Source organism: Camelus bactrianus, chromosome 14 (assembly GCF_048773025.1).
Source record: "Camelus bactrianus isolate YW-2024 breed Bactrian camel chromosome 14, ASM4877302v1, whole genome shotgun sequence".
Lineage (NCBI taxonomy): Eukaryota > Metazoa > Chordata > Mammalia > Artiodactyla > Camelidae > Camelus > Camelus bactrianus.
The window spans coordinates 18,271,814-18,415,992 of NC_133552.1; the positions used below are offsets into that span (position 1 = coordinate 18,271,814).

Consider the following 144,179-nt stretch of genomic DNA (forward strand, 5'->3'; position numbering starts at 1 on the left):
GTCCTGTCTCTCTAGTAGTTCAGGTTCTAACTCTGACCCTATATAATACAAAATCAGGACTTAAGAAAATAAAAGAAGTTAATTTCCCCCTGGAATTATAAAAGAATACATACTTTCTGAAAGAATAGAAATAGAAAAAGACAAAAAACCAAAAGAATACAAAACCTCATAAACAACCAATCCAGGGAAAAACCCACCAGCTGTCATGTCACCCTGTGACATGTAAAACAATGGAGTCTTGGTGAGAAACTGAGTGCCAGCCCCTCTTGTGCCGCGGTGCTCTTAAAAGCATCTCCAATTTGTCTGTCTTGTGTTTCTAAACAGTTAATATTTGTAGTTACACTGGGATAATAAAAATCTGGCAAGTGATCTGGGGTGCAAGACTTGTTTTCCATGATAGCCCCCACCATGATCTGATTGGTTAGAACAAATCTTTACAGGCTATTCTCTTTACAAACATTGCCTGCTCCAGGTCAGTTAATAACATTACAACAAACAAAAGAAAGATAAAGACCACAACTTCCTCAGATAGAGATGCCATTTTATTTATACATAAAAAAAGTACACCTCAGGAATTCTTCTTTTCTAAAAACAGTCTTTTAATTGTACAGTTTGAAATGAAAAGACTGAAAGGGGCAGTGTATAGCTTTAAAATTTTGTACATACTATAGTCACAGTTAATTTTTTAAGCTGCAAAAAATATACCTCTCCTATAATAGGAAATGCATGACCTTTTGTTAACTGTAGGCTAAAATCACATGATGGCACGAAAAGCCAAAGTAGAAAAATTAATATTATGAAACAGGAGACTTGGTATTGATGTTACATGGGTTACATGCACCTACCTCTTAAGTATATAACCAACCGAGAATTTTATTTTTCCCAAACAATACCTATCATTGCCATGGAAAAAGTGAAGAGAAGTGATAAGGGCTCTTGTAAACAGTCTAAAAACCCTCTCCCATGATCATACATTTCTGAGTAATAATGTTAACATTATCCATCTTATATAAGGAACAAAAAGTGTCATGATGTTTTGGGAGCAAATGATTTTTATAATAACTGTTCATCTATTCTGAAGCATGTAGGCCTCAGTATGATGTAAATCTCAACATTACTTTCAAAAAAAATCATTAATTCCAAGAACCATTAAATATTCAACTGATAAATTGTCAAGTAGCTGCTACATCTGAACAAGATTAAAAAAAACTCTTAGTAAAACCGTAGCTTTTCTTTTCTTTTTTAGCACAGGGCTTAATTTATGATATTCTTCCCAATACAAAAAAATTTATCTGATGATACAGTCTTATTACAGGTGTAGCTACCTTCTCTCACCTTTTGTCTCCCCTCCCAATTCCCCCACTAGCTAAAGCCATTTATGTACCAGTAATGTGGTTAATATTCAAAGCATCAAAATCTACCTGAGACAATTTAGAGAGTTGAACAAAATCATATAATTTCAGGTACAATGAACTTAAATGTCACCTTCACCAAACAGCAAAGAATGTGAAAGTATCTGCTCAACTTTTTGAGGCAAATGTTGTTCTTTTTTCTTCTTCATTTTTAAGTTTCAAGAGGTTGCAGTTGTATAAAATTTGGCCAAGAAGTATAGGAAATTAAAAAGTTCCTAGTAAAAAATGTCAACAATCCCAATTTTCTGCCAGATGGAGGAGACTTGATTTAACCTGGACTTTCACAGCTTTGGACGAGGGGAGGGGACAAAATGAAGACCAACTTCCCATTCTGTGCAAAGAGCTACTCTGTTCTTCATTGTCAATGTTGTTATATTGGGTTTAGTCTCTCCATGGGGCAAAAAACCTCTGGCCTGGCCTTGCATTTTGTTAAAACTGCCCTGGGGTTGTAGGAAAGAGCACTAGACCTGAGGTACCAGTAAGGCGGCTCTCATGGAAAGTGTTAGGCAGAAGAGACTTTTCTTCCTTTGAGGTCACAGATATTCCAAAGGTGAGGGAAGAAATGGTAAATATCCTTTATAGACACATCCTTATTTTCCCCTTAAGATGAGAAAAGCAAAGCAAAAATAAGCATCCAAAGATGACATTTTTACTTTAGAAACTACCAAAACTTCCCCCTAAAAACATGTTAGGAATGTACATAAGGATGAGGGACTAGAAAACATTTCTTCCTTTCATCAGGGAAAAAAAATTATAACAAAATTAATGAAAGTAATAGATGCTCTGGTACAAAGTTTTGTGTTTGGACAATATCACTCACTAAAAATGACATCTTTAGTCAGAAGGCAGCTCTGTTCAATTCTGCTTGGACTAGAAGCTCTTTCAATTTGCTCAGGAGAAGAATTCATCTTTTAAATAGCAACACTCCTTGAGCAGATTACTGTTATGGAAATTATCATTGTCCTTCTATGATCAGAAGAAAAAGCTGTCCCATAACTTGACTGAACAGTTTACTCAATTTTCATAAAGTCTAAATGAACTAGAACTCAGAATCTTTTCCCATTAAAATTGTGTGCTTCATCAAAATTAGAACACAGAACTAGCAGATCAATCAGAATTAATTAGTAAGAAAATATAACTTACAGAATTTAAATTTAGGCTTTAACTAGTCAGAATTCAGAATTTTCTGTTTAACATCTTAAGAGGCAGTGCTTAAAGCATCAAAAACTTATAATAATCCATCAGTGTGGTTTTGATTATAGTTTCCATTTCCATTTTTGTATTCGGGGATTATGAGTTTGATTTTTCTAAAAAGCTATTCATGATAGATATAAAAGATCTGTTCCCAATCAATTAGCTAAAATCTGTTAAAGATAAATGGGCAAAGCCAGATCATCCCAGAGCAGTTTAATGACTTAGAAAGCTTTGGCTGAGATCAAGAGACTGAGTCTTAAGACTTCACACTGCTAATGGTTAAGGGCATATCTTGTCCCTCAGGTTGCCTCCATAGAAATACTTCATAAAGTTGGAAAAATGCAAATAGTTTTTCCTTAGCACATGGAATAATGCAGAGGTCCCTCTTTCTGACTTAAAAACAAACAAACCAAAAATCCCAGACCACAAATAAAAAGCCCTGATTGCCCAAACAAGCAAACTGATAACAAAATGGACAAAACCTCCATACTCTCTATTTTCAAGTAAACTTTGTATATTCATTGGCTGTGGGTTAGAGGGAAAACGCAAACGATTTCAAATTCATGGATTTTCTGCAAGGACCCCAACGCACTCACTCTGGGTAGGTTTGTAAAATCTGACAAGGGGATCTGAGCTGTAGGAGAGACTCAGCGGATGGTCCAGATCAGATCTCAGAGACACCACAAAAATTAGGGAGTTGGGGGGAGGGACGATGCTCAAAATAATTATTTGAAGAAAAGCCCACACTTTGTCAGAAGCCGAAGACACACAGATTCTATTCCACACAAGACACGCTGATTTTACATTTCCATGTGACTTTAAAGGATGCACAGAACAAAGGAAGTCTGTGTGGTTTTTAAGACTAAAGTAATCCACTAATCTTAAGAACTTTAAAACCAAGGAATAAAGGTGGACAGACAGAAAAAAAGAGTATTCTTCAACTCTTCTTCACTGCACAGGGAAATCCCCCTGAAGTAAGAATAAGAAAATTCAGTAAGTTGGAAAATATTTCTAACTCTGTATTTTCCCTTAAAGTCACATTTTAATATTGATGTAGGTTTCATACAATTAAAAATCACAAAGATTTTAGGAAGTAACTTTTTTTAGGAAGTAGCTTTTATGTAATCAACATCACAAACCCTTGTCAATTCGGGCTATAGACGAGTGATGTAATGGTTTTGAACCTTAACTTACAGAGAACCTTTCAAAAGCAATGAACATCTTCAAACTGTGATCTTGTTTAACATAAAAAGACTGCTAGCAAATCTCATTTTTAAATAAAGCATGCATATTTATCCAAGCTTCAAACCACACTTTCCTTTGCCGTTTCTCATAAATGAAAAAACTTTCATTTTAGCATTTTGAATAGTAATGTCCTGTTAAGTTATTATGAGGACAAGGCTACTTTTCCTGGTGTACATTTTTTATTCCACAGGTTTGAATTTTCAAAAAAATCATAGTTTACATAGGAAAAAAAAGATCTGCAGGTTTATAATCTACTTTATTATAAAAGGGAAATGAATTTTTATACACAATTATTTATAGACAGCAGAGTATTTAGTAAAGCTCAAATTCATCAATATGAAAATATACCTGTAATATACTTACTTATAAAAACATATTGCCTTTGCCATGTGAAAACCTGGTGTTTAGTTCTCTAGATTTCTTTATCAGGGCTTTTTTCTGAGCTTCATCAAACCGATGAACTTTGAGATCCTTATCACGGTCAAATGGTATTCTTTCTTGGGGCTTGTTTTTATCTTCAGCAGCCTTATTCTTTAATTTTTTATGATGAATGTCCATAAGAGATTCTGACCTTTTTGATTCCTGGGGAGAGCAAGAGAATAAAAATAAAAATCTTTAATGTGTATAGATAACTGGCAGAATGTAATCAGGAAACAAAATAATGAAGCAGCAGTGGCGAACATGAAGGAGGGCTATTTACAACCCCCCAGGTTTTTCTAAATCCAAGATAGCATCTCTGAAGAAAATATGTATCAGAGGCAAATTCAATTCAACCAAAATGTGGGTATCTACAAACTACATGCCACACAATAAAAAAAGGGCAAGACAGAGAGGAAACAAATGTTTAAATAACCATAAGGAAAAGCATGGTGTGATGAATCAAAATTAGAGTCTGAACCAAGGACACAGTGAGAAGGAAGAGCAATTATTTTTTCACTTGGGAGACCAGTTAAAGCTCCATGGATGCCCTGGTCTGTGAAGCCTGAACAGCTGGAACAGAAGAGACAGGCACTGCCAGGCTGAAGCGAAAGCAAAACAACGGGCCACCACTGACAAAGTCCGGGGCCTGTGCAGGATACACTGGCACACTCTGTGTGCCTAGAGAATTTGTGTTTCTTTCTGATTGCTTTCTCATTTCGTTTTCAGCTGGGGCAGGTGCTCGGTGGGGTAAGCGCTCACATTTTCTTCTTCCTTTTTTTAAACTGAAGTATGGTTGATTTCCACTATTATATTAGTTTCACATTTTCCAATATATCTAGTAGGATGAGGTCTGAACACAGACAATTGGTTTCATAAACTGGAAGTTCATTACAGACCACTCAGTACTGATTAAAGTAAAAGGCAGATGGCCCTGGACTGGGGAAGCCGGGGGTGCGGTGCAGGAGTAAGTGCAGCTAGTACAGACCAGCAGCCTTCAAAGTGGAGTCTATGTATTCCTGGGGGCCACATGGAGTGCATTCCATGGGGTGCGAAGGCACAGAGAAGTTTAATCCACCTACAATTCTCAACTTTTTCACGTAGTCTTACTTAAAACTGACTTGTCTGATACTGTATCTCATGAGGATGTTTCCCTTTCATGACAGCCCTTTCCCATTTAACAAAGGAGAGGCCCTTCAGAATCTTATTGTAGAATATTGTCTTGAAGAGCAAGTCTCCAGAGCATCAAGTAAAAAAATCTGAAATACTGGTACAAATGAAACTGCTAATCAAGGAACTGTAAACCCAGGAGGCTTTGTATCCTTCTGTGTCTTAAACTTATTTCTCTTTAGAGTGTGATGTCCTTTTGGAATGGGTATTTTGGCTTTTGTTGGAATGTTGTGAATTCAGATTCGCTGCTAGATGGGGCAAAGAAAGAAAGGGCAATTCCTGCTTAACAATCACCTCTCTTCCAGGCCCAGCCTCCTGGCAAAGACTATAGTAAAGAGCAAAGATGTGAAGGAGCTCAGTGAAAGCAATACAACTGGTAAGAAATGTTGAAGGTGAACTAAATGTCCATTGACAGATGACTGAATAAAGAAGTTGTGGTATATTTATACAATGGAATACTACCCAGCCATAAAAAACAATAAAATAACGACACTTGCAGCAACATGGATGGCCCTGGAGAATGTCATTCTAAGTGAAGACAGAAAAAGAAAAAATATCATATGATATCACTCACATGTGGAATCTGAAAAAAAAAAAAAAGGACAAACGAACTTATTTACAAAACAAACAGACTCACAGACATAGAAAACTAATTATGGTTACTGGGGAAAAGGATGGGAAGGGATAAATTGGGAGTTCGAGATTTGCAGATACTGACTGGTATATATAAGACAGATAAACAAGTTTATACTGTATAGCACAGGGAACTATATTCGATATCTTATAGTAGCTTACAGTGAAAAATACGAAAATGAATGTATGTATATTCATGTATGACTGAAGCATTGTGCTGTACACCAGAAATTGACACAATGTTGTAAACTGACTATATTTCAATTAAAAAAAAAAAAGAAATATTCAAGGTGGCAGTGTCTTCTTTCTAGACGACAACTCGGTACCTGCCCACCTACTTCACAATTCAGAAGTGTCATAGGAATGGTCATAATCACATCTGTTTGAAGGGAAAAATGAAGTCAGATTTTCTGACAGAAAGGAGGTCAGAAATATGCCCAATATGACAATCAGATCTGACTTTGTCAACTAGGTTATGTGGTAGTTATTTCCTATAAATTGAGCTCAATCTGGATGCTGTATTAGTAAATATTTATTTAAATTAGCACTCTTTCCATTTTCCTAATCCCTCTCATTTAATTTATAAATTGGTCATTTCATAAATTTTGATAAAGTCTTTAGGAAATGAATTGATTTGCACATCAAGTGCTTTCTAATTCTTTATTTTTAATGAAATTTGAGGTAAGAAATCAAACATTGAAAGAAAAAAAATAGGCTATCAATATATACAGCATGGAGAAACAGTTAAGAACTTAAGTTCTAATTCAGAAAAATCTGTGTAGCAATGGTGGTTCTGCTATTTTCAACACTGGTGATCTTATTAGGCAAGTAATTTAAGCCTCAATTTCTCAGATGTAAAATAATAAATCATAACAGTAATAATGTCCAAATATTTGGGTGAGATAGGAGTTAATGATCTAATATCTAATGAATACAAAGGATTTAGTACAGTGTTGGGATATATAATAATTATTCAATAAATGCTAAGTGTTCAATTTACCATGGAGGGTATAGCTCAGTGGTAGAGGGCACGCCTAGCATGCATGAGGTCCTGGGTTCAATCCCCAGTACCTCCATTAAAAATAAGTAAATATATAAACCTAATTACCACTGCCCTCACACACCACACACACAAAACCTCCTCAGCTCTCAATTTACTGAGCATTTACTATACTGTAATCCTCACAACACATCTGTAAATTAAATGTTATTATTCCTATTACACAGATTTGGAAAAGTACAAGTGAGTAAATAAGCCCTGTTCAGGGGCTGAAGAGTCAGGGCACTATGTCCCTTCTTCACCCTGTTCACCCCCGGCCCTCAGTACCCAGTGGGCTGGCGATGCTGCCAGCTTGAGCCCCAGTTGAGAGATCACTTATAATAATTTTTGTTAATAGAGCATTATGAGGTTTAAGAAAATAACTCAGAAATTGTCTAAAGAATTGAATGACAGCACTATAGCAAACTCTGTTCAATTCTCATCCACTTCTTTATGTGAACATGGTTTCTTAACTCTTAATTATAAAACTTTTTCTTAGATTTATCATTTTTTACTTGACTATTTGTGTATTTTTGTTTTTTGTTTTTTTTTTGTTTTTTATTGCTTTATAATCATTTTACAATGTTGTGTCAAATTCCAGTGTTCAGCACAATTTTTCAGTCATATATGGACATATACACACTCACTGTCACATTTTTTTCTCTGTGAGCTACCATAACATTTTGTGTATATTTCTGTGTATTTTTGTTTAAATTTTTTTTTAGGTTTTTTTTTTTTTTTTGGTTGGGGAGGTAATTAGGTTTATTTATTTTTAGAGGAGGTACTGGGGATTGAACCCAGGACCTACTGCATGCTAAGCGTGCGCTCTAACACTTTGAGCTATACCCTCCTCTCTTAATTATAAAACTCTTAACTATAGAGACAAACAAACAAAAGAACACATTTAATGTTGAAACCTCTCTTATTCTAGCATTAAGTAAGCAACATTCATTCAAAGACCAGGAACTAACTGGAAAAAAGTCTTTCATTAAGTTAAGTTCACATTTTACTTTCTATGTTTAATAACTGTTTATCAAAATTTGTAATACATTTAAATTATTTTGATCAAGTGAAATTACACCTTCATCCAAAAGTAAAGAAAAGTATAGACATTTAAAGAGTTAGGCACAGGAAATTGAAAAAAAAAACTTTTCATTTCAATTTATGTGCATATTTTTGTTGAAGTGAAATATGGCTTATCAATATAATCATATAAGACTTTCAAGCGTAAAAATGAAGCCCATTAAGATAAAATACTGTGGCAGAAGAGAAATGAAATTATGTATTCAAGGAGAAAAAGAATGAAATAAAATTTCCAGCTGTTAAGGAAGTACTTGTTCATATTTTTTTAATGGATAATAGTAGATATTAAATTGCTATGGCATTTTGATTCCATTTGAAACATTTAAGAGAGCAATTCAATATGCTATAAATTTCATCGCTGGTAACTACTGAAACTTATAATGAACATTTTTCAAGGTCAAGTAGAAGGTTTCTTTGAGGGAATACTGAGTAAAAGTACTGGTCTCTTGACCAGTTGACCAGTTGAAACAAAAAACAGATTCCTGAGCCCCATGATAGATTTTAGTGAATCAAAATTGCCAACCGTGGGTCTCAGAAACCTATGCTTTTAAAAACCACCCAGGTCCTCATACAGGTGACCTGTAAGATAGAGCATTCTTTCTGGTAGTTAGGTGACAACACAAAGAAGTGGAGTAGGGTTAATTTTAGGATGGAGAAGTATAAATACAAGTATTTGTGAATGAATAAATGTAAATCTATGCTATGAAAACTTGAACTTTTAACATCATTTCTCCACATTCTTCCTCTCTTTTTCCACAAATGAGATAATAACTCATGAGTGAGATGATAAGGATGAAGGCAGACAGACTATCAAGCATTGCAAGGGGAAGGACTGAGGATATAGGAAAGAGCTGGAGGAAACAGCAAAGTTTGGAGGGGCTGCGTGCAGACATGAGAAAGAGGGAAGCTGTAGAAGCCCTGCTTTATTTACCCAGAGCCGCTGCTGAGGAAAATGACCTGCACTGATGAGCAAAACTGTGCAGAAGGTAACAAAAAGCAAACACAAACGGAGAAATAAAGATGGCAGGTTTCAACGGACTGATCCTCTATGTTAGTAAATTAAACATCAATAAAAACAGAGGAATAAATTAAACCACTGGACTATTATAGGCAATTCAAATAATTCAAGTGCTCAAATTTATTATGATAAAAGAAATGAGCTGTTATACTAGCTTGTTTCAGGTTTTCTGTCTGTCTGGCTTAGCATAATTTGCACATTGTAACCCAGAAGACCGAACTAATGCTTGACTATAAATAAGTAATAAAACACCTAGAAGCAGTCAGTTCAGTAAAAATCGCACCAAACTCCAGTTCAGGTAGAGATCAATTTACCAAATGACCAATGTGCTGATTTACCAAATTGAATCATTTAACAAAAATGTGTGTGTTTTATACCAATTTGTAAAAGCCAGAGCAATTTATTTTGAATGGGATAGTTTTTCAAAAGCTTTTGAAAATTCATACTGATCCTAGTTGTTTGGTTTTTTAATATTTTTACATATTTTTATATTTTCTCCCATATTTAAATCTTTACATCAAACATTCCAAATCAGCTTACAATTTTAAAATGTATGTACTGAGGCTCTCTAAGAGTTAGTAGGGCTCTTACTTTCTGATCATATGCTACCCATCTCTAGGAATTAGATTTCTGATATATGACTGAAGTGAAAAACGAACTGAAAATATTACATGAGATACATTAAAAAGCCCTACACAAAAGGATTTTATACACACACACATAATACAGTTGAGAATTTTTCATAACAGATGTATAGAAAAAGACTGAGATGAAAAGGAAGACATTCAAAAAAAAAAAAAAGAAACAAGAAAAGAAGAAAAAATTAGAAGAGCATTAACAGATAGAAAAAAAAAAAGGAAGGTCATATATTTTATTCTCTGACTTACATTGTATGAGGACACCTGCTCGGCCAATCTCTTTTCCCTTCCTGACAATACATGTTCTTCATCCTTCTTAGTGAATGATTTTTTTGCTTCTTGTGTCTCCTGAGGAATGAACACAGATAACACATTACTGAACCATATAATTAAGAGCAAATAAAAAAGACATACAATTATTTTTATTCAGATTGAGTAATAACAGACTAAACTAAGCCAGGCCTGTTGAATCTCTTCTCACTAGAAATGTTAAGTTAATATACTTGATAAAGGATCTGTTAGTGTCCTACTCTAAGATTTTCCTGAAAACAAGAAAAAACCCACCCCTATCCAACAACCAATTGGAGTTTTATCAAATTCAGAGATGAGTCTGACAAACAAGATGAAACGTAGAAGAAAAATAAGGCTTAAGACGGGGAGGGTATAGCTCACTGGTAGAGCGCATGCTCTGCATGCATGAGGTCCTGGGTTCCATCCCCAGTACCTCCACTAAAATAAATAAGTGAATAAATAAACCTAATTACCTTCATCCCCAAAATAAAAAACAAAACAAAAACCAAAAAAAGAAAAAAAGAAAACAAGAAGAAAAATAAGGCTTAAGAAATTTTATGTTATCTGTTTTCAAAAACTAGGAGAAGCACTCTAAAAGGAAAAAAAAGAAAACAAAAAGAAATAAAGGGGGTACAGAAAAAATAAAAAATAAAAATAAAACTATCTTTATTCATAGATGACATGACTGTCTATGTAGAACACTCCAAAGAATCTATTAAAAACCCTTATGGACATTAGTAAGCAAGTATGGCACAGATGCAGGATACCAGGTTAACATACAAAATATACCAGCAATGAACAACTAGAATCTGAAATTTAAAAAGAAACACCATGTACCATAGCACACACACACAAATGAAATACTAAGGTAAATTTCCAATAAATTTTAATTAGGAAAAAAAAATTCTGGAGAATACAGTACCAACCAGGAATGAAGCAGGCCTGCATAAAAACAATTGAAAACCATTTTTCTCAAAGCATTTAATAGTATTTATACTTACTGTCCTCAAAACAGTATTATTACTGTTGCTATTTGCTCAAGAAAGCCAAGGAGGCCGCCATATAATTTTTATCTTAATAATGGGCTGAAACAACACTGTATTTAATAAAGTATGTTAAAAACATAGGAATAGCTAATTTCTTATTTTTCCCTAAATTTTTTCTCAGAAACAGATTCTTTTACTTGTAAATATTAAGAGATAAATGATGCTCTGCTAAGATGGAGGTGAAAACCTGACCAGTTAAGAATTAGTCCATCTACTCAAGACGGGGAGGTGAGAACATAACAGGTCTTATTCAGTTAATCTGTGCATAACACTTCCACTTCTTCCTAAAGAGCAATCTTACTTCACTTAGGCCATGTTGCAAAGGAAAGAAGTTGTCTTTTTGGAGACGATCTTAAAGGCTAAATGATAAAAACGCCAATATGTTACCTTTATAAAAGACCAGTTAAGAAAGAGTAGACAGGCATTTCAACGCTAGTCATTCAAGGTGTGTGGCTCACTTCTATACCACATCTTTTGTTACCTATTTGCCCTCAGGTGTGTTGGTTCACCTTACCTTTCTATTACAACTCTTGGATTTCCTTGAATCCTCAGGGCAAAAGAGAATTTATGATTTTGCCATCTATTCAAGGTACGGTGCTAAAATGTGGAGATTTACACATACCCTCCGTGTTTTAAGAACAACATTGTCTATTTCACAATCAATTCTTCACTAAAATGAAAGTATCCTTCAGGGCTTTTTCTATTACCTGTAACCAAATGGAATGCCTGGCAGAGGAGATATTCAATTTTGCGTCACAGAATGAAAATAGAACTCCTCATGATTCTAGGTACTGATGAACAAGATAAATAGAATTAGAGGAATGAATTAAGTGTGAAACTGTTTAAATCAGAACTGACAGAGCTATAATCATAAGGTGCCAATTAGTCAAGCATTTAAGATTTCAAAGGGACAGTTTAAGGAAATTGAAACCTTCGAATGGAGTAAATTTAAGGAGCGGTGCTGAGGACACTGGTTGGATTCGTAATTTACAATGGAATATTTTATAATAAATGGAAAGATGCAAAAAAAAAAAAGAAAATCTAACAATAATGTATTTTATGCATACTTTCGGGGGCATTTTTTGGGTAAATTATTCAATGTATTAATGAAAGTGCTTTTTGTCTGTCTTGGAGGGACCATGGAGTTTACTGCTCTCGAGCTACTGTCATTTTCAGAGAGAGTCCCTATGTATCACTTAACTTGCTACGTTAATCATGGCTTTGGCTTTTTTCAAAATATTTTAAAAAATTAACTTTCATGGAGATAGTACGCTGTATAAAGGAGGGGATTTGGAGTCAGAAAAGTCTATAATGGGATTACTGTTCACCACTTACCACATTTAATTCCAGAAAAGTTGACCTCATAGAGGACAGTTTCCTTGATAAAATGAGGTCAATAAACCTATGTCTCCAGGTTCTTCTCAGATTTAAATGGGATAATTTATTGGGAAATAGTAAGCAAATACTCTGGAAGTAACTGGTATCACTTCCTTTTCTTAGAACTTTCCTTCAGGGGAAATCTTTTCCCTTTGAAATTATAATTTAAAAAACAGTACACTTACCTAATTCTGCCTTATATTTTTTTCAAAATAGAGCCAACCTGGACAGAAATACAGGAACAAACAGACACTCTCACCTTAGCTTTTCTTTCCCTTTCGGCTGGAGTATCTGTCCAGACTGATCGATCTCCAGACTTGTCATCTGCTCTTCTCTTGAAAGTTCTGGGCCCAAGACCAAAGTCTTTCATTTCTGGAGGAAGCTCTGTCATCCAAGACTCTCTGGTAATTGGTTTAGATGAATCCTTTAAGAGAAATAAAAAATTAAATTAAAAAAAAGCAGCCTGGAAAGTGTTGTATGTGTGTAGAATACTGTATAAGTGACTGTTTCTCAATTGAGGCTTGAAAATTAACAGACTTTAAGAGAAAGAATTTAATAGATGATTGATGTTTGTGGTAATGTACGTTATAAATACTTCCATCTAATTTACTATTCCCTAGACTTCATGTTATCTTTTGCCATACAGAAATTTTTAAGTAGGCAAATTTGCCAGTTTTTTCCTTTTATAGCTTCTGAGTTACCTAGATCCTAAATTTTTATACACATACATATACCTACAAATGTACAAACACATTTTTTTTAAAGTCCATTTTTCGAATTTAGATTTTTAATCTATTTAGCTGATTTCTCAGAGTAAAGAGTATTGTGTATTTAAGACTTACATCATCTCCTTTAGCCAGTTTTTCTTTCATTCTCTGGGCTCTTTTTTCAAACTCTGTGGTTACACTATAGTTAACCGGTCCTTTGGCAGGCATCGGTCCAATGATGTCCTCCTCTTCACTGCTATCTGTTTCCTTCTGAAATAAGACGTTACTTTTAAACCAAGAGTGGAGCTACAGGTTATAGAAAATGATCCTAAAATTACAAAACAAAAAAGTGAACACTGTGTTGCTGGCTAATTACTGAGCAGTGAGCACCTTTTCTGGGCTTTCCTCAAGTGCAGGTACAGAGATGACAAATCCAGGGCATGTGGATTGTCCCACCTCCTCTCCTATGTCTATGGCAGACCTCGGTGACTTATTTCAGCTCTCTTCCTGATGGACACAGATGTGGCCTCACAATTCCTCTCAATGTTAATATTCCAGGGAATTAGTAACAAGTGATCAGAAATGACACAAGTTGAAACCATTTTCATTCCTGCTGTAAGATGCACACAAGTAAGACATTCTGGGAAGCTGTGTCAGCCTTCATGGTTTAGTATAGTCCACTGAAATGGAAATGCTGTGCAATACCTCACAAAATGCTGGGCCGAATGAGTTAATTTGGTTCCCAAAGTACCCCTCTTCTTCCCCCAAAGATATACTAGTATTCCAATAATTGAATTCAATTAGTTCATAGTAAATTATTTTAATAAAGGGTTTTCATGTAAGACTCTGTTAGATGCTATACACAGTAGGGATTAAAATAGTCCTTGTCCTCAAGCAGGAGAGAGAGAAAGATAAAGAACAATAAGACGTTTGTTCTCCAGCTCTGACAGGCAGCTTCCTCCTCTTATTTTTTCAAACTACCAGGATTAGGTGTTCATTTATGTTGTTTGTTTTCCCTGCTAACCACTCAGTGGTAACTTTCTACCCGTAGTTTCTTCTCCAAACCCTGACAGCAACTGCTTTTGGTGCAAATAACTAGATAATTACACAGTCTCGTGGCTTACCCTGACTCTCTCACACACCCCTTAGTAACTATGGATTTTGGTATACAGTGTTTCATTTGAACTTCATAACAAAACTGTGAAATGGCATTATTATTCCTGTTTTCTTTTTGGGGAAACCTAGGTTTAGAGAAGTATATTTTGAAAGGTTAAACAGATTGTTTGAGGTTATAAAACTAGTATCCGAGACTCATATTCTAAGATCAAGGCCAGTATTTTTTCTACTTGTACTACAGCAGTCCCTCTATTTTCTTTATTTCAACTGCTAATGATTTAACTTTAAATGTTTATAGCTTACCTTTGCAACAGTAAGCTCTCAGCAAAGACATTATCTCAAACATATTTACAGTCCCCTACAAATATAATACTTGGTGATATAAAACAAACAGCTACAAAAGATACACTAAAACAACAGGGTCCTGCTGTATAGCACAGAGAACTGTATTTGATACCTTGTGAGCAGGAGGGTATAGCTCAGTGGTAGAGTACGTGCCTAGCAAGCACAAGGTCCTGGGTTCAATTCCCACTACCTCCATAAATAAATAAATAAATAAATGAATAAGTAAATAAGTAAAACCTAACTACCCCCCACCCCCAATGAAAAAAAAGTGTACACAGTATTGTATGTCAATTATATCACAATAAAACTTGAAGGAAAAAAAAACAGTCTGTAATAGCCTATAAGGAAAAAGAATATGAAAAGGAATATGTATGTGTGTAAATGAATCACTATGCTGTACACCAGAAATATTAACACATTATAAATCGACTATACTTCAATTAAAAAAAAAAGATACACTGGGGGAGGGTATAGCTCAAGTGGTAGAGCACACGCTTAGCATGCACAAGGTTCTGGGTTCAATCCCTAGTACGTCCTCCAAAAATAAATAAACCAACCCAATTACCTCCCTCTCAAAAAAAATACACTAAACTTTTAATACTATAAGAGACATGACATCAATATAGTATTGAAGTTTAGGATGATGGGTAATAAGCTAATGATATTCACACTTCCATCTAATAAGAGATGGTTTTATAAAGGCAGATGCCCGAAATTTTTGAAATAAAAATCACTTAGAATGGTGGGAGACATAAATTCAATGGGTAGATGAAGGAACAGATAAAATCAAGCCCAACACAGTAAACTGAAAACGAGAACTTGGAATCATAAACCCAAATCTAATCTAGGTATCAAATCATTTTGGTGTCCTGGATGAGTATTTATTTTTTTTAAAAGGTGAGGATTTTGTTTCTTTTTTTTAAAAGTGAGTTATTTTATCCAGAAATAAAGAGAAATCATGTACCTTACTGGTTTACAGTTTGGACTGGAGAGTTAGACAGATGTACTTTCAAGGCTGCAATTTGCGGTTGTTATCAGCCCTGTGACCTCAACCACGTTATTCAACCTTTCTAGGCTTGGTTTTGTCTTTCAGTTGGGGATTATAATAGCTCCAACCAATAAGCACTCTACTAAGGTAACCCTGTGTTTTGCACATTCTTTTCAGAATCATGCTCTTCTGAGGAAACTGGGACCTTCTCTAATTCTGGGGGAAATGCTGATAATTCTAAGTCAATCACTTTGGTCTCATTCCTCCTGCCCAACTGACTGACTTGGTGTGGGCCTATGATTCAATTTTGGCCAAAGAAATATGAGGAGAGGTCTAGAGGAAACCTGGAAATGTTTTCCTCTCTCTAAAAAGGATGCACAGGACCATTCCCCTTCTACGCTTGGACACTGCCACCTGCATGTGAATCTCAATGCTGGTAGGCTTTTGTATAATGAAGGGGTCAGCCTAAGAGGAATAAACATATTGTGGATGTCAGAGAAGGTGTGAAAACCTGGGGCCTGGGTGCTCTCACTGGACTGCTGAATTGGCCAAGCCTGGAATGACCCTACCTCTAGACCTCTTCTTATGTATGAAACATATTTTCCTTATTTTGGAAATACAGATTATAGGCCACCCAGAAAGTTCTATAAACAACCCATTTGCTAACTAAGAAGGTTAAGACAAAGTTTCATTGTGAATTGGATTTTCTGTCATTAGCAGCTAAAAGCACTCTAGCTGGTGGGAAGCAAGCCACATAAATATCTAGGGGAGGGCCATTTTGGAGAGACTTGGAGCACAGATATGAAGGCTTGGGGTGGAAGCCTGCCAGGCATATTTAAGGAGGTGCAGCAAGGAGCCCAGTGTAGTTACATCAAAATAAGAGAGGAAATCAGGGAGTTAATGGAGGCCAGATTGTAGAAGGCCCTGTAAGGATGTTGGCTCTTACGCAGAGAGAGGAGGAACAAGACAGTTCTGAGTGTGAGTGACATGATCTGACTGTTTCATCTGGGCCACTCTAGCTGCTGTGTTGAGAAGAGGTAACAGAAAAACAAAGACAAATGCAAATCTCAGCTATTGTTAAGGACCAGGCCTCTAAAAAGACAGCAGACTTCCTTCTTGACTCCAAAATCATGCCATCTTTCTTTTCCAAAAATTATGTATCCAGCAGTGCCTTTCTTATACACAGGTACCAAAGCCGGGTAGGAGATAAAGATCATTATTAAAAAATTCCTCAGCTTTCTCTCTTCTGAGTCAAATCACAAAAATTCCTTAAACTTTTCATTATGCTCTATTTTCTAGCATTTTAAAGCTTCTCTTCAAGGATGAGAACCATGCATAGGTAATGCCCTGTCAACACTGAGTTGGTATTTTTCTAACAGAATCTCAGGTCTATGACACCTTTTGATTTCACCTACCTATGCTACAATCTGAAATTAATCTGAATATGACGTATCTCTCATTACATTTGAGTCAAATGATTATAGTCACTACTATGTAAAGTCTTGAGTTCGCTACAACTCATTCTTTAATAGAAAAATTTCCAAACCTCAGAGTTGAAATATGATGACACGTGTCCTGGATCACCTCTGCCTTTGTCACTTTTCTGTGTAGATTTAATAAAACCAGGCGGTAATGCAGGACCTATTATGGGCCTGAAAAATAAAATGAACCTTTATCACTCTCCCCGACTAAAAAGTCAGCTTTCAGAATAAAACCTCACACAAACAATAAAAATCCAGAAAATACAAATGTTGAAAATGAGAATTTTATTCAATAATATTATTATTACTCTATAACCTAATATTTTTTCACTTAGTATCATAAAAAATCTAATTTTTGCATTTTAGCTTTCTACTTGTTAGTCAATGATTGGATACTAAACCTATAATTCTCAATCTCTGTGGCAGTGGTGTGTTCCCACTTTTTAAAAGAATTATCTTAAATAAAAATCATTAAAAAGTCCTTATTATGGACTAAAGCTTGTGAAGGTCTTTTTTTATTTTGTGCCATGGCTTTCAGTGTTGCTACTTACTGTCCACTGACACTTAAGGGCATTATAATTACAGTCAGAACTGCTTAAGTATAAATTGAGCCCTACGGACATACATAGCACATGCATACAACAGATGTTTATGGTTACATGTGCCAAGGCAGTAAAAAAATCTAAACACTGTCCTCACAAAGAATCCAGCAATGAGGTGGAAATGTGTAAGAACGAAAATAGCTAATTTGAGATCCACAGATAAGGAAAAGGTAGTATGTGAAGGATATTTCAATCAGTGTACTTTTCTCTTTCCTTAAAAAAGCCTGGTTGGTAAGTCACTCCATTTTCTGTGGGAGCAAAATAATGCCCAAGCATAACACAAACCAGTAAGTGACAGAGCTGGAGTTTGAATCCTGGTCTATCTGATGCCAAAGTTCACTTTCTTTCAAGCTGCCCCACTGCCACATTCTGAGGGAACTGACATCTATTCAAAAGGGAAAACTGCCTAAATTCTGGGTCTGAAAAAGAGAAAGCTTTACTTTATGTATGGAAAAAATAAAAGAGGAATGATACTTTCTACTCTCTTTCATAAAGTTTCTCCTGTCTTCCTTGGTTTTTTTTCTCTAGAGATGTCCCTGGGCCAGTATTACCAACTAAGACGGCACTGAAGTCTTAAGCTGAATTTTCCAGATTGTGCTGTGTTCATTTAGAGTCTTACAGACATGCTTCCTGGTAGGGCGAAAACAGTACTAAGAGTCACAGGGTCTGATTCTGGCCAATTACTTCTTGCCTTTGCTCATAAAACTTCTTTGAACCAAAACAATTTTGCAAATGAAAAATGCAGAAATGTGGCATTGTTAGAAAGAGCAAATTAGTTATCATTTATTAAGTATAAGGAAGTGCTGTATGAGTTTTTCTGAGTACAGTTTCTAGCAGATCTACAAATGCAATTACAGCTCCATTTTCTGGCCTCAGGGAATCTGTGAGGATAAAATTAGTAATACATACAATCTGAAAATATAGTACAGGAACATAACCGTGGCATGCTATGGAGATATGTAAGATTTTCCCTCCAATATATTCTACCACCTGTTTATTTCAAACATATATTTTATTGCTGCCAAAATATAATTCTCAAGAAAGAAACTGCTATGCATTTAATAATGTATTTTCTTGGAAGGAATGTTATATCCCAGCAGTCAGCAAATTTCCTATAAGAAACCAGATAGGAAATTTTAGTCTCTGAGGGCCACATTTGGGTCTCTGTCGCAGAGCTGTCTTTGTATTTTAATGACCCCTTCAAGATCACTCTTAGCTAGTGGGCCACGCAAAACAGGTAGTGGATTGTCCATCCCTCTTATTTCTAAGAGAGCAAAGTTATATGAAATTAGAAGCTGACTAGCGTGACTATAACCTCTGAATATAAAATGTGCAACAGCCTTTTCCACTTGTTCTTGCATATTGGGATACAGTGTTATGACCTATAAAACAATCTGGTGTGCAATATCGTGTTCAGCATTTAAAAATTTTATAATTCCCAGAAGATAGGAATCAATATTTACTGTATGTTTACTCTGTGCCAGGCACCATATAAGAATCACACATGTATATACATGTGTATAAATATGAATTCTCAATTACCACAATTCTGTAAGGTACGTGTTGCTATCCTGGTTTAAGATGACAAACTGGAGGTTCAGTGAAGTTAACTATCTAATCTGGCACATAGCTATCTGTCTAATCTTTCAATAAATAATTAAGAAAACATCTGAATTAGAAGTCAGATACCAGAATTCTAGCACCAGGTCTGACACTTACTACGTGCACAACCTTATCTGTTTAAAAAAAGGGGTAAGAAGGATAATGTTTTGCCCAGCCTACCACAGAACACTCTTGTGAGTATCAAATAAGAGATAGGGAAGTTTTTTTTAATAAATTATAAAAGTGCCATAAACATGTAAATAATTATTTTCCTTATAGAAATTAAAAACTTATAAATATTTTTATATCAAATTTATTTCAAACATTCTATAAATATATAAGTTAAAAACAATTTCAGATAACTCTTTAATGAATTAACAGACACTAGTTGACATATTTAGAAAACAACTGGCCTGAAATATTACACATTATCACCTTGGAGGAGAATCATCCTGCTTTTTAAATCCAGGAGGCAGGGCTGGTCCAAAAAACCCTTCATCATCATCATCATCATCGTCATCTTGATTTCTTCTCTGTTTTCTGAAAACACAGTATAATTTTATGCATGTATGTCAGAATTGTTTTCATAGAGAAATTTTAATTTTTAAAGGAACAGTAACTCAACTAGTTGTATAAACAATGAAACAATAAATTAATCTTGCCAAGTAAGAAAAAAAATCTACCACAGGTCTTATACTAATCTTTTCCTGGAATTTATCTGTGGCCTAAAATAGAGGATGGTTACTTCTTTACAGAAGTAATATATCAGTTTTATACATTTTCTGTGGTGTTAAAGATTCTACTCAATGAAGTTTCAAATAGTCTATTTGCTATATACTTCCCAGCAAAACGTTTATGACTTTGGCTTTTAATTTCATTTAAAGAAGGGTTTTCAGTTGCTATTTCTGTATCATAATTATTAAAATACATTTAAAAAACCTTGCTACCCAATAATAAACAAAGATTCAACTTCTTATTTACATGGACCTGCGCTGAGTATGGCTAGGTCAGAGCGAAATCATTCATTTGCTTAAACAAAAACATACACTGCATGCATAATTTTTAAAAGAAATCATCTGGTTTATTTAGAATAATTTAATCACTTCACTAATACCTTAAGGAAAAATCCTTTATGTTAGAGTTTTATTGAAATTCTAGATATCTGGGGAGCTAGCTATACACTACTAGAACAAATTTCATTGTAATAGGTGTAGTTCATGAGGAAATGTCATATGAAGTGACTTCTTCCTGTGCTACACAAATGCAGATACGATATCCCCTTTGTAGCTGTCTGTTCCAGCCAATGTATACCTGGTTTGAGGCTTGATCTATCATTTGATGTAATAAGTGACTGACCTTGCAGTGGGACCACTGTCATCTTCTTCAGATTCTTGATTTCCTTCATCATACAAAGAACTGCTGTCCTCATCGCTGTCTGACGACTCTGAACTACTGCTTTTATAATTAGGAGGCAGAGCTGGTCCTGCAACTACAGAAGACGTCTTGTGTATGTCATAAGTAGTCACAACTGTTTCAGTGAACCTCAGCCGACACTTCACACTTTCTTTTCTGAAATTCACAGCACTGGCAGGCTATCATTTATTAGGACTTGAATCTCATTTGCTCCTGTTTTGTGTATAGTGGTTTTTGTCTTTCCAACTCCAAGAAGGCAGAAATCATGTCTTACACAATATTAATTTTGAGATTTACAAAAACTTTAACACTCAAACTTATAAATATAGCAATAGTGTGTAATTGTTTACATCTTCCAGTTTTTGCATTGGTTGTAATTTCGGTTGGTCCATCTGCCAAAATGTTTCATGATTTTTTTTTCTTACAGACAACATATGGTAGACAATATTTACATCACAGAGCTAACCAAACAACAAACTTGCCATTCCATACTCCAACATATTAAAAATCAAAATTACCCCATCTGGTTTCTAAGAATTTTCACTGAAGAAGATATCTTTACTGGCATTATTATACTTCTCGGTTAGTTTTCTGTTGCCAATGATTTTCCACACAGAAACAAAAGTAGAGGCACTTGAAGTTTTAGTGCTCACTAGTCGAGATTCAGAGAAAAGAATGAGGCTGTACTGAGTTGGGGATGCCTGGGAAATGGGTAAGGGTCTTCAGGGCCCACAAGAAGAGAACTGCTCTCTCTTTAAGGCTCAGAAAAGTTACAGATTATTGCATGATGTCATGATGTGACACAGACACAAGTGTCTATGTCGATCCTGAGCAGTGATACTAAACCTCTACTGCCAGAGTTCCCAAGCCTGGATGTTTATCAGAATCACCAAAATATATATAAAAAAAGAGAGGGTTTCCTGGGGACTTCCATAGAGTCTGACTTGGATGGCCTGGAAATATGATTTTCCAAAGAGCTTCCCAGGTAGACTATTAATTCAATATTAAAAACCACACATACAAATAGAGATTTACACACATTAACCTATTTTATTTTGACAGCAACCTTATTAGGGAGGTATTTATTTCTGTCTTATAGATGAGGAAACTGAGGCAGAAGTAACTTGCCCAATTTCACACAACTGAACAGCAGACCTGGGACGTGAACCCAGAAGTCTGATTTCAGTCTACACCTTTAACCACTGTACTAAACAACATCCAACAAAGAGTCAGCATCCATCATCCAACAAATATTACTTAAGTAACTACTTCTAGAGAAACAACTTTAAAAAGAAACAAATAAAAAAGGTGACTGTGAATATGTTGGAGCGTAATTTTAAAGCCAGAGGTCAGGGAAGGTCCCCTAGAAGTCCTCTGAATGGAGACTTAAATGATGAGATGACAGTGGCCACACAACAATATAAGGAAAGAACATTCTAGATGGAGGAGTTGCTGGTGCAAAAGTCCTAAGGAAAGAACAAGCTTGATGTGCTTGAGGGACAAAAAGGCCTGTGCAGCTAAAGCAAAGAAAGGAAAGTGACAAGACACTGTTGGATGGTTACAAAGGGGTCACACTGTATGCTTTGGGGCCAGACTCTCTGGCTTTGAATTCCAGCTCAGCCACTTACTAGCTGAGCAATTTGGATGTTATTTAACCTTCCTGTGTTACATGCTTAATCTGTAAGATGAGGTGAATAGTAGTTCCAATCTCAAAGGGCTGTTGTGACGATTACATAGTTAATACATTCAAAGCACCTAACACAGTATCTGGTATACAGTAAGCACTCCATAAATGTGAGCGCAAGATGTGGTAAGGAGTTTGGATTTTGATTATAACAGGCAGTCACTGCAACGTTTTAAGTCTGCAAAGACATAATCTGAGTTACCTTTTTTTTTTTTTTTTTAAATAATTGTCTGCTGTAGAGTTAACAGAGGGGTCAGGAGTAGGAAGATGAGTTAGAAAACTGGTAAGAAATGGTTTGATTTGCAATGCGCTTTGAAGGAAGGGCAAAGAGGACTTGCCAATGGTTTGCATGTAAGAAATGAGAACCAAAAAAAAAGGAACTGAGGATGAGCCGTAGGTTTCTGGCCTGACTGGTTAGCTGGGAGGACAGTAATGCTATTCTCTAACATGGGCAAGACTAGAAGGGAAGCAGGTTTGGGGGAAGAGCCAAGACCTTGTTTTTTGCATCTTACTTTAACACGTCTGTTAAAAATTTCATTGGTACCCAGGTTATACTAGCAGAAAGCTCAAGGAAGAAGTCAAGGTCAGTTTTAGAACCATTTATCTACTTCCGAAAAATTTTTCCTATCACCTCTTGGTGTATTACTATAGATCAAGTGCTCAATACACAATAAACTGACTTTAAAAAAATCTAAACTTTTATCTTAAAAAATTGGATGCATTTTTTCCTACATTCTTCTACACATCATTAAACAAAGGAAGGAATTTAGAAAATAAATGCTAAGCTTGTAATACAGCATGCATAGAAAGAACAATCAAGCAGCAAAAAAGGGAAAACATTAAGACTTAAGGGATGAAGGGAGGGTATAGCTCAAGTGGTAGAGTGTATGCTTAGCATGCACAAGGTCCCAGGTTCAATTCCCCAGTACTTTTCTAAATAAATAAGTAAATAATTAAACCTAATTATCACCCCCCAGAAAAAACAAAAACAGAAAAAAATTAAGGGATAGGATTCATACCTCCAACTGCTGTGTAAGACTGAAGAATAGTTAATGTCTTAGCATGTAAATGTTCCCCAGCTATCAATGCAGATTATATCTGCCCTCTGGCTGCATGCAATGAACAATGCCTTTACTGATTTCTGGTTTATCTTTGTATGCACTACTAACTCCCAAAGAAGGGGAAGACACTGCCTTCCATGAATACCCTTTTCTTCAAAATTCTAGGGGGTCACAGTTTAACATGAAACAGACTGGAGGATTACATTGCTCCTTTCTTTTCTTAGACGTGGGTGTTATCAATGCAATTTGTCGATATGACACTACTGGCTAATTTTGGGTTGGTTCAGATCATTAAGAGATTTTATTCTTTTAAATAGTTCAAATGATTAAAATGTTAAATGGGCTAAATGTGTGCTGTCCTTGGGATTATAACTAACAGATAAGTTTGCCTTGATTTTTTTTTTTTAATGGAGGTAATGAGAATTGAATCCAGGACTTTTTGCATGCTCAGCATGTGCTCTACCACTGAGCTATGCCCACTCCCCTGCCTTGCATTTTTAAAGAAGGGAATGAACAGATGAATATAATCTCATCTGAGAAGAATATATGGCCTTATTTTTTAAATGATCATAGGAAAAATAATGTATAAAGTAACATTCAAAATATAGAATTATTTATTTTCCATTTGGGTTGTGTCAAAAGAAATCATTTACATAATAACGTAATACCAAGAAATGATAATATTAAAAAAGAAGAATATTGAAAGCATAAGTTACTATAAGCCACACTACAGACTTACTAATAAAACTGAGGATGTGCCTGGCTTCACATTTTTATAGGTATCATTCTTCAGAACTATATACAATGTCTCAAAAATTATTTTAGGCACTTAAAATGATCTATTCCATCTCTCTCCTAAAGCGGTGATGTTCATTATTAAGGTAACTCTCCCTCTGCAATGGTAGTTTTACAAATAGATTATAACTGCCATGTGAATAGAGAGAACGTGCCTTATATATTCCATTATGTTTCCCTTGTAGCATCTATCACACAGAATTATGCATACAAAAAGATGTACTCAGTATAACACATCAAATCTCATTATAGATCAGCGATCAATTAATGGTAATAGGAAACGCTAACTCTGAACCTAAATTAAACAAAATGTTATTGCCCCCAAAGCAATTCCATTCTTCTCATTAGTAGACTTATACTACAAAAAACTGTACTCCATCAAGTTTTGAATTTCAACAATAAAAATTTGTTTTCTCTCTTGTTATATACATACTTTCATAATAATCCTGATTTTGCCTGTTGACTGGCAAAGCCTAAAATATTTACTATCTGGTCCAGGAAAAGCTTGCTGGTCACCCCCCAGACAGGGTTAAGTCATGGAAATATAAATAAAGAGCATCCAACTGTCTTTTGATGGGAATAGATAGTGATGTCAGAGAAAAGTTTCCTAGAAAAAGTGTTGGTTGGAGATCTAGTCAGAGAGAAAAAGGAGAAGCGACAGGGGGATGTGGAGTAGTCTTCAAGAAGATGGAAACAATTGGAATGTTCTGGTTCAATGCCAAGGGCAAAGAGCCCTGCAGACAAGGGAAGGGATTCCACGTAAAAGCAGAAGGATTAGCCTTGGGAGGAAGTAATATCCCTCTTCCATTATGATCAAAGGGAAGATGAAAGAACCTGGCAGAGTCAGGGAAGTTTTTAGGCAAAGTGCCAGAAAAGTGAGGAATTTTTCTTAAGGTGGCCCCTACTTTTTCTGTGAAGCAGAATGAGAGTGAGTCTAAGAAAGAGAAGGTTTTAAAAAGCCAAGGCTGATGATGGGGAGAAGCTGTGTGGGGACCCTCTGGGCAGCGCTGGGGACCCAGCCAGGGAGGAGACTACAGTTTTCGGCAGCATTAGCCTGAGGAAATGTGAGGATTCTTCGAACAACAGTTGGAAGCCTGGGTGTGGGCTCACAAAGGCTGCATGTTTGGACTGATCCACAGCTGGGTTTTTGCCAGATGGGTTTAACAGAATACTGAAGGGGAGAAGGCAGTTGAAAACACTGGCAAGAGAAAGAATGAATGGATAGACTACACGGAGGCTAAGTTGAACAGGGACAGAAATAATTAAAGGAGGCCAATAATGACAGGCAGAGATCACATGGCTCAATGAGGCTAAAAACAAAAATAAAAGATTAAAAAAAAAGTGTAATGAGAGAAACTGAGTAAGGACAATGGATGACTAAGGGGTTCTGGCTTAGAACAAGATCTGAATTTAGGTTTTCAGGATGGCACAGGGCCAGAGTGTGAGTGCAGATGTGGCTGAGATGAGTGGAGTGGAGATCACCACAGGTGAGGAGAATGGACTTAGAGCCACAAGAGCCAAGGCTGCACTCGGCTTTCACAGAGCAGCATCTGGAGTATGGCTGGTCTCAAGAAAACACTTGCACCCCAGTGGTTTTTTAACATGACCTTTAAATGGGGACATTTCCCAGCATTCAATTTTCCAGAGTATTCGAATAAAGTTAATTTGGTCCATCTCAGACCTGTGTGCTCCCCTCTCCTCTGAACCCTGGTCATGCGAGTCAGTGATCTCTCCCAGGGGTAGCTGAGCATGAGGAACACAGGATAGATATCAGATGGGGCTCAAGAATCGCCACCTGAGGAAATCCTGACACAGCCCACAACATGGATGAACCCTGGGGGCATCATACTGAGGGAAACACGCCAGTCACAAAAAAGACAAATACTGTATGATCCCACTTACAGAAAGGAGAATGGTGGTTGCTAGGGGCCAGGAAGGGGGAAAAGTGGGAATGGGGAGTTGTTGTTTAATGGGTAGAGAGTTTCAGTTTTGCAAGATGAAAAGAGTTCTGGAGAAGGATGGTGGTGATGACTGCACAATGTGAATATACTTGAGGCCACTGTATAGTACACTTAAAAATGGTTACAATGGAAATAGATAAAAAAACAAATTTCTTTTGTGTAGCACAGGGAACTACATTCAATACCTTGTAGTAACGTATAATGAAAAAGAATATAAAAATGAATATATGTATGTATATGTATGACTGAAACATGCTGTACACCAGAAATTGACACTCTGTAACTGACTATATTTCAATAAATTTAAAAAGAAAAGAAAGGAAAAAATGATTACAATGATATATTTTTATGTTATGTGCATTCTATCACATACACACGCACAAATTTGCACTCCTAGCCAGCCATAAAATTCCTTCCAGCTCCTACATAAAGACTTCTGGTTAACTACATTTATACTGGTCCTGGCTGGCCCTCTGCCCTGAATCCTGGGCTTCTCTTAAGGAATTTCTACTGTCTCCTCTACTTGCCCAAAAGGAAGCTACTGAGCAGTACTAGTGTCCAGAATTACACAAGGCCTAGGGCATGGTCCCTTTCCTTGGGGAACTCCCAGTTCAGCAGGGGAACCAGCAAATAAGACATTACAACCAATGTGAGAACTACAGAGCAAGCACAGGACGCACCCATCCCTCCCTACACAGTGTCCTGGCACCTGCAGGAGCAGCAGCAGCATCTGGGAACTTGTTAGAAATGCTGAACCTCTGGCCTTATCCAGATCTATGAATTCAACAAGATCTCCAGGTGATCTGAGTGCCTGTTCAAGTTTGAGGTGCATTATTACAGAAGACAGAAATGAGGGGGACTGACTGTGCTGGTTTGCCTGGAACTTGGGGGCTTCCTGGGAGGTGGGACTTTCAGTGCTCAAACTGGGACAGCCCCAGGCACTGAGAGGTTAATCCAGTCTTTTTCACCTGGTGGATGTCTGTGCAATAGATTCAAATCCTGAAAGGGGAGGGAAGAGGAGGATGGAGAGTGGGTGGGACATTGAAGGATCTCATCTTTTTATCACGCAAATCTGATGTCAGACCTTTGTTGTAAGCTCTTAAAATTGTTTCTTACAGAAAAAACTGCATACTGTATGATTTATTCAGAAAGTATAAAAACAGGCAAAACCAATCTATGCTGTTAGAAATCATGAAAGTAGTTACTCTTGGAGGGAGCAGTGATTAAAAGGGGGCATAAAGGGTCCTTCTGCACACTGGTCACACTGTTGTGTGTAGCTTTGAACATTCATCAAGCTGTGCACTTTAAGTATATTTTCTGTATATATTACACTTCAGTAAAAATATTAAAAAACCCACAACTCTCCAAAGACATCTGTTGCTCCTGGAATAGAGACCAAAATTCCCTAACTTGGTCTCTGAGGTTCTGCTTATTTGCTTTCCTGCTAGAATGTGAGCATCCAGGTGGGCAGGGGCAATCTCATCTCCTCACCTTCTCTGCTTCAGTCACCTGGTCCTCTCTGTTCACGGAGCCTACCTTGTTCCATCTTGCCTTAAAGTCTTCATACATGTCATTTCCTCAGTCCGAATGCTCCCTCACACCTCTTGGTCTCAATGATTCTACTAACCATTTACAGCTCAGCTCAAAACTCATTCTTTACACTGAAGTGTTATGGGCCTCCTGATGTGATAAAATACGAAGTTCATAGCTTTCTAAAAGACCATATTTTCTTCCAAAACAAAGTAGTCTTAAAATAATTTTTCTTTTTTGTTGATTTAGGGTCAGAGTATCACATAATGTGTATCTTTAGACAATTACAAATTTGACACATTGGGGATAGCACTGTTATTTAGATTTTTTTCCTTTGGAAAGGAGACTTCAAGTTTCTTAAAACTAGATGCACAGGCCAATGAGCACATGAAAAGTGGCTCAAAATCACTCATCGTTAGGGAAATACAAATGGGAACCTCAGTGAGCTACTACTTCACATCCATTAGAATGGCTATTATAAAAAAGAAGACAAAAAGCAACATGTGCTGGTAAGGATGGTGAGAAACTGGAACCTTTGTGCATTGCTGGTGGGGATGTAAAATGCAGCCAACGTGGAAAACACTATGGTGGTTCTTCAAAAAAATTAAACAGACTATTTACATGATCTAGCAAATCCACTTCTGGATGTATTTTCAAAAGAACTGACAGTAGGGACTTAAACAGATGTGTACACCCCTGTTCACACCAGCATTTTTCACAATTTCCAAAATGCGGAAGCAAACCAAGTGCTCACTAACAGATGAATGGATAAACAAAATGTGGTCTATGTGGTATGTACACATGTGGAATATTATTCAGCCTTACAAAGGAAATTCTGACACATGCTACAATGTGCATGAACCTTGAAGACATTATGTTAAGTGAAATAAATCAAACACACAAAAAATATTGTATGATTCCATTTACGTGGGTGTACCTAGAGTAGTCAAATTCATACAGTCAGAAAGTAGAAGAGTGGTTGCCAGGGCTAGGGGAATGGGGGTAATGAGGACTTAGTGTTCAATGGTTATAGAGTTAAGGTTATGCAAGAGGAAAAGAGTTCTATGGATAGTGGTGATGATTGCAAAACAATGTGAATGTACTTCAACAATAAATTGTACACTTAAAAATGGTTAAGATGATAAATGTTACATTATGCATATTTTACCAGAATGAAAAAGAAAAAAAAAACTAGATGCACATACACTATTCACCTGATTTTTAAGGAAGATGACATTGTAGTACAGTGGGGAAGGGAGGGTGGTGGGTTAACTGGACACCCACATGTGAAAAAAAAACTTCACCCTCACCTTACACCATACACAAAAATCAATTCCAGATGGACTGCAAATGTAAATATGAAAGCTGAAGCCATAATGCTTTTAAAGGAAAACACAGGAGAACAGTTCTGTAACCTTGGAGTACATAAAGATTACTTAATGAAAAGCTCTAACCATAAAAAAAGAAAAATTAGAAATTAGAATATATTAACATTTTAAACTTCTGTTCATCAAAATACACTCATAAGAGACTGAAAAGGCTACCCACAGAATCAGAGAAGATATCTGCAATACATATAACTGAAAAATGACTTCTGTCCTCAGTATATAAAGAATTCTACAAAGCAGTAAGAAAAGACAGGTAACTCAGTGGAAAATTAGCAAATGACTTGGATGTGACACACACCCAAATGGCCAAAAAATATATGAAAAGGCAGTCAACTTCATTTGTCACCAGGGAAATGCAAATTAAAACTACTAATCAGATACTGCTACAAATCACCAGATTAAAAAGACAGAAAAAACCAAGTATTAGTGAGAACATGGAACGACAAGAATTCTCATTCATGCTGGTGGGAATGTGAATTGGTATGACTTTGGGAACTGTTTCCCAGTATCTGCCGAATATATGCATATCCAATGACCCAACAATTTCATAAGACATGCAACATGTGCTCACCAAAAGACATGTACTGGAATGTACAACAGCACTTTTTTAACTGCCAAAAAAGAAGAAGCTATTCAAACGTTCCTTAATAGTAGAATAGAGAAAGAAACTGCAGGCATTCACACAATGGACTATTATAGCAATGACAGTAAACAATCTATAATAACATCAACAATAATTCATTAACATGGAGACTCTCTCAAAACACCGTGCCAAAATATGAAGCCGGTTACAAAAGTGTTCATACTGTATTTTCCCATTTACATAAAAAGCAAAAGCATGCAAAACTCAGCTCTGATGTTATAGGTCAGGAGAGTGGTGACCCTTTGGTTGAAAGAGGACTGGAGAGGCAGGCAGAATGGAAGATGGCACCAGGGGAACTTCTATGAAGTCATACAGTGAATTTCAAGGATATTGGTACTAATAAACTTCTATTATTCTGGAAGAATAATGAGATAAAAAGTGCTATCTCATAATGAAGAAGAATATGAAAACAAACATATGTATGTAAATGTATGGCTGAAATATTGTGCTGTACACCAGAAACTGACACACTGTAAATTGACTATACTTCAATTAAAAAAAAATCATATTTCAAGATTTTTTTGGCAACTGTTTTAGCATCGGCCATCTAGGAGGTTATGAAGGGAATGATATTATAGTAAGGGGAACTGCGTGTTAAAAAAGTGACATGCTATGTGCAAGATATTGTGCTTGATGGAGAAGTGAACTCATTCAGCAGATAACGACCAAGGACCTTTTATGTGCCAGGCAGACTGGGGTAAGATTCAGTCAAGGTAGAGGGCGATACACACACAGACACGATGTTAAACGCTGAGGGTAGGGGTGGGGAGAGAATGACTGTACAAAAGAAACAAGCAGAAAAGAGTAGACAGAAAGTGTCTGAAGTAAAAGCTGGCAGAATGATGGAAGCAAATCGTAGTACAAGTATCTATTGGATGGTGGTTGCTTACCAGCAAATCCTGCCTTGGTTTAAAATCAGGCAATATGGTGAACCAAAACCAACGTAAGCATAGGAACCCAACTAAAAATTTTGGTTAACCCTACTTTTCTTCAACTTCAGTTGAATGGAATCTTCCTTGCTAAAATAAAAGCTTAACTTTTTAAAGGCTATAGCAGAAATGAGACCTGGAAAGAAAGTTCAAGGTAGAAACATGGCCTTTAAGTAGTCAAAGAATGCAACTTAGATTCAGAAATGGGATGGTTACTTTTTCAGCTTCACCAACTGCAGTCAGTCCCCGGCTACAAATTAGAACAAACATTAAGGGAGCTAGACTCTCATCATGGAGGAATCTGAGAAGCATTTATTTGGCAAATCGAGGGTGCCTGCTATGTGTTAAGGCTAGAAGACCATAGTGCAATGGTGGAGACAGATATGCCAAAAAGTTATTCAAAAACAGTGTATCAAATATGTGATGTAACTAAGTAGGAAAAAACCCGAGGGTAAAGAGGAGGGTGTGACAATGCCTGGGAGAGTTTGGAAAGGCTTCACTGAAGTGACATTTAGTCTGTGTCTTGAAGGATAGGGTAGAGGATTGTCAGGGATGCCAAGAAGCGCAAGATGAGGCTTGAAGAAGCCTAGAGAACTGAAGAAGTGCGCGGAAACTTGGATTGGTTTGAGCAGGGCTGTGTCTGTCTGATGCAATGACAGGGTAAGAGGCTACAAAGGCAGGTCGGGGGCTAGAGGAGAAAGTATCTTCTGCAAGAGCCAACTGCATTCATTGTAAGTCAGAAAGCAAGATGGCACAAAGGTTAGGAGCACGGGCTTTGTTCTAATCCGCTTAGTAGCTGTGTGGTTCTGGGCAACAGCCTGGGCCTCAACTGTCTCTATGTGTAACACGACATAAAGTCTTTACCTTATACAGTTTCCAGGAAGATTAAATGACTGAATCTGTATCGGTCATTCAGCACCGCGTCCAGCGCATTAAGCATTACATGGGAATACCTCATCAGGATAATGATTACCAGCCAAAGCTCGTTTCTGCAGCCCCCATGGCTGTCTCCCCACGGCCACAGCCTGGGAAGGAAAGTTAGCTCCGGTCGGGCTGAGCACATTCGCCACTTCTCTGCCCTCCTAGGCCTCGGACCGGTACTCAGTAAGCTGGGCCGGGCCAGAGACGAGGGGGGCGGGTCTGGCGGGCAGGGGACACGCCGCTTACCCGGGCTGGGGTCCCGCTCCTCGTCCTCTGCTGACCCGCGGGCCTTGAAGCCGGGCGGTAGCGCCGGCCCGATCAGATCCCTCGCCATCCGCGGTGGCAGACACTGATCCCGCATACAAGTGTACCCAGGCCGAGTCAAATCTCTCCCCAAAGCAGCCCGCGATTCGCCGCAAATACGGGAAGCCTTTTCCGGCGCCGACTAATGACGCAGAGGCCCGTGATTGGCTGTTCCGTATCATCAACGCTAAAGGAAGTGACGCCTAACGCTTGCGCCACATTCGCACGCTGGGTTAGTTACCTGGCGGGTGGCATGGCTGAACCGGCAAGTGGTTTCGTGACTCCCACCGGGTGGTTTCCAGCTCCCGAGCTGACTCCCACGTCGGGGCCTCTGAGCGACAGTGCCTCTCTGCCGAACAACTGGATGCTCTGGGCCATGCTGCCGCCGCCACCGCCGCCTTCGTCGCCTCTCGCAGCAGGGTCCGAGCCTTCCGCAGAGGCGCAGCCCACTGTAGAGGCCCAGGCTCTCCCCAAGGCGCCTCCCAACTTGGACGCCCAGATTCTTCCCGGGGCGCAGCCCTCCTTCGTCGCTCAGTTGCCTCTTAATTCTCAGCCTCAACTCAATGGCCAGCCTTCCTGGAATTTCCAAGCTTCGACATCATGGTACTGGACTCAGTCTCCGGGTGTCTTTCCTCAGCATCAGAAGTCCCACAACACTCCAGGTAGGTCGTTACTCCTCTCTGTACCACTCCTTACCTTACTTCTTCCCTTTTTCCCGCTCCTATTTCATCCACCTTCCTTTCCTCCCTTTCTGATACTGGCCTGCACTCTTGGAGGCTGGGTATTAATGTATCCCAATTTGTCCCATACCTAGTTAAGTTTTCCCATCCTGTTCATTAAGTTTAGTAATTATTTATAGAATTCTACCTATGGACCAGGAACAGGGGATATAACAGGAAAGAAAACATACAAAAAACCTTATCTTTAAGGAGCTTAACATCCCCTGGTGGAGGAAGACAGGCAATAAAACAAAATAAAACATTGTGTGTTAGAAGGCAGCGAGTGCTCTGGAGAGGGAAAGCAGAGAAGAGTGACAGGCAGTGCAGTTTTAAATGTCAGTGTCAGCCATCAGTAAGGTGACATTTGAGCAAAAACTTCAGGGAGGTGAGGGATGGAGCAGTGCATACATCTGGAGGTTGGTGATACAGGCAGAAGGACCTGCAAGTGCAAAGGCCTGGAGGCAGGACCTATAGATCAGAATGGAAGCCGGTGTGTCTAGAGAGGACTGAGCCTGGGGCAGATTTGCAGGCGGTTGGGGAAGACGTCTTTGTAGATCATGGGACTTTGACTTTTACTGTTGTGATATGCTTAGTGCAGAGAGATGGTGTGGTTTGATTTGTGTTTTAAAAGGATTAATGTGGCTGTTGATGGGAATTGACTGAAAGGGAGACAGGAAGTTAATGGAGTTAACTAAGTGAGAGCTGTTAAAAGGGGACTTGGAGCAGGGTGGAGCTCCGCAGTTGATGAGAAGTAGTTGGATTCTAGATTTATTTTGCAGGTAGGGTAAGGCCAACCCAACTTGGTGAAGGACCGGATATGGGTGTGAGGTAAAGGGGAGACAAGAATAGCTTAACGTTTTTCTGCTAAATAAGTGGAAAGGTGTGGATGGAGCAACTTTGTAAAGAAGACCAGGAGGTGTCAAGTAGAGGTACTGAACTGACTTTCAGCTATTAGTTAGTATTTTCAGGGGAGAGTTGAGGCTAGAGCTGTAAATTTGGGTGTCATCAGCATGTAGATTATGTTTAAAGCTACGAGATTGTTCACTTTAAACCATTCTCCAACTTTCTACAAGATTCAAGTTGCATTAAATTGAATCCAGATCATTGCTTACTGTGTGCCAAATGCTGGGGATTGAATGTACCTAAGATGATACTAAGTTGGGTGAGATGGGTTCATAAATATAAATCTCAATACAGTGTGACTGGTATTAGAGGCATGTAGGAGAAGATTTCAGAGTGTGGGGGGGAGCTGGGAAAAGCTCTTGGAAGAAGCGTTTTGGGGGATGTTTAGGATTTAGGAAAAGATACTTTTTAGATACAGGTAAAGAGGTGTCAGTACAAGGTGAGTTCTGAAGGGTGCAGTGTTCTGGGATGACTGAAGCAGAGTATGTGGAGGTTATGGGGGAAGAGCAGGGTGAGAAGATAAAGTGGGATCTCATTGACGGACTCTGGAAAGCCATTTGCTTCCAGAGTTGTGAGCAGGGTTGTGGTGACTGGGGGATGATTTTTGTAGTGTCAGTATGCAGGGTCTGCTGGAAGAGAGGGTTTAGGAACTGGAGGACAGTCTGGGAGGCTGTCACAGTAATCTGGGTGAAAGATCAAAGTTTCAGAGTAGGGTCATGACAATAAGAAAGGAAAAGAATTTGAAAGAAAAAATATTTCACAAGTTCTCTTTTCCTTGTGTAAAATAGAATCTGAAAGAGCTGTATCAGGGATTTTAAAGGTTTGCATTTCTAGTGGTCAAACATTAGAAATAGCTACATCAGAAATAACTACAAGGAGTTTTACCAGGTTATATAGAAATTTTACCAGGTTAGCCTGTCCATTCCTTTACTTAAATGCCTGAAGCATCTATGGACATATAATCTTACCAATATGTATTGATTTGAAAAATATTTGGTAAACTATTTTTAATCTTTGTTAATTTGTTTGAGCTACTAGTCTTCCTAGGAGAGGTAGTTTACCACTGTTTTTACTCAAGTACTTGTGACATGCTATAATAAATAACATTTTCAATAATTTTATTGTTGCAAACATTTATGGGTCTTTGTTTTTCAGTTAAACATTCTTATTTTCCACGAAGACATGATGCAGATGCCAATAACTTCAACAACTTCTCTCCCAGGAGAAAACAGAAAAAAAAGGTATTTTTAAAGATGTTCTTGAATGTGACACTTTGGTTGCTATATCACTGTTTTATATCTTGAGTTTCTGTCATAACTGTCTTAGTGTTTTGCATCCATTATTGACACTGCAGAGCCTTGCTATAAAAGGATCTTTAAGGATCTTAGCTTAAGTAAACCAAAATAGTTTTGAGAAATAAATGGAGAAATTATTGAAAAAGAAAACATTAAATCCATTTTAATGTAGTATCAGGAGTAAATATAATTGGAAATTATGATTATAGATAAATGTAAATGTTATTTAACTTCAATTAAATAAAAAATATAAATTATACATAATGTATTATACTTATATTACTAGCAAATTGGGAGGGGAAGGATGGCATTAAAAGTTTTTTTTTTTCCATTGAGGATCAACTCTTGCTTATGTTCAGTAACCAAGTCTTAAAATAGGTTTCCTTTATTCTGATGTAGCATACAATTTGGTCTTTCAACTTATAAGATGTATAAATAATGTCATTAGTTTAGAATAAGTTGAGTAAGGTCTACAGCAATTACATGCAATTAGTGCCCTTTGTGTGGCATGAAAACTATGTAGCTAATATATAAAATATAGCGAAAGTGTGATACATTTATTATAATCTCAACATTAAACATTTGGAGACCATTTCCTATATATCTCTCATTGCAATAATCTTTTTTGTTTTTGTTTAAATGTAAAAACAGCAAATTGAGAATTAAAAAAATGAATATTTACCTAAATAATTCTTTTTTCCCCCTTCCATACTTTTAAAAATTTACTTTTATTTTATTTTATTTTTTTATTGAAGTACATTCATTTACAATGTGTCAATTTCTGGTGTACAGCACAATGTCCCAGTCATGCATATACATACATATATTCATTTTCCGATTCTTTTTCATTAAAGTTTATAACAAGATACTGAGTATAGTTCCCTGTGCTATACAGAAGAAACTTGTATTTTTTTCCTCTTCTGTACTTTAAAAAAATATATAGTGTACTTGTTTTTCCTAAAAGAAGAAATGCTGTTTTTACCCTGAATATTTATTCTTAGGTCATTTTGACGTTTGCTATACTAAGTCTTAATTGGATTACCAATTTGAAATCTACTCACAGTTTATATTAGCACTACTCAGATTTTAACATTTTTATCATGCTGACCCTTTTGTGATTGTTAAAATTTGAAAGAAGCAGAATCATCCCTTCATTAGAAATGTGTTCAGAAGTTTCTCCCACATGTAAGATTTATGTGAAAAATCAAAATATGTACTATTAGAGGAATAGTTATATTTTTACTGTTGATTAAAGATTTCTCACCAGAAGCCTAATGCCTCTTCATTTTTGTTTACAGAAAAGAAAGGAACCAGTTTTTCACTATTTTTGTGATACCTGTGATCGTGGTTTTAAAAATCAAGAGAAGTATGATAAACACATGTCTGAACATACAAAAGTAGGTTTTTTTGTTTGTCCTGAAACTTATTTAGCAAAATGGGTATATTCGGTAGAAATTCTGAGCTTTTTTTCCATGCAAGTTCATATTTTTCACAGACATGTTGTTTGATGACTTGGCAAATGGGGACATTGACCCTGGGATTTGCAGTTTGAGGGTGGGGAGCCCACTGCTTCAGAAAGAGGTAAAGTGGCAGCAAAGGAGAAGGTGGGGTCTGGCAGCTGTCTGTACGTGTGCACTCCCTCTGCTCGATAAGAGAGCTGGGCCTCTCCTCCAGTTGCTCCATGCACCTTTGTGAGTTCTTTGACCTTTAAGGCTGCCCTTGATCATTTAACCACACTGTATAATTTGCCATGGTCTGGCATCCTCTAAGGATGGTCTGGACCTTATTAAGTACTTTAAAAGGATTTTTAACCAGAATATTTGAGAAGTAAAAAAGGTTAAAAAGGAAGCTCTTAGTTTGGAAAAGTTGTCTTTCAGTTTATAGAAGTGCCCTCAACTTAATTAAATTAAAAACGTTAGGGCGGTGGGTGGGTATAACTCATTGGTAGAGCCTGCTTAGCATGCATGAGGTCCTGGGTTCAATTCCCAGTACCACCAGTTAAAAAGAAAAAAGAGTCAAAGAAAGAAAAAGAACGTTTTACAACATTGCTGATATCATGCATTCACTGAAGTGGAGAAGCAAATTATATGTATTACTGTATTGTATACTTTGAGAATGCAACTCTGTTTTGGAGTGATTTTTGTTTTGCTATTGACATAAGTATGCAGTGATAACATCACAGTTGTAATTTGACCAGAATATGTCTGTAGTAGGATAAATTTAATATGGAAAACATTGAATAGTCTTTTTTAAAATTCTTACAGTGTCCTGAAGTAGATTGCTCTTTTACTGCACATGAGAAGATTGTCCAATTCCATTGGAAAAATGTAAGTTTTTATGTCTCATTTTTTTAATGTGCTTTTTAAAATTTCATTGGTCTATAATCTTCACAGCTCTTCATTTACATAGTCTAATAAATAGTAAGTAACATTCATGGAGAACTTTGTACAGCGTTTTTACATCTGTTATTCTGTTTTTCAGAAACCACTGTGTAAAGTAGATAAACCTTGGCCCTATTTAAGAGATTTATAAAATGATTTGCCCTAATGCCTCTGAACTGATTCTTGAACTTGGGTCTCTTGACTCCAAATTCTATGCTTTTTTTTTTTTTTTTTTTTTTTGGTGTGGGAAGATATGTAGGTTTATTCATTGATTTATTCATAGAGGAGGTACTGGAGTTTGAATCCAGGACCTCATGCATGCTAAGCATGCGCTCTACCGCTTAAGCTATACCCTCCCCCTCTATGCTTGTTTTGATACACCGCATTGCCCCAGATCGTTTTGTGTTTTCATTATTTCTTTGGCTGTCTCCCTCAATTGTGGCTGGAAGGTCATTCATTTGGGTATTTAATGTCAGTTGAGAAACGGGTGACATATTTACTTTGTAAACCAAATTATGTTACTCCTTTTTTTATCAATAGGACTAATCTAAATACATGAGAAATTTCTTTTTCCTTTAAAGGAAAAGTCATAATAAGGATAGATAAAACCTGCTTACTTGATTTTAAAATTGTCTCTGCTAGTAAATTTAATGTTGGCTGCAGAGTGTCTATTGGCCCCCATAATATTTGGCATTTAGTCAAAAGCGTACAGTGTGCTTCCTGATATTCAGCAGGCATTTTCCCCTTAGATGCATGCTCCTGGTATGAAGAAAATCAAGTTAGACACTCCAGAGGAGATTGCAAGATGGAGGGAAGAAAGAAGAAAGTGAGTAAAGAGTTCAGAACTAGTGAAACAACTTTCTTTTACTGTGGCAAGGCTGAGTGCTTCGAAATAATGACTGACCTGGCCCTAATGAATAATTTGAAAAAGGAAATTTGGTCTTTTATAACGTTGCAAATACTCAACTGAAAATGACCAGTCCTAATTTTGTTATTCTGCAGAATTGGCATATAGTGATTTTGAGAATATTGTTACTTGATGTATGATAAACACACAGTTTTAATTTAATTTATATTTATATTTATTTTGATTCATCGCATTCCCTTATAATGTTGGTACTAGGGCATAGGACTGTAAACTGTATTGTATGAGGCTATTATTGAATGTAGTTTTTGGTAGACCTAATAGGAACTCTTCGTAAATAACTGATGTCATAATGGGACTTTACTCTTTGAGGGGAGCTACTACATACCTGCCACCTGTGTTAGATATTCAGTGCTGAGGCCGTGATGGGTGGATGCTATGTAAAAAAAAAGGATGATACTTTGCTATGTTTATTGTTTTGATCATTTTAAAATTATTGAATGATTGCAGTATGCGAGGCAGAAGGAGCACAGCAGTGACAAGCTACTCACATGCTTGTCCTTCACTATAAAAAACCGGAAATGTTTTCCTGTAATTAAAATTTGAGCCTCACCATGTGAGTCGTAGCTTTCTACTTACTAGGGAAGAAAGCTTAGTAGATGTCTAGCTAGAATCTAATGAAAAATCCCACAAGGATACTATTTTATTATTATCTTCTCAGAAAGGACCAGGATACCTCATCCCAAAGCAGAAGACTAAGTCAGAACTGTTAGGATGGTCAGCTGCACTTTCAAGTCAGTAGCTACTTTTCTGGAATTAAAAAAATGAGGAGAGCCTGAGATAGGAAGGGTTATCCTCAAAAGTCAAGAAAGATACTTAATACTTCTGGCCAGCAGGTTAAACTTGTACTTCATTGAGCTTAGTTAAAGTTTTCACTTTAAATCCACTGTATGTCTGTATGCATAGTGCTTTGCCAAACCTTACACTGTATGTGAAAAAGTGAGTCACTGCCTTTTAAAGCTTTAGAGGTAACTCTGAGAAAAACCAGCATAAACATAAAAGATTTAGGACCAACTGAGAACAAATAGAATTCAGTAAATGTGTATAGATACTAGTTATTAATACTGTGTGCAGAGTTGGATGAGGGTGAAGAGATGATCAGAGGAATTTAATTTTTAAGCAGGTAAGCCTGGGTCCAGCCTGTCAACATGGACTCAATGGATTTATCAAAATTTCAAGTGCATCTTTGTCTAACATCTGTAAGAATCTAGGCCAGCAGGAGTAGGGTATACTAGAATGCCTCTTCCTCTTTACCTCCTGGCAGAATCTTACTTATCTTGTACGATTTGTCTTAAATGTCACCTGATTTGTCGTTCTCTTCTTACCCTTCATTTCCTCTGTCTCAGTGCTGCCAGAGCTCCATCTGTAACCAGATAAGGAACTTGAGCCAGAATGTAAATCTATACCTTACTTCCTTCATTGAGAAAGTCTTGGTAAGAAGAAAGTATCAGCTGAACTGAATATTTTGCTGAGGGACGCAGTTGATTTACACCCAGGCATAAGTGTGTGGATTGGCTGCCAGTTTGTGGACCAACCTACCGCAATGCATCATTCACTGTGTCCTTTTGCCAGTACATAGCTTAATACAAACACAGTAGCATTTGTTGCATTATATTATAGGTGGCCTGGTCTTAGACAGCTTTGATTCTGCTGCACTTTGCATGGTGCCTGGGATTTAGTATGCGGAGAATAAGTATTTTCCGACTGAATTACTGTTCAGTGGTGTAGTGTGAGTAGACCTGGTCTTGGCACTTACTAGGGAGCCTTAGCCATTGCACTGTCAAACTTAGAAGTCAAAGAGTTGGGTCCGTTAGCTCTGCTTCCTGGTACTTGGTTTTTGAAGAGCTGATGATAATGGTATTGAAGATCATATCCTGCTAGATGAGATGGAAATGGCCTAACTGCTAAGGTTGTCTCTCTGCTACTTTGCCCTGACTTGGTCAGTTGGAAGTTGTTTCAGCTCAGTGGTGCCGGCCCCTGCTGTATGTGTTTAAATCTCTTGAGGAGAATGACAATGGTTATTAGTCAGCAATGATTATAAAGTAACTAAGACGTTAACTAAAGTGTTGAATTTCTCAAATTTTGAGTTCATTTAGGTCAATAGGGAGATCTGAAGAGAGTTCCTGATTTGCCGACTTTGGTTCTTTTATCTCTAGCACGTGTTTAAATTAAATCATTATATAAACCCTGGGAAGATTGGAGCCACTGTTAAATTAGTGGTAGCCAACTTCAATGGTTCTGTTCCGCTATGTCTGTAGCTGTTTTCCTTTGCCACATCCTCCACACTGCCCTCCTCAGCACATCAGTGAAAGGACCTCACCTAGTCTGGAGGAGTGGGGTGGGGGTGTTCCCTGACAAAGAAAGGTTGAGCTAACTTAGACCTAACTATGAAGAAATAAAGGGAGGCAGTGCTCAGACAGTTTGGCCTGAGTGTAGGAACTTGAGTTTAGGTTAGATAGGGTAGAAGCTTTTGGAAGATGGCAGTTGCGGGGACAGAGAGAAGTAGGTGGATATAAACCGTTTGGGAGATGAAAATGGGCAGTATTTGCTGATTGAACAACTGTGGGGTCAAGGAAAGAGGTTTTGAGGAGACGTCCAAGTTCCTGGTATGAGTACCTCTGGGAAAGGTGGCGCCTGTTACTGATCCAGGGGACCAGATTTGTAGGTGTTGATTTTGGGCATTGCTGAGTATGAGGCACTTCTGAGACATCGGGACTCAGAGCAGACTGGCTGGAGATAGGTGTTTTAAAATCATGAAACCGTGAATGCAGATTTTCCCGACAGAGAGAGGGTAAAGTGGGGACAGAAGATAGCCTGACAGGGAGTAAAGCCAACAAGACTGCTGAGCAAGAGCTGGGGAAGTGAAGACTAAGAATGTGACATGTCATGGAAGCCAGTAGAGGGGAGGATTTCAAGAAGGAAGGTATGGTTATCGGTGCATGTTGCTGTTGGGAAGGTCAGATAAACCAAGAACAAAAAGTGACTGATTTTGCTACCTGTAGGGCCTCCTTGATGCGGATTCTAGATATTGCTCCTTTGCCCTTCTCTTTGAGTTTCCTGCCGTCTGTCTGGACAGCTCTCTGTAGCTCTAACATCCTCCCCCAAGATTCTCAATGAGGCGGATTGCTGTAATAAAGAGCTCATCTTTTTTACCTTCCTATTTCCAGTGTCCTTTACCTCCGTGCAGTTTTAGTCTCTTACTTTCATGGCCACACCATGGATCTTATCTTCTGAACTTTCTGCCCCAGAAATCTTAAAGTTGGGCTTACTCCTCTTTGGGCATAACTTCCACGGCATCCAGCTCTCTCAGTCACCTCTGCCTGGTCCTGTACTGGTTGAGGCTGCCCACCCCTTACCCTCTTCACCTTCTCTGTCTCTCATCTCTCTGCTCTGTTTGCTTCCCTGCCAGGTTTAAATCACTTCCACCACTCTCAGCATCTCAGCTCCCTGATGCCAACGCCCTCCATTGCACCCACCTGGCAAAATCTCAGCCCTGGCTCAGTTGCTGAGTGTTGTTTAAGAGAACCACAGGTTGACGTGTGGTCTGCGAGTGAATATCAGCAGTGTTATCACACTTAAGGGATGGACTTGACCACTGGGGTTAGGCTATTCTCTTTGTGTTTGTTCTTTTACTGTGCAACATTCGATGTTAGTATGCAAATATTTCGTATATAAGTGGCTATGTAGAATAAGGTTTAAATATAAATTTGTTAAACTGATTTTATTTTAGCCAGCTAAAATGCCAGTGAAAACAGAGTGCCTTAGAACTGGCAGTCAAGGTACTGTAATGTAGGCTTAATACATCTTTTCAGATTATTCCCCAGATTACTTGGTTATAGGAGCTTTGTCCCAGCCCACACTTGTTTTTTAATCATATCCCAAACAGGTTTTTTGAGTCTTCAGGCTCAGTTTTGATCATGCTGCTGCTTCTCAAAAATCTTAACCTTCTCCATCCTTCAAGTTTTGCTCACTGCTTTTAGTCCAGCTGAAATCCTGCCAGATTAAATTTGGGGAATAGTTTTCCTCATCTGCCTAGAGGAGTATCTTGTCCTTTGAATGTGGTATCCCCTCTGCCTCTTTAGCGTAGATGCCTCTTATTATGGTCCTACTGATGAAGTTTTTTGAGCATGTGTTTTTTAAAAAGAATAAATTACAAGCTTTAGAAGTATAAGAACCATGTACCAAGTGACAGTTTGTATCCCAAACTGTTGGTAGATACGAGATGCTTACAAATTTTGATATATGTAAATGGGGTTTGAAAAAAATTTTTATGGGTGTATTTTGAGTGCATACAAGTAAGTGGTTGGAAAAATCTTGCTAAGATTCTTGTTTTTAAATTATGTTTTAAACTGTACCTTTGCCATTTTTAAAGAAGTTGGGCAGAAATGTGTTCATCCGATTAATAACTATGGCTGGAATTCAGTAATATAACAAATAGTACTTAAACCGCTGTAGTTTTGAATAATTAATTCTCACCACATAGGACAGATCATCACTGAGACAAACCAAATTGATCTGTATTTGGATGACTTCCTCTCTACAGTAGCTTTCCCCATATGAAGGTGAACTGTGCCACCTTGTGGTTTTGTGCAACAAGTGCTTTAAAGGAAAAAATTCCACTGGCTAGAGAAATGTAAGGAATATTAAACTTGAAGATGCAAACTAGCTTAGGTAGCATGTGTTTATATAAAGTCTTTGGTAGAAGACTGGTTAGGTTTTCTAATGTTACTGAGAAATCTCAGTCACCTTTGAATTTATGTTCATGTATATTATATCTTTGAAAATCTTGGCAAGATTTAGCTTGAAATTTGAGGTAAACATTCAGTATTTGAAAAGGCAAAGATTTTATTATATATGGCCAGGGTAACTGAGAGCAGATGTAGTGGGAGACGTAGGAAGAATACCGTGAGGTGGCCGCGAGACCACAGGCACTGAAGCATTAACCTTCGCCACGTGGGGATGACAGTGTCCTGTCAAGGGTTACTTGGAGTCTTTGGAAGGCAGGGTAGTCAGTTTGTTGTGTAAGAGGGGTAGTGTCAGATCTCCCCCCAACCCCCACCACTTATTTAAGGTAAATTATAATTACGGTGAAATTCATTCTTTTTTAGTGCATAGTTCTGACAAACACACATAGTTGTGAAATCACCACCACAGTCAAGATATAAAATCAAGATTCTGTCACCCCCCATATTGCCTCATGCCCTTTGCGATCAACCTCTTCTGCTACCTCCAGCCCCTGACAGCCACTGATCTGTTTTCTGTTCCCATATTTGTGTGTTTGCAGAACATTGTATAAATGGACTCATGCAGTGTGTGGCTTTTTGAGTCTCTTTGACCCCGTATAGTGCATTTGAGATTCATTTATGTTGCTTTCTGCAGCAGTAGCTTGTTCTTTCATTAAATGGATGTACCGCAGTTTGTTTATCCATTTCCCAGTTAAGGGACATTTGGAATATTTCCAGTATTTGGTGATAACAAATAAAGCTTTCATAAACATTTACATGCAGGTTTTGTTTGGAATGTGGAGTTTTATTTGACTTGGGTCAATAATTGGGAATGGGATTGGCTGGTCATATGATAAGCATATGTTTAACTTTATAGGAAGCTGCCACTCCTTTCAGGAGGTGAGTTTTTAAATCAAGATATGCCTAGTTAGGCATGGAAAGCATTCAGATTAGGGAGGATAGCGAGGGTGCGGTGATGCTTGCCTCTGTTAGGATCATGTTCCAGAAGTGGAACAGCAACCTGATTCCTGTGGCTTAGCACAAAAGGGTCTATTTTTCCCAAGAAGAAAAAGGTCCAGGCTGCAGTTGCTGCTTGACAGTACCATTGGGTGCAGGCACTCTCTTTTTGCACCCCAGTAGGTGATTTTCACCTTCATATCTGCCAGAAGGTTCCTGCAGTTTAAATGTTAAGTCCACAGACTAGGCAGGAAGAGGAAAAGACAAAAGGCACTTGTGGCTGAGTTTATCCCCTTTTCATTGGAAAAACAATTGCTTTGTTTTTAACCCCAACCAGGAGACTTCCACGTAGCTCTTACTGGCTACCAGTGGGTTGCTTGGCCACCTTTAGTGGCAGCAGAGCCAATGGGATGTCCCCAAACAAAATTATTAAGGAAGAGGGGAGAATGAACAGTTGGGTGTGTTTGCCTCAGTGCTTGATGAGCTTGAACTTTAAAGTTTGAATTTCAAAACTAAATAATACTTGGAAGCAGCTCTATCCTGAAGGAAGGAGAGACTTGAGCAAGCGTTGAATATGCTTATTGGTAATTCTTTTCACGTAGCATTGGTGGCAGCAGAGCGGATAGAACTGAATTCTAGTTTTCAGAATGTAGGCTAAAAGTATGTGACGGCGGAAAGAAATGACTTGGAAGAGGAATGGGTAAAATCTATGGAGTGAATAAGAGGTTAGAGATGCTTAAAAAGAATGAGGAGTTTGGGCGAGGATGACAGTTTTGGATGAAGTTTATTTGTATCTGTGATGTCACCTTGTTAATAAAGGGTTCCGAAATTATCTTTCGGCAGTTGATGATTTCATCTGAGGTTCTTCCGTTTCTTGATTCTCACATTCTTGCACTTTACATACACATGTGTTATTTCTATGTATGTGTATGAGTGTACTTTTAATAAAACTTTTAATAAAAAGTATGGGAAACATTTCTGTTGGCATATTTAAGTTTTTATCATTCTCAATTTTTAAAAGTTATTTGAACTCCTAAAAAGAGGAAGTTTGACATTGACACGTCAGAGTAGCCCTTATGTCTTGAATTTTACCTTTCTTATGAGAGCTACATTCTTTCTGAGGAAGTCACTATGTTCTTTGACAGGCTAGGAGGGTAATCTTTGTGTAATTGCTCTGTTCGAAAACCTTGTAAAAGCTTTTCACAGAGTAAGAATTTCTGAGCTGAAAGAAAACTATAAAGATTTGCTTGGTGTATTACTCTTTAAAGAAAATACTTCTTTGTATTCATTCATCTTTATTTTTTTCAGATTAGCCAAACTTGGAGGTACCCACTGTGTTTAATTAAAAACTTTAATGCTTTTCCACTAATAACCTGCAAAAAAAAAAAAAAAAAACCCCAGCGAAAAACCCCAAAGTGATTCTTTCTTAATTCCTGGAGTACAAATGCTGTATTTGATTTGGCATTAGGGGAAATGAGTGATAGAGGTTTGTTTCCACAACCTGGATTTTAGAGGCATTGAGACATGCTTCCAGCAGATTGGGAGTCCACTAGGTGGAGTAGTTTTGTGATGTTTAGTTCAGTCGTCACCGTGGCTCTAAGGAAATCCTGTATAATTATGTCCCCAGTTCTGCAGAATTCCAACAGAGGGGGTGTGCTCCTAGGAATGCTCCATCTTTGTGAAGTTCTAAAAGACTGAAATAAAAATGCAGTACTATAGCTTGTGTTGAAGCAGCTGTGGTTCAGTGAGAGTGAAGAGGGATTGTGTTTTTCTAGAGAACAGGCTTGGGGGAAAAGCCAATGAATGGGTAGTGATTTGGGGATCAGGAAAGGGTTAAAGAGTAAGATGTCACCAGGATGAGACATGCTAAAATAATAGCATTTATTGACTCTGGGGCTAAAGGATTGTCCCTGGAGGCATAAGGGTTAGGCAAAGGGAAGCCAAAGAGGGGATAAGGAACGAAAGAAGGAAAAGAGAGGAATAAGAGCATACGGTGTCAGGGCCAGTTCCTTTTGGGGTTTTGGGGAAAGATGGAACTAGGGAGAAAAGTGATCTTAGTAGATTAAAACAGTCAGTCTTTATCGCTTCATAACATCCATTCTCTGACAGAAGATATTGTATTAAGTTTTATCAGTATGCGATTGTGCAGTGTAAGACAATTTGATTTTTGTCAACAGTTTTCTTTAGGTTTGTATACTTTAAAAACCTGAGCTGAGTCCTTCATCAAAGATCTAGACTTTTCTTTATTCTTGAATCTCAGTAGTATGTTGCTGGAAGCGGTTCCTAATTATAATTGTATGTATAACTAGGTCTTGTGTTTCTGGTTTCCCTTTTTGGGGGATAATTTGCTTTCTAGTACCCTTGTTTTTCCTAGTTTTTAGTCTCTAGGTTCTGTGTAAATAAGAATGGTATAACCTTTGGAAGACGATTTTATTAACTTAAACACTGAAAAATAGAATCTTACAACTTTTCCCTTACCTTTAGGAAAGTGATACTTAATCGACCAGAAAGAAAAAGTGAGTAGTTTTAAAAGACTTCCAGCAAAGGAGTTTCCATAACATTCCTGATGTCTCGTTTAAGGAATTCTTTCTTACATCTCACCTAAAATCTGCTTGCTGTAACCCACCTTTACATTCTTTCCCATTGAGAAGCATTTTTAACATTGCATCTGATTGCTTATGCATGAAACACTGTAGGACCAAGTCTTTATTTTTAGCATATGGCCCAGTGTGTTAAGGGTTGGTCCGCAATGCTCAGAAGAAAATGTTAATGAAACACATGCAGTAAGAATAAGTAAATTCAGAGATGTGAAGAGTGTCGAGTAGCTGTGAGTCACATGTCTAGACACTGTGGGGCCTGTGAAAGTCATCACCTTTTCCCTCAGCAGTTCTGCCTCTGTATAGTCTGTCTTCAGATTGAGAACAGATGGCTGCCACCTTCTCCATAAGATCGATTATTGTCACTTCTCTTTCTCTTTTAAAGGCTGCAAATAGTTCCAGTTCCTTTCATCTTTCTTCAGAGGTTTTATTTTTCATCCTGTTAATCATCTGTGAGTCTCTTCTGAATCCCTCCCAAGTGTTATTTTTCCTCAGCATTCCTTTTCAGTTTAGAAATACAAAACTGGACGCAGTGCCCCGCGAGTTTCTGATCACTTTTGAGTATTGCAAGGGGATGATTTCACACGGGTACCTGTGCCAGAGTCCATTTTGTATAACCTTAGATTGTGTTTGCTTTCCAAAAGTGTAGTCATGTGGTGCTGACTGACTGTCAGATTTTTATCTCTTATGACCTTGATCTTTTCCTCTTATGTTTATTTATAGCTTGTACATTAATCATCTTTTATTTATGGAGTTTATTTTTCTTGGCTGGGTAGATTACTTTGCACTGTCCTCATTGAAATTCATTGCCTTTTTCCCCTGATTACTTCACCACGTACTCAATGTCATTTCCATTCTTATCTGCCAGTGTACCTGACCCATGGGCTTCAAACTGTCTGTGCTATCCAAATCAGTGAGGCAGATGTTAAAAAAAGAAGGGGATGGAAACTGTCCTAGAAATAATGGCAGAACACGATTTGTTGATGTTTCTCAACATTTACTCTGATGAGCAGCCAGGCTGAGTGGTAGAGGGCTGTCTGTATTCCCCTCCTTCGTGCTTCCCATGCTTCTAGGATCTATTGCTCTCACCACTAAAGTCTGATGCCTGTCTCCACACAGCCCTGCTGAGGAACAAAGAAAGCTTTGTCAGAGCAGTTCATCTTGCCGTCAGATTTAATCTTATTTCCTTGCTCATCTCTCTCCCTGTTCGTAACTTTCAGTGGCTCCCCATCGCCATGGAATTAAATATAAACTTTCTAGTCTGGCATTCAAGGCACATTTTGGCCCCACCCTCCCTGTCTGGTCTGATCGCCTATAACTATGTTTCTTCCAAAATGAACCACTTGTAAGACTGATTCGCAGTTTTTAGAGACAGAGCTTGCTAAGAATGCATATTTCTCTTTAAGAAATGTCTCAACAGTATTCGTTAATAAATGCTAATAGCTTTTCAAAAAACAAATAAAAAACCCCAAAAGAAAACAAAACCAAAATGAACCGCTTGCCATTCCCTGGATATCCCTTACACTTGCTGAGGCCTTGGTTTGTCTGCGTTGTTTGCTTTGCTTAGAACAATCTGAAGCTTTTCCATCTGATTTCTGTCTGTCAACATCATTTAAGACCAATGTCTTTCATGTTCCTTTCTTTGTGGATTTCTCCATCTAGATATGATCTTTCCCTCCTACTCTCCAATCTTTATACTCCTTGGGGTGCTTATTATATTTGCCCTTTGTTATATTCTTTAGAAATAAACTGTGATTTTCTTATCCTTCCTGATAGACTGTATCTTTTGAGAACTGTCTCTTCCTGATCTTGGTAACTTTGGATGTACCTACTAGTATGTATTTGTGTAAAGAAATGCATAAGAAATACATTTTTCCTTAGATTATTTATGGGTACATGCTAGATAAATGAATTACATCAGTTTCAGTGCATTATATGATATATCTGATTTAAATTCTGTTGTAAATTCCTTACCTGGTAACACATTGGTAGCAAAGTTTGTGGACTGGCAGCTGGCCTACACTTGGAGTAGTATTGTTATAGTCTACTTTTTCACCCTTAAAAAAATTCTGGAAGGAATGAAAAGTTTATATAGAGTTACTGTATTAGTTGTTAAACAAAAATTGTTAAATTCAGCAATTGCTTGATTGCATAATTAAAGTTGTGCTCTAAAAGCCCTTTTATAATTGACTTTTATTGTTTTCTAGAAACTATCCAACTCTGGCTAATATTGAAAGGAAGAAAAAGTTAAAACTTGAAAAGGAAAAGAGAGGAGCAGTGTTGACAACGATGCAGTATGGGTAAGTTCCTTGGAATGGCTGGTGCTGTCAGTGCTTTTAAATGAACGTATGTACTTACAAATAATAAAAAAGTGCATACACCCAAATCTGAAAACCTCCATACTTCCAACTCTGAAATCTTTGTTTTTGTAGCTTTTCTACTTAAAAAATTTTAAATTATATTTTAAAATAAATAATACCCTATATTCATGTAGTTTTCAAAAAGATTTACAGTAGCAAGTTTTTTTCTGTCTTTGTCTGCTAGCTAAACAGTTCTCCTTCCCAGAGGCAACCCATTTTATCCTTCTAGAGATATTTCATTTGTATACAGCGTGTAGATAATAGTCTTTTTTTCATGTGTGTGACACTGCTCTACACCTTGCTTTTTGAACCAAATAATGTACTTGGAGATCGTCCCATGTTAATATATAATAAGCCGCCTTACTCTCTGAGGGTGTGTAGGAAGTCTAGGGATAGCCCACAGGGTCTTTTTTATTTTTATTGTTTAAACCAGTTCTCTTATTGACAAGCATGTAAGTTCTCACCAATCTTTTACTAATAAAAAGTTGTACATACATTTTACACATATCCAGGTATTTCAGATGATGGCTTCCTAGAAGTGGATTTTGCTGGGTCAAAAGACATATGACCCAGCAGACTGTAATATTGATAGCTAACTGCCAAACATGTATCATAGAAGTTGTCCTAGTTTACTCTCCCACCAGCAATGTATGAGACATCCTATTATCCCCAATCCCTCACTTTCATAGAATTTTTTCCATTTTATATTTTATTGAGATATATTTTTAATGTAAGTAAAATATACACATTTTAAATGTACAACTCAATAAATTTATACACTTAAACACATACACATACCTACTTACCCACGCAACCTCCACGTAGATTAATAATATACAGAACATCTTCACTTTACAAAGTTCTCTCTCTTAAGCCCTCCCTAGTTCAGTGCCTCCCCACAAAGGTAACCTCTTTTCTGATTTCTGTCATCACAGATTTATTTTACCTGTTCCTGGAACCTTGTGTAAGTGGAAACATACAGTATGTCTCCTTTGGTGTGTAATTTCTATGGCTCAAAATTTTTTTGTGAGATTCATCCATATGTAGCTGTAAATTCATTCTTAATTGCCATATAGAACTCAATTGTGAGAATATATATTCATTCTACTTTTGGACATTTGAGTTGTTTCCAATTTGGGCTACTATGAGTAAATCTGCTAAGAAAATTCTTTTAAGTGTGTTCTGTGGACATTAGTACTTGTTTTCATTGGTCATGGATGTGTATATATCTATATATATCTATGCTGGGTCATCCCATATGTTTAGTTATAACAGATACAACCAAACATTTTTCCAAACTGGTTGTACTGATTTACACTCCTGCTGACTCTGCATCTAATTGCTTTGTGTTCTGGTCAGTGCATGATATTGTTACACCTTTTCCTCATGTCATACCATTTCCCTCATGACTAATGATGTTGGACATCTTCTTATATGCTTCTTGGCAATTTTGATATTCTCTTGTGAAGTACCAGTTCAAATCTTTGACCAGTTTTTAATTGGGTTGCTTTTCTTGATTTTAGGAGTTATTTACTTAGATATAAATTCTTTATTTTTATTTTTTTAATTTGAAATACAGTCAGTTACAGTGTTTCAATCTCTGGTGTACAGCACAATGTCCCAGTCATGCATATATATACATACATTCATTTTCTTTTTTTTTTCCGTTAAAGGTTATTACAAGATATTGAGCATAGTTCCCTGTGCTATACAAAAGACTTTTTTTTTCAAATTTTTTTTGCACAGAGTATATGTAGTACAGATGTAGTCTTGCAATTTGTGACTTGCCTTTTTACTCTTAATAGGGTTTTTTTTTTTTTTTTTCATATGATAGTGTTAATTGCTCAGATGTCTGAGGTCTACTGGGAGCTATCTGCTGATCTCGACAAAGCTCAGTGACAGCTGGGGGTTGGTTAGCTGATGGCTGGGATGCCTATATAGTTACCATTTCTGGTGCTCTCCATTCTTTAGTGTTGATCCACTAAAAGACTTCCTTTAACATTTCTTGTAGTGAGGGTCTCCTGGAGATGACTTCTTTCAGCTTTGTGTGTCTGAAAAGGTCTTTATTTTACTTTCCTTTTTGAAAGATATTTTTGCTAGATATGCAATTCTAGGTATACAGTTTTTAAAAAATTTAATTTGAAATACAGTCAGTTACAATGTACTTTAAAGATGTTGCCCCATTGTTTTCTCATTTGCATTGTTTCCAGTGAGAAATCTACTGTCATGATTACCTTGTTCCTCTGTCTCTAGCTACTTGTAAGATTTTCTCTTTTATCACTTTGAGCAATTTGATTATTATGTGCCTTAGTATTTCTTACCCTTGTATTATTGTCTATTGAGAATACATGTAATGAACCTTTTTCCCCCCTACATGTAGCTTACATTAGTATATGCTCACTTAAATATCTGTTTTCCTCCTAAGAGTGATAATTGCAGTGGTTGAGAGGGCACTTGACTGTGAAACTGTGCTTGGTCTATGATCTTTAAGTTTATCCTCCTATAATACGAAGAGAAGGGTACCAGTCTAATCAAGAAACAAAGTGACATATTTGCAAGTGCTTGATTAAATACAAAACAAGGTAGCATATCTGCAAATACTTCAGAAACTTTAAGGCTCTTTAAAATTAAGTAGACAAGAGTTAACACACTTTTAAAGTCTAAGAAACACTTTATCTTACGTATAACAGGAGTGAAAGAATACTGCCAATTAAATTCACCTGCTGTTGATTGTACCACATTGCCCAATTTCAAAGGATTAAAGAATGGGAGGAAGTGTGCATCTCAGAATTGATAAAGTATGATATATTGTGGTGTGTTATCTTTTAAAGTTCTGCTGTAGAGTTTTCTGTCTTTGGAAGCCATTAAATTTATTTTATTCTGGTCTCTTTAATGTACGAGTCTACAAGTGATTGATTTGACAGCAAAGTTTCTTTTGCATTCAGTGGTCTTTTTAAAATTTTTCCTGAAAGGTCAGTGCCTTTTATATTGAGAATTGCATTTTTCTTACTCCAGCAAGATGAAGGGGATGTCCAGACATTCACAGATGGCAAAAATCAGAAGTCCTGGCAAACATCACAAATGGAAAAATGGCCATGCTGGACAGAGAGCAGCCAACGGGTCAGGCAATCCCTTGTGTGATTCAAACCTTGAAGGTCCACCTGAAGCAAATTCAGACCCTCTGGGTGTTTTGGTAAACACTGATTCTGGTAAGCTAATCAGGAAAATAACGTGTTTATAAGACCATAGACAATGATGCAGAAGTTGATTCTTCACATCCTTGTTTGTGGAGAGTTTAATGGCAAATATGTAAAAAGGTAAAATGATCCTTTTTGTTTTTAATAGGAATATTTTGTCAAAAATCTCATCTTAAGAAACCTTTTCTGAATCTTGGAGTTGAATGCATGAGGCAGGCAGAATGTAGGGAGAAAGATTTTATTTATTGGATAATTTCCATAGTATCATATAAACTTGAGAATTTTCTTAAGATTGTTTTGAATGTATTGATGCTGTGGATTCAAATTTGCACAATTATGTGAATTTTCCCCACACCTAGAAAGCAGTAGTTCCAATAGAAGCCAGTGTTATTTATGCTACTCAGTATGAACATGGTCTCTTTGGGTAAATAATATTAATTCAATATATTTGAATAATATTATTCTTCCTCAGAGTATAGAATATATATGCTAGTAGATTATTCTTGAATTCCCTTTAGGACTTAAGAGATAAGTTTACTCCTTCCTGTAAGTTGAAAAATTAAAGGACCAAAATGTTGCTATCATAGAAAGATACCATTCAGCCTCTAAGGCTTCATTTCCTTCTGAAAAGTGAAAATGTTAATGCAAATATTTTACCACCTTCCCTTCCAGTAACAATGTGAGGCTTTATCCAATTGCTTTGTGCTTCCTCTTCTGCAAAGGGATATTAGCGAGTGGACTAATGTTACGTTGTAGGTTTGCTAACAGGCTCTGCTCAGCTTGGAAGATAGCGGCTTCTATGATAATCACATGGCAAGTTATTGAACTCGTGGGTGGGAAGAAACAGGGGGAATGACTGATTCATTGACAGAATCAGGATAGAAAAAGATCTTGGCATAAAGGAATGTTGGGCTAAGGATGGTAAGGTAAAATTTAGGAGGAAAAATAATAAAGTATTTTAACACCAACTGACACTTCTGAGTAAGGTACTTACTGTGCTCTAAATGCTTTGTACATATCAACTCTTTTCCTCATGACAACCTTTTACATATGTACGATTGCTACTCGTTTTAGAACTGAGGAACTTAGAGTAATTTACTGTAGTCATGCTGCTAGTTGGTGGCAGAGCCTGAATTTGAACTTAGGAGTCTTGCTTCTAGTATACTGCACATCCTCTAAATGTGAAATTTGAATCTGGCCAAAAAAGAGTATTGTATGAGTCTAGGATAGTCTTGAGATGTTTAGTTTAGAAAAGGCATCTTCTTATTCTTGCTGATAGGGAGGAAAATGCAGAAGATATTCTGGGCCAGGGCTGAGTTTATTCTTGGGCACTGATTTTTTTTCCCCTTCGAAAAAATGTTGGAGAGAGCCCACATACTTCTTTAGACTTGTTCTTCAATCTCAGCACCTCCATTAAAGTAAATAAATAAATAAATAAATAAATAAATAAGCCTAATTACCTCCCCCCCCAAAACAAACAAACCAAAAACAACCCCACCAAAATACCAGTGATCAAATTATGGTCGCTTAATTTTGTAGGAAAGATTCCATTTAAATTCATGTTACTGGTTACTTGGGATCTCTTCTGGACTTTTATATTTTCCAAATCAATATTTTAGAGTATTGGTTCTTCAGCATTCCACTCCCAGTATAGCTACAGAAAACTGTATGTACCATTTTTCACGTGCCCTAGATACTCTGAGCATCTCCACTCTCCAGTGTCTCAGTTGTACCTTGTTTGGAAGCAGCTTCCTTCACCATAGGCCACAGCCAGACAGCCTTCACTAAGATTTAGTTGTGCTTGTTATTCAAGTTGTTAGTGCAGTTTTAGACAAGCCAGTACTTCTTGAGGATTTCTATAAACCTCACATCATGCTTAGAAAATCATTGCCTGAGCCCACCTTTTTTTGGTGATAGTTGGTAGTATGTGAACTCTCATTAATTGTGCAGATACTTTAAACTGGGAATTGACATTGTTTCAAAAGGAAAGCCTGTCATTTGGAGTCTCCCAGCTTAAAGAGTGTTGCACATGGCCTGGTGTTACTAGATTTCTTTGGTGGTACTATGCTTTTTATTTCCTTGTATATTTTACTAACTAGTCTACTCTTCAGGGTTTTTTTTTTTTTTTATAATTTTTTTTGGAGATCTCATTAGTTACGACCATGTTTATTTTGATGCTGTTGTTTAACTATATGCACAATATGTTCTATGGCTTTCCTGGCCTATGGTTTTAACAAGTTTTGCCTGAGCTAGATAGACAGGGGGCTGGTCAGTAATGTGGCCTTGAGCACCACTGACAAGTGCCTTCGCATCCACAAAACAGAGAGGATCCAATTTGTTAATTATTCCTTACAACATAAATATAGCTACTGTCATAGCACACTGGGACATCAGTCTCATTGTGCGTCGACATGAGCTAGGTGGGCTTCTGTTGTTATAAAGATAGATATTAAAGAAAGAAAAGAAGCCGGCCCAGCACGTCAGATATTATGACTACTAACTTGTGTATAGAGTTGGGCAAGACATTCAAAGCACAGTTTGTTTTTTGGTTTTGGCTCTTTTTGTTGTTGTTTTTATTTTCAAGTCAAGTTCATAAAAGGCAAGGAAATACTGAGAAATTGTCATAGATTTGGACAAGACACAGATTAAGAAGTCATGGTGACTGAATGTGGTGTGTTATAGTGGATTGTGTCCTAGAAGAGAAAAAGGACATTAGTGGAAAAACTGGTGAAGTTACAATGCAGTCTGTAGTTTAGGTGGTAGTACCTTTCCAATGTCAATTTCTTAGCTATGGTAAATGTACTGTGGTTATGTAAGATGTTAATATTGGGGAAAGCTGGGTGAAGGGTATATGGAAGTTCTTGGTACTATCTTTGCAACACTTGTGTAAATATAAAATACAAAGTTTAGGGAGAAGGGAGGCAGGAACAGGGGTGATACGTAGGCCAATTAAAGCCTTGCACTCCACTACTTGAATTGAATTGTGAGGAAACGCTTCCTTCCAGGTTTTATTTTCCTGTGTTTGCTTTTTCTGTTATTTTCTGATTACAAAAGTAATGCAGAAAATATGAGGAAAAAACTGAAAAGCATAAAATAAAAGAAACAACATACTTTCTTAAGTTACAGAGACAGCCACTGCTCACATTTTGTTGTATATCCTTCGGTATTTTTCTTATGCATGTGCATGTGATTTTTAAAATAAAAATGGAATCATGTTATTAAAAAGAAAAGGAAAAGAATGAGCTTTGAGTCAGACAAAACTAGGTTTGTGTTGTGGTGCCGCCTCTGCACAGCTTTGTCATTCTGCACCAGTGAGCCTTTTTGAACTTGTCCTTAACTCATTCATGCAACAGTTTGTTCTTCAAATATTTGTTGAGCACTTATGTACTGTTCTAGGCTCTGAGGATACAGTACTGAACAAAGCCAAACCCCTTCTCTCTTGTACCTTGTGTTCTACTTGGAGCTACAATAAATAAAATGTGGATTGATTTCCATCATGAAGATGAGTAAAGCTAAGTAAAAGGATAGAGAATGGCCACTGGAGAAAGAGGTGTGCTATTTTATATGATCAGGGAAGGCATCTCTGATAAGGTGATGTGAAATCTGAATGAGGTTAGGACCTGATACCTGAGAGGAGAGTTCTCCAAGCAGAGAAAGCAACAAGTGCTAACACCTCAAGTGGAGGCCATGTTTCCTGTACTCAGGAAAGAGCAAGATTGGAGTGGGGTAAGCAGGGAGGAAAGTGATAAAGGACCAGATCACTAGGGCCTTGTAGGCAGGAAAGGACTTGAAACTTTACTCTGAGATTGAGCAGAGAGATGATGTGATGTGTTAAGGTACAGAATGGACTGCAGAGGTAGGCAGGCTCATGTCAGGGATATTTTTAGGAGGGGGTGGTGCTAGGTAGTATGGACTGGTGGAGGAGAGAGGAGAAAGGATTTAACTTCATCCACCAGAAGGTGGTGGTTTCATATTCACATAAAAGAAGACTCCCGTTTTCTACTGGCATGCTTTGGTTTCCCTTAGACTGACTTGGTGGACATTAAATCCTGTTTTGAATCATTTCATATTGGTTGTGGGTTGAGTTACTTCATTACACAGACAAGTTACTTATTGTCTTCATTCTTCAGTCAAGCATTACTTTTATTGGTTGTTTAGAATAGATGTAATACGTTTTTAGAGCTGCCAAAAATAAATGTAATATTTGGTGTCCTGGGGCTATAACTAGGTTTGCTGGGCTCTGATCAAACACTTTACCTTTTGGCAGGCTCTTAGTTCTTGCTAAATTCTCATGCTTGCCTTATTTACTTAAGTTCTTAGAAGTTCTAAATAATAAAAATTTGGGACAGATTCATTTCAGCATACTCTTTGTTCCTTGAGCTATATAGAATGGTTTAAAAGTTATTTGTACCTCTAAACCAGTCTTAAAAACTATAAAAATGGGGAATATTTTATTTATTCTACATCTAATTTTCAGTCCATGTCCTAACCCAGTGAAGTTAAATAAATTTCTGGCCTTCCTACTACCTTAATAAAATTAACTAATAGCATAAATAAAATAAAATAATTAGTAGTGAAGACTGAGTAATTAGAGAAGGCCCAGATGCTGTAACTCTTGGAGTACGGAAAGAAACTGAGTAGTGTATAGCTTCCGTTTGCCCCTCTGTCTTCCCTTTGGGGCAAATAGCTTCTCAGACCATAAAGATTTAAACGAAGGGGAAATTTCTCAAGTCTCCTGGATTTCTTTTTTTGGGAAGGTTGAAGAAATGATCAAAAATTACTTTTCACTAACACATGATGGAGTAGGGGGCGCCAGCTTTATTTTTTATGGTGGTAGGTGTTTTTAGTATACAGTTTTACTCTTAGCTCTTTCTATTTCAGAGTCTGATAAAGAGGAGAAACCACAAAGTACTGTCATACCCAAGGAAGTGACGCCAGCCCTGTGCTCCCTAATGAGCAGCTACGGCAGCCTCTCAGGGTCAGAGAGTGAGCCAGAAGGTAAGTCGTGGCCTCAGTCTTTACAGTGAGGTTTGTTTTGTTCCCTTGTTTTTTGCCTTTGATATGCACTGTGCATCAGTAGCATCCTTTCATGTGTATGTATCTGAGGACAGGATGTGTCATGCACATTCTTTATATGATCCTCAAATTCCTTTTTCATTTGATTCAGAAGTCAAGTTAACATGGAATGAAGGGAAGTGAGAGAAATGGGGAAATGTGATGCTACTCTAGGAGAAGAGGGCAAAAATAATATAATGAAAGAATAGGAAGGGGAAGAGATAATATCCACTAATGAAATGAGAGAAAATTCTAAAAGGTATAGAAAGAAGGGTTAATTACTTCTCTCTACTCTCAAGATCTCAAGAACCCTTGTCTTCACATGTTTTGCACCTTTGGTAGGTGAAGAGAGGTCCTTCATGACAAAGAGGATAATAAAATTCCTTACATGTATATGGGGCTTTGGTCTTTATAGAGTACATTTACATAAATTACCCCTCATTTGGTGAACACAGCAACCCTATACTGTGTGTGCACTAGCCTGTATGTTTTAAAGGTTGGAAGATGTGAATGAAATCCTATCAGGAGTCTTTCTGAGAAGTTAATAGTTAGGATATATGCCTCACCTTTAAAGGTAATGATAAACCAGCTCAATCTTTAGGTTGCCTTAAAAGAGATGCAAGTAGGTTGGGGGGGGGCAATTTTTAACCCAAGGTTGTTAGCGATAATCCAGCATCTGTTTAGTGAATCAGCCTGTGTCCTGTTGTGCCTATATATCCCGCTCTGCATAGTCGTTTTACTAGGCTTCACCAACCATGGAAGAATTCATGTGTGTGTATTTCAGATACGTAAACACAATAGGGGCTGTACTGAGGATAAGAATACAGGGTCTTAAACGTGAGTGTGTAGGATGAAGGCTAGAGATAATCTGTGTGTGTAGTTGGAAGATGTCGAAAAAGGAAGACTTGGACATTAATATGAAAGTTAAGGTTTAGATCTATCTGTAACATAGGAATTTTTTTTTTTTTAATGGGCTGTGGTTTAACTATGGTTTCTGGTTAAAAGCTACTAGAATTTTGAAATACGAACTACTTTGGCTTTATCAAAGTACTCCTTAACAGATGGTTGCCTCTTAATTTTGTTTTAATTTTAAGAGGAACAGTGTTTCTTTACTCTTGTTTCTAATAACACTGATATGAAGATGGAAGTTATTCTTTAAACGCATATTACGTTTCCTGCTTATCAGTTGTGTTTATGACAGGTGATAGCAAAGAAAGCTATTCCCAGATTACTGACTCCCATAAAAAACAAGCTGTACTAATACTTTCTTCTCTCTCTTCTAAGGTAAAACATTTAATACTTTTATACTCATGCTTTCATGTTGAGGCTGCCACTATTTTTAAATTAGAAGGAAGAAAAGAAACTAGAAGGGATCTTTGGGGTCCCAACCCTCCAACTTATAGAGCTAAAGTTTGCAAAGCTAGTTAAGTATATGATTAGAGCTGATGTAAAGCTTACGTTTAGGGACTTAAAAGTCTAAAGAAGCCAACTGTATTACCTTCCATTACAGTTTTTCTGTGTGGCATTTGCTGTGTTCCTGCACAGTAATGCATAGCTTTTCTTTTTAAATAGGTAACAGAGGGTGTTATCTATTAAAAGATGTATTTGATTTTGTATGAATTCATTTTAACTAATTGTCTAAAATGTTCTGCCTTAAGGAAAAAAGTCCTTGCATCACATTCCTAAGCCTTAAGAGTTATTTTATGTAGTTTGAATTTAGCTTTATTAAGCTATCCTGTTCATTAGCAGATTTCTAGCTTTCAGTGTTAATTCTGGGCTATAGGGTAGGATATTGACACAGAGGGACTTGGAATAAACAAACTAAGGAAATAAAGTGAGCCTTCTCTGAACCATGAAATAGCATTTAGAAGGCTTCTTATTTAAGTGGATTCTAAATGGAGAGAAGCAGTCTGATTCTTTCTCACAGATTTTAACAATTGTATCTTCAAATTTAAGATATGTTTCAACTTAGGAATTAACATGGAAGTGTATAGAGGATCTTAAACATGAATAGTGCTTTTCCAGAATTAATTTTAAACAAGGATCCCTCAAGAAAGACTGAACTAAAGACGAGGCTATACGTGGTTCTGGGGCTGTCAGAATCATTAAGATATAGATAGGAAAGAAAGTGTCAACAAGCAGTATTTACAAATAGTTTATCTGTCCTGGGTTTTGCACGTTAGTTTTTTGTTTTTTGTTTTTGCCGTATGCGAAGTTAAGCCCAGTTTCGCAACTTCCCAAAGTTGTTATGTTTTTTCAAACTAGTTTGGCTATGATGAAGGTACTTCTGAATTGAAAACTGATTAAAAAGGCCACAAACCACAAAAATTGATTTAGGTTTGAAAAAACTCAGTGACTGTATTTTAAATTTATTTGGATTGATAATTATTACATTAAAATATGATACCAAACTGGGAAATGCTGTGAACCTTAAAAAATATATAAATGGTCCCAGTTTCTCATGCCTTAGCATAAAATTGACTACTCTGATTCATTTCTCTTTTGTATTCCTGGATTGGGAGATCAATACTTGAAGGGAAAGGGAAAAACAGAAAGCAGTGCCCTCGTTTTTCTTTTTGCCTTTAATTATTATTCTCATGGTTTTGAACTCTGTAAACCATTTTGTAAATTCTTAGCTTCATTCTTTCATGCTTATATTTATCTTCTTTTTCTCTTTTTCCCATTACTTTGAAGGCACATCAAAACCACTATCATCAGGGCAAATTCTTACATAGTACCTACTGTATGTCAGGCACTGTTTAATGTGCTTTACTCATTTAATTATTACAATAACCTCATGAAGGAGGGGCCATTATTTATGAGGAAGTTTAGGCAGAGATAAGTAGCTTGCCCCAAGATCACACTTAATTAATCTTTTTATCTGAGCAGTAGGTCTCCACAGTGGGCTTAAAATATTCAGTAAACCATGTCATGAACAGATATGCTGTGTCATCCAGGCTTTGTTGTCCCATTTATGGAGCACTGGCAAAGTAGATGTAGCATAATTCTTAAGGGCCCTAGGATTTTCAGAATGGTAAATGAACATTGGCTTCAACTTCAAGTCACCAGCTGCACTAGCCCCTAACAAGAGTCAGCCTGTCCTTTAAAGCGTTAAAGCCAGACATTGACATCTCCTCTCTACCTATGAGAGTCCTAGATGGCATCTTCTTCCAATAGAAGGCTGTTTCATCTATGTTGAAATCTGTGTTTAGTGTAGCCACCGTCATTAACTATCTTAGCTAGATCTGGATAACTTGCTGTAGCTTCCGCATTAGCATTGCTACCTCCCCTTGCACTTTCATGTTACAGGGATGGCTTCCTTCCTTAAACCTCATGAACCAACCTCTGCTTGTTTCAGACTTTTCTTCTGCAGCTTCCTCACCTCTCTGAACCTTCCTGAATTGAAGAGAGTTAGAGCCTTGCTTTGGATTAGACTTTGGCTTAAGGAAATGTTGTGGCTGATTCTAACTTCTATTCTGGCCACTAAAACTTTTCCCCTATTGGTAGTAAGGCTGTTTTGCTTTCTTATCATTTGTGTGTTCACTAGAGTAGCCCTTTTAATTTCCTTCAAAAACTTTTCCTTTGCTTTCACAACTTGGCTAGCTGGTACAAGAGGCCTAGCTTTCGGCCTGTCTCAGCCTTTGACTGGCCTTCCTGACAAAGCTTAATTATTTCTAGCTTTTGATTTAAAGTGAAAGACGTGTGACCCTTTCTTTCACTTGAACACTTAGAGGCCATTGAAGAGTGGTTATTAATTGGCCTAATTTCAGTATTGTGTCTCAGGGAACAGGGAGGCCAAAGGAGGATGAGAGAGATGGGGGAATGGCAGCTTGGTAGAGCAGTCAGAACACACACAACATTTATCTGTTATGTTTAATATCTTATATGGGCATGGTTCGTGGCAACCCCCAAAATTTACAATACTAGCATCAAAGATCACTGAGTAAAGATGACCATAACAAATATAACAATAATGAAAAAGCTTGAAATATTGAGAGAATCACCAGAATGTAACAGAGAGACACAAAGTGAGTTGGAAAAATGATGCCAATAGACTTCCTCAACGCAGTGTTGCCAGAGACCTTCAATTTGTAAAAAATGCTGTATCTGTGAAGTGCATTAAATTGAAGTGCAATAAAACGAGGTATTCTTGTAATTTAAGAATTTATAGCAGTACACTTATATTTTCCTCTACCCTTCCTTTGTGCTGTTATCTTAGAGTTTAGTTCGACAGGTATTATAAACCCCACATACATTGTTATTATTATTTTGCTTTCAATAGTCAGTTATCTTTTTAGTTTTTTCTTTTTTTTTTGAAGTATAGTTAGTTTATAATGTGTCAGTTTCTGGTCAGTTTCTACACACACACATATATATATTCCTTTTTATATTCTTTTTCATATAGGTTACTACGAGATATTGAAATAGTTGCCTGTGCTATACAGTATAAACTTATTGTTTAATATAGTCAGTTATCTTTAAAGAAATTTTTCGAGTGAAAAGAAAATAGCTTCTGTATTTATCCACATATTGGCTGTTTCTGGCACTCTTCATTCCTTTGTGTAGATCCAAGTTTCCATCTGGTATTACTTCTTTCATAGGGATCACTTCCTGTAGCTCTTTGTGGTAGTCTTCTCAATTCTTGGCAGTTACAGCTTCCAATTTGAAAAATTTTGTAATACATTGTAAATGCTCAGCTTTAATTAATAAGTAGCCAGTATTACGGCTAGGGATGGGGATTATTATGGGGGTTTTGGGGTTATTTTGGAAGTTCTGCCTGTTTCTTTTTTGTTTGTTTTTTATTTTTGTGTTTGTTTTTCATCACATTTAGAAGCTCCCATCAAGACTGAGGCAGACGTTCTGGCAGAAGACCAGGTTCTTCATAGCAATAATACTCCTAAGAAACCAAGTCAAGATGTTAAAGCAACTGTTAGAAATTTCTCAGAAGCCAAGTATGAGAGCCAAAAGAAAAGTTTTAAAAAGACAAATCCTAAGAGGAAAAACAAGTATCACAACTATCAAACACTATTTGAACCAAGAACACACCATCCATATCTCCTGGAAATGGTAAGTGATTTTTCTTTATGTTCTGATCTTTGTGTTCTCATGTCATGAAGGTAGAGCCACTGGGCTTGTGTGTGTGCGTCCGTGTGTGTTTTAAGGTTACAAGAGACATAACGTTCCTTAAACAGTCGTCTATGTGTTTTAATTCTGAAGCTGTATTTGGTATATAGCTGATTATAAGTAAATGTGGAATAATTACGATTTTTATAACTGATTAAAATAAAAGAATCCAGGTTCAACTGATTGGTAAAGAAATATGTATTGAGGTGTACTGACCTTTTTTAAAGTTTTCATTGAAAGCACAGCTAAATATAATGCAGGCTGAAGGGGGAAGAGGGTTTTTAATGTGTTTATTTTATGCATTATTGGCTTTGCTCTCATAGTGATGTGCTCGAAAGTTTATGATGTTTCTTCAAATTATAAAGAAGAAGCAGTGTGTCTTTTGATTCTAAGTGATGGACATGAAGCTGTTCAGAGATTCAAGATTCTCATGTCTGAGAGTGATAGAAGTACTCTGAAATTTTCAGTGAAATTGTAAAACTATCTATTGACATTCTGTTCATAGTCTTTTCTCCTGGTCAAGTAAGTGCTTCTGCTGTAGCTGGAGTGTTCTGTGGCCACACTCTATGTCTATGTCATGTTACATATAGACACAGTTGCTTCTTACTAAGCTTCATCTGAAGTGTGCTCTCTATTTTATAAATTTTAGTTCTATGTAAAGTAAATTGCATTTTTAAAATATTTACCTTGTTTAAGTGGTAAATTATATCATCTTTCCACTTTCCAAAGTTCCTGTGTGGATGTTTCTGAACTACATTAGTGACACTAGAAAATACAATGAGTGGTTATATTCTCCTTTTTGGCAAATCACATAGGATTCCTTGGTTATGTATTCTAGATTTCAGCTTTCTTTTACTTAGAGTAAGCCCCCAAATGGGAAGTTATGAAAGTGAATTGTAAACTTTTAAACTCATTTTTCCTGTCTCCTGCTAGATACTCCTAGAGAGGACCCCAAATATAAACATTTGTGCTTAAAGTTAGATAGTTTTGGTGTGAGTTAAAAGGAAATGCTTTTTGCATTGTTTTTTTTTCCCACTAAAATAATTAGTAAATATAATAACATCTTTATAGTTCCGTGTTCTTTATATAGAGAAGGCATGCATACTATTTTAGATGGTGTTTCTTTGATGTATTTTATTTACCAGCTAATCTTTTTTTTAATTTATCATTTTTTAGCTTTTAGCTCCGGACATTCGACATGAAAGAAATGTGATTTTGCAGTGTGTTCGGTACATCATCAAAAAAGACTTTTTTGGACTTAATTCTAATTCTGTGAAAACTGAAGATGTATAGGTGTCTGATGTTTTAGCACATATAACCGAAGCATGTAAAATAGTAACACCCTCAAGTTTGTAGAGGAAAACCTTTTTTTAAAAAAAATGGATTAGTAATTAATCGTAAGCCTCACGGGATACTATGTTGAATTTTCAAGTCTTCTCTTTGATGCTATGCAAATAAATATGTAACTGATTTTTAAGGCTGTGTCTGTATTGTTGGGATCATACAGAATATTTGCTGGCAGTGTTCTACTTTTTATTTGTATTTATTACTGTCATGTAAGGAAGTCTGCTCTTGGGTCAGTTAAGAATTGAAGATACTGGTTTACTAGTAAAGAAAAAAGCTTTAAAAAATTTTAATTCAGCTGAGCAAAGCTGTAGGTTGGGGAGAGAAATACAATCATTTTGTTTTTAATGTAGAGGAGAAAGAGTCATTCTTTAATAAGGGGAATATTTTTTAAATAAACTGGATCAAATTAATATAATCAGGAGTTCTTGAAATTTGAATTTTCATCATTTATTTCAAAGGACACATTCACGAAGTGGCACATTCTTAAGTAGCTCAAATATTGATTGTTTGAAATATTAGAGATATGGCCTCTATATATTTTGATTTAGTTGAAGTGCTTCTTTTTGTTATGGTTCAGTATTGGACCTTTTAGAAAATTTTTTTGTGAGAAAAGTATGTATAGTATTTGATGAGGTTCAATTAATTTTTTGATAGCGTAAACAGTAGTTTATGAAACGCTACTTGGGTTTTAAGTAATTAAAATTTGTCCTATAAAAATAGTAATTGAACCTTTTAAAAATGTCTTAAATAAATAACAGCTCCTGAGATCTTTTTATCTCCTGTAATACCAGAGATTCTGATCTTACGTTCTGGTCATTTGTGCTAGAGCTCTCTGCTCTTTGACATACAGCCAAAGGGGCTAGGTTTTTTAAAGTTAGTCTGTTATTGTAGCTGGAAATTAATTTTATCTGCATCATGATTATTGAAATCCATGAAATCTTACCTTCATGAAGAAGGGCAAGCAAGCTGATAGCAGCTCTCAGCCCTCTGGCTTCTCCACGTAGACCTGTCAGATCCCATCGAGAACCCTGGAACCCCTGGCATGTGGCACTGTGACATCACAGACCTGAGATAAAATTCACGTTGAGGTCAGTGTTTCCCAGCCTTGTAGCCACCATGTGGACCTTTTTATACTGTTTTACTCTATTCCTCTATTCCATATTTTGGGAAATTATCTATCCAGTTCATTAATTAATTCAGTTCATATAATACTTTAATGGAATAAAGATATAAAAATGAATAAGGCAGAGGGGAGGATATAGCTCAAAGTGGTAGAGCACTTGCCTAGCATGCACGAGGTCCTGGGTTCAGTCCCTAGTACTTCCTTTAAAAAGTAAATAAATAAACCTAAGTACCTCCCTCCCCCCCAAAACAAAACAAAATAAATAAACCTAATTTTTAAAAAATGAATAAGGCCTTCCATTATTCAAAGATGTGATTTCCAACCCAGTTAATCTCATCAGGATGGATGAATTAACCAATGTTACAAACTGACTTAATATTCAAAATTTGACCAGTCTTCAGTTTTGTCACAGGTAAGCATGCAAATTCCATAGATTTTAAATACATAAATTAACTCACAGATTCCTAGGCTACTTTCAAAGAACCATCATATCTCCAGGGATGTTGACAATCACTGCTTAAAGGTGTATTGTGCAAAGTTTTATTTTCAATCTTTCTTGCTTTCTAATAAATGTATATAAGACTACAAATGCACCTCTGAGTACTGCCTTGGCTGTGTCTGACAGTCTTAAGCAGTGGTGACTTTATTTTTAGTGGATAATTTCAGATTCAGTAGCCTTTATATGTAATTCAGTAATTATTTAAGTGTGTCTAAAATTTCCAAGCAGATAGGATGTAACCTGTGTGGTTTCTACTTACAGAATACATGGTCAATATTTGAAATATTCTATGAGCTGGTCGGGAGGGGTCCTTTGCCTGTTCTTTTCTGGATTTACCTTGTTAATTGTTCAACCTTCTACATTCTTATCTTCTTGTGCATTTAATGAATTGATTTCTGAGATGGGAAAGCATTATGACTGTTGATGAGTTGTGCCTTTTATAACTGAAATATTCTTTTTTGTCCTTAATACTTCCTGCATTGACTTCTGTTTTTCCCCAGTTAATGTCATCAAAACAACTTTGGGGGAGTTCAGTCTAAGAGTCCCTGGGAAATTTATTCCATTCATATTGAAATTGTTGAAATGTTTGGAATATTCCTGCCATCGTATTTTATATTTTCTGTATATTGTGCTTTCTTGTTTTTATTTCAGCATTTTATTGGCTTGATTGATTGTTGTTTTTTCCTCCTTGTTTTTCCTCCTAGTCCTTTGAAAATAATTAAACCTATTGCTGTTCCTTTAGGGGTTACCGTTTTCCTCTATATTTAGAGTTAATCAGTAGCCATATCTTCCTTCCATCTCCCAATTAAGTCAATTACCCTAGCATTCTTTCACTTCCCCACCCAGACCTCTTCTGATATAATCATGTGATTTGTTTTAGATTAATCTCAATTATCTTGGTATGTGTGTTTGGGTGTGTTTTGACGCTATGCATTATTCTTTAGACAACTGTTAAGTTTTACTGTTTCCTTCTCACTGCTTTTTCTTTCATCCCAGGGTTAGTTGTTTGGTTTACTGCAGTGTATCATCAAGTAGTTAAGTGTTGAATCCTCATTTCGGTTTAAAAAAAATTGGTTTAGGGCATTAGGTTCAGAATGATTTCCTTTAAGAATTTTGAAGCTGTAACATGATTGCTGGCATCTGGTATTGCTGATTAATCAGACATCAATCTGATTGTCTCTCTTTCTCTATTTATTGGTAAAAACCTATTTTTTCCCCCTCATGGAAAAGAAAACTTTAAGGGTTTTCTTTTTATGCTTGGAATCCTAAAATTTTACCAATAATATGTCTAGGTACATGGGATATATGTCATTCATTCTGCCTACCTCATGTTCCTTTCACTTTGACAAATTGTACCATTCTTGGACCAAGGGCAATTTCTAAAATGATTTCTTTATTTATTTTCTTTACATTTTATCTCTTTTGTTTTTCTGGACCTTTTATCAAGTGACCGTGGGACCTCCTGACTTTATGCTCTCACTGGACCTAGTATTTTTTGTCTTGGTCTTTTTGCTCTCTTCTGAAAGATTTTTTCAAATGTTTTCTTCCATATAACTAATTTCCTTTTCAAGCATGTCCATTACATCATTATTTAGCTTTTCTATTTACTTTTTAAGTTTAGTAATTTGTTTTTAAATATTCAAGATTGCTTTTTTTTAACATTTTTTAATTGTGTTATAGTCATTTTACAATGTGTCAAATTCCAGTGTAGAGCACAGTTTTTCAGTTATACATGAACACATATATATTCATTGTCACATTTTTTTTCACTGTGAGCTACCACAAGATCTTGTATATATTCCCCTGTGCTATACAGTATAATCTTGTTTATCTATTCTACATTTTGAAATCCCAGTCTGTCCCTTCCCACTCCCCGCCCCCTTGGCAACCATAAGTTTGTATTCTATGTCTATGAGTCTGTTTCTGTTTTGTATTTATGTTTTTTTTTTTTATATTCCACATATGAGCGATCTTGTATGGTATTTTTCTTTCTCTTTCTGGCTTACTTCACTTAGAATGACACTCTCCAGGAACATCCATGTTGCTGCAAATGGCATTATGTTGTCGGTTTTTATGGCTGAATAGTATTCCATTGTATAAATATACCAAATCTTCTTTATCCAGTCATCTGTTGATGGACATTTAGGCTGTTTCCATGTCTTGGCTATTGTAAATAGTGCTGCTATGAACATTGGGGTGCAGGTGTCATCCTGAAGTAGGGTTCCTTCTGGATATATGCCCAGGACCAGGATTCCTGGGTCATATGGTAAGTCTATTCCGAGTCTTTTGAGGAATCTCCTCAAGATTGCTTTCTTATTCTAATTGCTTTTTTCCTAGATCTGGTGCCCTTGCATTTCTAAGGATACCAGTTAGAATTTTCATGTTATTTTCTATTCCTTGAATTATTTCTGTTTTCCCTACCAATTGTCATTTGTTCTGTTTATTCATTTTACTAATTATCTTTACCACTACTTCTTGTCCGTAAAGGCTCACTCGTACATATGAAAGATTCACTTGATTAATGGTTTGGTAGTTGGTGTGGATTTTTCCTACTTTTGTATAAGCCTTTGCTTCAGAAGATGTTTACCTTGGCTGAGAAAAGGGAGCTTGTTCACACAGACTTCTTAGAATTCACGGATGGAGAGTGGGCAGAAGATCTAGGCTCTTGTTCCAGCCTCACTCCCACATCTGCCAGACTACAAAGGGCTTTAATCAGAGAATGGAGCTCTTCCCCCCCAACCCCCCAACCGGACAGAACTATCTCCGACCCACAACAACCACTTGGTGTTTGAGGTGGGCAAGGTAAGACTTGACTATTGTAGCCAGAGGTCTCCAGCTTTCTGTCACTTGTTGACAGTACCCCTGAAGTTGCTTTTACATTTCCAATTGTTGTCTCTGGGGCAGGTTTGGGCTGAGGCCTTCCTCTCTTGTTTCTTGTCAGCCTGATCAGCTTTACTGTGGTTCTCAAACTTGAGTGTGCATCAGAATCACTTAGGTGGCTTGTTAAAACCAGGTTGCAGGGCCCCAAAGCTTATACTTACGGAGGGTTGGGGTGTGGCCTGAGAATTTGCCTTTCTAACAAATTTCCAGGTGATGCAGATGTGGTTTGTCTGGGGGACCACATCTTGAGAACCATGTTGAGGAATTAGGAGTTTCTCAAAACCACTCATGTCCTGTCATCACTCATTATCCTGTATTTCTTACCTGTTGTAAATCTTCGGTCATTTTTTAAAAATATCATTTCAAGGAATTTAGAGCATAAGGAGAGAGTGGTTGTTTTAATCTAGAATTTTAACTGAATCTCTTTGTTCACCGTATTCCTCAGTTTTTTGGGTAAGCATCTTTGTTTAAAATTTCGTTCTCCTTTTTATGGCTTTTTAAAAAAGCATTTTATTTTGGAAAATTTCAAACACATGTAAAAGTATATGAGGTATAAAAAGAGAATAATGTAATGATAACCTTTTCCCCAACCGTTGTGCAGTTTCAACACTTTGTGGCCAATCTTGTTTTCATCTCCGTCTCATCCATTCCAGCCCACACTACCCCACCCCACCCAACTTGAGATTATTTTGAAGCAAATGCCCAGGCATCTTATTTTATCTCTCTGTATTTTGGTATATACCTCTAGAAGTTAGAGACTTAAAAAAAGAAACACGTATCATTACAAATTAATTCCTTAAGACCATCAACTGTCCAATATAACAGATTGAGTTTCTATAACTTTTTATCTAAGATAGTTGAGGTCATTCTGTGTACTTCATTTTGTGCTTTGTTTCGTATATCAAAAGTGCCATATTGGAAAACACTATTTTAGACATATTTAAAATCTGAACCTATTTCTTGAATTTACTAACACCTTCCTCTCTTCCACTAAAAAACAGACATTTAAATTCTGAAGTGGACACTATTTTAATTTAAATGTAAGAATGATGGTGCTGTGTGCAGTAGGGCTGTCGCTGCTGCTAGGTGCTAGGTGGCCAGCGAGTCCTCAGGGAGAGGGGAGGAGAGAGCTCCGCTGATGGAAGCGCCCGGGCAGCTTTTGTAACCTCCACTGCCCACACTTTGAATTAGCGTTTGAAGGTTGCCTTGTTTACTTCCATTGTCCAGTGACTATTTGCTTGATACACAAGGCTGACAGGGACCGAATGGTCATCAGGAGAGGAGAAGCCACTTCATCTCTGGTGGTCGAAGGGCAGACTTGCTCTAGAAGAGTCTCCTGTTAGCACACCTGGAGGCAGCTTGGGAGTGGCTTAGGGAACGAGTAATTATTTCTTTCTCAAAATGGGAAGAGGAGAAAAATTGGTAAATGTGAATAAATGGAGTAATAAAGAAGACACTCAGAATGCACAGAGGAAAGACCCCCAAGATGAAATTCTGTTCTTTATAGCTGTTACCGTAGAGGATCCTAAGAGGAGCTTAAACTGTAAGCTTTATTTGGATTTCACTGGTTGGCCACAAATGTTCTCTTTGATTCAGTCTAGGATACCATGTTGCATTTAGCTATATCTCTTAGTTATCTTGGTTTTAGTTGTTGCTTTTTTTTTTTTTAGTGACAAAAGTAATATGCTCAAAAAAAAAGTAATATACTCATTGTAAAAATTCAAATCATCTGGTAGAATATAAAATAAAGTGAAGTTTGTTCCTTTCTCATATTCCCCAGAGATACCACTGTTAACGATTTGGCACATTATTTCCAGACTTGTACAGTTTTAATAAGCTGCGAACGATTTTTATTTGGTGGAGTGACAAGTTATTTTTCTCTAGTAGAAAGGGAATTACTGTTGTTTAGCCTTGTAGGACATTAACCACTTTAGCATCGAAATTTGTGATGTTATTCCTACATTCTTCTCTGGTATCCTCTTTTGTCATCCTTCAGGGTCCTTTGGTAAGAAGTTAAACACATCTTTTGACCTGTGCTTACTATGTTCCCAACTTTTAAAAAAATTATTCTTTGATAAGTATATAGGAACTTCTTTTTCTCCATGTTCTTACCAGTATATTACAAACCCTTTTGCTGGTTTTGCTGTTACATGCAATGTGCCAGGATATAAGACTTAAAGACGAAAGTGAAGAAAAAAATAAAAGTAAACATTTCCTCAGAGTTCATTACGTTTCAGGTGCCTGAGGAGAATGGGAAGCTGTAAGAAGGACTAGGTGGTGCCCAGGCTTCCTTTTCCATAGCCCACGTGGTGCTGGCTGGGCAGGTGTGCCTTTCCTTAGAGCATTCCTGCCCTGAAGGTGGTCCTGTCAGAGCAGTAGCAGAGTGGTCCCCAGTGATGGACCTTTCACATGTAACACAGGTTACATTTAGATGACCTTTTTGAGGGACAAGGACATCTGAAAACAGAAAATACAGTAATTTTTTACTCTGTCAGGTGAGAGACCAGTTTTTTTCTTTTCTTTTTTTGCGTTTCCCTGATTTTAGTGAAGCTGAGCATTGTTTCATATATGTATTTTTTTGGCCACTGTATCCTGTGAATTGCCTGCTCTAATCCTTTATTTCCCTGTTAGTTTATTGTACATTTTCTTTTTGATTTGTACAGACATTTTGTTACGGATCTCAATCTTTTGTTAGTATTTCAATCTCTTGTTAGTATTTTAATTTGGGGGAAGTTTGATCTGTTACTTTTTCTTTGATGGCTTTGGGGCTTTGCGTCAAACATATTTTTTTCTTCTAATACTTTTGTGATATTTTGTTCTTTAATCTATTTTGCATGTAGTATAAGATAGGAAGTTGCTAATTTTTTTTTTAATTCCCTATTCTGTAGAACTATAGAAGAGGAACTTCTATTTTCTTTTTGCTCTAAGCTCTTTATTTTTACAGGTAAAATGGTTTACCTTCTTGGTACTGCCTTCTAGATTTTGTGCTCTACAGAAGGGTTTCTGTTTTTCTTTAAGATGATTCTGTATAATAGGAAACAATCCATTATTATTATGTAATTTTACAGTTAGTGATTTCTTTTTAACATCTTCAAAGGCAGAGTTACTTAATCAAGCCTACATTTTCTTCTTTCCTGTGCTCTTTTCCATTTTCTTAAGAGTATTTAAATTGCTTCCTTGTTTTATTGGAATTGTAGCAGCAGCCACTTCACAAATTTCTGGTTTTACACAAAGATGACTGACCCTAACCACTAAACTGTATGAAGATAACCAATAATTGGGCCTTTTTTTAAATGTTACCATGACCACTCATTTTTTTATCCTTTCTTACTAGACTGCAGCCTTCTTATATCTTGATATATAAGATATAAGACAATATATCATTTCTTGCTTAAGAGTTTATGAGATATGTAAACTTACCTACTGTAGACCAGTCAATATTATTTGCAGATGAACTGCATAAATCTCAGGATATGGAAGAATTCTAATATGGGAAAATTCTTGAGAATCCTGTTGCTTGACAATTAATCTAGGATGATATTTATGCTTTCAGCTCTTGAGATATTTTCTAGTTTTTGTTTTTATATATAATACTGTCTCAATTCTTCCCATATATATTTGTATGTTTACTTAAAACAATGCTGAAATCCATTATGATAGGAAATCCATTTCCTTACAGAAACAGGAAAAAGAAAAGCTCTGAATTAGATGCATATTTGTGTTACAAGGCTGGGCAGTTTTCTTTTGAATATTTTGAAGCTTGGGGACATTTTCAAGACCAGATTTTTAGACCACAACGATAATAACAAGGTCTGAATTTGGTAAGCACTTAATAGATCTCATATGATTTTTGGTGGATATGATACGAGACTGAGACAAGGAGACATTCATCAAAAAACATCAAAATAAGAAATCTCTGAAAGATACTCTTTTAAAATTGAAGAGCTGAGACGATAGAAGATACCAATCAAATTATGTGCTGATTCTGGCTTGTAGAGCTTGTGAGACTTAGTGCCCTTAACTACCTAGCAACAAAAAATGGCATCTGAAAATTAAGTACTCACTGTATCAGATACAGTGTTACTTTGATGTAGGCCAGTGGCTCCCACACCCTGGCTGATCATCTGAGCGTAGGTTCCTACCCTGAGATTCTGATTTTTGTAGAAATGGGGGGTGTAGCCCATGAATATTTTAACAAGTTCCTGAGGTGATTAGGACAGTCTGAAGGGTTTGGAAATCATTGATGTAGACGATCATGTGTGCATTAGAAGCCCCTTCAGGACATCTTGCTTGTTAAAATACAGATTGCTGATATAAACTACTATATATATAAAACAGATAAACAACAAGGTTCCACTGTATAGCACAGGGAACTATATTCAATATCCTATAATAAATCATAATGGAAAAGACTCTGAATATATATGTGTGTGTGTGTGTATATTTATATATAAAACTGAACCACTTTACTGTACACTGGAAACTAACACAACATTGTAAATCAACTATACTTCAGTTCAAAAATTTAAGTAAATAAATAAATAGCTGCAGATTGCTGAGTCCATCTCCCAAGATTCCGACTCATAGGTCTTTGATGGGGCCTGTGGATGTGCAATTTTATTAAGTTCCCAGGAGCTGCTGCTGCTGCTGGCCCGGGGCCCAACTTTGAGTGTTACTGACATAGACTGTCCCCAGGACTCCCCAGTCCCCGGCAGGTCACACTCAACAGGGAAACAAAAAACGGAATTTTGTGGCAAGATTCTCAGTTTCTGTGGCTCAAGCCTTGTATTTCTTTTTCGTGTTCTCCTTGGTCGTTTTTATCCTTTGGAGTGAGCGTTAATTGGTGAACCTCTGTCCTTGTGGAAAGTTGCGAGTGGAAAGAAGATGTTTGCTGGCTAGGGTGGCTTAGCAGTGCAGTGAAAAGAGCCGAAGAGTTGTGTAGACCTGTGCTATAGTCCCTGTCCTTTGACCCGGGTTTTACTGTGACCTTGGGCAGGTCGCCTGGTGTCTTTGCTGTCCAGCCACAGAGCTCCAGTAATGGTTCCTTGCCATCTTCTTCCTGCTATGAGGCCTCTACTCTCCATGCCTGGAAAACTTTCCAGGGTGGGGAGTGTAGCTCAAGTAGTAGAGTGCAGGCACAACATGCACAAGGTCCTGGGTTCAATCCCCAGTACCTCCATTAGAAACAAGCAAAAACTCTTCCTTTTCCTCTAACATCTTATTATTGCTGGCTCCAACTTGGATCTCTGCTCAATTCTCTCTTCCTCAGGAAAGCCTTTCCTGACCTCCCCAAGTAGGTCAGGTCCTTTCCTTCTTTTTTATACACTCACACCGTGTACCTTCCTTTCTCAGCATTGTCGAAGCTGCAGTTTTATATTTACTTGTGTGATAATTTCATTTGTCTCTCCCCACTAGACTGTAAGCTCTGGAACTTACACTGTAAAAAAAATTAACAGTTTGTCTTTGCTATTGTTTTCCAGCTGCAAACACTGTGCCTCGCACATAGGAGTTGCGTGAATGGTAATGAATGGGTCACATTGTACAAACAGAGAAGCAAGGGCAGGGTGGGCATTCCAGAATTGGCTGCCTTCCTGCCCGTGGGCTTCTAGAAGACACCCTGTTATTCTTATAATAAATCCCCTATTTTGCACAAATGTACTCAGTTTCTGTTACTTGCCAGAGCCCTGACAATACAACTACTATTTACTGAGTGCTTCCTATATGTGTCAGGCATCAGCTATGATCTCACATTTGACATTGATCTAGGTCAAGAATCTTAGTCGACTAATATCTAGGGCATTACATTCTCCTAAGAGTCTAAAAACCAATGTGTACTGTAAAGATATCTATAGATAAAAGATAAATTTCCTTTACTCAATATTAAGGAAAAACTGCAGGAAGCAATGTTATGCTCAAACTGGATCTCTAAGGTGGTCTTTGGGATTGAGGATGGGTGGTACCAAGGAAGAGTAAGTTAAGTTCCAGCTACAGTGGTCCCCACTTTTCCACTGTTTCACTTTCTGCGTTTTCAGTTACCTGTGGTCAACCGCAGTCCAAAAATATTAAATGGAAAGTTCCAGAAATAAAGAATTCATAAGGTTTAAATTGTGTGCTGCTCTGAGTAGCATGAAGAAATCTCACACTGTCCCACTTTGTCCTGCCCTGGACAAGAATCTCACATGATCACAAGACGAAGGGTGAGTACAGTACAATAAGATAGCAAATTCACATAAGTTTTATTACATTATATTGTTACAATTGTTACATTTTATTATTAGTTATTGTTAACCTCTTACTGTGCCCAATTTATAAATTAAACTTCATCACAGGTATGTGTGCATAAGGAAAAACATTGTATTTATAGAGTTTGGTACTATCCACAGTTTCAGACATCTGTTGGGGATCTTGAACGTATCCCCCATGGGTAAGGGAGGACTGCTTTCCTTGCAAATATGACTGTCCTCTCTACATAAATTTCATAATGAGGAACATTGGATAGTGTGTGCACTTTATAGGGACAGGATGGTTTAGTTACTGGCCAGAACAAGACTTGACAACAATATTTGTGTATCTAAATTACATCTATGTTCATGAGAAAAGGGGTCAATATCCTATAATATAGAAAAATCTAGATTCAGAGAGACGTAAGGGCACTAAATAAGAAAGGGGGACCCTGGCCCAAAGACTCAACCCTGGGTCCTGTAGATAGATCCCTAGTGTGGAAATGTGAACAATTCAATTATCCAACTAATTGTCCTCGCTCTAAGTCTATGTTTACATGCAAAGCTTCAGATCAATACAGTTCTCTTAGGGTCTCTTGTGTTTCTTTTTTTTTTCTGGACTGTCTTTTCAAAGATCTTTGTATGGCAACCAGCCTTGAAAAGAGCTGTTGTCTCTCTAGAGCATAAGGCAGACATGCTTGCTGCATGTTATAAAAAGATTCAGGTTCCGTAAACTCAGGGTTCCTGTCCTATAACTCAATCCACTGCATGTGCAGGTGTCACGCAGCCCTCTTCTCAGTGTCATGTGGAAATTGGAGCTTGAGGAAATGTTGGAAATGCTGACACTTGGCTGTACTATTGCCACAAGTAGAAAGCCCTTTGTCTCTGATCCAGGAATTTGGGGTCTTCCAGCATCCATGAAACCGGTCAGGCTAACTTGTGGTTACTGCTGACTCAGATGTCTCTTTCCTCATGGCGGTGACATGAGGGACTGATTTGCTTTTATTTGCTGACATAGTCAATTCTGATTCTATCAGATTGAGGACTGATCCCTGACCTTGGAGCATGAATTAGAGATAAATAGAGACCTCTTGGAAGATAGTAACCAGCACTTGTGTTCTTAAAGAATTGTTAATATGAAATCAGATGGAAAGAGTTCCTTTATTGGACTTGAATCAATCAGAGTCCAATCAGGAGACAGAAATCACAGGAGATATTTTAATAGGAAACTTAATAGAAAGGATTGCTAGCCAAGTATTAGGGAAGAAAAAAGGCAAAGAGGGGACACTGAGGTGTCACAAAGGTAAGGATTATAGAAAACAGTAATCACCCCTTGGGCTGGGTTAGGACAAGTCAGAGGCTTGGATTTTTTTGAAACTTAGACACTTGGAGCAGGCCCTGCTTCAGCCCTCTGGGCTGGAGGAAATCCTGCTTTGTTGGTCCCGGTTCCTCAGAAGTTTAAAAGGAAGACTGTGGAGCTGGCACTCAGACCTTTGATGAAGGGATGCTGGCCAGTTAATGCTGGTGTCTCTGAGCAGAGAGGGGAGGTGGTGATCAGGCTGGTTCTAGTAGTGTTGGAAGCAATTGCCGCTACCGGAACCAACAGTTGCTACTCAGATGAGCAAGTGTGGTGGTTATGGTCACACTTGGGCAACTGGAAACAGTTTCCCAGTCTCCCTTTAGTGCTCCCTAGTGGTAGAGCCAAACGTACGCCCTGGCAAAGGGAGCAGGGCTGCAGAGTGATGTCCCAGCCAGCATCTCAGAGGAGAGGGGAGAAATAACCAGCACAGAATTTTAAAAAGCCTATTAGACTAGAGGTTCGAAGGAGGGAAGAGGAGGGAACGATTCATTTCCTGAGGCAGTTGGAGGAGTCCTGAGGAGTCTTCAGCACTAACTTGAACTTAGTATCTTTCTTTAGGTCAGGGAAGGAAGTAGCCAAGGACAGCTGACTTGGAAATCCTGTATTGTTACTCAGTAGCTTGGGCAGTTACCTGAACCATTTTATGGGGTACGTCGGGTGGAGGCAGGAAGGAACACACTCATGTGATCCAGGGAGACGGGCCCACTGGCAACTTTATTAGATTGCATACAAGTTTATGGGCTTGTCCTAGAGCTTGTGCAAATTCCCATGTCTGTCCCACACCCTGATAATGACTAATATCTGTTAAGGGATAGGACACTGCAGATGTTTGATTGTATCTCACCCATAACGTGTGGTCCACATGACTTCATTATGTCTGACCTGACTTATAAACTGCAAAGCATGATGCAAATGAGAAGTGGTATTTATTATATATCTCCTTTCTGGTCCGTAACTGAGTTTCTAGGGAAGTAATGGGTTTCTGTATCCAAGGGAGGATTTCAGAGGAGATAAAGAGAACAGAGAGCAAAGGCTCAGAACTTACAAAATTGACAGAGTGGTTTTACACTTTTAAGATTTGATGTTTACAAATAATGGCCCTCCTGACTATTCTTTTCAAAGCCAGAATTTGGACCCAGGTAAATTGGACAAATATCTCAATAGACAACACTAGTCCATGAATTGTTGCTATTTTAAAATAGCATGACTTGAGGAAGGGTGTAGCTCAGTGGTAGAGTGTGTGTTTAGCATGCACAAGGTCCTGAGTTCCATCCCCAGTACCTCCATTAAAATAAATAAATAAAAAGCTAATTACCCCCCCAAAAAAGAGAAAAAAAATTTAAAAAATAGCACTTGACTGACTTTGAAAGAGCTTGAATGTTTCATAATAGACATTTATTTTTAGAGTTCACTTATTTTAATTGAATGGAATTTACTTATGGTCTGATACCAGGAATTGGACAAATCTCATGCCACACCAGGCTTTCATGGTGGATAATTGTAAGTCTGGAGGTGTTCCAGGAGTTGATCTGGATCTAGGTAAGGAGCGCTGTCGTATGAGATGCTGTTACGTCAGCCTTTATTATACTTAACCAGTGTATTTTTTTTTGTAGTCCGAATAGATTTTTAATTTTAAGGGGACATTGTTAAGGGGATGTTCAGCTCCTCTTGGATCAGTAATCAGTAGTTGACTTATCCTGTACTCATATTACATCCTAGTCCTCTTTATAAAAGTTTTACTATCCTGAGAGTGGCTCCAAAGAAAGATATTATTGCTCCACAGCGTCTGATAGTGGGAACTATCAGCTGCTTGGAAGTTAATGTTCTACTGAATGCCCCCTCCAAAAATCACATCTGCTTAAAAGTTTGGGACAATACTTAATTCAGTTGCTTTCTAATTTGCTGCATCTCAGAAAGATACACTTAATGGTAATACGAGGGAAAACATAACATACTGACTGGAAGATGAATTCCAATTTGTTTTTGAATTTCCTTTTTACAACTCTGATATGTGCATTGCTAAAAGTCATGGTCCCAGCCTCCGGATATTTGGGTCAAAGCTGCCCTTCTGTTCTTGGGAACAATAAGTTAACTGGCAACACAGGTTCTGTGACTAGCGAGTGGTCGGTAAATATTCCTCTCTGACTGATGAGAAATCCTTTTGGCCTTCCTTGTGCCCTAGCGTCACAGAGGTGTCAGATACGCTGTGATGGTGGAGCCAGCTATGATTATGGCCTGGACAAATGAAGTGGTAAGTTAAGACTGATGTGAAATCCTGATCCACGACATCCAAGTTCTTGGGTTGCACATGAAGCCTTCTCATTCACCCAGCCTCACTCTTCGGCACTCTCTTCCTCTAGGAACCTCCATTCAGGTACGCTGGTCTGGACACTACCCCCCACCACACCCTGTGTGTACCTGCTCCTGTTCCACTCTCACAATGGGGCTCTCCCCTCCACCTACACTTACCCAAAGTTTCCTCATTTCTAAAAGCTCAGCTCAGACATTTGTGATTGCCCTTATCAGAAGGGCTCTTCTCCCTCTTAATTCTTACAGTGGTTGTTGTCCACATCACTCAAGAGTGCCCTTCAATGCAGTCATCTTTGTGACTGTCTTCATTCGTTCACCTCGCCAACAAATGCTTACTGAATGCCCACGAAATTCTGAGTTTTGTTCAAGGCAGGGGATACAGCAGTGAACAAAACAGCAGAAATGTTAACACTCTGGCAGGAAAGACAATGAAAAAGATAAATACATAAAGGACACGGTATATCAAATGTCAGTAAGTGCTAATGAGAAAACATAAAGCAGGAAAAGGCAGGTTCCTGAATCTGGATAGGGTGGCCAGGGATGGTCCTATTAGGAAAATTTCTAAAGGACTGGAGGGAAGTGAAGGAGCAAGCCATGAACATGTTTCCTCTACCTGGGAAGAAAGCTCTTCCTTCCCCATATCATGCAAAGGCCCTAGGATGAGAGCATACCTAGGGGATTCGAAGAATGATCAGGAGAGCCGTGTGGCTGGAGGCCAGTGCACAGGGGGACAATGAATGGGAGGGTGGTCTTGTAGATCATAGTTGGGATTTGGGCTTCTATTCTTTGTGAGATGGGAAGCCGTTGGAGGGTTTTGAGAAGTGACATGATCTGATTTGTCTTAAAAGTCTCTAGCTGTGGTGTTGAGAATAGGCTGTGGGAGGTGGGGGGCTTTGGGCAGAAGCAGGAGTGAGACTATTTCAGGTAAGAGAGGATGGTGAGTTGGGCCAGAGGAAGACGTGGGGAGATGTGATCAAATTCTTTATACAGTTCCATGATAGAGCCAATTGGATCTCCTGAGGTCTGGGGTGCGGAATGTGAGAGAGAATGGAATCAAGGGTGATTCCAGGGTTTTGAGTTGGAGCAACTGGAGAATGTGGCAGCCATGAATGGAAATGGAGAAGATGGCAGAAGTTGCTGGTATGGGGCAATGGGAGTGATAGACTCTCAGGAGCTCAGATTTAAACATGTTAAGTTTCAGATGCTCAGCAGTCATCCACATGCAGCTGTCTAGTAGGCTGTGGCTTTGGAAAGGCATGAACCTTTGTGCCTCTCTGGATTGTGTGAATCATTTAATCAACAGTGAGCAATAATTCTGAAAAGAGATTAGGGGGAAAAGTTATGAGATTTCTCTTCTTTTTTTGAGGGGGAGATATTAAGGTTTTTAAATTTATTTTTAGAGGAGGTACTGGAGATTGAACCCAGGACCTTGTGTATGCTAAGCACATGCTCTCCCCCTGAGCTATACTTCCACCTCCCACCTGCCCAGATTTCTAATCCTAGACTTCGAGAGAAGGAAAATACTATTTTTGGGATAATAATGAAGGTGGCATTTCTGAAAATGACTAGATGATGAGGAAGGGACCACAGGTATCATCTCTGGGTCAACGTCAGCATCTGTGAGGTCTTAGATTATGAAATGTTTATTTTCATTGGTTTAGAAAGAGCCCATAACATCTTCGCTCTTCCCTGCATGTTGTCATTGTTGCTGATGGCATTATATTATTATTATTATTATCAATGACAGTCCCCTGTTTTATGCAATACGTATAACAGAAGAGGCAGTTTGATATTAAGAGTTAAGATTCTGGGGGCAAAATGCCTGGATCTAAATCCTGCTTCTATTATTTATAAGTTGTAAGACTTTTAGCAAGTTATAAACCTTCTTATGCTTCAGTTTTCTAATCTTTAAAATGGGAATAATATTAGTACCTATCCCACTGAGTCATTGTGAGAATTAAAATGTTAATATATTTAAGTGTTTAGAATTATATGGCACAGAGTGACTCTTACACATGTGATAACTATTTTTTTTTATACCAAGCACTGTCTCATATTCTGGGTGCCATGATGAACACTGAACTGGACATAATCCCTGGCTGTGGATCTACTGAAGATAATTGAGACAGATTATCTCATAGGTAAAGAAGAAAATGAGGTTAGAAAGCTCACTCAACTCAGAACTGCTAATGGGAAGTCCAGAAATGAATCAGAAGTAGTTTTAACCTTCCATACAAGGTCCACCTTGATTTGTACCTAGCAGTTAAGTGGTAAAGCAACAGATTTGAGGGCCTCAGAGGGCCATAATTTCAATATGTGGGCAATTGCCATGTGGAATAGGAAACCACAATGCTGGGCAAGTTTTCTAGATGCCAGGCTGTGGAGCATCTGAACCTCACAACTCCAGAGTGCAGTCCTCCAGAAAAACGAGAAAAGCTCTTGTCTGCCCCAGGGCTGAGCCTTGGTAGGAGCAGACAATGGGGGTAGTATAAATAGGGCCTCCCTGTCTTTTGCGATCAGAGCAGAGAAAGGGAAGGTGGAGTGGTGGGGGAAGAGTGTGTCTATGAGGTGGGGAAGGACACTGGGAGACAGAGATGTGGTTTCATGTTCGATGTTGTAGGTGCTCAGATACTGAAATTGTGGCCCCCTGAAACTCTTAGCGACTTGCTTTGCCACTTAGGTGCTAGGTGGAAACCAAGACTATTCCCCTGCGATTGACAGACTGACTGATTATTAAGTGAATGAATGAATGGAGTAAGCAACCAGTCGAACATTTACTGAGTGTGGCTGATGTGTCAGGAAATACACCACACCGTGGAGATATTTTTACCTGGCTGAGGAACAGTTTCTTCCTGCCAAGCACCGTGCTGGAAGCTGGGGATGCAGCAGAATGAGACCCAGACTCTGCTGTCAGGAGCTTACAGTCGACCACGGAGAGGGAAGCAGGGAAATTCATCCAGCCCAGTGACTAAGGGGGTGGGCCCGCAGAGCGAGTACCTAACCCAGTTTCGAGAGTTCAAGGGTACTTGTCCTGAGTCATAGGACGAGTAGGAGTTGCTAGATTTGGGGTAGAGGTGAAGGGCAGAGTTCTGTAACAGAAGCAAGCCCTGAGGAAGCTCTGTTATCCCAGTGGCCGCCTGAGCCCAGATCCAATTTTAGAAGTTGAACCTAGTGTTAGGCCATGAAGATTAACTCACCCCAACTGGTCAGCAGGGGCAGATGCTGTTACCCAAAAGAGCTTTGAGGTTAACTTCATGCCGTAGGCTGGGTCTGCGCTGGCCAGAGCTCTCCTTGGGAGAGTGGAATTTAATTGGCCCTTATTTTCAATGCCCTTATAAAGGGTGACTTCTGGGCCCACTGAAATGGAAACCATCTGTACTCCTAAGTGACCGGCAGGCAGGGGACCTGAATTGCACCCGCTGCTTTGGCTAATGTAGATGCCCGGCAAGTATAATGTATTTGGGGCTTTTTTCCAGAATCAAATGTATCAAATGGTGGATGAAATGGGAGAGCTGCCCAGGGAGAGTCAACCTCAGATGCATGGGAACAGGAATAGCAGTGGTTCCTGTGTCAACAAGGAGGCTTTTTTTAAAGAAATGCAGCTAAAGAACTAAAGAAATGCAGCTCACTTACTGGTCTGGCTAAACTTCAAAAATTTGTGGTTTTTTTCCCTCCTCCCAGGAACATTTTGTTCACGCTGGTGGTTAAAAGGGGGCAGCTTTCACATAGAAGTACAGCAGGAAGTATTTAAGTTAGATAAAAGGAAGGACTACTTGGCAGAATGATTGAGTACAGGACTGGGTTCCCAGGGGGATTATGGAATCTGATTTTTATTCATGGACTTTCCTATTAAATAACTTAGATAATAAGGGTGACAAGGTATAAGCCTACTTCACCATTCTTAAAGGCCTGTGCTTTGGGATTCAGAGGAAATGAATCCAGTAGACCTGAAGCAGTTTTATGGGGCTGAGCAGGCCTTGGAGTTGGGGGTCAGATGGGGGGAGAAGAGGAGGGAGGGCAGCACAGAGATGTGGAACAAAGGGGTCAGGGCAGGAAAGCATGAGGGGCAATGGGACAGAGAAAGTAGGGTAATTGGCAGCATTAGGGAGCATGATATTAGTGGTTCTATGAAGGCTGGATTAGGGAAAGCTGGGAAGACTTGGCCAGGGAATTTAGATTTTACTCAATAGGCAACCAGAAGCCATTTCTTCAGGTTTTTGAGCAGGAAAGGGAAATGATGGAAATGGTGCTTCAGGGCTCATGGGCTTTTGGAGGTTGAAAGGAACCTACAGTCTTATAGTTCAGTGTTTCTCAAACTGGAGTGGCATCAGAATCATTTGGGGTGGGGAAGCATGTTTGTTAAAATTCAGACTTCCAGGCCCTGCTCCTAGAAGCTCCCATTCAGAAGTTCTGGGTGGGGTTGGGAATCTGCAGTTAAACAAAGGCACTGGTGATCCTGGTGTCACTGGTGTAAGACCCACACTGGGAGACCACTGCTGGCCTTCTGGGAGACACTTTCTAAGGGGTCCAAGCAGGGAAGCCCCTGATGAACTCACAGAGAACCGCAGAGAAAAAAAGTCAGGCCTGAAACACATTCAGGCCCAGACAGCAGGAAGCGGACTTTCGACAGTACCAGTCCAGTGGGAAGTTTCAGTCCCCCTTTTTCCTGCCCTCCCTACACTCCATTCTTGGAGGGCCTTTTAAGTCCCAAAGGGAGGAAGGCCAAAGAAAGAAATGAGAAGTAGATCACACCCTCCTTCCTGGACAGCAGACCCTGGCCCCCTGTCTGCTGGTAAATATTTAACTAGCACAACACTAGTCTTTGACCAGCACACTGCCCTCCAAGGTAAACAGCCGTGCCTTGGAGTATCTGCCTATTTCCGTGGTGTAAATACTCTCGCAGCATGGCCATCTGGGGCTACCAATGTGATGTTACTGGATGCAGGGTTAGAAAGAGATGCCTACAATTAGATCTTGTGAGCTGGTAGAAGCCAGACCCAGCTCACCACTGTTCATAGCCCGAAGTCATGCCCAAGATGGGGCGGTGGGGGAGAACTATCTAGAATGAAGACTGAGTTGCTGAATAGAACATTGTCCTGGACCTTGCTATAGAGTATAGAGTTAAAGTGACTACAGAGCTTTCTGTCACTGCTCAAGTTCTCATCCAGTGACAAGGGAAAAACCGAACAAATTTCAGTCTGGGGCTAGTAAGAGACCAAAGAAAAGTTTCATTTTGGTTATATCCTAAGGATGGTGCTGTCCAATGTATAGGTTACATCGGGAACTTTTATCTTTAAAACTGGTAGGATATTTTTAAAAAAGAATTATCGTTAAGTGGAAATACAAAATTCTGAAAGGTATAGGTGAAATCTCTGGCCCCAGAGTGAGAACCACAGACGTAGGATATTCTGTAGTTGATGAGGTCTGTTTTGGAGAGTTTTCTTTACTCTTCCAAAACAGATGTCCCTCAAAGGAAGGCAGCTGTCTCACTGATAAACAAACAAACAAACAAACAAACAACCCACAAACTGTTAGAAGATAGTACAGGAAGAACCCTCAAAGATGTGGGTAAGACCTACCTCGGGGGTACACTGTGAGGGTTAAAAGAGCAAACACTTGAACGTGTCTAATACACATACTAGGTCTGCAGTCAGTAGGTTGTGATTTTCCTTCAGAACGTCATTAAGGTTCAGTGTTGGCGGATTATGTTGATTTCCTCTCAGGGAGCTTCATTCGTGTTCATAAATGTAAGAATCGTTTCTATTTTAGGTCTCTTTCCACCCCTCCTCTCTTGCTGATGAATGTCACAATGGAAGCCTTAGAGCGAGCACCTTCTAAGACCCTTTGACAGGTGGGAAGAGAGGAGGCGAGAGAGGAGAACCAAAACTAGCTTTTAAACGGGCTCCAAAGTGCCCGGCGCAAGTGGAAACAACTTCTATGTAGTTTAAGCCGCCACGAGGACCCCAAGACCGCAGCTCTCCCACACCCGCTGCCCGAATAACTGGCCCTTTGTGCTTCCCTAATCCATGCAGCAGATTGTAAAGCAGAAAAACTGCTCCCAGCGAAATGCTGCTTCCAGTCCAGACCAGGCTGGGAAACCACCGGGACCTTCCATCAATCACGCCCGCTTGCAGTGAGGGACACTCTCCAGATTTTTAAACTACCTTCACAACCCACCATCCCCCAACTTTTCAGTGACACAAGCCCTGCCTTTTGCCGTTGAGTCAACAGAACCTCGAATGTTCCAGGCTTCCAGGCGGCCCTCGCTCCTGTTTCTTGAGGGGAAAGAGAAACTTCCCGGGGACGAGATACGGCCTGCGGCCGGCCCTGCACAGAGCGGAGGGGAGAGACACAAGCCTGGACGCTAGGGACCCCCGGGCTCTGCAGCCCCATCGGCCCGGGGCCCACGGCGCGTGCGTTGCGCGTGCGTTTGCGGGAGGTTGTGCCTGGCGTAGGGCGAGCCGGGCGGGCTGCACAGAGGCCGTGTCCGCTGCGCTCCGAGCGGCTGCCCCGGGGCTGGTCAGCGGCCACCAGGGACCGAGCGCCGAGCCCACTCGGGCCTCTGCGGTGGCTCTTTTACGGCTCCACACGACACGTGTTTTTCTTTTTTTCATTTGAAAGGTTTTTTTAAAAATTGTGATAAAATATACATAACCTAAAAGTTTTGACCATTTTAAGTGAACAATTACACTCACAACGTCTGAAAAACTTTTACATCCCCCCAAACAGAAACTGCCCCCATGAAACACTAAATCCCCATTCCCACCTCCCTTCGGCCCCTGGTAACCTCTCATGGACTCTGTCGCTATAAACTTGCCTATGCTAGGTGCCTCATGTAAGTGGAATCATACAACAGCTGTTCTTTTGTATCTGACTTATTTCACTTAACAGACACTTGTTTCTTATTAATGAGTCTACAGTCCAAACACTACTACCATGCTACTTGGCTGGATTTCTCGTAAGGAATTCTGAATAATGGTGTCCAGAATCAGGAGACAGAACAAGATCACAAAGACGCGAGCGTGGAGAGAAACTAGATTCGAGCTTCCTCTGCAAGGCGCGGAAGGATAGCGCTCGGCCGGAAGGGGTCCCCGCATGCGCAGAAGCAAGTCTGACAGCGGAGGGCGGGTGCGGCGGGGCGAGAGGAAGCCGGTGGAGAAGACTCAATTTGCCTAGGCTTGCAGTGAGTGTTGTCGTCTCCCACATGGTCTAGCGGTTAGGATTCCTGGTTTTCACCCAGGCGGCCCGGGTTCGACTCCCGGTGTGGGAACGCTAAGCCTTTTGAGGGGGGGAAGTTAACTTAAGTCCCCTCTTAATTTAGGAGAAGACTAGTGTTTTTTAGAAAACCCTGTAACTGCATTTCAGTAGCAGCTGGGAGAGGTCGAGGCCGGAGAGAGTCAAGTCTGCCCTGGAACCAGCTTGAGAACACAGCCAACACAAACCCGGTCGGCTGGCTGGAGCAGGCGGTAAGGAGGTAACTCGAAAGAGTGCGAAGTTAGCTTTTGAAATAAGCCTTTAAACCTGAGGAGCAGGGAGCCAACCGGTCCCGTGCTAAGATACATGTTTCAGCTGGTTTTTCTGCGTAATTTCTCCTTGTACTGTGAATATGGAGCAAATGACCAAAAAGTGCTCTTTGAAAAAAAAGAAGACACATTGTAGGACATTATAGGGCTTTTAAGCTGCCTAAAGCTATTCCTTTGAGAAGGACAGCAAGATTTCCAGAAAACAACATATCATTAAAGGGCAGAGTGGTTCAGTGTGCAATCTACTGTGTTTGCGATCCAAAGGACTCACTAAACCAGTTATTGCGGGGTGGGGGTGGGGCAGAAGAAAAAGAAAATTAGGTTATTACAAATACCGAGGAGTGAGGCAATGGCAAAAGCAACACTTTCTTCTCACGCCCTAACATATTTATTTGACACATTCTGTTTAAAAAATTTCAAGAATTCATGATATGCTCAATAAGATCTCTAGAGTTAGAAATCTTAGTACTGATGTGTGACAAGACAGTTTACAACTGTTACCCAAATAAGTGCCTCCTCTGCTGTGCTCATTTGTCTTGCTTACCTCTCCAAACATTTGCCATTAGGAAAAACCTCCAGGCATTTAGAAGTCACACTTCTTTCCCACTGGTGTTGAACTCAGAAGCGTCCCCGATTGTTCCCAGACTGCCTTTTACACTGAGAAATGTCTGTGAAAAAGACTTGGCATCCATGTGACTTTGAAATGTGCTCCCTTTTTAAAGTCCTTTGGGATTTTTCAGGGGCACGAAAATGTCATCCTTCATGGGAAAAACACTAGGATAAATCTATGCTTATTCAAAATTCCTAATAAGGAGCTTAGGGGAGCAATTGATCATCAGCAGGTAATCTGCATTTCTTGAATCCAGTAGGACAGAAATGATAAGAAAATAAAAAGTCTAATAATAATAGGCAGTATTTATTGAGCACATACAGGATGAATGCTTTAAGCACCGTTTAAAATGTTATGTCTCTATCCGCCAGAGGCCCAGTAGGAAACTGATGATTCTTAATGAGTTTAATCAAGGTACATTTAGGTTTTACTTAGGGTCTAGGAAAACAACAAGGAATAATGCTAGTCCTCAGGGCTCCTGGGCCTAAAATGAGTAAGGGAGTTGGGGTGGCTGATGGAGAGGGCTGCCACTGAGGAGCTGTGGGTTTTGTTTGTCTTAACACTTGTTTTCATAGGGCAGGTGAATTCATAAACATGAAGGCTGTTAAATCTATGCATCCTATGAATTGCTCATTTCCATAAAACAGATTTGTGGCCTCACAAAGTTGACAAAAGCTTCCTTCGGGTACATACGATACTTAAGAGACCCAGAGCAGAGTAGATACTTCTACAGACAAGTACTTAATAAAATGAGAGTGTGATTTTATGGAAACATGGTTCCTTGAGGTCTATTTGGCATTTCTTAAAGCCTTGTATTTTCACAAAACATTTTGCCATAACTTTCATTAATCATCGTCATAATCAGTCTTTAGATGCATAGACTATTTGAGTTGCAGATGCCCTTTGCAGTCATTTAATCGAGCCCTTCACTTTACCCTTGAAGCATGGGTCCGGGACTGTTTGCCTCTGATTCCCTAGTATTGGACTTTAGACTCTATCCCTCAAAATGGAATTTTGCATAGTGTCCTGGACAGATACCAGTCCTTCCAAAACCCGGCTTCAGGAAAGGGGATAGGGTGCAGAGAAGGTGAATTTGAAAAATTCTGTTGTATCTCACTTTCGATTAGTGTTCACAGGATAGCTACATGAACACAGTTGTAACAATTTTTCTATTTGAAATGTTGAGGTTTTTAAAAATTTTTATTTTATTTTATTTGGTCTTTTTTGTTTGTTTGTTTTTGGAAGGGAAGGTAATTAGGTTTCTTTATTTTAATGGCAGTACTGGGATTGAACCCATGACCTGAGGCATGCGAAGCATGCACTCTACCATTGAGCTATACCCAACCCCACCCTTTTGTAAAATTCAAATATTTTCTAGAGAGTGATGATCTTCATTTGGGTTATTTGAACTAGTCATAGGTTTTCAACATGCTTCCATTTTTGCATATGGTCATAAACTCTGAGCGAGCGAGTCTGCATAGAGATCCCTTGGTGCCCACCTACATGTGTATATAGAGTAACATAGATTTGCATGTGTGTTCCCTCAGAGGTACGTGCTACATGCAAAAAATTTCCTAAATAATCACAACATTAAAACTTCGTATTATGACAAGAAAGGGAAGGCAAATGTGAATTTTAACTCACCTACGTTGTAAAACTGAAGAACTTGGAAAAACACTGAATACTTGGAAAATCACTGGAACAAATAATCAAAAAATCAATTTGCAAACCTCTAGAAGACCACAGGGTACTGGGTAATCATCCTACATAGCTTTGTGAAAAACAAAGCTTACCAGGTGAATCTAATTTCCTTTTGTCACAGAGTGACAGGCTTGGTAGATGTAGGGAGCAGTCAAGATAATCCATCCTGACTGAAGAAACCTTGAAATTTTGTTCTGTGTTGGGTACTCCTGAAGAAAGTGTAGGTAAGGCTATTGCTGTCTGGCAGTGACACATTCAAACCCAAGTTCAGAGCTCAGTTTCACCCAGATAGGCAACCCACCCTCATTCTAGGCAGAAATGACCTTGTCCTTCCCAAGTCTCTACTGCCTGGGTTCCTTTTTTTTTTTTTTTAATGTTATTCAGATTTTCTTTGTGCATATTACTTCATCTCTCTGTTCCTCAGTTTCCTAGACCCTAAGATGGGGATACCAATTGGACCTACCTTATAAAGTTGTGAAGATTAGATAAGATAATGGATATAAGCTGCTTGGCTCAGTTTAGGGCCAATGACCATTGGGTGCCGTCATTACCACCATCATCATTGTCATCATTATCATGTTGAATTCCTCTTTCTCTACCTCTCATTGCAACGTTAAACCTGATCATTTCTACCTCTTCAGTGCTGCCCAGGTATGTTCTTACCTATTTCTCCTGCCCCTGTTCTGGTTCAGATCATCTTGGTCCCTGGATTATTGCACCAGACACCAAACTGGTTTCTCTGACCCCCATCTCACCCATCTTCTCTATCTCACATCATACTGCCCGTCCTAGCACAGAGCTGAGGGTGCTGCCCCCGCACCTGTACCTTCAGGGCTTTGGCCTGCCATGTGCTCCCAACCTACCTTTGCAACCTACTCCTACCTCTTCCCTCCATGCACCCCAGATGCCAGGTAATTTCTCACTGTGCCCTGTATCTGGCCTCTGCTCAATTTTCCCTCTACTGAAATGCTCTTGTGCCCTTTCTCTAAATGTCTGCATCTTATCCACCCTTTAAGGCTTAATTCAAATGTCTGGTTCTTCACGTAGCATCCCTTACCTCTCCTGCTGGGAGATGCCTGATGGGAATTTCTTCTAATTCCCCTTAGCATCTTGTGTACGTGTCTTCTGATGCTAACCTCTAACTTCAGGTCTTAGCTTAGATGTTACTTCCTCCAGAAGCCTCTCCTGCCTCACTGACACGGGGGGAGATGCTTGCTCTGCACAATTCCCTCTCGTTGTATTTACCACACTTGCCACGGCCCTCCCTAGACCGCATGCTCCAAGGCCAGTTCCCTGCCCACAGTAAATACTTAATAAACATGCATTGAGGGAATGTGTGAGCCGGACAAGGACTGTATTGTCCCCAGGAACATCTTAGGTTCCAAGTTACAGAAAGCCACTGGATCTAGTTCAGGCCTGAGAGAGAATGCTTGGCTTATATAACCAAACTGTGGAAAGTGGAGTGGTGTGGCTGGCCTCGGGGACAACCAGAACCAGTGTTCCCTCTCTGTCTGTCCGTGTGTCAGATTTATTCTCACCTACTATGGACCAGCTGTTTCCACATGGCAGGGATCCGGATACCACCAGCTCCGTACTCATTGCTCACAGCTCCCCCAACCAAGAGGGAAGGTCTTTCTTTTTGTAGTTTCTGTGGGAAAGTGCTGGGGAGGAACATGGCCTTCCTCGGGCCCCGTGCCCTCCCGATGGTTGATGCATGTGGGGTATTATGATTGGCAGCCTTCATTAGAACCACGTGGTGGAGAGGAAGGAGGAACAGGTTTTAAAATTAAGCCAAGGAAATTAAATATTGGTGATGGTTTCACAACTTTGTGAATATACTAAAACCCCCCTGAATGTAAAAGGCTGAATTTTATAGTATATGAATTATATCTCAATTTAAGAAAGAAAAAAAATTAAGCCAGAAATAAAATATCACTGGCAAAATAATCATTTTTATATTCCTTTTATTTGAGCTGCTCATTTATCCAGCACATATTTATAGGCAGCTGGTATGCGCCAGCACCATTTAGATTTACATTTTAGTTGGGGAATCTTCCACACACACAAAAACACATGAATAAGGTAAGAAGTCTGGGTTTCATTCTAAATGTGATGGGAAAACTCTGGAGGTTTAAGCAGAGGCTGGGTTCTACTTCCAAGATGAGACTCCCTGGATTTGAGGGGCTTTGAGAGTCTTCTGGCCAGGTTCTCTGTTTGTGGTCAGCACCGACTGCACTTTTATAGGAAGATGAGAATGTTTAACAGGTCTTTGAGATGGCTTCCATAACCTCTTTTCAGAATTTGGCAACTTTGTCATAAAATAAAGCTTCCTTATAGACTAAACCAAATCACATTATACTTTGCTTTCAGCCCGTATTTCTGGAGTTAGCCAAACTGCAATATTTGGAGACACAGTCCCCAGGACTGCCCTCACTTTGGACATGGTCTGCAAGTTTGGGGGGTTGCCAAAACCATGCTCGGGGTTGGTAATGTGCTGGAAGAACCCACAGAACTCACTGAAAGCTGAGGTATCCACAATTAGGGTTTATAACAGGAAAAGGACACAGATTGAAATCAGCCAATGGAAGAGGCATATGGCAGAGTCTGGGAGGGTCCCAAGTGCTAGTTTTCTGTTGTTCTCTCTCCCCGTGGAGCCAGGATGTGTTACCCTCCCAGGATTGATGGGTGACAACATGCATGGAATACTGCCAACCAGGGACACCCACCTGAGTTTTTATTGGGGCTTCATTATGTAGGCATGATTAATTCATTGATTGCCCATGTGGTTGAACTCTTCCTGTAGGCTGCCTGATAACATGTGAGCCAAAGCCCCTACCCTAAGTCACATAGTTGGTCTTTCTGGCTTGGCCAGCTCCACCCTAAAGCTATCAAGTATGGCCAGCGCCTGCCCTAAACAAAGACACTCCTCTCAGGTATGACATCGATTACTTCCCAGAAGCCAAGGGTAAGGCCAGACCTCTCTTTGGGCAAGGCCGCATTCTTCACTACACAGCATTTTTTTCTAGTTTTCTTCTCAATGGAAAAGGAGAAGAGATGGGATTGGTTATTGCCACAAACTGTTTACCAAAACGTTAAGTAAGTGCTCAGGGCACCAGCTCATGATGGCTCTGACCTCTCCTCCATCTTTTTCCCTAAGGGGAAGTTCCAGAAGGAGGGATCAGGAGAGGCTGTGGGGTACCCCACATCACAGTCTGACCTTTAAATGGAAACAGTGGGCCTTTGGGGGAGTGTCTGGTGCTGGGGGTTTCTGTCTCATCAGAACTGCAGTTAGCTTGATGGATGTCACCTGCATTAGGATTTTCACTGGAAGCGCCAAAGCAAAAATTGCAGAATTGCGTGCAGAAAATGGAGGGCTGTCAGGATTTTGTCCGGATCTTGCAGCATCTGACAGAGGACTTGGGGAGTCCACCTTGTTCTTATCAGGGAACCCCTATCTCCACCCTCAGTGGGTTTTAGCTATGTTGGCCCAACACCTGCAGCAGTCTGTATGCGTCACCTTTGACCCTGACTCTTTCATTATGTATAAACTTAGCAAGTCCATTTGCCAAATGCAGAGAGACCCACCATTTATTTTTTGCCTCTGGGTGACTCTGTTCAGTCAGTGCTGTTTTCCATTCTAAGCTCTAATACAGGAGATGCCAGGGAGTAGGGTGAGGTGTGCAGAGGAAGGCAGGAGATTTTGTAAGCATCAAATGTGTTCATTGAGTCTGAGGTGGGAACAGTGAATCTGACAGTTATCAGAAGCTAAAGTAATTTTCCATGACCTGTGCTTGTTAATGTCCTGATTGGGGTTAATAGATTCAAGGGAGGCAGAGAGAGCGCTGCACTAAGGGAAGTGAAGGAGGAATAATCAGAATTTGGCAACAGCTCAGCGGTGGGGTGTGAAAGGAAGGGATGATTCTTTGACAACCCCAAGATGATAAGCATCCCCAGAGAGACAGAGAAGTGGGGCAGAGAGAATGAAATGTGTCTCCTCTGACAAATTTGAGGCACTGCTGGGACATCTAAATGGAGCAAATGAAGAGTGCAGGCAATTCAGGCTGGAACACCTGCGAAAGCAGACCCCTCGGGGGGGCAATTGTCATTTTCAGGCAAATAAGAGTCTTCGGGGTTTGGGGTTTTCGGTTTTCTCACTGAATGGTGCCTGGCAGTTGCCAGCAGTGGGGTCTTGCAGAGAGGGTGTGCGCTTGGGAGGATGTGACAGATTCTGTCGTGTACCTGGCCAGTAGTGACAGACACAAACTTTGGTACATAGACCTCTAGCCCAGCAGTGACACTTCTCAAGGGCATCGAATGTGCACTGCGCAGCTCAGAGGGCCTCTGGTCCTCTGTGGTCATCATGGATTTGATATTTACCATGATAATTTTCTGGCAGATGGCTGTAAAATGTCTTGAGGAAGGTGTGACTTTTTCCAAGTTGAGCAAAGGTATATATAAGCTGGCAGAGGCTCTAGGCTGCTTGTTAGGCTGTCTTTCAAAAAAAAAAAAAAAAAAGTCTTGGTTAATAAAGCCTGCAAATTTTCCAGTCCCTTCTGATCTTGTTACATTATGGGGGAAGAATCAGTCAAAGACTTTGAGCTGCAAATTATTTTATAAACTGGGTACCTTCATGTTTGCTGCATTTGTTGCACATGCTTTGTGTGTGATTGTGGGACCCACTGAAAAGCTGACTTGATACAAATTTCATGGAAAACTGTTTAGCGTGTAATACATATCGAGAGCCATAAAGATGCTTCTTCCTTTTATCTGGTAATTTTACTTTTAGAAATTGACATCAAGGGAAGAATCAGAGAAGAGCAAAGATACAGATTGATGAACAAGGCAGTTTTTTCCCTTACAGCATCATCTATCATTAAAAAATACTCAAAATGATAACAAGATCCTATAACAGGAGAATGAACGAACACATGGTACATCCATATGGTGGAATATTGTACAGCTGATTATTTGCAGCCAAGATGATCTAATGACACAGGAAAAAGCAGAATTGTAAACTCTGTCCAACTTTGTATGGAAAGAAATATACACACATACATAAACACAGGAAGGAAATACACCAAAAAGTTAACAGTGGCTATTTCTGAATGGTACGGTTACATTTAATTTTTTTCCTTATACTTATTTCAGTTTTCCAAATTATGTTTGAAAGTGGTATATAATTACTTTCCTAGTCAGGAACTTTTCCCCCAAAATAAATCCATATGGCTTGGGAGTCTGTGTTGAGTGGCATGAGATGTTCTATAATGTGTTCCCAGTTTCAGAGCTGTCCAACCTTTTGAAAGCTTCTGTTTGGCGCTTTCACACTTTAAATGTAGGTTCTGGGCTGATCCCTGCAGTGGGCTGGGCTGAAGGGACAAGGGTCCGGGCCCACAAACTGCCCCTTCGTGCCCTCACCCAGGGTGCCCTGGGTAGTCCCCCTTCTCACTGGAGAACAAAACCTGGATGCCCTCGGTCTTGCACAGGAAATGCTGTTTTATCTGTTAAGTGACGTTCTCTTAGTTAACCAAGATTGTCCATTAGCCATTCACTGTGAGCTCTTTTCTAGCATCTAAAGACTTTTTAAGTGCTTAACCCAGATCCCATTAGCCTTCCCCATCTGGTAATTTCTCTCTCGTCGGAGTGCTGCTTTTCTTTACTGCTCTTTTACAAATGAAAATCTGAGTGTTTAAAAAAATTTTTTTATTATAGTTGATTTACAATGTTGTGTTAGTTTTTGGTGTACAGCATAGTGATTCAGTTATACGTAAAAATTGTTTTTCATATTCCTTTTCACTATAGGTTATTTCAAACTATTGAATATAGTTCCCTGTGCTATACAGTAGGACCTTGTTATTTATCTATTTTATATGTAGTAGTTTGTATCTGCTAATCCCAAACTCCTAATTTACCCCTCTGCCTCTTCCCTTTCAGTAACCATGTTTTTTTCTATGGCTGTGAGCTAGTTTCTGTTTTGTAAATAAGTTCATTTGTGTCATTTTTTTAGATTCCACATATAAGTGACATCATTTGACATTTGTCTTTCTCTGACTTACTTCACTCAGTAGATAATCTCTAGGTCCACGGAGTGTTGTTTTTTTTTTTTTTAATTGTTTTCAGGTGGATTTCTGATCTGCTGGGTATGGAAACCCCTGGGAGATTTATCAAAATGAAATTTCATATCAAGAATCACAATAATTTGAATTCTTAGCTGAGGGTTAGCCGAAATAATGGCTACTTTCATAAGCTGGGAAGAGGTCAATGTCAGGTATGACAAATAAAACAGTAAAAAGAGATAATAGAATTCATTCCATGTTAGACTTAGCAGTAATAAAAGCATAATAACTTGGATATTTAGAGAGAGCACTCTATTTTTCAAACATGATCTTCTGAGGATGTGATATAAATATACATAGACATGTATATATGTAGAAAACCATTCTGCTTCCAAGAAGGTTAGACCCCTCCCCACCAAGAGTTCATAAATCTCCAGTCTCCAATGACTCTTTTCCTCAGATTGAGTCCTCCAAGGGGCAAAGAGACCTATGGGGAAGAGGGTGTGACTACAGCTCTCCTCTCACATAAATGAGTATTAACATTTAAATATTTAGCGGCTTCTTATGAATCTACAATTATTTCAAAATAAAAAGTTAAAAGAAATTAAGTGAGAACAAGAAACATTAGGAGCCTAAGGACTAAAGATTCGTTATAATGACTTTGGCCACCATCCCTAGGTGCACGACACAGAGGTAGTTAGATGCTGGTGAAGGGAGGGTAACTGGCTTGGGAGTAGTGGGTAGAGGGGATGCAGAGAGACCAGAAGAGACAGCCTAGGGTTTTATTGTTCTGCCAGCAGACAGAGGAAGCAATAGTAGTATTTCTGTGAATACTTGGGGTGGGGCGGGGGGGAGTGGTATGACAAGGGGAAGGATAATGTTGGTTGGTTGTATGGGTTTTTTGTTTTGTTTTGGCTGTTTATTTTTAATTTTTTTAAAATTTCATTTACTTCCTTATTATTTTTTTTGAAGGAGGGAGGTAATTAGGTTTATTTATTTTTTTAATGGAGGTACTAGGGATTGAACCCAGGACCCCATGCATGTTGAGCATGTGCCTTACCACTGAGCTATCCCCTCCCCTCTGGGCTGTTTAGTTTTAGATGACTAGGTATAGACACAGGGGTAGATGCATTGCTGTTGAACTCCAGTGTAGACACACGAGGTCCTCTGTCTTTTGCTCACCACCAACTGCTTGCTTGTTCCACCCAGGGCTGAGTTAGGTCAAACAAGGTCAACAGTTCCTGGGGATGTTCTGGGGTCAAGTGTGCAGCTAATGGAAGAGTCTTTTTTAAGTTGGTGTCATGGATTCATTCTCCACCTTCTGCGTGGGCCACAAGCCACTGATGAATGAAATGATCTCAGCGACCAGATGCAGTGCACCTGGGGGCGATGTTACCTCAACAACTCTGTTCGCCCTGGATGCTGAAGCTAGACCCAGCCTTCTCTGGCGAGATTCCCAATTGGTCAAAATTTTTTAAAAGCTAGCAGTTCTGGTCAAAGAACTGTGGCTGCTTCCATGAGCCTTTTTGAGCACAAAAGCTGGTTCTGTGCAGGAAGGGGTTGCCCAGCGCACAGCTCTGAACAGAGCTTCTCCAAAATCCTTTCCACTTTGCCTCGTAACTGGAGCCCATGTTCCCTTTCTGGGAAGAACACTGTGGACAATTCCCTGTACATAGAGAGCTGGCTCCATTTCCCAGCAATTCCACGAAGTTCTCGCTATGTGATGGTAAAAACGGAGCAACCTAAACATCTCCGAAGCACTGGGATCTGAAACAGAGAGCAGCTGGGGCACTGGTGACAAGAAACAGAGTCCCACTTTTCAGCAGAGAGTTTTTAGAATTTAGAGTAAATATGGCACCGAGGGTTTGATCACAGTGATTGCTTCAGCGTAGGACCTGTGGGGATATTAGCAGGTCCCCAAACATTCTGAATTTCTCATCAAAGCTTGGCAGACTGCGTAAGCTTTCTTTATTTTGTCATCTGTAATCATGTGCAAACAGCTACTAGTTTTACAGAGAAATAAAGCTGGGAGGTGAATCAAATAGCTTGGGTTACAGCTTCAACTTGACACAGGGCTTAGAATTGATTCTACTGCCAATATGTGACTTTGGGGGGAAATTCTGTATTTTCTTCAAATACTAGTTCTTCAAGTAAAAACCAGTAGAAAATGCAATGCCCATGTGATCAGGTCAATGGAAGTGTGAACAAACCAATATAAAGGTGCCCAGTAGGCACTCTAAGACCCTTCCTCTTCGGTCCCTCCTCCTCCTCCTCCTGCTGTTCATCCCCTTTTCTTGTCTCTAGAGCTGTGACTTTCAAACTTTTTATGGCTGAAACTTCTAAAACATTCAAATAAATATGTATGTAGATGCCAGGCAAAGAAAACTGATAAAACCCCGAAGCTGCTTACAAAGGAAGTGCTTGCTTTGTCCCACCTTCTTTTCTTTGGAAGAAGTTTCCAGCAATTTTAAGTGCCTTGGGGATGGCCTTTCTCCTTTACTGGGAGACCCTGGGGGGAGTGCAGGCGCATGATCGGAATGGATCGCTGGCCACTTCCATCCTCCCCATCTTTCACTACCCCTTCTCCTTCCCAGATCTAGGTAACTGAAATCCTCCCAGGGAGGGCTCCAGTGTGTTTTGGGTTGAAATTAATGCATCTTGGGCAGGAGTTCTTTTCATTTTGGCATTTTCTCGGATGAACTCACTTTCTGGAGGGAAGGCAGGGCTAGGTATGTGAGGGCGCTTCCTAAGCCCGAGACTTGACTGGCTTGTATCGGAAAGTGGGGAGGTGCTTCGTGCGCACAACCCTTTACTTGGGTTTGTGTGTTTGCCAGATTTTTACCCACACCTGGAAAAGATGCATGGAATTAGGTCTGCTGGTGCAAGAAGGGGGTCAACGGGTAAATCACAGCTTGGCTGTGACCGCGGCTCTAGTAGGGCTCCTGCTAGGGGTGCCTCTACCTCCGGAGGTTAGGTGGCCTGGGCACGAGGCTGTCCTCAGAGGGCTCGCAGATGGGCAGGAACGCCAGCCCCCACCTCGGGCTCCCATGAGGTTCCAGCTGGTGTGCTCCCCTCCATGTGACTTGCCCTGTCCCTGCCCCTGCCCCCTTCTCCTGTTGGCTCACAGTTTCCTCTTCAGCAGGACTATCGGGAGCCTTGCGAGAAGTGGCACATTCCTCCCTCCCAGGGAGGAGGAACATCCAAGGGCTGGGAAAAGGGCTTCTCTCCCTTTCTGTGGCTCTGATTATAGACTCCTGGGTCTGGAGGGTGAGGACATCCTGGAGTCCTGCCCTGAGCCGGGAGTCGGCATGTACAGTAGTGCTTTCAAGATCTTAGTCATCAGTAAACAGAGCTATTATGTTCTGGGTCTGGTGTGTTCTCTCTTCTGCTGGGCGGCCTGTGGTTGCCATGGATATGGCTTTGTCTTTGGAGGCCTATAACCAAGGAGGATTTAAGTAAATCCTCATGGGTCAATATTTCCATAAAACCAAAAAGAAAAAGAAAAAAAAAAAAAAGAAAAGAAAAGGAGAAAATAAAGAAGAAAAACTTTCTTAAACAACTCCAAGAAACTCTTAAAACAGTTCTGAAATCATCACCAAAGCAACAACAAAGCCCTCAGTCTTGCCAGAACCTATAGGTTCACACATTGTTAAGAAGTACTCAGAATTAGAAAGATGAGACCCCTTTAATGGCTCTGACTGCAGCCAAAGGAAAATGAAGCTATTTCCCAGTTGAGTGTTTTGGACACTATACAGTTACATTCTCTTTTTCTTGCGAGTGCTTATTTTTCAGAATGCTTCTTGATTTGGCATTTCTAAGATGTGTCATATTCCAGCACATAAACGAACCTGGGTTTCAGGCAAACAGTAGTTATTTCCATCTGACACGGGGGATTCAGTGACATTTGGTAATGACTATGGAAGATGGGTAAATTGAATTAAGAAGGCTAAAAAAAGGAAAGAAAGAAAGAGAGAGAGAAAGTCTCAGTCCTGCGCAGCAACCAAAGAGCTCCTGTGTCTTTGTTTGAAAACACATGCACCCTCTCCTGGGATTCCTCACAAGTCACTCGGGAGAAAGCTACTGTCGCCTGGTAAAGCAGAGGTCAGGGAGCTGGGGAGCAGCCACAGCCCCACCATGCTTTGGTTCTTTACTCAAGAGCTTCATCCTTTTTAATGGGCTGCTCTTTGTGGGTGTTTCTTTGTGTTTCCAGGGACCACACTGCCTTGGCCAGGGAAGCAAGCTGTGAATTCTGAGCTGGGGACTGCAGCCGAGGTGTCCACAGCTGGGAAAGGCTGCTTCCATAGCGGAGTCCTTCCAGTATCATGCGAGGCCCCTCCCCTCACAGTAACAACCCGGGGTTTTGTCATCCATCCCACTTGCTTCTCTGTCTATTGTCGTTGGCGGCAAGACACTTGCAATAAAGAAATTGTGCCTGAGCTGCAGTTACACAGGAGGGATCTCTTTCACTGAAGTGGGACAAAAAGTGATGTTAATTTCCTTTCTGTGTGCTTGAGTTTTCATGTGTTTGTACTTAATACCAGCTTAATCCACAGTCTCTCCATGCTTGCCTGCCTCAGGAGTTCTCCCCAATCCTGCCTGTGAAGTCACCTGGCAATCGCTGAACTCCCTGAGTGGAAGATTAGGAGACACTTGCTCTGGCTCTAAGTGCTCGGATGTAAAGCCCTTTGTGATGGTCAGGAACAGAGAGGGCAGGAACGCGGCTGGCTGGGTGACATCAGGGTCAGTAGGCTTGCCTGGATGAGGAAGGGAAGCTCACGCGTGAACTGTCTCTGGCAGGTCCTGGGAGAAATGCCCTGCCCCCAGGCCAGCCTGCCCTCATCACCAACCACCAGCTGCCCAGGAGGCCAAGGTGGTGTTCTGTGGTGGTGGGCCAGTGAGGGGAGACCCAGCTTCTCCATTTGAAGAGGCCAGTTATAGGGTGAGTCTGGGAGCCCTAAGAAAACTCTGGGGTGTGAGAAGGAGTCCCTAGATAGATAGCTGCTGGGTTCTCTGAACCACCTCCTTAGATTCTCAAGGGAATTTTGACTCCCAGAGCTTCCATATAGTTCCTCCACGACCACCACCAGATGGGAGTGATTTCACGGAAAAGCCAGGGCTACCCCGATTCTTACTTGACCCCAGGCTGTGAGAGATCATTTTGATTTGGATTAAAAGGAGTTTGCTGATTTTCCAAGTTAGTAAACGGAATAGAGGGATGTCTGCAATTTGGAGTTGAGGATGACTCTGAAATGACCCCAGGAAGGTTATAAGGTTCACCGTATCTGTACGAGGACAAAAAAAAAAAAAAAAAAAAAAAAAAAAAAATCACAAGGAAGAAAAGGAAGAGGCAGCTAAAAGAGCCAACGTGGCGGTGGGGGAAGGCTGCTGTAGCTCTGATTTTAAATGAACACCAACAAAAGATGGAAGGAGGGGCATGTAATGAAGGGTGCCACAAAAGAATAGCAGGAATCTGTATATTAGTGTCAGGAAAAGCTGAAGTCCAGAATATGCTAAGACTTGTGAAATAGCAGCTGACATGAGAATAATACTCCATGGTTTGTGAAGCATTTTCATGTAAATGATCACGTGGATCCTCACAATAATCCTTGTGGGGTGGGAGGGGGAGGAGTTATTGTCCTCAGCGTGTGGGGGTACTTCTCAGAGGCAGAGCTGGGATTTGAGCCCAGAGCATCTCAGGCCAAATGCTGGGTCTTTCCATCACCCCACATCACTTTTTCTGTTACACTGCTCAGAAGTATATTTAGAGAAAGATGGGGCTGGGCCATGCTTAGGGAGATAGGTGACAGGAAGCAAAACAATCCTTAAAGGCTAGAACCAATTTCCCAAGATGAATGAGACCTTCAAGGAGAGTTGAATTCTCTAAGCCTAGGGGTGGGCATTGTAGTTGGCTGTTTCCAAAAGGACCTGAATTTCTCCTGCATGGCACTTACTCTAGAAATTACTTGCTGAGTATCTGTGTTCTCCACTAGACTTAGTTTCTTGAAGGCAGGGACCATGGCCATCCTGTCCATCCTGGTCTGGCCATTGACTGCCCAGTCAATGAATGAATAACTGATCACAGATCTGTCAGGAATTTCTGGAAAATTATGGGAAGTATGCCACAGAGAGAGGCATGATTTACAAAAATGAGAACAGGTAGACTCTAGAGGCTACTTACCAATTAGCTGATATTAGTCTCCAAGGCATTTAGATTCATTTCAAAGATAAAATCGAGGCCCAAAGCCATAAAATGAGTCACATGAGCCCATCTCAGTCATCCCAGAGACCTGATCAGAACCTTTGTTTTGGGTCACTCAAGGCTAAGTTGAGGCCATCTGGGCTACAACATCCTAAATGTGGAAAGAAATGGCATCAAGGCAAGAATCTTCCTTTTTAGACTCTTGGTTCTGCTTTAGGATGAGCTGTTCTATTAAGTAGTGAGTCTTAGAAAAGGAAGTTTTATTTATTTATTTTTCCTGTGGAGATACTGGGGATTGAACCCAGGACCTCGTACATGCTGAGCTATACCCTACCCCCTCCCCAGAAGAGGAAGTTTTACTTTCTGCTTGTGCTAGAAGGTACATATTTTAGAGAATTTAGAAGAGGATACGTTTAACACTAAAGTTTAGCGAAGCTTTCAATTGTCAATGCCTATCGTCATCACCATAATCACCACACATCCAAGTGTAAACAGAGGCAGAGCCCTCTCTAAAGGACCCTGAGATCATGAGGGCCTGGGTGCAGTTGAAACAGATGTTCAGAGAATTCTTAAGCTCCTCTCTCCTTGGGAAAGACATTGGTTAAGGGTAGGCCTCTCGTTTCCTCTTTTCCTGACCCTCAGGCCCGCCTTTCCAACTTCATGTGTGGACTTTTGAGGGCTGGGAGGAGGCTGAGCAGATGCATCTCATGCGTTTCCTCCTTAGTCGTGTCACTGTAGCCAACAAGGGTTGTCCATTTGCCCCTCAGCACACTCAGCATGTTCCCATCCCCAGGCATTGGCATCTGTTGTTCCCTCTTCTGGAATTCTTCCCCAGATCTTTATCCCCACAACTGGCATGGTGTCCTTCAAGCCTCTGCTCAATCAGTCTCTCCTGGGAGAGGCCTGCCTGGCCCACCTCCTGTTGTGTTTTCTTCATAGCGCGTTCATCACAATGTGAGCCAACTTATTCTTCTCCCTGTCCTAGCTCCCCTTCTCCTTCTCTCTCCTTCCTAGGTCTTCCTGGTTTTCTTCGGCGCCTGTCTCCCCCACTAAAACGGGAGCTCTGGGAGGCAGGGACCTCGTCTGTCTTACTCTCCGATGCATCCTCAGTGCCTATGCTGGCACCTAAGCAGGGGCTCTACCTACACTTGTCACATGAACAAGTCGACTCTCCCATCTTTTTTCTTGGCTGCTTCCATTGAGAAAGCTGAGGGACACTAAGGTCATCTATTTTCAACAAATGGTAAATGGAGACCACTGCAAAGCACTTTGATGCTGGTAAAGAGTATTCATGCTTGAGGGGGGTCTCTGATAACCTGAAAACAATCCACAGAGACAGACTCAGATCACAAGTTCTGGAGGCATCCTTAAAACCTGAAGGAACCACGCTCGGTGTTGGTGCAGGTAAATGAAACCTCAGGGAAAGCTGAGAAAAAGGAATGGGGTGAATTCCACCTGGGAATGTAAAAAAGCACTGCTGGCTGGAGATAAGCCTGCTCAGGATCCCTTAAAATAATCCTTTACTCATACTGTGTTGTGCTACCTGATCAGTGCCCGTGGTTAAGAGCGAGGTTGGAAGGAGCTACGAGCAGCCAAGGAGAGGCAGCAGAGAGAGGCGGGAAGTCCTGCCTCAGTGCTCCCATTTCTGCCAATTTTACTGGATGATGGGGATGAGGGGTGGAGAGGGGTTGGGGGGGAAAGCAGCATAACCCCTCTTTATTGCAGCTTGGCAAAACTGGGACGGTACTGCTGACTTTCTTAGTGGGGAAGGTAGGAAAGGGTAAGGCTATCAGGTCATCTGATAGACCCCAAATAACAGTCAATTAAACAAGATAGAAAGTGTTTTCTCCCACAGAATCTTCTGAGCCTAAGGAATCCAGGCCAGCACGGCAGCCATGGAGTCATTGACCTGATTGCCTTCAACTTTGTTGTTCTGCCATTGTTGGAATATTGCCCTCATCTGCAGGGTGGACACTGCCTCATCCACATTTAAGCCAGAAAAGAGAAAGAAGAGGAAAGCATTCACCTTTCAAGCTCACCATCAGGAAGCCGCACACATACCATACATATTCTGGTGGCTAGAACTTTGTCTCATGGCCGTACCTCAGCGCAAAGGAGTCTGGGAAATGTGGGCTTCAACCAGGGTGGCTGTGTCCCAACTAAACAGTCTACAACCATGAGGAAAAGGAGTATCAGGAGATAGTTAGCATCTCTGCCGTAGGTGACTGGAGGAAATATGGCACAATGCCTCATAAGAACACTGTCAGATCTCCTTTGCAACTGCCCCAGGGGAGGAAAATCAAAGAATTGAGAGCCTCTCTGCAGAGCAAGGAACTGCATAGATTTAGATAAACAGATTAATGGAAATTTATTCCTGGAAAGAGTATGAAGACTAGCGATAATAAACAAGGCATGATAGTGCCATAAAACAGAATTGGAGCAATTCTGAAATCCTCATCAGAATGTAGTGGCTACCAGGTAATTTACCTAATCAGTCAGAGTATTGCCTCCTGCTCCCACACCCACCACTTAGAATGAACAATAAAACAGGTCCACTGTGGGGTCTAGATCTAGAAATACTGGAATGTAAGCTCTACAGATAATAAATTTGTGGCGGGCACTTACTCATCCAGTGCACAATTACTAGAAACTTACCCAGAGCATCATGCTGTACTATGGGGGTGGGGCAGTTCTGCTCTTGAGAATGAGAGGTATGTTCCTCAAGAGTTCAATGGTGGGGGTAGGTATAGCTCAGTGGGAAAGCACATGAATTGCATGCACAAGGTTCTGGGTTTAATCCGCAGTACCTCCATTAAAAAACAATTTCTACAATATCTGCCTATGAGTTCATTCATTTATTCACTTAATAAATATTTATTGAACATCTTATTATGAGTCAGACTAATTGTGAAAGGGCTGAGACATATTGATAAAAAGCTAAACAAGTTTCCTGCCCTCAGAGTGCTCATCCTAGTGTGAGAAAAAAGACAGGAAAGAAGCAAGCAGGTGAATAAACAGGACACTGTGCAGAGATAAATATTAGGAAGGAACCAGATAGAGTGATGACAGAGCACTTGGGCAGTGAATAGGAGGCTCAAGGAGGGCCTTTTTGAGTTGATGACATTTAAGCTGAAAATCTAAAGAATAAGCTGCCAGTCATAAAAGGAGCCAGATGAGGAGAGGGGAACAGAGCTTGGTGTGTTAGTGGCACAGCAAGGAGGACCAGTGTGGCTGGAGTGTCCTGAGTGAGGGGAGAGGAAGGCAAGATGAGACTGAGAGGAGAAGACTGGTCCCAGAGACTTTCTGGAAGGTGAGGAGCTTGAGCTGGTCCTTGGAGGACAGATGAGCTCTAAGGGTGAGAGAGGAGGAAACATTTTCAAAGTAGGGTGAGCAGGGTAACTGCAGGCTCAGGGTAGTAGATAAGAAGAGTTCATATTGGGAGTAGTGAGAGAGAAGGCTGGAAAGGGAACCTGGGGAAAGTTTTGGAAGGTCTTAAAGGCCAAGGAGCTTGAATTTTCAAAGATAACGTGCAGCCATTTGAGCAGGAGTGAAATGTGATCCAAATGTGGTTGTAGATTTTCTTCGTGTTACACCAAGACTTCTCTGTCTTGGTACTATTGATGCTTGGGGCTGGATCATTCTTTGTGGTGAAGGGCTTTCCTGTGCTTTGTAGGATGTTTAGCAGCATCCCTGGTCTCTAGTTGCCAGTAGCACCCCTCTAAGCATGACAACCAAAAATATCCCCTATATTGCCAAATGCTCCCCAGGGAGCAAAATTCCTCCTGGTTGAGAACCAGTGTTTTTTTTTTTTTAAATTGGTTTATTTTTATGTTTTTTTTTTTTTTAAACAGAATTTTGGATCTGAAGTATCCTGGTCATTGACTTTGCTCCTTTCACTATAATTGTGTGGACATAGGAACTGGAAATTTAAGTAGTAGAAAGGCCACCTTAGTTCTAGTTACTGAATATTATTTGGCTCCATTTTAAGAAAAGCTTATGCAAAGTTTGTACAAATAAGGTTTAATTCACTCTAAAGCGAGGCTTTGAAAGCCCTAAGGGATCTTTCTTCCACACTTCACATTAACATTTCTGCTGTTCGTACAGTATGTACCTGTCTTTGCAGGTAAGTACTTTAAGGCAGCACCTGAATTTGGGAGGTGGGAGAGGTGAGGCACAGAGGAAAGGGCCTCTTCCCAAAGAGGAGATGAGTATATTGAGCTGAAAAATAAACACTAAGGAGGATTGTGATTTTTTTTTTTCTTGATGCTCCTAAGTTTATTTTTTTAATTTTTAATTTTGTTATTTTAATCTTTATTGGGATATAGTTGATTTACAATGTGTTAGTTTCTGCACATTGTACAGCAAAGTGATTCAGTTATACACATATATGTATTATTTTTCATATTCTATTCCATTCCTGGTTTATTACAAGATATTGAAAATAATTCCCTGTGCTATACAGTAGGGCTTTATTGTTTATCTATTTTACATATAGTAGTTTGTACCTGCTAATCCCAAACTTCTAATTTATCCCTCCCCCTACCTTCCCCTTTGGGAACCGTAAGTTTGTTTTCTATGTCTGTGAGTCTCTTTATGTTTTGTAAATAATTTCATTTGTATCATATTTTAGATTCCATATCTACGTGATATCATATAATATTTGTCTTTCTCGGTCTGACTTACTTCACTTAGTATGATAATCTCTAGGTCCATCCATGTGCTGCCAATGGCATTATTTCATTCTTATGGCTGAGTAGTATTCCATTGTATAAATATACCACGGCTTCTTTATCCAATCATTTGTCAATGGACATTTAGGTTGCTTCCATATCTTGGCTATTGTAAACAGTGCTGCTATGAACAATGGAGAGCATGTATCTTTTTTTTTTTTTTAATGGAACTAATTTTATTTAGAGCACAGAGCACAGGCACACAAATGATCTGGTGTTCCCAATCTCTCCTGTCTGTCTTTTTGAATTAGAGTTTTCTCCAGATAGGTGCCCAGGAGTGGGATTGCTGGGTCATATAGAGGTCCCTACATTTAAATTAGCTTTGTGGGAACACTTTGGGATTAAAAAAATCCCCTAATTAACATACTATATTCTTTCATTGCTTCCCTTCTCCTCTAGATGATACTTGAGAGATATGCCAGAGAATATGAAGAAATTCAGAAATGTTTTAAAAAAATCTATCTTCCTAAGTCTTTAAAGTAATGCATTGGGTTGAATAGTGTCCCAAAGTTCGTGTCCACTTGGAATCTCAGATCTGGAACTAGTCTTTGCAGGTGCATTTAGTTACTATGAGAGCATGCTGGATTAAAGTGGATCCCAAACCCAATGAATGATGTCCTTTGAGGAGAGCAGAGGACACAGAGATGCACGCACTGAGAAGAAGGCCACGTGGAGATGGAGGCGGAGGTTGGAGGGACGAATCTACAAGACCTGGGATGGCCGGAGCCGCCAGAAGCTAAGAGGAGCAAGGAAATATCCCCCGAAAGCTTTGGACAGAGCTCCTTGATTTTAAGCTTCTAGCCTCCAGAACTGTGAGGGAATAAACTTCTGTTGTTTTAAGCCATCCAGTTTGTGGCAATTTGTAGTAATTGCAGCCCTAGGAAACTAATACAAATGGTAATATTATAATTGCTTTTAGTTTTTTATTAACCCAAGCTTTAGTGCCTGAAACACCCTGCTTTTCAGAACTGGCATTGACTTGTAGCAAAAGGTTGGCTTTGCCCCGTGCTTGGCCACCACTGGATTGGCTTCAAACAAAAGGCCACTCAGTTCAGTTCCCACTGCACCAAAAACAACCACCAAAAATTCAGTGCCAGGAACAGGTTTCCCACCAGAAGCCTGCACGTGGCAGTAATGCCGCCTTCAGACCAAATTCCAAGGCGGGAGGGTTGGGCAGCCTCTGTGGTGGTGGGTAATGGCTCCCGGTCTCCTAAATAAAGGTTAGTGACCTCGCCAGGCAAGATGTCACAACCCTAAATTAAAAGGGAAAGGGGGAGGCTACTGGTCAGATCCCTGAGGAAAACATGGGGAGGTGAGTCAGTGGCTGATGGGTGTGGGAACAGGAGGGAGAGCTGAAGAGAGAGGGGCCGGGGGGCTGGGGTGGGAGTTGGAGGGGAGACGCTGTGTATCTGAGGTGGGGGAGAGAATGAGAAACAGGACAGCTGAATCTTTTCAAGAGGAGAGGGAAATGATCTTAATTTACCATAGGCCAAAACAAAAAAGGAAGATTACACAACATCGTTAATGACAGTGTTTCTGTCACTCACCCTGATGGTAGTAATTATGTCTATTATGCAGATTTGGTGGTTGAGGTGCTGTCCTGCCAGCCTGCTCCTGCGGGGATTCATGGTGGTGGTGGGGCGGCGGTTAGCATCACCAAATAGAGCCTGTGGGTCTGGAAGCTGTCATTTATAATCCAGCAAACACACAGAGTCTCTTATAAAATCAGCTCTTCAAATAACCTAAAACAGGTAGACGTTTTCTCCTCCTTTAAGCCATGTCTTTCCTGTGTCCTGTGTTTATTTGCTAGCTGTTAGGGAGGATAGAGGTTTGCCAGGCTTGATTTTTAGCCAAAAAAAAAAAAAAAAGTTTGCATATACATTTTTATTTTTCTTTATTTCTTTTGCATATACATTTTTAGAGGAGAAAGAAGTGAATGTATTGCTTGTCTAGAGAACAACTCAGAAATGTATCCAAATTTTAGGTGAGGGATGAGGGGGTGGTGTGGTGGGTGTTGGGTTGGGAGTAAATGATTCCTGGGGCAGCCAGGGAGCAAACATTGCTGCTGTTGGTATCTGGAAACATTTGCCTCATTCAAAAACGTTTATTCAGCACCTACTGTGTATCAAGCACTGGTTTAGAGGCTTTGGATATAGAAATGATTTTTTGAAAGGTCTACTATTCAGTCTAAAGATTGATGATTAAATGATTCATTCATTCATCATACAGTTATTAAGTCTCTTCCGTGTGATCGAGATTGTTCTAGCACTTAGGGTACACCAAGCAGATGAAGGTATTGCCTTCTCTGGGTGAAACAGAGGAGTCACTGTCTAGTGGATGGCGGAGGCATCCCTTCCTGGAAGAGTCAGGAAGCTTTCTCAGCGCGATTACCTGTAAAAACTTGGAAGACGCTCAGGAGGGACTGCTGACTGTTCTTTCAATCATGACTTTAAACTTCTGTGAAGTTTCTGTGTGGTGATCATCACCATTACATTTCCTAGTAACTCAAAAGTGACCTGGCCCAGTAAACACAGCCTCTCTACAGAGGACACTTTAAAACGACGTGTTTTGTTTTTTTGTTTTTTGTTACCCATCTTCTCAGCCTATGTGCTTCCACTGTGCAAACTGGTCCACCCTCCATGTGTCAACTTCTTCCTGCTCCCTGATGACCCCAGATGACCCCTGAGCTCCAAGCCCTCTGTCTACCTCTGGCTGGACGTGTCTGCTTCCCAGACACGGTGACCGGTGTCTCGCAAACACCTTGCCCAGCTTGGAGCCCTCTGACATCCCACCCCACCCTCCCTTCACACTCAGTCCTCTGAACTGTGTCCTCGTCTCCACTGCCCGGGGCTGACTTTCCCTGTCCACAAGACCGAGCTAGGCAGCGCCTGTCCTCACCTGCTTGGCCTCTGTATCCGCCCAGGACTCACGGAGCCGGGGGAGGCCCTGGGCGGTTTCCCAGAAGCCTCCGGGCCGCCCCCCACCCCCACCGCCGACTCGGCACCTGGAAAATGGCGCGCGGCGTGGGCAGGGAGAGGAAGGGGCCCCTTTCTTTGGCCACTCCCTGGAGGTTTTCCTCTCAAGCTCTCAGACCACCTTTACTACAAAGCTCAGGTGGGTTCCCCGCACCTCAGTGGGCTTCTAATTCTTCGGCTGTGAGGAGCCATTAGAGACTCCCCCTGAGGCCTCAGAACAGAAAATACAGTGTGACGGCAGCCGAGTTAGGGATGGGAGAGCGAGGCCGAGGGAGGGAGGGCGCTCCCGCACTACAAGCTCCCTCCTGGCCTCAGCGGACTCAGCTCCGGCTCCGGGCAGGGGTTCAGGCCACCCCGTCATCTCTGCAGGGAGCCCTTCCTGCTGCGGGGCTCCCCGTTTTTGACCACAGGGTCGCTGTTTTCTGGGCAGCCAGTGCCTGTGAGACGGAAGGCGGGAGGGTTGGCGCGCGTGTGTCTCTGGGTGTGACAGGCGCCGGGCTCGCCCGGCTTCTTCTAAATGAATCATGTTCACCTAATACTTGGAGGCGGCCTCCTTCTGCGCCAGGGCTACACCCACAACCAGGCGCGCAGGGGCTCCAAGCAGGGCGCTCTGTTCACACCAGTCTTCTGCTGGGCCTTACCAGGTGCCCCACCTCCTGCCTCGCTGTCACCAGGCAACAGACATCTGAGGGCCATCACTAATTCACTCGGTGTCCTCCTTCAGCCTGGGCATGCATTTTTAATCACCTTTTATATCCAGACTCAGGTGACACAGGCCTGTCCCTTTCTCTGTCCTCATGGAACACAGCGGAAGTCAGCTTCGAGCTGTTACTCCACACAGTGGGGCTCTTCTCCAGCCATCTCCCTGAGAAGCAGGCCTTGTTTACTTATTTCAAACCTCTTCTAAGTATTTTAGACTTTTTAAATGGCTGTGAAATTAATTTTACATTTAGTACCAAATTGCTAGGACAGTCCTTGTAGATGAATAAATCTAGGCTTCCAATTTCAGACTCAGAGACGTTGAATCATTTTCCCAATGTCACACAGCAAGTTTGTATTAGGGCCAAAATTAAAACCCAGTTCTTTTGAATCCCAAACATATGCCCTTTCATCATACTATGAGGTCTCTGAAATGATAAATTTAAACTCAGATTTAAGTTGGGAAACCAATCTCTAAAATGACCAAATAGCCAAGAGAAGAGTGAGGTGTGGTTCTTCATCTGAAGGTGAGCAATTGTTACTGTTGTTTCCTTCCTTTGTTATGTTAGACCTGTGGAGATGAAGCAATTAAAGCAGATGAAGCAGAAACGGAGAGCACAGGGAGAAGAACAAGAAAAGATATAAAATAAGATCTCAAAGGAAAGAGAAACTGGACTAGAAATGGAAAGTCATGGGAGCTTGGCCATCAGAGTGGACATGCAGGCCACAGGGTGTGTTAGGAGAGGTGAGGACCCTGGAATCTGACAGCTGGTTTTGAATCTCAGCTTTACCATTTACGAAGTGCGAAATTGGGGCAACTAATTTCTCAGAGCTTCAGTTTCCTCCTCAGTGAAATGCAGCTAACATCTGCATTGGAATGTTGATGTGTGATTAAGTGAGAAGTTGCATGTAAGCACCCGGCGGTGCCTTACATGCCATAGGTACTCAATAAGTGGTAAGATTTGTGACCACGTGAAACTTGAATTAGAGGGGAGATCCTGGCATCTCTGAGGCCAGCCCCAAGCAAAGTTTTCAAGCAGAACTGGAAGATCTCTGGCTCTGGCTCCTAGTGTCCAGTAGTGTCCATTTCTTCTGCCCAGAATTCCAACCATGCAGGCCCCAGGGTTTCAGAGGGACCAGCTGGACCAGGTGACTTGGATTTGTCCCTCCTGGTTAGTGAATAAAGCCCTTCTTTTCTGTTCTCTTGTCTTCTAATTGTTGATTTTTATTGAAGTATAGCCTGCTTACAATGTTGTGTTAATTTCTGGTGTATAATATAGTGATTCAGTTGTGCATATATATGTATATTCCTTTTCATATTCTTTTTCATTGTGGGCTGTTACAAGATATAGAATATAGTTCTCTATGCTATACCTTATTGTTTATCTATTTTATATATAGTAGTTTGTATTTGCAAATCCCAAACTCCTAATTTATCCCTCCCCACCCTCTTTCCCCCTGGGAACCATATTTGTTTTCTACATGAGTCTGTTTCTGTTTTGTAAATAAGTTCATTTGTGTCATTTTTGAAGATCCCACATATAAGTGATGTCATATGGTATTTTCCTTTATCTTTCTGGCTTACTTCACTTAGGATGGCAATCTCCAGATCCTTCCACATTGCTGTAAATGGCATTATTTTACTCTTTTTTATGGCTAAGTAGTATTCCATTGTATATAGATCGTTCTCATGTCTTATAATATGGTGGTTTTTAATTGGGGGCCAATTTTGCCCCCCAGAGAACATTTGGCAATGTCTGGAGACATTTTCAGTTTCATAACTGGGGGTGGGTTGGACTAGTATCTAGGGGGTGGAGGCGAGGGATGCTGCTAAACGTTCTGCAGTGCCCAGAACAGATCTCCCATAACAAAGCATTATTCAGCCCCAAATGCTAATAGTGTGGAAGTTGAGAAACCCTGTTCTATAACAAACTATGTCTTTATTTTTTCAGATGAATGTTCAGGTCTGTGTGGTAGATGCAAAGCCAAACTTCACAGAAGACGGGAGATAGGGCTCTGATTCTGGGAGCTTCTTTACTTAGTTTGTATTGTTTGATGACTTTTTTTAACCTCTGTTGCAACCTTTGGCAGCTTAAGCTAGGCTGCAGTTTGACTCTTTAATAGACATCTCTTGTTTCCTTTCCTCCCCCCTCTAGTAGTCAGTAGCATCCTGATTTTCCTTGAGAAACTCGCTATCCTGCAGTTACTGTCCTTGTGGGTTGGGTGGAGCTGACTGCAGGTGTGGGAATGTGACCACTGTGCTACCTGCCCATGGTGGTTGGAGGCCACAGGCCTCCAGTGGCTGTGGCCACTGGACACAGGCCAGTTAGAGGCAGGGGAGACAATTCCAGAACCTCTGGGAACTGTGGGGAGAGAGACTTTCTTCTGGATGCACTGAGAGGAGAGGATTCATGCCTCAGGTGCAGAAATGCATCTTTCCACCAGGATCACATATGTGAAGACTCACCAAGAGATAGTAAACATTACTGTTTTTAATAAATATGAGAATAAAGTGGATGGTTTGTTTTGTGCCTTTAAAAACAAATTTGCTAGAAACACTGACATGGAAACAGGATCTTTCCCCTCCATCTACTACTTATTCCTCAACCAGAATTATAATCCTTTCTTTGTGATGCCACGATTAGTCGCTACTGGAGAGAATTATAACATTGCAAATAGAAGATTAGGACTTCAGGTGAGATGTAAATGAAATTGAGTGATCATTTTAAAATTTTTTGGTTTTTCGCATCTGTTAGGGTTATTTCCCCTTGTCCTGACATTCTAAAGTGACCGCCAGTTAAAGAAAGATGGTGGTATGAAGGTCTTGCAGTAAGAGTATAAGATTTGAGTCTGGAGAAATTCCCAGCCTCAGGTCTTCACAAATATTATTCCATAATGGGTGTTTAAGAGGAAATCTTGGGTCCAGTGCAAGGACTGAAGGCCTGGGAGTCTGGGAACTCAGTTCTAATACCAGCTCTGCCATTAGTTGGCTGTGTCTTTGGATACTTTTTGGAAATTCTCTTGATTTGCTCCCTTGCTTTGTAAACAAAGGGGCTGGATTAGACTCATGTCATCACTAGATAGTCCCATAGGTCCCTTAGTCTCAGTTCTGTGCTGCTCTGGCTGCTTTTTCGGATCTCAGCAGACCTGGTTTGCTTGGGGCGTGGTTAGGTTAAGTGCCCTGCTTATTAACCTTGGAAACCTTGATTCCAACACTGGAATAAAAACAGTTCTGTGAGAACACATTGTGCAAAGGAACAACAGAGCACAGAGAACAAATTGTTTCTCTACAGGTAGTACATTCATGCTCAGAGATCATTCAGGAATGCTTAGCCTCTAGAACAAGAGAGAAAGTTCAGTTCAATACATACAGATTGAGTGACTTAATATGTTGGAGACTGAATGGGAAATCTGATGACACAGAACCCAAGTCCCTATCCAGCCCCTGTCCTCAGACACTTGGCCAGCTTGATCCAGTTAGAGAGATCAGACAGGGATCATACGCGCGCGCGCGTGCGCGCGCGCGCACACACACACACACACACACACACACACACACACATGAACAGTAATTAATAGACATGATACTTTCACAGACACTGACTATGGTATAAGACACAGATCAGGCTACTCAGGGGTACCAGGGTACAAAATGTCTCCACCCTTAAGAAACTTAGGTAAGTACCTAAAAATAATCTTAGAAAAAGCAGAGAGAGATGAGAGCCAAGAATGATGATGATAATAAAACATATTTACATTGTACTGACTGAGTACTTTCCTATACGCTCCACATCCTCTCTCCTGGATGGCTTTTAGAATATCCCTCTGGTTCTCCTCCCACCTCTCTGGCCATTCTCACTCTCCTTTGTAGGACTCTCTCCTCTGTTTGCCTAAGACAAGGTGCTTGGGTGATGTGCACATCCATGGCCTCAAGTGTCATGTACTTGCCGATAACTTGCTGGAATGTCAGCTCTATGAGGACAGAAATCTTGCCTATTGTGCTCATCCGTTTATCTCCAGTAATTAGCACAGTTCCATGCCCATAATTAGAATCTTAAAAAATATTTTATTGCTAACTGATTCTGTGTCTCTTGTTCAGAGCTACTCCTCATTTGCTACCTTAGAAAACCAGTTGCCGGGGGAGGGTATAGCTCGGTGGTGTGTGCTTAGCATGCACGAGATCCTGGGTTCAATCCCCCAGTACTTCCTTTAAAAAAATAAATAAATAACCTAATTATCTGCCCCCCCCAAAAAGTAAAAAAAAAATATAAAAATAAAAATAAAAAACCCAATTGCCCATTTGCATTTCTGTTTGCATGATCATAGTACCACATTTTCAAAATGTCCAGAAAGAGCACCTTACCTCCAAGTAATCCCCCTGAACTTGGTATTCACTGAGATATCCCTATCTTCATGAGTTGTACTTCTGCCTACCCCAGTCACCTAAGCCAGAAGCACAGGAATCCTTGTGAAACTTCCATGTACCCTACTCTTTCTTCACATTTAGTCAGTCAACAAATCCTATTGAATCTATCCACTCATCTCCCTTCTCACCCTTACCTGGATTATCTCAACAATTTCTTAGTTGATTTATCCTATTTCCATTAAGTGTTCATGATCTTCCAGCATGAATTATGAGTTCTTACCCCAGTCTTAGTTTAATTAAATTTTTTTCCTATTGTTGTATTCTCTTGGTTCTAATTTCCTCAGTTTTTAAAAAAACATTTTTATCTTGCTGCGTGGTACATGTATATTTTCATAAGCAGCCTAAAATACCACCTAATAAGGTGGTAAATGATATATACACACTATGTTACTTTGAAATCTTTTGATTACAAATGAAAGAAAATCAAACCAGCTTCACTTTAAAAAGGGGGGACATTATTGGCTCATGCAATTGGGCAGTGCAAGAATGATTTTGACTTCAAATGTAGCCAAATATAGAGCACAAACATGGTCATCATGGCTCTTGGCTCTGATTTCTTCTGTCAAATCAGAGCTCTTGCCTTTGCTAGTAATCTTTACTCGTAATTTCAAAAATATAGGTAATCAAACAACATAGGCAAAGCAGTATAAGGCAGATTGCATTTTCAAAATGATCACAAGATCTCCCATCCCACGTGCTCCTTTTATAATATGACATTGTCACACCTCCTCTCAAGAGGTGGGGTCTACGTTTCCTTCCACTGTGACTGGGTGGGCATGTGGATCTGGCTGTGATGCTATATGGCTTTTGAGTCTAGGTCATTAAAGGTGATAGTGCTTTTGCTTGTTCCTTTTAAGATACTCTTTTGGATACAAGCTACCATGCAGTGAGGAAGCCAAACAAGCTATGGAGAGGCCATGTGGAAGGGGACCCCATCCTTGGTGCTAGCTGAGTCTCCAGGCAGCAGTGATCTCCCTTCACTGTTAGTGAATGAGGCCTCAGGCATTCCAGCCCCAGCCTCTGAATCACCTCCAATTTTGGAGTCCTCCCAGCTGCCCCACCTACCCCCACACCCCTGCAAGACATTACAGAGCAGACATTTTGACTCTGCTACACCCTGCCCAGATTCCTGACTTATGATAAAATGATTTTGTTTGAAACTGCTGAATTTTGAGGGAATTTATTACACAGCAATAGATAACTGAATACAGAGAGATGTGGAACAGCCCATGTGGTTCCCCAGGCCCTTCCTTCATAAGACATGCTTTTTGGCTCAGAGTAATGAGATGTGGTCTCTAAGTAATGTTTGTGCTCATATTATACAGCAGGGAGTATTTATGTTATGAGCATCTCCATTTTATAGCAAGATTGTTACTGAGCTTAAGTGACATTTTTTAGGGAGCCATGGCTCACATATCTATTCTAGAGTTGTTTACCATAAGCAATCCAAAACCAGGAGCATCCTGCTAAGAACATTCCACAGATAAGGACTTTCCTTCTTGAACTATTGCTAATTATTTATCAGGAGGTCAGTTATCAGCCCATTTAGAGAGAGATTCAACTAGGTCACTTGCCTTCTCTCTCCAAGGAAGTCTCTCTAATAATTGGGAGAGAATGGATTACAGTCCAGGTATTTTAACTCCTTCTTCCTCATCCATTCCACTCTCAGCAATTTCTCCCCTGATGGAGGCAAGATGGGAGCCTTGAGCTTTGGTTTGATAATCTCTCCTCTCCATAACCCAATCAAGAGAGAGAATACCTCTCTCACCCTTCTAGAAAAAGTCCTAGTGTAGCTCTAATTGGTTCTGATCTTTTTGCACCAATCTTTAGAACTTTGATGAATTGGTCCAATTTAAACTACATGGATGAAGAAAAATTAGGGTGTTGTTATAAGAAGAAGGGAGAATAAATGGTGGGCCTGCAAAAATAAAAATAATAGCTGAGATATATTATTATTATTATATACCAATCTTCTCTCTGAAGTGGCCCCCTTCTGTCTATTCTTCATCCCAGGGCTGGAAAGAAGCTTCTAAAATGCAAGTCTGGTATTAGCATCTCAGGGATAAAGATTATATATTGTTCACTGATGAAAGTTAGAGTAATGCTAGCTGTGGTAAGAAATAATCCCCCATGTTTCAGTAGCTTAATACAGCATAAATGTATTTCTCAATCAGATAATTAGCTAATGCAGGTATCTCTGGTTGATGGGTGGTTTTCCTTTAATGGTGATTAGGGACTCTGGCTCCTTTCATTTTGTGGCTTTTCGATGCCTTAATTCTTGGGAAACCTCTATATCTAGCCAGTAGGTAAGGGAAGAGAAGGTAGAGAATCCATACTTCTTAACACTTTGGCTCAGAAATGACACATACTACTTCTGCTCACCTTCCGTCATTGAGAAATAGTCATATGGCTCTATTTAAATGCAAGGGGGACTGGGAGACGTAGTTCCTGATTGGGAAGCCAGTTCTTAGTGATGACTGTTTGAAGGTGGGGACACAATATTTGGTGGTCAGTTAGCTGTCCCAGGAAGATTTATCTTTGTATTCCTAGTGCCTGTCCTTGGCCACGTGCTGGGGAGAAGCATCCTTCTTTCAGAGCTCTCTGAGGGAAAGTGGAAATTAATGGTAGTTCTTTGAAACCTTTTTGAGATGGAGAAAAGAGCATTTCAGTGCCGTTTTCAATCCCTCAAGAGGTACAGTCTTGAATATGCCTTTGATGGAAACCATTCCTTTTTTTAGGGAAATCCACCTGAATGGGCTGTTAAGTTGAGAAGCAAGAGCTGTCAGCGGTTAGTTGCTGCTCTGTATTACAATATAAAGGCTATCTTTGTGGTGAGCAGAGGTGTGTCTCTGCAGCCCACGTTTTCTGTGGGAGAAGCCCACGTTGGCCTCTCTTCCACCAGTGGGCCCACACTGTGCAGTGCCTGCAGATTGTTGTTCTGTGGGGCTGTGTGTGTTGTGTGTGCTCACAGAGCACAAGGAGCTGAGACCCCAAGACCACAGGAAGAGCACGCTGGCATCACCTTGGCCTCATGCTGGAGAAGGGGCCATAACAAAGACTTGGACTATGTTCGGGGAACTTGCACTGGTTCTTCTCTGAATCTGGGAATAATCTAGACTCTAAAACATATTAAAATGAAAAACATAGCTGTTGACCTATGTAGTTGTTATAGGAGGGTATTGTTCCTTTGAGATAATTCACCATAGCCTTGTGATTTGCACAATTTTCTATATGTATATTATATAACAAAAAATGTATAAAATTAAAGGAAGAAGAGCTGTCCATTCTTCTGGTAATTTTTGGTAGTTTAAGGAGATAGAGATACACCCTTCATTCCAACCATTGCATGAGTATTAGACTGATACAGCCCTGGGAAGGAAGGGGGATGTTCTTCACTGAAGGAGTGGGCTTTCCCACTGTTACCACCTGGGAAGAGGCAGTTTGGGGACTAGAAATAGGAAATTTGCTAGGCAGGCCTTTCTTGGGGTGAGAGAAACTCACTCCTTTCTCTAGACCTATGGCCCTGGGCTCTTGAGACATTTTGGTAGTTCAGGTTGGTGGCTTTTAGATAGACAGGGGAGAATCTTGTAGAGGAATGCTGTTAGTCCTTAAAAAATACCATGCCCTATTTGATAAACATAAAAACCTCATTGACGTGAGAGGAGTGGTCTGAATGTTACCCAGAGACAGGAAGATTGAGGTGTGTCTGGGAATTGAGAGTAGAGTGGCTTCAGCTGTAGTGCAGCTTGGTGTGGACTCCAGGAATAATCTAGAAAAGGCATATTGGCATGTTTTCCCATTTGCACTGTCAGTCTCCTTGTATTGTAATCTTCTGCTATTTGTCATTCTATCCCTCCAGATCCCAAGCTCCCAGAGGGCAGGCACCAAGTCTATAGCTTTTAGCACATCACTTGGGCTTGATAAGTGCTCAGTAGTATCTGTTGAACAAATGTCTGAACCTCTTGCTCTCCTGCCTTGTGATGTGTTTCCCTGTCTAAGCAGTTTTTCCCCTAAAGACTCACTTCTGTATCCCCAAGGCTGGTGCAGGGCCTGGCACAAAGTTGAGGCCCTGTAGACACTTGGAGGACTAATGAAGTCATCTCATCAGTGATGAGTGATAGTGATCACCCATCTATCACTGATGAAAGGAAAAGGCTATAAGAAGAGTCCCAAGCACTCAGAGAGCGAAGCAGAGTGGGACCATTTAGTGTGGAGTCGAGTACACCTGCTGATGGAAACTTAAGCACGCAGGACTATTTTCATAAGCCTAGGTAGTCATTCACAAGCATCCTCCTTGAGGCTGAAACACCAAGTCTGAAAGAGAAGGATTAGTGGGGAAAAGAATAACAGACTCTCTTTTAGGATCGGCTCCTTTATTTCTCCTCTGCCAGAATTGATTCGCCCTTGGGGGATTGAGGAACACTTGTGCCCTGTAATGAAGATGGGAAAATGTGATGCTAAATGTTACTACTTGATTTTATTTCTGTTTTAGGCCATTTTGCTGTGGCCAAGTTCTCTGTTTGGTCCTAAGGGTGTTAAATATAGAAGCAGTTGATGACATATTGAAGGCTTTAGAACCCTTTCAGAGTGTCACACCATCCTAATGTCCCCCAGAGAAACATGATACTCCTGGAAGCACACAGAGTTTGGTGGCATCATAACCACAGTACCTTCTATTTATGGAGAATTTATCGTGTGCCAGGCAATGGGCTAAACATTATGTTGAATTATCTCATTTGATATCACAATATCCCCTTTTACGGATGAAGAAACTGAGGTGGAATGAGTTTTGGAATCTTGCAGGAGGTCACAAAGCCAGCAGGTGGCAGACCTGGGACTTGAACACCGGCTGCAAACTTGTAAGTCTTCTCTGTTGACTGCCTCCTGGGGAGGAGAGCTGGTGGTGATTTTGCTGGGTTCCGAAACGGTGGAGGATGTGGGTTGTTAATCAGAGCATAGAATGTTTTGCTCTGTAAGACTTGCTGTAAGCTTGCTGTCGCTTCTGTCTCTTTTGGACAGTCTGGCTCTTTGACATTGCACTGGCTGTGACCGAGACACAGAGCTCTAGAAGTCCCCGTGTGGAGTTGCAAACAGTTGCTACAACCCCGTCCTTCTCACTCTTCCCATGGCTGGTGTTTCACGTCCTCTTGGCCTTCCCTCTCTTGTCCCAGTGCCGTGGCACACAGGCTCCAGTTGACTTCATGTGGGTCCAACGTGCTTTGCCTGTGTGCACACCTGTCACCTCTCCCCTCCCCACTCAGGGCACCCCTGCTGATGCCTCCCAAAAGACCTGCCTGGTGTCCACACACGTGCAAGCCGGAAGTGTGGGGGAATCCGTGCTCTGTAGGGCGCACCTTCCAGCAATGGGAGACAAGAGCTGATGCATAAACTCTCCCTCTCCCCACACTAACATGGGCAGACTTCAGATGCTGTCGGCATGATTGCTCTGTGAGGGCAGGGACCAACTCTGTAGCTTTCTGCAGAATACCTAGGGTTTAATGTGTGTTAGAGAAATATATTTGAATTAATGCCACATAGGTAGCCATCATTTGTACTTAGTGGAGGTAGGCAGCTCAGTGACTGGTATCCTTGAATTGATTCTCCTTCCTTCTGTGCCTCTCTTTCCTCTTCCCTCGCTCCTGCTGCTTATAATCCTTAGGGGATTATATTCCCTTACAAAGTTTTGAAGTCCTCTGCCTCAGAGTCTACATTCTGGGGAATCCTGGCTAAAACAGGTGGCGAGGTCTGAATAATCTCATATTTATTCATGGTCTTTGGAGACAGGCAATATACCTGGTGTGCACATGTGCTTTGTGGCTTTGAGTGAAGGACAAGACACACTGAGATGGGGTGGAAAGTTGCGGGTCTGTGACCTAGGCTGGGAGGTAACTTGTAGAGCGTTATCTACATCTTACTTCAAATAGCTTTCCATTTCCTTCTCCCCACATCAAACTCACCTGTAAGTGACCTCCCTGTGTGACTAAGAAGTGTAAGAATACCGAAGGTGAGCCCTGCCCACTCGGCCTCTTCTTAGGGCATTTTGTGCCACTTTAGGGAAGAAAGGTGTGTGACATTTGTCTTCATGCTTGAATGATTGAAACCTGATTCCTGGTCCCTGGGTGAACCAGGAGCAGCATCCCTCTCTTTGCATCAGGAGCACAGACACACCACATACACGTGAGACACAGGAAACTACAATGACATCTGTGGCCCCCCTGAGACCCAGTGGAAAGAAAGATGGGAACTTCCAGCTGAAGAGCAGATTTAGGGATCACAGTTCCTTACCACCTTGGGCCATGTGGGTGACCATGGGCTGAAGAGAAGGGGCTCAGTATTATTCTAGCAGCCTGTGGGTTCCAGGGCGAAGGTGCCATCCAGCCAGGGGAGGAAGTGTGCTTTTCCAGCAGCGTGTGTCCTGTGCTGCTGGCTGCCCCAGAGAGACTGCTGTGGACCTTCTCAAAAATGGGGTCGTTTAAGGGTGGCCTTGATCCTTATTGAGAGGCGAGAAATTCAGTACCAGTAACCCCTAAATAGGTACAGCTAGAAGCCATCCACATGCTCACACACAAAGCAACTGTGAAAAAAATGGAAATGAATGTAAGTAGTATGAGCTGCTGCATAAGCTTGGGGCACGGGGTAAATGATCCTAGCACCTTATTTACTTATTTATAATGAATTTTAACATTATGTAAATTTTATGTGTATAATATATTTCAGCTTCTGCATACATTGCAGCACACTCGCCATCAAAGGTTTAATTTCTATCATCATACAGTTGACCCCTTTACCCACTTTGACCTCCCCTCACCCACTTCCTCTACGGGTTTGTTTTTGTTTGGTTTGATTTGTTCACTTATTTTGTTTTTTTGCTTGTTTGTTTTGTTTTTTAAATTCCACATATGAGTAAAATCAGACAGTATTTGTCTTTGTCTGGCTTATTCTACTTAACATAATACCTCAAGGTCCATCCATATTGCTGCAAATGGCAAGATTTCATCTTTTTAAGAGCTGTGTAGTATTCTGTTGTGTATATACATCTCATCTTCTTTCCATTCATCTGTTGATGGGCACTTAGGTTGTTTCCATATCTCAGCTATTGTAAGTAATGCTGCAATGAACATAGGGGTGTGTATATATTTTTGAATTCATATTTTTGTATTCTTTAGATAAATAACCAGAAGTGGAACAGTTGGATTATATGGTAGGTCTGTTTTTAATTTCTTGAGGAATCTCATACTGTCCTCCACAGTGGCTGCCAATTTACAATCCTACCAACAGTGTATGAGAGTTCTTTTTCTCCACATCCTCTCCAACACTTGTTATTTCTTGTCTTTTTGATAATAGCCATTCTAATGGACATGAAGTGATATCTCACCGTGGTTTTGATTTACATTTCCCTAACGATTAGTGACATTTAACATCTTTTCATGTGTCTGTCAGCCATCTGTATGTCTTCTTTGGAAAAATGTCTATTTAGCTCCTCTGCCCATTTTTTAATTGGGTTGTTTAATTTTTTATTGTTGAGTTTTATGAGTTCTTTATATATTTTGAATATTAACCCTTTATCAAATATATGATTTACAAATATTTTCTCCCATTTGGTAAGTTGTCTTTTTGTTTCGTTGATGGTTTCCTTTGCTATGCAAAAGCTTTTCAGTTTGATGTAGTTTATTTTTGTGTCTGGTATGAAGTAGTGGTCTAGTTTCATTCTTTTGCATGTGGCTGTAAAGTTTTCTCAACACCATTTATTGAAGAGACTATCCTTTCTCCATTGTATGTTCTTTGCTTCTTTGTCATAAGTCAATTATCCATATATATATATGGTATTTTTCTGGGCTTGCAGTTCTATTCCATCAATTGTATTTCTGTTTTTCTGCCATACCATGCTGTTTTGATTACTGTAGTTTTATAATATAATTCATATCAGGGAATGTGATACCTCCAGCTTTATTCTTTTTCCTCAGGTTTGTTTTGGTTATTTGGTCTTTTGTGGTTCCATATAAATTTTAGGATTTTCTTGTTCTACTTCTGTGAAAAATGTCATTGGGATTTTGATAGGGGTTGTATTTGAATCTGTAGATTGCTTTAGGTAATATGGACATTTTAACAATGTTAATTCTTCCAACCCCTGAACCCAGAATATCTTTCCATTTCTTTGTGTAAGCAATTTATTTCAACAATGTTTTATATTTTTCAGTGTACATGTCTTTCATCTCCTTGGTTAAATTTATTCCTAGCTATTTGTTGTTGTTGTTGTTGTTGTTGTAATTATAAAAAGCATTCTTTTTAAAATTTTTCTTTCTCTTAGTTCATTGTTAGTGTATAGAAATGCAACAGATTTTTGTATATTGACTTTGTATGCTGCAACTTTACTATACTCATTTACTATTTTTAATAGTTTTTTGGTGGAGTCTTTAGGGGTTTTCCACATTTAAAATCATGTCATCAGCAAAAAGCGACAGTTTTACTTCTTATTCTCCAGTTTGGAGTCTTTTATTTCTTTTTCTTGCCTAATTGCTCTGGCCAGGGTCCCAGGGTCTTATTTAAAAAGGCCAAAGGGATTCAGTCCTGCTTCTGCAGGTTTAGCAGGAAGTGAACCTGATCAGACCATGCCACAGCTGCTCATCGCTGCCACACAGTGTCACTGCTGGAGACAGTTCTTGCAGAGTTTTATCCTCTGCTCAGATGGTTCCCTAGCTGGTCCTTGCCCAGGCTTTGGTGGTTATTTGAAATATGACAGCCCCACTCCTCATACAGTGGTGCTGTGCTCAGTCAAGGTGTGCCATGTGGACTGCCTACCTTCTTCAGTGCTCACTTGTAATCCCCAAGCAAGGCAGCTGTGCTGGTGTGGCTGGGTCCTGGGGGGGTTAGCTCCAGACGCTTGCTATGCCAACACTGGCCTGACTGCCACCTTTCCACTCTTGGGTTGAGCCCTTGTCCTCACCCAGACTTCCTGGCTTTCCTGCTGAACACCATTTTGAAGTATGCTGTCATACTTTCCATTCTGCATGCTGTTTTGAAACATGAAATTTGGTCTATTGTGTCCCTAGAGAAGTGCTGACCATACTCTGTGGTATTTGTTGCTCAGAGTTCTGTGTCTGACTGGCCACAGATGGTTGCACTGTCCCTTTTCCTCTGGACAGCAGATGCCTTCTGGTTCTATAAAATTTATGTGTAACTTGTGTGAGTAAGAAGACATGTGAGGGTATAGCTCAGTGGTAGAGCACATGTTTAGCATGCACGAGGTCCTGGGTTCAATCCCCAGTATCTCCTTTAAAACAAACAAACATAATTTCCCTCTCCTCCAAAAAAAAAAAAAAAAAAAAACCTTAAAGAAAAGAAGACACTCCAGATACAATTCTTGGGGGGATGATGATTCCTCTTAGAATGCCCGGGGCCCTCCCCAGGCATGGAATGGCTGCCATAGCTTATAAATATCCCTCTCAGCAGGTGCCTACGTAATCTCTGCCTCAAAATGTACCATGTTGCATTAAGAAGAGCCACATGCAGCAGCAAAGTAGACATAAAACTCCTACTGAAATGACACCAAGTTGGAAAATAAAGTCCCTGTGTCTTATCACCTGTATCAAACATTTAAGACCATTATGACAAAAGTCAGTGAAGTGTCTGTTCATAACATTTCTTTGTTGTTGGTAGTTGCAAGGACGCCTTGCTAACCCAGTTATGGGGAGTAATGTCACGGTCCTGGGATTCTTGAAAATGTGCAATGAAGAAGGAATTGTTGTTCCCAAGTGGCAAGGAAAGACTGAGGTCTCATTTCTTCTTCTCTAGTTTCTCTTACTGAGCTTTTCTGCCTCGAAGCATCTCTTCCTAAGCACTAGCAATGTGACAAGGGTGAGTTTAGTTTGGAGTTGGTAACATTCTTATGGATAGAGGCTTTTTAGGAGTTATTTTCAAGGCTGTGCTGAAGACCCACAAAACTGAAGATATCTGAGGATGCCAGCTCTGGTCCTCATTAGAGATTTTAGAGATTCCTGGCTAGTACATATTTATTCTTGAGGCCACAACTATCCAGCTATAAATCAAAAGAATCTCTCTTGTCTTATTTCCCAGGCTGGCAGTGATAAGGCTTTGCACTGAGCTCCTGGTAGAAAAGGCATTGACTTCTCCCAAAGCCCCCTCTGCTCCCCTGAGTCTGAGAAATCCCCCTAAGGAAGTGGTAGAAAAGCAAGGAGCGGTCTTGAATTGATTATGTGCTACGTGGCTATTTCAAGGCTGGCTTCTCTAGCAAAATACCTCCACCCAGCTGGGCTCCACATGTAGAAAAGAAGGGCCCTTTTATAAAATACCCGATACAAGATGTTGACCTCTTGAAATCCTTTGGCCAGACTATTTCAAAGAGTGGGTCTCATCAAAGGTCACCTAAAAATAGGAAATGGTAAATAGAAGTTAATCAAAAAGAGCTGGAAGGACCTCCTCAAGCCAAATTGAGATGACAGACAAGCCAGGATTGTGGGAGGTGGAATGTCCTGCCCGCACCTCTGACTCAACTCATCCTGAGAAGCAACTGTTCGTTTGAATCCTGGGTCTGGGGGTCGGGGTACCTTACACTCACCCACTCTGCTCAAGCTCTGACATTTTGAACACCAGCCCAGGCTCTTGTCAGCTGCTGCACTCTCACTGTGAACCACACACCACTGGTTTGGGTTTTTTTTTTTTTATGAAGTAAGTTGCTCACAGGCTGCCCCTATTTCTGTGGCTGCTCTGACAGCCCCTCCTCCAGCACCCGCAGAACCGCAGAAGCAGGCATCGAGCTACAGCTACAGAGTGCTCTGCAATTTACTTTAGATTCAATTTAACAATTGTTTGTCACACACCTCTGATGTGTCACAGACTAGAGCCTAAGAATATAGATATTCCTTGGACGGGGAAGCCGAGATACAGTTCAGCCTCAGAGCCATGTTAGAAACAAACAAAATGAAACAAAGCACAGCAACAAAAGCTAGAGTTCAGTCACCAAAAATGCCATTTCAACGAATATGTACATGAGATTCACAAACATCCCGAAGAGGGATCCTGGCCCTTCTCTGAAAACATCCGTCTTCTCTCTTCTCTACTTTTTTCACTCTCCAAAGTTGTCCCCTGCCTCACCCCAACTCCCTGGAAGCCTCGTCCCCTAACTCTTGTCCTGCTCTCAGTTCTCTGTCACAAAAACCCAAAGGGCCAGCTGGGCAGAGGTAAAGTACGATCTTAAGGGCTCTGAGCTCTCTTCAGTGGAGACGGGACAGGCTTGAGCTGAAAACAGGATGCTCTAAGTTTTGGTCCTGACCCACAAAAAAGAAAGCCGTCCAGCTCTTGTCCCGAAGAAGAAGATCACTGTAACTGGGGACATCAGCACCAAAACAATTACAGTTCAGCACTAGAAGCGAGTTGCTGTGGGATCCTGGAGAGGTTAAAGATGGCCCAGGGAGGCGATCTCTCTCTCAGGCTTGAAGGATGAATCTGGGTTTGAAGCCAACCTCTGTGACTTCTGGACAAGTTACTTAATTTCTCTGTGCCTCAGTTTCCTCCTCAGTAACATGGGGACAACACAGGAGGTGGTGGCTGTGAGCATTACGTGCATAAACGTGAAGCGCTTGGAATAGGGCTTGCCACCGCACTCAGCGGAGCTCCACAGACATCTGACTAGTACATCAATACGTTGAATAAGCACATTCCTGGGGTGTCATCCCAGAGCAGCTTTGTTTTTTCTCGCATTGCCCGCAGCATCTGGACGAAAGGTCTCAAGACTTTTCTGGTCACTCCGAGGAAATGCAAAGTTGTAGAGTCACATTACACTCAGAAATCAGAGTGTGCTCTCTCAGATACTGGCCAACATTTTAATTTTCCATCTCTGGTCAGGGGGGCTAGTCGGGCAGGGATGAGGTCAGCTTGTTCTCTCTTTCTTGCTCACCTCCTCCCACACTCGCCAGGTCATTCCTGACCTCGCTGGGACTGGGATGCAGGGACGGGGAGAGAGGGCAGCGGGACAGTCAGGATGGGTTTGGCCCTCACTGCCAGGAACAGGCTCTGTGCCCTTGTGGCTGGCAGATGCCTGGAGCTGACTTATTCTCTCCCAGTGCCTCTGGGGGATCCTCAGAAAGCCCCCTCCCCACATTCATTCATCACTAGGCAGTTCTGCCTGCAGTTGCCTCGATTTGGGCAGAAGCAGCTCTGGTCTGCCCTTCCCAGACCCTGGGATTCCAGCAGCCTGCCTCCCCACCCGGGACCTCCGCTTGGCAAGACACCAGTCACGTCTTAGCAACCCACCTCTTGTGCTTTTCTCATTGCACCATGATACCTTGGGTCAGGGAAGGGGGTGGGAGGAGGGATCCCCGTCTGAAAGCTGGCGTTGGGCAGAGTGTCGTCCCTGGGAAGAGAGAGTTGTGGGAGCCACCTGCACCTGGCCCGCCTGGCTGTGCTTATAGCTGCGGTGGACGTTCCTTCCTCCACACCCATCTTCCAAACAGAATTGACTGAGCTGGGCAAACACAGACTGTGACTTCACTCTCCCTGCTTCACACCTGACACCTGCAAGACCCAGCTAGTCCTGCCCAACAGCCTCCCCACCCTGTGGTCAAATCTCCTGGGTCACCCATCCCTCTGAACCTCTTCATCTAGCAAAGGATCCTGGATGAGCGCCCTCTATCTTCCAGAGAGAGAAGAGCAGGTTCTCAGCAGAGTGGTGACCCTATCCATCCAAGACCCCGAGGTTGGGCCAGCATCACCAGCTGCACTAACCTTTGGGTTACCAGTGTCCCTGGGAGTTCACCCAAGAATTATTATCCCTTCTAATCTCTTCTGCATATTTTTAATTCATTAGAAGACAGGATCATATGCCAAAGGAGTGGGTGATAGAGGGAATTTAGACTTTGTTCTTTCTGGAAAGAGGCTTACATGACATTTTGTTTTTAATAAACCTTTATTTTTAGGATAGTAAAATCAATATATATTGATTGTGGAAAAATTGGAAAATATAAAAGAGTAGAGGCAAACAAATTAAAAGATCACTCGTGAGCATGCTAAGATTGTTGTGTATTTCCTTCTAACGTCATACTCACGTATATAAAGCCTGCATGTAACAAGATTAGAATTACATAGTATAGACTGTGTTATAAGCTGCTTTTTTCCACTTAGCAGTATGTCATGGGCATATCCTCACAGTATTAAGCTCAGTGGACTTTTAAACAGTCCAGTGTGATGAATTCCACATTGCATCAGAAAGACACTAGACAGAACAAAATAGTAAAGAGGATAAATTGTGAGCACCACCCCCACTGGGGACCTCCCCTTGGCAAGACACCAGTTACATCTTAGCAACTCAGTCTGGAGAAGCTGACCCCACCATGCTGTTAAGGCTCAGAAATCTCCTTTCTTTCCTTCCTTCAAAATAAAATTGAACTGAGTGTCCCCAAGTTCTCTCACATCCTCTGGCCTGGGATGTGTGACCCATCACGAATAGTTCCTCCAAAGGAAAGCTGTGTGTACATCCTTACATTCTTTCCCTTCTGTCTGCAAGTTCTGGCCCTTAGCACTCCAAGACTCCTCCTTTATTGTGTCTTTTAAGTAGAGGCCATAGTACCAAATGCCATCACAGTTCTCCCATAATTAAAACATGCACAACTCTGCTGAAAGCCCTTTTACATAAGAAGATCATTTGGCCCATTGAATGATGAGACTTTGAATTGGATTTTTAATAATAGACGAAACCCTACTACCTCACACAATGTCTCAAAGGAAAGCTCTCTCACTTTTAAATTCAAGTACGCAGGACATTCAGCCAAATGAATTCAGAAACTTAATGATTCGGCAGTGGGTTGTGTTGGGTTTTTTTTTGACGATCTGTAAGTGTCAACAAGAGGCCTCAGAGTTTCCAACACTCTCTCAGGAACTGTTCTCACAGCTCTAACTGAAAGCACCCCTGCTCCACTGGCCCCATGTCTGTGGCCTATTGTGAGAAACACGTGATGGACGGTTCGTAGAGGAGTTTCTCTTTTCATTTCAGGACTTTGCTAGAAACTGCTTCAACCACTTTTCTGTTTGGGCTCTAGCTCAGTCCTCCTTTCCTACCCGCTTAGTTCACACATATTTCTATGTGAGAAAAATTGGAGTACTCTTTAGAAATAGTTTCAACTGTGCTTTCATTGCCTGTCAGTCTTGTTACCCTGGGGGTGCAGAACTCAGTGAGGCAGTGGGTTTGGGGGGCTTCAGGTGGAGGGTGGATAGCCATTCCAACAACCAGGTTTTTTTTCTTTTTAATGCTAGGCATTTTGTTTTCATTATTAATTAATTAATTTGAAGTACAGTTGATTTACAATGTTGTAATTGGTTAGTTTTGATTGTTAAAATGTAGTTTTGATTTTGTCCCCAGCCAGAGGAGGGAAAGAAGAAGGGAGGGAATGTAAAAGGAAGAATCTCCAGATTAATTTAGTGTATCAAGAACTATGCCTGGAGACATAAATTATTCGGATTTCTTCAGAAAATTACAGAGCAGCTTCCCCTGCCTGTGATGTCTGTCACCAGCCCTGAGGGGGAGGAGGTGTGAGGGCAATGACCTTGAACCTCCTGTGGAGGTTGTGGGAGGTACAAGTTAAGGTAGAGGGAAAGGTCACAGGAGGTCAGCTGGACTCTTGTTTCTTCACTTGCCTCAGGCTGAATCTGGGGGCAGAGAGAGAAGAGGCTTTTAGAAACAGCAGGGAGTTAGGGAGCCTAGGGATTCAGGGAAGTAATGAAGCAGAGGCTGAGGCTTCTAGGAGAGGCCCAGCTCAGCACCTTGACCAGAGCATGGTGTGTAGGTGGTGGCGAGGGCCGGTAGAGACAGCATTCTTGGCCCCTGACACCTCAGCAGGGTAGGCTGGGATCCAGATCTTTCCAGCTGTCTTGAGTAAAGGATTTGGGAGCTATGTTGGGCAGAATTATGGCCTCCCAAAGATGTCCATGTCCTAATCCCTGGAAACTGTGTATATTACATGGTAAAGGAGAATTAAGATTGCAAATCAGTTGACCTTAAAATAGGGAGATTATCCTGGATTACCCGAGTGGGTCCAGTGTAATCTCAGGGGCCCTTAAAAGTAGAAGAAGGAAGTAGGAGACAGAGAGACTAGAGAGACTGAGTCATGAGAAGGACTCAGCCCACCATTACTGGCTTTGAAGATGGAGAATAAGGCCATCAGCCAAGGACTGTGTGCAGCCTCTAGACCCTGGAAAAGACAAGAAAAAGTTTCTCCCCTGGGGCATCCAGAAGGAATGCAGCTCTGCTTACACCCTAATTGTAGCCGAGAGGGACCCGTTTTGGACTTGTGACCTCTAGAACTGTACAATGATGAATTTGTGTTATGCCGCTGTATTTGTAGTGACACGTTACAGTAGTGACAGGACTCCTCTTTAATTCTGTTTCCTACTGGTTTTAGCATTCATTGATGTTTGTTGCCTAGATACATGATTTCTTTAGGGATTTCAAAAGGCAACTGGTAATTACCTAACTTGCATAGTCTAACTGGGGAGAACCCCTTTAGACTGCCAGGGCCATGAAAGTAGTGATGATGTCTACTTAGTTTACCACTAAACATTGAAGGCCTGGTATAGAGTAGATTCTCCATAAATACTTGTTAAATGAATAAGTACTGAAATTCTTTATAAAGTACTAAAATCTCATAGATTATACATTATTATTCTTTTTCTACATTGTCCAGATGAACAGCTCAATAGGTGAGGAGTAGAGCTTAGTTGATCCCTGAGAAGAAATTCTCCTGATTAGCCTCATTTCACCCAAATGATCCACCCTGAGAAAATGACCTCAAAAAGGCAAAGTGATTGGTCCACTGCCTGAGGGAAGATCCGGAAGAATATGATAGCTGGACGGTGAGGTCTTTCCCTGTGAACTTCTGGGGATGTGCCATGGCGGGAGTGGGAGGTTGATTAGAAAAAAGGAGTAACCGTGGCAGGGAGAGATGGAAGCATTGCTAACTCAACCCAGCTATGAGAAGTGGTCAATGGCATCATATTACTTACATGGTTACTTTATGCTGTCTCATCCTGAAGAATGGGGAGGACCCTGGGGCCCCTCTAAAGACACTGGGAGCCTTAAGAATCAGGCGTTATCCCTCCAGATTGAGCTGGAGTCAGTGGGGTTGCGGAAGCAGAAGGGGTCCTGGGAGAGGAGAGGAAGGAGGGAGAGCAGAGAAATAAGAACTCCCTGGATGCTCCCTGCAGGTGGAGTCCAAGTGGTTGAGGAGCCTGGAAGACCTGTTTGTCCAGTCTTCCAGGCTCCTTGTGTGCACAGGTGGGTTGGCTCTTAGAAGGTCCATCACCTCCTGGGAGTGGACTGAATGGGGACCTCACCCTGGTCTTAGGGACAAAGATAAGAGACTAAAATCTGTCCTAAGGGTCCTATGCATGGTTGGATGGGGTCTTTTCTTCAGTCTCAAAGTCAGGTAATTTAGTTTGTAAAATAAATTTGGGGCAAGGGTTATGATCTTGGCTGTCTCAGGTTGTGGTCTCTGAAGGGCAGAGGTGCAACGGCACTGGGGACTAGGCAGCTCTGGAGGACCAAGACTTCCAGTGGGGAAGGAGCAAGGGCTGGCTCAGAGGACATTCTTTCTTTTTCCTCTTTCCTTCTTTTACTCACCTCCACCCATAGCTAACCCTTATTTCCACAGATCCAGATGCACCCAGGGTGGTGGTGGTTTGTTAAGGAATTGTGAATGAAGTATATGTCTAACTGCTGGGAGTACTATCTCCTAGTAGGGGAGCCAGGGAGTGAGATGCAGTAAACAGGAAGTGATCTCTAAGCCACCTCTATGCCAGTCCTCTGGGGTCCTCTCTTCTCCCCTTAAATTGTAAAATTTGCATTGTTCAGTAGCAGAGAAGCTCTAGATCATTCATTCACCTTCCTTCCTCTCCCTTCTTGGGCTTGCATTTTTAGCAGGTTGTGGTGTGCTGCAGAACATCTGCCTTCCCCCTAAGATGACCATGTTCTAATACTCAGAACCTAAGAATGTTACCTGACAGAGCAAGACAGACCTTGCAGTTGTGCTTAAATGAATGATCTGGAGATGGGGAGATTATCCTGGATGATCCAGGCGAGACTGATGCAATCTCCAGGGCTTTTATGAGGGGGGTGTGTGTGCAGAGCAGAGAGAGCACCAGGAAATGTGATGACAGAAGAAAGAGGTTAGAATGATGTGAGGAAGGAGACAAAAGCCAAGAAACGCAGGTGGCTTCTAGCAATGGAAAAAGCTTCTGAAGCCTCCGGAGGGAATGCAGTGCTGCTAACACCTTGCTTTTAGACTTCTGGCCTCCAGAACTGTAGGAGAATAAATCTGTGTTGGTAATTTGATATAGCAGCAATAAGACACTTATACTGAATTGTTGCACCCTCTTTGGACTTAGAAGAGATCTGTTGCTGGAGGAAGGAATGTAGCTTTTTTCATAGATTAATAATGTTTTAAAATCCCGGTTAGATGCTCTGTAATGAAGAGGACCTCCTGAATAGTGCCCTGTTCCTTATCCAGAATTGAGCCGGAGTTGATATAAAACCAGATACGGAAGCCCTTCTTGATAATTATCAGGATTTAATTTGATTAAAGTAACTTGATTTTACTAAATTACCAGAGTAATGGAGATTGGGGGTTCTAGGATTTCCATTGAGCCAAGGTCTTTATCAGTTTCAAAAGGGGCTAAGAGATTTCCTTTGACCAGGGTTTGTATAGAATAACTGCTATTACTTGGATTGTATCTTTCTTCAAGGTGATTTAGGGATGACTTGCTGATGAGGGATACAGACATACACACACAGACATGTACATTTTAGCTTTTGCTGAATCATTTGAGAATTAGTTGCAGGCATCATGACCCTTTAGTTCTAAATACTTTGATACTTAGTACTCTAAATACTTAGATCCTTAAGAGTAAGGATATTCTCCCACATCTATAAAATATACTCCAGAAATTTAACAGCAATGCAGTACTCAGCTAATGCATACTCCACATTTAAATTTCCCCAATTATCTCTAAAATGTGCTCTGAAGTTTTTTTTTTTAAATCCATGATTCCCATCAAGGGTCACACTTTGCATTTAGCTGTTATGATTTTTTAATCTTGACAAAGACTATTGTAGTAGAGTATGAATTGTGTGAGAGCAGACATTTCAATCTGTTTGTTCACTACCTAGCATGAAGTAGATGTTTTAGTAAACACATTTAAAATAAAAACTTGGGGAAGTAATTGCCACTCCTCCAAGTCATTCCTCAGTGCAACCACTGGGGTATTTATTCCCCATTCCCCTTCTGACAAATGACTCTCCTCACCCCTCTCCCATCACAGGTTTGCATCTTTGAGCCATTTCAGCTCAAAATGAGTATAATTGATACTTGAGTAATGCAGGAGTTAGGGAGCCCCAATCCTCCGCTCAGTCCATAATCCATGAATAACTTTGCAGTTGGCTCTCTGTGTCTGTGGTTCATTCAAGTATTCAACTAACCATGTATCAAGCAGTACTGTAGTAGGTATCTACTGAAAAAAAGAATCCACATATAAGTGGACCTGCACAGTTCAAACTCGTGCTGTTCAAGGATCAACTGTATTGCAGAGGAGGGCATGTGACAAAATCAGGGCAAATGAAAATTTGTCTGAGAGATTGATTTATTTACATACTAGGAAAGAGATATTCTCTTCCACTAGGATTTCTGAACCAGAAGCATGTAATCTAGAAGAGCCAATTGCCATTCCCACTAGCTGTTAAAGGAAATAAGAAAGAATAAAAATTATAAAAAATAAAGAGCAAAGCTAGGTCAAAAAATGAAGATCATGAGTGTCAGAGTCCAGAAAACCTTATTCTGGTATCTGGATCCAGCCCTGCCTGAAGTCCATATCCACTCATAAATAACACAGATACATAATGCAATACACAGCCATTGTGCTGAATTAGTTTGAGCTGGCTTTCTGTCATTTGTATCCTAGAGAGTTTTAATTAATCCAGCCACTTAACCTTGCCCTACAGAAAGTTAGTCTTATACTATCCTTCATCTGGTGATAAAGTTTACCTCTGAATCACATCTGTTGTTCCACGGATGTAATTCTCTTAATGTGAGTATTCATTTAGTCATGCAATGTTTTAAAATAAAATCTCTATTGTCTAGGAATTCTGGCAACCACTACTAAATATAAAATCAATTGGGAATCATGCAGCTATAAGGGAAAATATTCAAGGGAGGAAACTTGACAGGAAATTCCAATTTGGGTGGAACATTTTGGACTTAAAAGTGAGGTCCCATTTATAATTGCTGCCTTGGATATTTTGTATTTTAAATTTTTTCAAAGCAAAAATTTTAATAGCCCCTAATAATAACAACAAAAGACAAAAAAAAAAAAAAAAAGCCCACCAACAATAACAACAACAAAGAAGGAAGGTCTGAGTGAACCTCTGCCCCAGTCATCTTGGAATCATTGTAAACCCAGTTCAAGTGGGTACCTGTACTGTGCTGTTTCCTCTGAGCAGGTCTTTCTTTTCTCTCTTATTCAGATGTCAGGTACTGTTGTGTAAATAGAATTGTGGAGAGGCACTGGGCTAGAGCAGTGACAAATGGCATGTGTCGTAGGAGGATTTCAATTGGCATCCTGATATCTGTCACAAGGACTTAATGAGGATAAATGGCAGGGAAGACGCTGAGTGCAAGGCCAACCCACTCACCCGCGGCATATGGAGGGTTTGCAGGGGGAGATAAATAGGATATGAAAAAAAAATCACATTCATTCCATTTTGTTGCAAAGAAAGAGAGAGAGAGCGGGCACTCTGACATCTTTTTCTTGGGGTCCAAGAGGACAGTGAAAGCTTATTGTGGGATTTATAATCTCTTAGGTTCCTAATGCCAGGACTCTTCAGGAATCTTCAGAACGATGTCCTGAGAGCCCTGGCACTCCTGTCCCACGCTGAAGGTCAGGGACTCTGCCTTTGCATGGCTGTCACCTTCATTGCCCTCACCTTGCCTGATCGTGTACTTTTCCATGAAGCAATGAGACGGACTCCATGTTGTGATGAGAATGTTTGCTAAGCATCAGGCTTATTCTTTTATAGCCATACCTCTGTCATGGAAACAAGGCTTGCCTCTCAAGGTACTGATCTCCTGATAAGGCTCCAGAGATACTGGAAGTGGGTGTAATCACCCTGCACCTGGCTGGCCCCACCCTGCCTGGGTAGACGGCTTCCCCAGGTGGGGTTACTACCAGCTGGTCTTTGTCCTCTGCCCTCTTTTCCTTCTGAGTCTCTTTTCTCTCTTTTTCCATCCCATTTAAAGGTTTTTATAGAATGCCTGTATTTTTTTTAGAAATCAAGTGTTCAGTTTAGCGAGTAATGAACACATGAGTGTGAGAGGGAGGGAGAGAGAAGCGCATCTGTCAGAAATCCCTGCTGAGAAGGCTGCTTAGGAAGAAAATATGCCTGCACTCACTTCACAGCGTGGTCCTAACACATCTGGTGGTTGAATTAGTAGATTTTAACACTAAAAGGAATTCTAAAGAGTTTAACCCTAAGAGATATTCTTATGTATGATACATGCATATGATACATATGTACTTGTATGTGTGAGAGTACAGTAATATGAAAAACAGAATGTGGTCACAGCATCCTGAATTCATGAAAGTGAGGAAGAAATGCCCATTGACTAGTAAGGGCAAGCCCCTGCGTTAGCACAACAGAAAACATGAAGGATGAAATATACACTCGAATAGTTAATAACCTAATGAGGAGAAGAGAGCACTTACTTGTTCGCTCTTTTTACAAAGTATCCATAAAGTACTTGTGCAGAGCTAGTATGTGTGGGGCTCAACTTGAGCTAGGCATGAGGATGGAACAGTGAGGGAGAAAGACACAGTTCTGTGCTCTGGGGTTTTGGGATCCAGCTGAGGTTATACGCAGACGAAACTTTCCCAGAGACAAATGGATAGATGCGTCTGGGGAGGCCCACCCGTGCGTGACTGCCCTGTCCACACGGTCCCGCTTGTGGCCACCAAACACATGTAGCCACTGAACACTGGAAATGTAGGTAGTACAACTGAAGAGCTGAAAATTGAATGTTTTTTCCTTTTATTAATTTAAATTTAGTTTTAAAAAACCAATACTGGTTTCAGTTACTGGCAGACTTTTTAGTATGTTTGGAACAACTCAGGCACATGAATCTACTTTTTCAGGTTTAAACTTTGTGAGCTCTAAATACAGATCAATGTTTCCTATGAAAATTTAGGCTCCTAAGTGAGAGGTGCTGTAAGTATCGAATGCATCCTGGACTTAGAAGATCTGGTACAAAAAAAAAGGAATATAAAATAACTCATTGATAATTTTTTTATGCTAGTTACATGTGAAAGTAATAATATTTTGAGTATATTGATTTAAATAAGTTAAATTATTAAAATGGATATATATATATTTTTTCTTTTTTAATACGACTACTAGAAAAATCTAGATTGCATATGTGACTTACATTTGTTTCTCTTGGGCAGCACTGGTCTATGGGATTTTGAAGGAGAGAGAAATCTTATCATGAAAGAGGTTGTTTTTTGACATTAATTTTAGAGAACTGGTCGAATGGGTCAGGTGGAGAGGGTAGAGGGCATCCTGGGAGAGAAGACACTGAACAGTGATACCATGGGGGATCATGCCAGGGATGCCAGGTGTGGGGGAGCCCTGAGCTTTGTGTTTAGGGAGCAGCAGTGGGAAAGGCTGGTTAGGATGATGGAGGCCATGACGTGGGAGCCGTGACCTGCCAGGCGGAGCAGGTTATGCATAAGCAGGTTGGCCAAGGGGGAGCCAGGAGCCTTTTGAGCAGGGGCAGAGAGGTAAGAGCAGCTTTAATGATATTTATCTGGCTGCAGTGTGTAAACTGGGATGAAGTGGGGAGAACTGGAAACAGGGAGACACATTGAAAGACCCTAGCAGTAATTCTGGAAGTACCCTAGGGGTAGAAGGATTGTTTCCTTTCAGTCAAGAATCCAGAAGCAAGCAAACAAAGGAACAACTAAATAAATGACAAAAACTTCACATGGTTCTGCTTCAAATAAACGTAGGCTTTATTCATACTCCATTTCCTACAAATTGCCCTTTTGTGAGTTAGTTTTTTCCCCTTTAAATTTTTTAAAATGTTTTTTTTTTTAAAAACTCCTGTGCAGCTACAATGTAGTTTGGGCCTCATCTGGGAGTCAGTGGGTAGAGTTATCTTAATCACCTTGGAAGGAGACCTGTCATTTTGCTGATCACAGGGCAACCACAAATCTCCAAGGAAGGTGAACCCCTTGGAGTCAAGAGTTGCAGGAAATAAATTTTAAGAAATGGATACTAGTGACTAGAAATGAGCTATAAAGTTCAAGATTCATAGAATCGTAGAGCAGAAAGGGCTTCTAGGTATCATCCAATTCAACCTTTCACTTTACTGAAGAATAGGCTCAGAGTGGTTCAATGACAAGTCCAAAGTCACACAGCTAGTTAGCAGCAGAACAGTGGCTAGAACCTGAGACTCCAGATGCATACACCTTCTGCCAGGCCACGTGGAATGCTGTGTACAAGACACATCAAACACTATTTGAGTCAAGAGAGATAAGCTTTAACAATGAAGAAATGTGAAAGGTAATAGCTGTGTCTGTCTATATATAGAGGGGTTATAGGAGCACACAGATCTATGAATAAAACACATGGGGCCTCTGGTCTGCCCACTGCTGCCCTCAGGAGTGTTGCTGGTTGATCCTGAACAGCCCAGGGACAGCTGCCCAGTGTGGGGACATGTGGGAGGAACACTTAATCCCCACTAAGGGAGGGGCTGCAGTAGAGGGCCAGTCCTACCATCTCCCCTGGAAGGTTTTCAGTGTCACAGCCTCTTCTTTTACATGCTTGCAAGGAAGGAAGCAGAATTAGAGGCCTGAAGAGGGAGAGAGATGTTGAGTAGAAGTAGGAGAGGGGTGTGTTGAAATGTGGGGCTGAGGGCTGGGCTCAGATGTAGATGTTCAGGACATGATGTAGGCTCTTTAAATAGAGCCCTCACAGGTGAAGGCAGGGACAGAGAAAAGCCGCCCTGGGCTCCAGGAAACTAAGTAAATAAGCACAGACGTCAAATGTCCAGAGCTGGATAGGGGCTGGGCTGGACTGAGAGCTCAGCAGAAAGTACAAGAACGTCTTGGGTTTTAACTGTGCCAAGTCCTGTTCTATTACACAGCACCTGTGTCGATGCACACATTTCAGGAAATTTATTCTGTATTGGGACCTTTCAGAAAAATATGGGAATTCAGCCTCAGCTCTGAACCAGTCTAGCACCTGAACTGTGATTAGAGTTTATGAATAGTTGGGCTTTTTTTTTTTTCCTTTTTAAATTTCTTTATTTTTTAATGGCGGTCCCAGGGATTGCACCCAGGATGTCCTGCATGCTAAGCATGCATTCTACCACTGGGCTATGTCCTTCCCCTGCTTGCTTGGGCTTTCTTAAGGGGTCCTTAGGCCATTCAATGAATTTGCTTACGAGCATGTGTTTTATACATTTTCCTTGAAAATGAAAACCCAGGGGTGTTCATTAAATAACTGAAGTATTGATCCTATAAAAACCAACCCATGATCCCCAGTCAAAAGCCACACACAATGGCGTCCTCCTCCACCTTGCTGTGTTCTTCTTTCCATGCATAGCACAAGTGGATATAAAGCAAAAGTGCAAACACAGGCGAAGGTCGTGTTTGGCTTTTGATTAGACATTAAACCTCAGACAGTCATTAAACTTCTTGAACTCTGTGGCTTCAGTCCAGGTTGGAAAGCAGGTCAAGCAAGTCAAGCTGAGGGTAGAGTCTGCAATCTTTTGTTCTCGGCAGGCTTTGAAGATTGTTTTGGGGTTAACGTTTGACTTTGGGCCTTAAGTATTTCCTACCTTGGTTTCCTCACCTATCAACAAAACACACTGCTTGCCATGAAAGAAGATCATGCCTTTTCATTCATGCAAATGGTATAAACTTGTTCTTTGGGAGGGTAATGCATATGGTGAAGAATCCAGGCTCTAGGGCAGTGTGGTCCAACAGAGGTATAAGGTGAGCCCCATGTGCAGGCACATGGAGTGTTAACTTTTCTAGTAGCCACAGTAACCTGAAGTAAAAACAAATGGGTGAAAAGCATTTTAACAGCATTTTATTTTATTCAATATAGCCAAAATATTATTTCAACATATAATCAATGTGAAAAAATTTATTGAGATATTTTACATTATTTTCTTCATACTAAGTCATCAAAATGTAGTGTGTATTTTACACCATACATCTCAATTCAAATGAGCCACATTTCAGGTGGTCAATACCTATATGTGGTTAGAGGCTACCGCATTGAGCAGGACAGCTCTAAAGGCAAATTGAATTGACTTAGAAGCTGCCTGATCTAGAGCAAGTTACTTAAGCATCATGTCCCTCCATTTCTACATCGGGAAAATGAGGATGATAATAGGGTCTACACTACTTGGGTTGTCATGATGATGATGTGTGACAATATACCTCAAGCCCTTAGTGAAGTGACTGGCATTTAGTTGATCAATCTGTGTAAACTATCATCATTAGTTCTGGCAAAAGTACACAGGATGAAAGTGTTAGTTTTTCTCCAAAGTATGGTAATTCAAAACCAAATGAAATTGAGTTGAATTTAAAGCTTAGATTTTTTTCTTTTTTGGGCGGGCGAGAGATGGTGGGAGAAGGCAATTATTTAGCTGCCCAAATCAGGAAAACATACTTGAAAAACGGCATTCTTTGATTTCATCAAACCAGCAATTTTTAAAATATAAAATGGCCTTTCCCCTATGCCCGTGGCAAGGGAAAACAAGGATAGCTCTAACTGGTTATCTGTCAATTGTTACTCCACCTTGTCAGAAGGATTTAAGGCAGCTGAGTGGTATGATGATGCTGTAAAAGTGCATACACTGAGATCTTGAGGGGCAGAATTTAGATTTTGGAGCATTTAAAATAATAAAACATTCAGTGTTGAACTGGAGGTCCTTGCTTTGTTTTCTAATGTAGTTTTGCCTTTGGGTGACAGCGACATCTGGAGACTTCTGCACTGTTCCCAGTCTCGGGGTCTCATTGAGGTGTTTCAGATGTACACCAAAGCTGTAGAGCATTTGCTTTGGAGTCCCAGGGGCCAATTTGTTCTATGAATTTTTTTTCTTAATCTCTTCTTTGGCACCTATGAATGAGCATAAGAGAGGTAAAAGATTTGATAGGGTCAAGTTATCAGGGCTTATCCACACGTGGACAAGACCAAGCAGTGTTAACGTCACTTGCTGCACTGTATTAGGAAGACCCACAGGGAGTCAGGAAACTGGCATTTGGGGACCCCTTCTCAGCCTTAGTGGTGGCACCAAACATTTCTGTGACATTTGCTCAAAGTATATTTTCATCCTTTGTAGGAGGTTTGAGGGGTTTGGGGCTGATCAAGGGAAAAAATATGGCCATGAGAGGCAGCAACACACAGCAAGTGTTACTGGGCTGTGCTGGGACAGGGTTGCATGAGGGGAGAATGTCTCACAGCCTGAATCTGTTCAGAGACTCCAGGAGGCCACATCCAGAAAGTGGGGAGGGTAAGGGGACTCCTGGGACAGAGAGGCTCAGAGGAGTCACACGGTAGGCGGTCTCTGGGTCTGAGAGCTCTGAAGGGTGATGGCAGCTGAGGGTCTTGTAATCACAAGGTTCTACCTTGTCAGTGGCCAACAGATGCTGTGTGAGGTTTTGAGGGGGTATGCAAAACAGGTGGCTCTAAACAGTTAATCATATGGCTGAGCTATTTTTTGAATACCTGAATGTGTAAAAGTTTAAGTTCAGGGCCAGCAGCCTTTTGAGGGACTCTCAGCCTGCAGGGGGGGAAATAAACAATCTAGGGATCTATATACAGAAGCTATCTTTGATCACTTACTTAATGATCTTTCATTCCACGTGTGAAGAGTACGGCACATTGGAGGGCGCACAGGAGAAAATCTCGGGCTCCAGGTGTGGCTGTACCAGTGTCTAGCTGCACCTCCCACAGTCACTCAGCCTGTCAGCCCTTGTCGTCCTCATCCTTAAAGTGAGGGGTAGGACAGATGACCTCTAAGTTTCCAGCTCTAAATATTTATGATTCTTAAAACATCCTTGTGATGAAGACAGATATGTCTTATTATTTCCATTTGTTGGGTGGGGGACCTATAGCACAATGTGGATTAGTACTGAGCTTTGGATCAAAACTCATCCAGTTCTTGGCAGAGCACTGGATTAGAACTCATGTTTGTGGATGTCTAGATCCTTTGTGTTTTCTATTATCCTGATAGGCAAATACAGGGCATCTTTATCAAATGTTCTGGAAATGAAATGAAATTCTGCTACTGCACGTACCTCCCAAGCAAGAGATAACCCAGATTTAAGACTTAGAGGAATGCCATATTAATAATTATTATATTAATTAATGATACCATTATTAATATTATTCTTTTTTATGTGTTTATGTTTATAAACACTGAGTAAAAAACTACAGCACGACTATTTGATATATATAGTTATTATGTAATAACTATTGTTACTGCTCCTTGTTACCACCTTACATTTGTACATTATGGTTTTAAGCATATTCCTACCTGTTATATCCTTTATTCTTTCAGTGGCAGCATGTGCTGATTTGGCTTAATAACCAGCTCTCCAGAGGAGGAGATTTGCTGATTTGCATGGTGGAAATACTCTCACCAGAGCCCGTTTTGAGCTACTAACACAGTCACTGACTGTAGAGTTGGGAAGAGATATGTCTCTTTGGTGGTTTCGAGCTGTGCCACCTGCTCTGGTGATGCTGAGTGAGGTGGAACTGGTGCTCCAACTCTTGCTTTTCCACCCACAGATGCTAAACTTCTTTCACATCATTGATCACACATGCAAAAACGTGCTTAGTACTTGTCCCCACTGGATCATTACCCTCTAGGGGTAGAAACTGTATTCTCTTGTTTCGCAGTGTTCCCAGGGCTTACTGTCATTCATCCACTGCTTCCTATAAAACTGCATAGTAAGTGGGATGTTGTTCCCGAAGACCCCATGCCCGGTGGTGTTGTGCAAAGGTACCAGAATTTCCTCTTCATTGTAGGGCTCTGTCTTTTCACCCTGCATTAATCTCTCACATACATGCTCTGAGCTCTTACCTTTAACAAAGGTCTTCTCTGTCATGGTAATTTACTATAAAGATTCATTACTATTTTGAATAAAACGTATCCATTACATACCTGAATCAATCCTGGAGCCTGGGCTTCAGAAATACACTGTTTTCCTCACCATTGCTGGGACTTGACAGAGACTTTGACTTCCTCTTACGGTCACTAGCTAGAGAGCGTTTATTTCTGAAAGGAGGGAGGTTTACCTAAAAATAAATAAGTTTTAAAATTCTTTACCCTAAAACTTGCCTAAATTGTGAAATAAATCATTCGGGAGATTTGGTGAAGTTTTGGGCTCTGGAAGCTTCTATATTTGACTCCCCTGGAACACTGTGTTCTCTGGTTGTTAAGCCACGTTCATTTGTTTCTGGCTCCGACATTTCAGAGGACTTTGTGGCCCTGTTGTCCAGACCTGAGTTTAATTGGAGAGTTAATTATTTGAGCACGAACACGTAGGCCTAGTTGAATCTGAGGGTGAAGGCTGTGATCTCTGTTCCTCTTCAGTAGACAAAGTCTCTGTGAGTCGTCGCTGACGACGTTTTTACATAAGCAGATGCTCCGTGTGGCAGAAGGAAGTACCCGGGCAGAGGAGCCTGTAACCAGATCGTGTGAGGCTAAGAGGAGGACAATAGCTCCTTTATCTCTTTGCAGTCACTTAGCCTAGAAGGACCTGTGGCCTGAGCCGTGAGGTCCTCTCTTCAGTTCTAGCCGGCGTTTGAGCTAAACAGGAAGGAATAGGATTCATCCGCTGGCCTCAGCCTTCAGTTTTGATTTCTGATTAGCATGTGCTTCTCAGATGGAATTCATAAGTACCTTGAGTAATTTATCCTTCTTCTCATTCCAGAAATTCTTTAGTTAGGTATTTTCAAAAGTTTCTTTCTTTTAAAGTCATGCGACCCAGGCTACTAGACAGACTTTACTAGTTCACGGTTTCCTTGGCAACCAACTGAAGCATCTATTCAAGTCCATCTACAATAACCCTAATGAAAATGAAGTAACATCACTTAAAGTAGGTGTCCCTTCTCTGTGCCAGAGTTAGGCTCCCTATACTTCCGTTGACTGTCTCTTGAAGAATTCTTTCCTCTATATCACAAATGTTGCACAATTCAATGTACCCCCATTTCCTACATCTCATTAAATTGTCTTACTAGTGGGGGAGGGTATAGCTCAGTGGTAGAGTGCATGCTTAGCCTGCACGAGGTCCTGGGTTCAATCCTCGTACCTCCATTAAAAGGAAAAAAAAATTTTTTTAATTGTCTTACCACGGGGGGACCGCATGTAGCAACCTTAGTCTCCTCATGTGGAAAACATGGATAATAACAGTCCTACTGATCTTAAAGGAGTGGTTCAAGAATAAGATGGTGATATTATGAAGATGCTTGGGATGTTGTAAAGTAGCACATGGCGTGCAACATACAGATACCTGCTGAGACCAGGCAGGTACCAGGAATGAGAGTGGGACACCAGGTGTAAGAAAAGTAACAGTAAAATCAAATGAAAAATGGCAGCTGACGCTCGGAGACATTACCCAGTTGTTGCTGTTTGGGAATACGAGGCCAGTATTACCAATTCTTCTGATTTTATTTTTAAAGAAGAATCAGAAATCCAGATCTTAAAAAAAATGCCTGATTAAAAAATTCTGGCCATGAATTCATATTAAACATACACACAGGTATGCTTGTGTGTATATGAGGACTGAGTGGAACAAACAATACATATGTATTATCTGGATGCAACCCGCAGGTCACTGGCTCGAGTCCTTTGCTATAGGACATTCTTAGAATCATATGTGAGTCTGGAATGAGCTAGGTACTGACCTCTGTTTTTTAAATCTTGTCACAGAAAACAGACCTCAGATTTGAAGATAGGGTGTTAGAAATTTATTGAGAACCACTGGAGAATCCAAGAGATGAAATGTACAAGGAGGCTATGTTGAATCAATGTTGGAAGGAATTTACCGGAGAATCAGAGGTGCTGAAAATCGGATGGAGATATATCAACCTAATGCAATACTTGAACCTTGATCCTAGATTTAGGGAGAAAAAGAAACAAGAAGAGAAATTATTTTCAGGGCAATTGCAGAAATTTCAGTAGAGGCTGTATATTAGATAGTATTTAATTAATGTTAATTTCTTAGATATGTGTGCTAAATAGAGCTGTGGTTATATAGGAGAACATCTATTCATTGTACTCTTCTTTCAACTTTTCTGTAGGTTACTTTTTTTTTTTAACAAAGAGAAAAATAAGATAGGCTTTCAGTTGAGGTAAGTTGTGAGCTTACTGTTTCAAGAAACGTTCAAGTTAATTCATTCAAGTGGCTTTGGTTTGGGGTGTTGGTTTGGTGTTTGGCTGGCTACCTGGACCTTGATAGATGACTTTCAAGTCCCTTATTAAGAATCTGCTAAGAACAGGATCCAAAAATGAAAATCAAGAGTGCTTTTAACTGCTCAATTCCTCAAGCCATCTTTTTGTCTCCTTACTTAAATGAGAATAATTTATATAAGCCAATGCTAGTAGAGTTCTAGACACATGATAGGCATGCATCAAATGTTATTTTTCTTTTCATCTTTAAAAAACTTATTTATGGTCATATTTTGGACAAAATATTGCATCTCAAAGTATCAGCACCTCATTAAAAAACATACTGGGAATACATTTCAGGGTGGGGGAAATATTTTCAGTTCCTATCCAATTAACACCTATCCAGGTGAGTTTTCATGTTTAAACCCAGGAAATAATTTCACACTGATGCTTGAAGAAATGGTTTGAGGTCCTCAGATCTTGCTTAAGAAAAACTTAGAAAGGTCCGTTTTGTCTGGCTGCCTCTGGTTCCTATTCAGGATACCCATTCCTGGACTTATCCTTCCCAGGGAATATTTGTTTTAGAGTCTTTTACCCTTTTAGACTTTATCTGTTGTTTTTTGGATTGACTTTCTCCCCCTTTTATTTTCCCCCTACTTTTTCCTGTTGTCTTTAACGCCTTCAACCGATGGTCACTCTTAAGTTTCATCACTTCATTTAATTCCTTCTGTCTTGTCAGTAACATTGACTTTAAAATTTGTTTAATCTCCAAAGTGATCTTGGAAGTCTAGTATTTTCTTTCACCCTGATCACCCTTGCTACATGATGCTTTTATTAGGATTTAGACCATTTTTAAGGTGCTGGTGGCCAAGATACCAACACTGATGTTACAATAAAAATGTCATGTGCTTTTGAATAACATGCTTTGCTGAAGCCTAAATAAATAATTTCTACTGGCTATTTCAATGGAGTCCAAGATACTCAGACACTCAAAATCAGCAATCAAAATGTGCCCAGAGGTCTTAGTGACTGGCTCAAAACTGAATATGTTAGGTATCTTAGAAAATCATCACTTTCTAAAAATTGAAGTATAGTTATGCTAGTTTCTGATGTACAGCAAAATGATTCAGATATATATCCATATATGTATGTGCATATATATGTGTATATGTGTATATATATGTGTGTGTGTGTGTGTGTATCTCCTTTTTCAGATCCTTTTTCGTTATACTTTATTACAAGATATTGAATATAATTCCCTGTGCTATACAGTAAGGCCTTGTTGTTTTTCTATTTTATATATAGTAGTGTGTATCTGCTAATGCCAAAGTCCTAATTTATCCCTCCACCCCCCTTTTCCCCTTTGTTAACCATAAGTTTGTTTTCCTAATCTTCCTCCAAATTTTCCCTTCTTAGTGTCCTCAATTTTCTAACACATTATTTTCTTTACAAATAGATTTTGTGCAGTTAATCATGACGGGACTTTGGTGCTTTTTTTTCTACAGGAATCCTTTTCCAGAAGGATTGGAGTGTTCCAAATTTTAGGAAAATATTGATTCTTTTTCTCTATTATGAAACTTGAGAGAATATGGTGTTTCTTCCCTCTGAGACAGACTTATATGAAGACAGTCTTATTTAAATAGAGCTCAGGTTTGAATGATAGTCTCACCTATGTATTTGTGCTTTTATTCATTAGTTTGTCAATGAAAAGTTATTAAATACCTACACATACTGAGTAAAGAAAAAGTTGCTATCTTGAGTACAAATATTTTAGAAGGATTTCATAAAA

At 40.2% G+C, this 144,179-nt stretch overlaps 2 protein-coding genes, 1 long non-coding RNA gene and 2 other non-coding genes across 7 annotated transcripts; 4 read left to right on the top strand and 1 right to left on the bottom strand.

Annotated features, from left to right (window-relative positions):
• Nucleotides 1-524: 524 nt before the first annotated feature.
• Nucleotides 525-32,167, bottom strand: GPALPP1 (GPALPP motifs containing 1). 2 transcript variants are annotated; one of them, XM_045514025.2, is made up of 9 exons: nt 31,976-32,167; nt 20,761-20,893; nt 19,840-19,944; nt 17,266-17,371; nt 13,406-13,537; nt 12,823-12,987; nt 10,099-10,197; nt 4,215-4,433; nt 525-3,575 (listed from the first exon to the last, which is right to left on the bottom strand). In XM_045514025.2, the coding sequence occupies exons 1-8, from the start codon at nt 32,088-32,090 to the stop codon at nt 4,215-4,217; spliced, it is 1,074 nt and encodes a 357-aa protein (XP_045369981.2). In that variant the 5' UTR covers nt 32,091-32,167; the 3' UTR covers nt 525-3,575. The 2 variants fall into 2 exon arrangements, with proteins under 2 accessions (XP_045369981.2, XP_010949684.2); XM_010951382.3 differs by having other exon boundaries at nt 13,406-13,540.
• Nucleotides 10,506-10,578, top strand: TRNAA-UGC (transfer RNA alanine (anticodon UGC)). Its single transcript has one exon. It is a non-coding gene; the product is annotated as a tRNA-Ala (tRNA).
• A 65-nt stretch (nt 32,168-32,232) lies between the features above and the next one.
• Nucleotides 32,233-63,746, top strand: NUFIP1 (nuclear FMR1 interacting protein 1). Its single transcript, XM_010951381.3, has 10 exons — nt 32,233-32,694; nt 34,810-34,895; nt 36,248-36,346; nt 37,214-37,276; nt 38,080-38,156; nt 48,741-48,833; nt 51,909-52,102; nt 56,972-57,088; nt 61,977-62,212; nt 63,446-63,746. Exons 1-10 carry the CDS (start codon nt 32,286-32,288, stop codon nt 63,560-63,562), a joined length of 1,491 nt encoding a protein of 496 aa, XP_010949683.1. The 5' UTR covers nt 32,233-32,285; the 3' UTR covers nt 63,563-63,746.
• A 21,385-nt stretch (nt 63,747-85,131) lies between these two features.
• On the top strand, nt 85,132-106,061 carry LOC123615774 (uncharacterized). 2 transcript variants are annotated; one of them, XR_012511712.1, is made up of 2 exons: nt 85,132-85,483; nt 105,225-106,061. It is a non-coding gene; the product is annotated as an uncharacterized LOC123615774 (long non-coding RNA). The 2 variants fall into 2 exon arrangements; XR_006723457.2 differs by having other exon boundaries at nt 85,132-85,475.
• TRNAE-UUC (transfer RNA glutamic acid (anticodon UUC)) lies at nt 85,208-85,279 on the top strand. Its single transcript has one exon. It is a non-coding gene; the product is annotated as a tRNA-Glu (tRNA).
• Nucleotides 106,062-144,179: the final 38,118 nt, after the last annotated feature.

Bases quoted from the DNA above. Each gene is read 5' to 3' on its own strand.
- GPALPP1 (XM_010951382.3), bottom strand. From the start codon at position 32,090: ATGCGGGATCAGTGTCTGCCACCGCGGATGGCGAGGGATCTGATCGGG. The intron at 20,894-31,975 runs GTAAGCGGCGTG...CGTCTTCTGTAG, and splicing joins GGAGCGGGACCCCAGCCCGG to TTGCAGGACCAGCTCTGCCT. The intron at 17,372-19,839 runs GTGATAATGTGT...TTTATTTTTCAG, and splicing joins CAGGATGATTCTCCTCCAAG to GCCCATAATAGGTCCTGCAT.
- NUFIP1 (XM_010951381.3), top strand. From the start codon at position 32,286: ATGGCTGAACCGGCAAGTGGTTTCGTGACTCCCACCGGGTGGTTTCCA. The intron at 34,896-36,247 runs GTATTTTTAAAG...TTTTGTTTACAG, and splicing joins GGAGAAAACAGAAAAAAAAG to AAAAGAAAGGAACCAGTTTT. The intron at 62,213-63,445 runs GTAAGTGATTTT...ATCATTTTTTAG, and splicing joins ATCCATATCTCCTGGAAATG to CTTTTAGCTCCGGACATTCG.